General features: G+C 36.6%; 11 protein-coding genes, 1 long non-coding RNA gene and 1 other non-coding gene across 30 annotated transcripts in view; 9 read left to right on the top strand and 4 right to left on the bottom strand.

The window, feature by feature from the left end:
• Positions 1 to 1,192, top strand: part of LOC110911055 (UDP-glucose 6-dehydrogenase 3) — a 3,146-nt gene extending 1,954 nt beyond the window's left edge. Inside the window, exon 2 of the mRNA XM_022155620.2 lies at positions 1 to 1,192. This exon is cut by the window's left edge and continues 460 nt beyond it. Within this exon, the coding sequence (XP_022011312.1) occupies positions 1 to 1,018 (1,018 nt within the window). The 3' untranslated portion in view covers positions 1,019 to 1,192.
• A 2,015-nt stretch (positions 1,193 to 3,207) lies between these two features.
• LOC110911056 (protein YIPF1 homolog) lies at positions 3,208 to 7,145 on the bottom strand. The gene is made up of 6 exons (XM_022155621.2): positions 6,961 to 7,145; positions 6,829 to 6,871; positions 6,653 to 6,733; positions 5,157 to 5,346; positions 4,799 to 5,066; positions 3,208 to 3,594 (listed from the first exon to the last, which is right to left on the bottom strand). Exons 1-6 carry the CDS (start codon positions 7,015 to 7,017, stop codon positions 3,388 to 3,390), a joined length of 846 nt encoding a protein of 281 aa, XP_022011313.1. The 5' UTR covers positions 7,018 to 7,145; the 3' UTR covers positions 3,208 to 3,387.
• A 15,379-nt stretch (positions 7,146 to 22,524) lies between these two features.
• Positions 22,525 to 24,669, bottom strand: LOC110911059 (BAG family molecular chaperone regulator 8, chloroplastic). The gene is made up of 2 exons (XM_022155623.2): positions 23,958 to 24,669; positions 22,525 to 23,454 (listed from the first exon to the last, which is right to left on the bottom strand). The coding sequence occupies exons 1-2, from the start codon at positions 24,567 to 24,569 to the stop codon at positions 22,804 to 22,806; spliced, it is 1,263 nt and encodes a 420-aa protein (XP_022011315.1). The 5' UTR covers positions 24,570 to 24,669; the 3' UTR covers positions 22,525 to 22,803.
• Positions 24,670 to 31,499: 6,830 nt separating this feature from the next.
• Positions 31,500 to 37,291, top strand: LOC110911060 (phosphatidylinositol 3,4,5-trisphosphate 3-phosphatase and protein-tyrosine-phosphatase PTEN1). Its single transcript, XM_022155624.2, has 8 exons — positions 31,500 to 31,821; positions 33,164 to 33,468; positions 33,973 to 34,149; positions 34,615 to 34,728; positions 34,840 to 35,016; positions 36,001 to 36,183; positions 36,272 to 36,373; positions 36,918 to 37,291. The coding sequence occupies exons 2-8, from the start codon at positions 33,199 to 33,201 to the stop codon at positions 37,074 to 37,076; spliced, it is 1,182 nt and encodes a 393-aa protein (XP_022011316.1). The 5' UTR covers positions 31,500 to 31,821; positions 33,164 to 33,198; the 3' UTR covers positions 37,077 to 37,291.
• Positions 37,292 to 45,743: 8,452 nt separating this feature from the next.
• On the top strand, positions 45,744 to 48,980 carry LOC110911061 (probable WRKY transcription factor 58). Its single transcript, XM_022155626.2, has 4 exons — positions 45,744 to 46,082; positions 47,092 to 47,477; positions 48,222 to 48,383; positions 48,555 to 48,980. The coding sequence occupies exons 1-4, from the start codon at positions 45,750 to 45,752 to the stop codon at positions 48,775 to 48,777; spliced, it is 1,104 nt and encodes a 367-aa protein (XP_022011318.1). The 5' UTR covers positions 45,744 to 45,749; the 3' UTR covers positions 48,778 to 48,980.
• A 129-nt stretch (positions 48,981 to 49,109) lies between these two features.
• On the top strand, positions 49,110 to 60,859 carry LOC110911062 (probable serine/threonine-protein kinase At1g54610). 4 transcript variants are annotated; one of them, XR_004880582.1, is made up of 9 exons: positions 49,110 to 49,553; positions 54,471 to 56,563; positions 56,974 to 57,258; positions 57,497 to 57,814; positions 58,502 to 58,729; positions 59,625 to 59,722; positions 59,812 to 60,048; positions 60,334 to 60,454; positions 60,529 to 60,857. XR_004880582.1 is itself a non-coding variant. In XM_035983740.1 (9 exons), exons 2-9 carry the CDS (start codon positions 56,195 to 56,197, stop codon positions 60,613 to 60,615), a joined length of 1,785 nt encoding a protein of 594 aa, XP_035839633.1. In that variant the 5' UTR covers positions 49,110 to 49,553; positions 54,471 to 56,194; the 3' UTR covers positions 60,616 to 60,857. The 4 variants fall into 4 exon arrangements, 2 of the variants coding, with proteins under 2 accessions (XP_035839633.1, XP_022011319.1); XR_004880583.1 differs by having other exon boundaries at positions 60,575 to 60,857; XM_035983740.1 differs by having other exon boundaries at positions 59,812 to 60,136; positions 60,575 to 60,857.
• A 2,043-nt stretch (positions 60,860 to 62,902) lies between these two features.
• Positions 62,903 to 67,401, bottom strand: LOC110911063 (transmembrane protein 230). 2 transcript variants are annotated; one of them, XM_022155632.2, is made up of 3 exons: positions 67,190 to 67,401; positions 64,213 to 64,554; positions 62,903 to 63,303 (listed from the first exon to the last, which is right to left on the bottom strand). In XM_022155632.2, exons 1-3 carry the CDS (start codon positions 67,275 to 67,277, stop codon positions 63,224 to 63,226), a joined length of 510 nt encoding a protein of 169 aa, XP_022011324.1. In that variant the 5' UTR covers positions 67,278 to 67,401; the 3' UTR covers positions 62,903 to 63,223. The 2 variants fall into 2 exon arrangements, with proteins under 2 accessions (XP_022011324.1, XP_035839634.1); XM_035983741.1 differs by having other exon boundaries at positions 64,213 to 64,551; positions 67,190 to 67,399.
• A 2,856-nt stretch (positions 67,402 to 70,257) lies between these two features.
• LOC110911064 lies at positions 70,258 to 74,277 on the top strand. Of its 9 annotated transcripts, none has more exons than XR_002576709.2 (7): positions 70,259 to 70,433; positions 70,541 to 70,578; positions 70,806 to 70,868; positions 71,410 to 71,524; positions 72,133 to 72,900; positions 73,641 to 73,776; positions 73,859 to 74,116. It is a non-coding gene; the product is annotated as an uncharacterized LOC110911064 (long non-coding RNA). The 9 variants fall into 9 exon arrangements; XR_002576711.2 differs by having other exon boundaries at positions 70,260 to 70,433; positions 72,133 to 72,210; positions 72,748 to 73,776; XR_004880584.1 differs by adding an exon at positions 74,124 to 74,277 and having other exon boundaries at positions 70,261 to 70,433; positions 72,133 to 73,776; positions 73,859 to 74,004.
• A 3,061-nt stretch (positions 74,278 to 77,338) lies between these two features.
• Positions 77,339 to 82,715, top strand: LOC110911066 (SNF1-related protein kinase catalytic subunit alpha KIN10). Of its 2 annotated transcripts, none has more exons than XM_022155634.2 (11): positions 77,339 to 77,491; positions 78,920 to 79,114; positions 79,218 to 79,402; positions 79,815 to 79,997; positions 80,083 to 80,214; positions 80,638 to 80,823; positions 80,911 to 81,000; positions 81,068 to 81,151; positions 81,249 to 81,371; positions 81,465 to 81,680; positions 82,204 to 82,715. In XM_022155634.2, exons 2-11 carry the CDS (start codon positions 78,928 to 78,930, stop codon positions 82,315 to 82,317), a joined length of 1,500 nt encoding a protein of 499 aa, XP_022011326.1. In that variant the 5' UTR covers positions 77,339 to 77,491; positions 78,920 to 78,927; the 3' UTR covers positions 82,318 to 82,715. The 2 variants fall into 2 exon arrangements, with proteins under 2 accessions (XP_022011326.1, XP_022011327.1); XM_022155635.2 differs by having other exon boundaries at positions 77,482 to 77,667; positions 82,204 to 82,706.
• Positions 82,716 to 83,930: 1,215 nt separating this feature from the next.
• On the bottom strand, positions 83,931 to 84,993 carry LOC110913452 (F-box/kelch-repeat protein At3g06240-like). Its single transcript, XM_022158282.1, has 2 exons — positions 84,612 to 84,993; positions 83,931 to 84,499 (listed from the first exon to the last, which is right to left on the bottom strand). The coding sequence occupies exons 1-2, from the start codon at positions 84,991 to 84,993 to the stop codon at positions 83,931 to 83,933; spliced, it is 951 nt and encodes a 316-aa protein (XP_022013974.1).
• Positions 84,994 to 89,516: 4,523 nt separating this feature from the next.
• Positions 89,517 to 93,470, top strand: LOC110911067. Of its 5 annotated transcripts, none has more exons than XM_035983742.1 (8): positions 89,555 to 89,816; positions 89,911 to 90,059; positions 90,555 to 90,731; positions 91,673 to 91,792; positions 91,898 to 91,969; positions 92,566 to 92,676; positions 92,763 to 92,857; positions 92,952 to 93,470. In XM_035983742.1, the coding sequence occupies exons 2-8, from the start codon at positions 90,057 to 90,059 to the stop codon at positions 92,959 to 92,961; spliced, it is 588 nt and encodes a 195-aa protein (XP_035839635.1). In that variant the 5' UTR covers positions 89,555 to 89,816; positions 89,911 to 90,056; the 3' UTR covers positions 92,962 to 93,470. The 5 variants fall into 5 exon arrangements, with proteins under 5 accessions (XP_022011332.1, XP_035839635.1, XP_022011331.1 ...); XM_022155639.2 differs by having other exon boundaries at positions 89,558 to 89,816; positions 89,911 to 89,984; positions 91,883 to 91,969; XM_022155638.2 differs by having other exon boundaries at positions 89,559 to 89,849; positions 91,883 to 91,969.
• A 37,722-nt stretch (positions 93,471 to 131,192) lies between these two features.
• Positions 131,193 to 137,830, top strand: LOC110911068 (ARF guanine-nucleotide exchange factor GNOM). The gene is made up of 3 exons (XM_022155642.2): positions 131,193 to 131,388; positions 132,663 to 133,476; positions 134,079 to 137,830. The coding sequence occupies exons 2-3, from the start codon at positions 132,742 to 132,744 to the stop codon at positions 137,628 to 137,630; spliced, it is 4,287 nt and encodes a 1,428-aa protein (XP_022011334.1). The 5' UTR covers positions 131,193 to 131,388; positions 132,663 to 132,741; the 3' UTR covers positions 137,631 to 137,830.
• A 659-nt stretch (positions 137,831 to 138,489) lies between these two features.
• TRNAA-UGC lies at positions 138,490 to 138,562 on the top strand. Its single transcript has one exon. It is a non-coding gene; the product is annotated as a tRNA-Ala (tRNA).
• Positions 138,563 to 144,179: the final 5,617 nt, after the last annotated feature.

Genomic DNA, 144,179 nt, shown 5'->3' on the forward strand with positions numbered 1-144,179 from the left:
GCATAACAGCAAAGGAATCAACTTCCAGATTCTTTCCAACCCGGAGTTTCTCGCTGAGGGAACGGCTATTGAAGATCTTTTCAAACCCGATAGGGTCCTCATCGGTGGTCGGGAAACCCCCGAAGGCCAGAAAGCAATCAAAACGTTAAAAGACGTTTACGCTCATTGGGTCCCCGAAGAAAACATCATCACAACAAATCTATGGTCGGCAGAGCTTTCTAAACTTGCTGCCAACGCGTTCTTGGCACAAAGAATCTCTTCTGTGAACGCCATGTCAGCTCTCTGCGAGGCAACCGGTGCAAACGTTACCGAGGTTTCATATGCAGTTGGTAAAGATACTCGAATCGGTTCGAAGTTCTTGAACCCGAGTGTCGGATTCGGCGGGTCTTGCTTCCAGAAGGATATATTGAACTTGGTTTACATTTGCGAGTGTAATGGCCTCCCGGAAGTGGCAGAATATTGGCGACAAGTCATCAAGATCAATGACTACCAAAAATCCCGCTTCGTAAACCGCATTGTCGCTTCTATGTTCAACACGGTTTCAAACAAAAAGATTGCGGTTCTCGGATTCGCATTCAAGAAAGATACCGGCGATACTCGAGAAACCCCTGCGATTGACGTTTGCAAGGGTTTGTTAGGTGACAAGGCCCGTTTAAGCATCTACGATCCGCAAGTTACCGAGGATCAGATCCAACGAGATCTTTCAATGAACAAGTTCGATTGGGACCATCCTCTTCACTTGCAGCCGATGAGCCCGAGTACCGTGAAACAAGTGAGCGTTGTGTGGGACGCGTATGCAGCCACCAAGGATGCGCATGGTGTTTGTATTTTGACCGAGTGGAATGAGTTTAAAACACTAGATTTTCAGAAGATATATGACAACATGCAGAAGCCAGCATTTATCTTCGATGGAAGGAACGTCGTTGATGCTGAAAAGTTGAGGGAGATCGGGTTCATTGTTTACTCGATCGGTAAGCCGTTGGATGCCTGGCTCAAGGACATGCCTGCTGTGGCTTAAAAGCGTTTCGTTGGTGACTATATTTCTTAATTTTGTTAATCTGTGACTTTACTATGTCTCATCATTACTTGTTTGTTTCAAACAAATACAGTAGGAACATTTAAAAAATAAATAGTTGCATCATTGTAATATGAGTTCTTATGAGATATGATATATATATTTTTTCTTACTATACATCGTTTAAGAGGTATGTTGTCGTTTAGTTGGCGATAGTTAGGTGAGTATCGTTTAAAGTATGGTGTCGATTGATTCGTGTAATAAATGACATTATACACACTATTAAATAACAATCCGAATGGTAATAAAAAAATCACGTTTTCATTTATTATGATTTGAATCCGATTTACAAATGGGTCGGGTTCTAGGATCCGTTTTTTTGCGGATGTTACAACTAAGAAGCGTGACACGGCTGCAACAAATGTTGCCTAGCCAAATGGTGTCCACCATCATAGTGATTTTACACATTCACATCATCAAGACCCGATTCTCTAAAGAACCGTCGCAAATGAGGATGCAAACAACCAAACAACACTTTAAATACATACCTAAAGGGGGTACAACCAAAAAACCCACACTACATATACATAAAAAGCATAAAACATCGAGGTACAACAAATCTAAAAGATGTTGCTAATTGATAATACGTAAATTGAAAATGCAGCAGTCATAAAGTATGACTAGGATGACAACGCATGCACACACGGCTTCAAACAACCAAAGAAAGTGGTTGCATTAAATAATGCCACACCAAATGAAAAGCAACATCATCGCTCTTATAAACACGCAATCCAATTACCCTTTGATGAGCTTCAAGCCATCTTCATCGAGACCAAAAATACAAAGAATATGCTTTAACGAAGGAACAATTTAGAATGGAATTGTATCCTCCAACAAACCAACAATATCTGCGCTCACAAAAGCCTCTCGGATGAAACCATATGTTCATCATCATCGAAAATAGAATGAGTTTAGAACAAAACTAAATCAACACTATCCGAAAGGACTCAAATTACCACAAACAAACCAACATAATCTTGATCATTGTCATTGAAACAGTAACTACATCTCACAAAATCAACATTATTCCGAACGCCTCATATTACCAAACACAAATCAACACTTACTTCATCAAAAAACCAGTAATCAACATTATCCCAAAGGCCTCAAATGACCACAAGCAAACCAATATATCTAACAACTTCCTTCATCAAAAAGAAAGAAAAAAAAACATCAACTACATCTCTCAAATCATCATTATCCGAAAAGCATCAGATTGCCAAAAACAAACCTAAATAATATGTATTAACCAAAATGTCTCGGATGAAACATGTTCATCTTCATCGAAAACATATTATAACAAAAATACATCACATTCGAGCAAAAAAACAACAAACTGCCCAAAAATACAACTGGAAAAGAAGCCTGAAAGACTTGGACGATATAAAACCGACATGCAACCACGGGTCAAAGACGAACAAAAACCAAGATCAAAACCCCAATCATTCCAGATTTCATTATTTCAACCAAAAACCGTGTTATTACCTTCGGTAGATAAAAGGTTGGGCGGAGAAAACAATGAAGAAGAAATAAAGGTTCTCCAGCTCCCGAAAGCTGCAGAGGCGATGGGGTGGATGGTGGGAAGAGGAGAGGTGGTGGGTTCAACCAACCTAAAACCCCACATTACAAAAAGCATAAAACATCGATGTTGCTAATTGATAATATATATATATAATTCATATATAAATATCCTATAATAAATAGATTCTCGTATACGTGAAGCTCTTGCGTCACGCCTCTGCTTGCCTCGAAGCACCTCAAGATTTTTTAAACCAAGATCACAAGTATTCCGTTGTTTAGTTGTTGAATAAATTGGTTTGATCCTCCTTCAGTTTATATTTCTATTACCCGTTCATGTCGGATCATGGTCCATTCTACCGCTCTGACTATGGGGTGTATTATTTAGGGTTGGTTATTATTAAGCACACGGGCTTGATTTATCTCTATATATTATATTCGCTATTGAATGAAATACATCTACTCATGAAATCACCTAAACCCGACCCATTGCCATCTCTAACCTTCGGGACTTCCTGAGCATCTTGATCTCAAGACTTATGTTTTTCAAACTCTTCAGAATTTTTCCAAAGTTATAAAATAGAAAAAAACAAAAAAAAAAGGGAAAAATGTGATTTCTTCCACAACATCAAGAATTTATTAAAATGTAGGATCCTCCGTGTATATGATCAAAATCGAATTTAAAAAAATATATATTTGTTTCTGTCCATGGGGAACATTCAAATCTTGAACAACTATTAAGTTCACATTTACTCTCAACTCCCCTACACTTGCTGCTGTTAGAAACAAGAACACTACACACTCACATTGAACAGATAGAGCTTAAGTACAAAGGATAGAGCCAACTGCAACAGGAAAATCCCGACCACGATCAGGAACCACCTTTCACCAGCCGACACGATGTGGTTCCGCAGATTCAATGCCACAAATAATGCTGACATGATCCCCGCCACACCCGTTATCGCCCATCTGAATATCTCCACCGGGATAACAGATAAACACTGCATTTAACAACAAAAAAACGGACGGGTTAGTTAACGGGTCAAAATGGCAGTTTTTTGTACGAATCAAACGGTTGTGTCCATATTGTTTACTTTCTAAAATAATTGGCGTCTCAAACACGATCACAAAGTAACAATTTCGATATTAATTTATGAGTTTTTACGCATAAAATATATACTATGGAACACTTTAGACTAGCGGTATGAATTTCTAACACCACTAGAAATTCGCAGGTTTGGTTCAGTCCTATGCAGTTAATATTGGTTATCGGTCCCCATGTAAAATATGGGCGTCAAATATTGGTCAGAATATCGGTACCGATATTATCGGCGATATATATCACCAATTTTCCCGATATCAGTACCTTTCTTCTTAGTTCTACCATTCGTCTTTCTTCTTATTGCTGCTATTAGTGTTTTAAGTCTTAATTGTTAATTGTTAGTGTTAAATGTTAGTGTTTTAAGTCTTAATCAGTTCCTACTTGCTACGATGTGTTTTGGAAGTTGCAAAAGGTTAATTTGTTAATGGTAGGAGAGTATACTGAATTGTTAGTGTTAAATTGCTATACATATATAAACTACATGATATAAAAATTACCGATATCCCACCGCGATAATCTATATCTCAAATATCGGTCCTTGACCGATATCCGATTTTTTACCGCATTAACCGCATAGGTTCGGTCTAAATGGTTTCGGACTTTCGGGTCAAACCCGTGAACATGTTTTAGCTAAATGATGTGTTCAGGTTGACCCGTTTAATTTTACACTTCCTAAAAAGGTGTTTTATGTCATAAATACCAATTTGTAAAAGATAAAAGATAAATGAGCATTCATCATGTTTAGTAGTTTAAACTAAAGGTAATTATGTTACATACATTTGTACTTAAAAATTAAAATTTTAGAATTAATATACAAAAAATCAGGTTAAAAAGGTTGTATTCTAGTTATCAACCCGCGAAAACTCATGTCATGTTCAGTTTCAGTGTCTAAACATGATTCCAAGTTCGTGTGTCGTTAGACACGACCCATATAACACCTCTACTTTGACTGGTTAACTTTCTAGCTATATCTATTATATTTTATCTGTTTCACCCGTTATAGATAAGAACATAACGCGGACTGACCCATTCACAATCAAAATTGCCACCTTTAGTTAAGATAATAAATTATATAAATGTAAAAGAAGATATAAAATTCTTACCATTGCAGGAATGAAGACAAAGAGGGAGTATCCGTATAGACAGAACAGCTGGACGAGGGTCGACGGTGCAGAGAAGTACTTGAGAATCACATACAAACATAGAGGGACAACAAGAACATAGCCGTAGAACACACCAGCAGACCACGTTACCAGATTGATATCATAGTTCCACTCTTTATGCTGTAACTTGTGAGCCAAGTAGGTCACAAATGTACCAATTGAAGCTGCTACAAAGATTAAGGTAGTGCATATCCAGAAAGGCCCATACCTGATCATATTTGTAATCAAATATTATTATAAACTAATTTGATGATCTGAATCTAATTGTTAATTAAGATCTGAAGAAAAAGCGACTTACAAATCTGGGTTGTTAGCAGTTTTCTCATTGAAGCTCCCATTAAAAGGCAAGAGGGAATCTTTGATCCTTTCTAGAACATCAGATGTGTCGACATCGAAATAAGGACGGTAAGCAGCAACTGTGAAAATCTTAAACCAACCACCGCTTGATGGTGATTCCGGTGAACCAGATGCTGGCTTTGAGAATGTATCTGCGATATAGGTCAGTTATTGTCCCTTGAAAACAAACAAGGAAAGGCAATTGTATATTGAGTGTGTATAATTCAGATTTTTCCACCTCAGAGTCCGGAGTTATTAGCCCTTTAAGTGAAATTGCGAAACAAAATTTTAAATTTATACAAGTAGATTTCTAATGATCTAATCGTAATTAAATCTTCAGTTTTTGTCTTGATTTGTAGCGAATAAATTGAAGCAAAATAGCTATTATAATGTCTTTGGTTTACTAAAGACATTGACATATTATTTTCGCTCGGTGGAAATAAAATCCTTTTCCTTAGGACCCTCTCAAATAGAAATAGAGAACGAAGTAACTAGAATGATTGTTAGAATCGCCTTCTTCTAGAGGGATCATCTAAAAAACAAATCGTTTTGAATTGAATATTTTCAAACAAAAAGCTGACATAGATGTTAAGGGTATACTTTTTTAGAGGGTTCACATCTTAAATCTAGCAATTATCCATTTTCCATAAAGGAGCCGAATGAAACCAAAGTTTCAAGTTCGGTACTTGAGTAAGCAGGAAAGAAAGTATATTGTTAAAGGGAAAACAGAAACCAGCAACACACAATGTAGGATAGGCATCTTTCGCATGCTGGATTCAGCAGCACATAAGAATATTCCTTTACCTTACCCAAAACCCCTAGCCTGTGCCAACTCTACTCGCTTCTACATGCAATGTTAACTTGCAGCCTATCTACCTGTACTTGAACAGACTCTACTCCGATCACACACATGTTCTCTGTAGTCTGTAGACTCTAAAAGACTAAAACCTCGCATTATGGTGCAGTTAAAGGTTGAAGTACACAAACAACTAGTGACACCTCCTTTAACTAATCACCTAACGCTTGAAATAGCATTAATTAATATCCATAAGTAAACGTCACGGCACCAAGAACACACATTAAAACATCATATTCAGTTATTCTTCATCTTTTGGGTCCAAATTCATAACCAAATCCTCTAATACAGCCTAGCATATCAAAAGATCATATCCTGAATCTAACGGATAAATTACGCATCACTAGCTCTAAGGATATAAAACATGACGTTTCCTATCCGATCGACTTACACTTGAATATCCACAAACCAACACATGTTATGCACCCCTTACAATCTATCCTCCCACTTATAAACACTAAAACCAGAAGAAACTAATAATGCAATCAATCTAACCAACATAACAAACATTACATCCATTTAAACTAATCCAACTAGATAAGATCCAAGTCAACTGAAATTACAACATTGCTGTAAAAAGTTAAAACAACACACATACATACCATCCGCATCACGAGGCGGTCCAGCAGCGGCCGAGATCTTCCCCTGCGCTCCAGACGGAGGAAACGTTTGCAAACTCGTATCTGCAACAACAACATCAAATTCACTTCTCACTTACAAACATATTCATCTAGCATCAATTAAATCTACATAAAATTAGATTAACGCGTAAAATCACCGTTGAATTTCACCGAAACCTGTCCCGGAGAGTCTGAAACAGCCTGAAATCGATTAAAACATGAAATTAGGGCTCAGATCTGGTATCAAAGTGATGAAATGACAGAATAGAAAAGATGAAATGGAGATTTACAGGTACAGATCCAGAAACGTTCTGGTTGTCGATTGTTGTGTAATTGCCGGACATCATTTTGAAGAATCTCCGGTGATTAGCTCCGGCCGGAAGAAGAGATCTGATCTGAGCTCGATTTTGTGTTATCTCTGTCTGTATGAGTCGAGTCTATCACGGTAAAAAGATTATATTGTTTGTTTTAATCACGAGCACGTCAGGTCGGTCGGTGGAGTCTATCACGTAATAATTTAATTAGTTGAGTATGCACTAATTTTTTAGATGATTTTTTTTTTAATTTCGTTTAATAAGGCTAGATTGGTTAGAATTACACAAGTGGTAAGAAAATGGTGTGATTATTAAAAGATAGATAAATAAAAAAAATAAATAAACCAAACTACAATTTTAAACCATGAGGTTTGAGGTGCGACATTCTTACATTCTATTTTCAAAATTTTGTTGTCTTACCCACAACGTTTCCTGATTGCATCAATGTTGCACCCTCCGGCATGTTATCGTCCAAATGAACGTTAGTTTTTTGTGAAATTACTTATTTACCCCTCCTACTATAATAAAACCCTAATTTTCCCCCTAAATTATTATCTTCTTCTTCATCTTGAAGCTCTACAACTTCAACTCTACCTGACTATGACACCACGATAATTATCGATTGAATCCTAAGGTGACATGTGTCTAAAGACCCTCCACATGAGTCACTATGCTGAAAAGGTGGGGTTAAAATCATCAAAAAGGGCGAAATACGAACTTGGGGGGGGGCTAAAATGGTCAAAATCCAAAATCTGTTGCACGAAGGTCCTTGCGGACCGTATGGAAATCCCTTGCGGTCTGCTAGGGGTACCTAACAACAGAAAAACTATTGGCAGCACCCATCTTCCACGTTTTCAAATCTTGTCACACTTAACCTGGTTTTGACACATCATTGGACACTAAGCAGCATTCTAAGCTTCTATGTACACTTGTCTTAACCTTATAACCTTCCTATGGCTATAAATAGCACTCCTAAGTTCCATTTTTATTCACAGCAACTCAAAATCACAAACAAGTCTTGTGAAGGGTTCTTTCTTTCGACATTCAAGCTTCTCCTCTAATCATTTGGAGTAGTCTTCTAAAGCTAGTAAGTTCTTTTCTTTTAGCTCTTTCCATAGCAAGTAATTTCATAGTTTAATTTTGTCTGAGCGTCGAGAATTGTCAACAGTTTGACCATATTGTTTGACTTTTGATTCTGACCACTTTGGTTAATGATTTTCAAATTAATTTCACCTGTATGGTCCTTATAATGTTGGGTATAAAACCCTGCATTTATATCACGTGATCATCACATCTAAATGGGTCAAATGGCAAGTCAACCCTGAAATTCTAAAAAAAGTCAAACTCAACTTTATGTAATTATCATAGGATGAACTTTAAACATATATCATCTAATGTTTTGACACCAAAACAGTTTGTACAACATAACAAAAAATGTGTTCTAACATATTTGACTTGTCACAAACCCATTTTCCCGTCTAAACCTGTATTTACGCGTATGACTTGTTAAAATGGCATGAACTATATGAACAAGTTGTAACGGGTCAAAACCTTTTCAAAACACTTTCAAAATCATAATGGCAGGCTATTCAACCATAACACATGAGACCCCTCGCTCGTACACTTATAACCATCATTCTATCCGGTCAACGATTAATCTAGCGAAACCGTGCTCAAGTCTACATTAATAGGTCAAGTCAAATGACTTATAAAGACCTGTAAACAATTCTCATGAATATTATATCCATTCACCTTGGACTATTGAGCCCTCCAGTAATCGCACCGTATGCTAATAAACTTTGAATTTGGTTGTACTACGATTCAAATACGCTGTGAGCATAACTAGTACATGTAAATATTTTTAAGCACTTCTATTATAAAAACTTGGGATATGGTATTAGGGGTGAGCAAAAGGAAAAACCCGACCCCACCCGACCATTACCCGACCCGAGAACCGACCAAACATAAAGTACAGAACCGATTCACTACCCTAAATATAGGGTCGGTTCCGGTCCATAGGTCCAAGTCAGGTTTCACCATGAAAAGAACCGATTCACCCGATCTAAATACCTAGGTACTTGGGTTCGGGTTGGGTTGGGTATATTTTCGGTTCGGTTCTCGGTTATTTTCGGTCCGGACCTAAACTTGCTCACCCCTATATGGTATAAAACCACTTGGTTCGGGTATTGCAATGGGCATATGCTTTTAGAATGTTGATAATCCGATTTAATCAGTATTGCTTGATTAACATAAAGCATTTAGGGGTTTATAATACCGTATTCGGGCGTCTCGATTCATTTATTGTAATAGCCATTAAATGTGGGGTGTAGGCATACACCTGACAAGCACAAAGTATATGGTGTGTATATTAATAAAAAATCGGTTTTGAATGGTGCTTCCCGAATGTGACAAGCATGTAAATCTGGTAACAAGAATGTCATCCCAATGACTATCAAATGATTTTCAAATGTTTACAAATGTGTCTGTTAACTATATTTACCAGCAAAAGCTGACGTATTTTTAAAGATTAATTTCCAGGAGACGAACCTCAATAGTAGGCTGGATAAGGATCGGTCAAAAGCTTTGGAATTTGCGACTCCAAAGGGAAAAGACCTATGACATCTCAATGTCCATTTTATTTAGATCCTGCCTTTGGGACACCTTATACCGAATTATGATATTTTAAGTTTTAATATAATTTGGCGTTTTAATACTTGTACTTTATCTTCTTCTCTTTACTTCTGATGCGTTGTGAAACTGATATACAATCGTCACGTTTAAACCCCACATCCGGGCCCACCAGGAAAGCGGGGTGTGAAACTGACTGTCAGTCTCTCAATTTCAATATCATCACTTTAAAGATAAAGTTTTGCAATTATACCAGTCATTTGTTAAGTAGAGAAATGGTTTACCTTTAAATTGGACAGAACTAAACGAAATGGAAGATAGCTGATAATTTTGATGTAGAAATTGCACAAATCTCAGTCAATGGTTCTTGCCATTTGTTTAGAAGTTTGAAAAATGGTTCTTGCCATTTGTTCAAGAGTTAATATTGGGATTTGAATTGGTAGAAATTGTAATATTGGCTATCATCAATATTTGAAGAATCCGAGTTAGGATTAAACCCCAGATGATATTTAAAACATACTGAAAAAATAACCCTATCTCCCAAATCGAACCAAACATAAACCCAATTCCTATAATCCTAAATGTAATACCCCGAACCTTAATGTGCTGGTTATAAACGTGTGAAATATGTAATTTATATTTCATATGTTGTTAAACGAGTAAGATGATTGTGTGAAAGGTGAAATATCTTGACAAACCTTGGCTAATATAGGAGACCGTTAATATTAATAATTAAATATATTATTTTTTTTACCTTACTCCGTTTTTAATGAAACTTGGGTTAAAACGTAGATAAAAATATGCTCGTTCTAATGACATATTCGTCGTTTTATAAAACGTCATATTTTAATAGTTATACGAGAAAAACGAGTGAAGCAGCTGAATTAATATATATAAGCAAGCAAGCTAGCAGGTCAATGATGTGTGTAAAATGCAACATATAAATTACATCAAATGAGGCATAAAACTAACCCTTTTTAAGTACTAATGTTGGAAAAAGAGTGTTTTTGTCTTCCTTTTGTATTTTTAGGATTAAATGAGCTCAAATTCACAAAAGAAGCAAAAAGACAGCTAATTCTAACATAAATACAAGAAAAGGAACAAAAGTAGACTGCCCGAACCCTCAACGGCATCCTCCCAAGCAAAGAAGAGAAAACAGAAGACTGAACACGCCCCGTGCTCAGCCAGCACGGGGCCGTGCCCAAGAAGCAGAAGAAAAGACAAACCTGTAGAAGCTTCTATTGCCCACCACGGGGCCGTGTCCAGTGAGCACGGGGGCGTGGCGAAAGTACAGCAGGCGCATTAATTGTAATTGCGAATTACAATTAATGAAGAGAGAGAGTGTTAGACGGGCACGGGGGCGTGTCCAGCGGACACGGGGCCGTGCCCAGCCTTCTGTTCAGCCTATAAATAGGAGTGCTTGGTTTCATTCCATCTCATCCCTTGGCACACCACCTCTCTCACACTTCATCCACCACCCACCACCACCATAACACCATCATCCACCACCATCATCCATTGTCCATCGTAGAGTGTGTGAGTCGTCTCGGGATCCAAGATTGATAGTAAGAGTTCTTGACAATCAAGGCCATGTTTGCCTAAGTCTCTTACATCACTTGGTGAAGACAAATGTTTAGTATAATACTTTTTATTTTTAATCTTTTGCACTTTTTATTTGGTTTTGTATTAATGACTTTAATAACTAGTTGCTTATGTTGAAGGTGATCTTTCCTTATCGTTTGTCCGTGGTGTCTTGGCATTATTTTACTGTCTATATAAAATAAAAGATTTTCACCATTCATATCTCCACGGTCTATATAGAGGTATGTTGGCTACCTGGTCGGGGGTTAAGGGAACGGTTTGGTAAGGGTCTTGCCCTTGTTCAGCGTTTAGAGGTCCTGCAAGGGACCTGGGTCAAATTTAGTAGGATCTCCTTCAATGCCCATAGGTATTGGATGGCGGGGATCCAAACTCTTTGACCCCCTCATAAGTTAACTACTATTAATACTATAACCCTGCTATTTAGGACTGTATCCCTGCTGACTCAGACTACTTAGCCGAGGGTAACGTCACCGCCAAAAGCGGGGCCTACCATAATTTGCATTAATAACTTAATGCATTATCTTCCAATAATCCAACCCTTTAGGATTGTATCCTTGCTGACTCAAACTACTGGGTTGAGGGTAACGTCGCCTTCAAAAGAGGGGCCTACTACAATAACTAAGATAATCTCTTAAAAAAGTGTAAAAGTGTGAAAATAATCAAAGGTTATACTAACACACGAGTCGGATCCAAGTGATTCATCTTGTCTATCTGTTTTTATTTTATTTTTATTTTTCAGCATTTAGTTAGTTTTTATTTTCTTAGTTTAAAAACATTTTCTAACTTTTTTATTTGATTAGACGTTGAGGATAAACCGGTACTAAAAGCTCTTGTGTCCTTGGACGACCTCGGTATCTTACCAACACTATACTACGTCCACGATGGGTGCACTTGCCCATATGTGTGTTTAGTGTTAGTAAATATCGTGTTTTATAAATTTAAAACTTGGCTAAAGGTGTAAAAAGGGCTTAATTATATATCTAAATTATATATACACTACACACGCATCAAGTTTTTGGCGCCGTTGCCGGGGACACAAGGATTTTAAGAAAGTTAGGAATCAACGGAGTTCTTAGTTTCCAAAAGATTATAAATAAATAAAGTGTTGTACTCAGACTATTATAAGTTTTAATGAAAGTTTAGTTTGTTTCCGCTGTAAGTGTATCAATTGTGCATAATCACCCGGGTTACGGGGTGGGTGTTACACTAAACTAGCACAATAAGTTGTTAATTTGAACCAAGAATTGGGTTCTGATCAGATGACAAAAACGGATAGAGATATGAATTGAACTTTACCCGAAAAGCTTGTCTCGATGGGGTGTGAATGGTTGGGGGTAAAAGTAAACTGGTTTACATAAAGGAGGGTTTGTTAGTAAAAAAGACATGAAAAGACAATTATACCCTTTAACCATTTAAGAGAAACTTTGACAATAAACGGCGTTAGTGGCAGGGTCCAAGATTGATGCAATCAGGAAATGTCAGGAGGTAAGACAACAAAAATTTGAAAATAGGGGGTAAGAGTGTCAGCGCCCCAAACCTCAGGGTGTACAACTGCAGTTTACTAAAAAAAAAAAACTTGTCTAAAAGAAACTATAAGAACGGCATAATTCAATTGTATGTTCTACTTAGAGTGATATAGAATATAAACATGGTGGTTTGCTCCACAATCTTGTTAAATCATCAATGCACTACGTACAAGTGTTTTATATAGTTTACACAGTTTCAGCATAAAATTGATTCTAAACGTAGTGCGTCTAGACACTCTCAAATTACCATTCAGATCAAAATCAATTTAGAACTCGTAAGAAAACTCAAGCTAGGAACCGACCGTAACTTTTCTTGTCTTTTTTTTCGAACATCAAAATGCATCCCCTTTTATTCCCATAACTTTTCTACTACTAGTTCTATTTATATTAAATCTTCATAAATTTGGTTTTCTACTACTAGTTCTATTTATAATAAATCTTCATAAATTTAGTTCTTTCCTAGCTACTTTTATCGTGATAAATATATAAATAAATACAAATTAAGTAGCACTATCAAAGTGTTTGTTATAATAATGTTTAAACGAAGAGATCTCGTATAAAAATGTATGTAATTTAGATATATCACAGACAGAGCCGTCCCCAAGAAAGATAAAAAAAATTTGGGCTTCGTGCGAGCCAAAGAAATTAGGCCCCCTCCCTATAATTGATATTCATCGAATTTTGGTTTCGTTTGGTGAAGTACGATCGAAGTAGTCGGTATAAATAATAAATATTCTACCCAAGAGGTTTTTATAAGCATAAGTAAAGTTTAATATACCAAAGTTGTAATATTACATTTTCACATATAACATTCTTATATTTTTACTCATACATTTTATGATAAGGCTGGAGGGTGTGGAGGCGCCACCCCTACCACCTCACCTTCAATGGCGTCGGTGGGGATCCATCACCCATACCGCCATCTTTAGGGGGGGGGGGGGGGCTATAGGTAGCTCACCAAGATGTAACGGAAGAAGGGGGCTCCATCGAATTTGATTGGTTTAAAGGGGGCGCTATAAAGCCCCTAGCCACACCCTTCAAGTTAAAGGAGGGGGCTTAAAAACCCTTGTTTGACGTGACGGTGATATGGCGCTGAGGTGTCGGAGATAAAGCCCCTAGCCACACCCTCCAGCCTAAGAGTCACTTTTAGATGAAAGTATACCTATAGCTAGGTTAAAACAATAGAAAACTAATATAATTATATAAAAAGTATGAGCAACGTGCATATATGATTTTATTTTATTGTCAAATGCACTTATAGATAATGGTATTAAGGCCGGAGGGTATGGGGGCGCCACCAAGGCCACCTCAGCCTCTATGGCGCCGGTGGGGCTCAATCACCCATACCGCCATTTTTAGGGGGGGGGGGGGCACCAAGATGGTAACGGAAGAAAGAGGGGCTCCATTGATTCTGATTGGCTTTAATGGGGGGCACTATAGAGCCCATAGCCACACCCTCTACACCCTTCAAGTTAAAGGAGAGGGCTTTAAAGCCCTTGTGTGACGTGACGGTAATAATGACTCTGCCACACCCTCCAGCCTAATGGTATTGCTTTTGCATTATTTCTCCAAATTGTATATATAGCTGCTATTTAATTAATATAGAATTAATAAAAAAGTAAAAAAAAGTCGGTTGTACACATAGCTAGTATTTAATTAATGTGGGATTGAGATAAGAAAAAAAGGCTGGAAAGGGATTGGGGGAATCGAACTTAGGTCCGTACACAATACATGCAAAAGTATTCCCATCCTTTATTTGTTTTAGAAGTAATATATTTTAGAATTTAAAACCTTGAAAACTGAAAACAAAAAAATGGGTATAGACGGGAATAGAACATGAGACCTCTTGGTTATAATTCAACAGGACTACCAATTGAATTATAGCATGAAACTATAGAAAATACTTACTTTATGTATAATATTTAACATTTTTTAAAACTTTTCAGGCCCCGTGAATATTTGGGCCTCGAGCCATCGCCTGGCTTGGCCGGCCCAATAGCTGGCTCTGATCATCAACACTACTTTTGTTCACAATTGAAGCTCCAATTTTAGTTTCGGATGTCTTTAGAACTAATTGTGTGCTTGCACCTAAATTCCAACCAAAAAATTGCCTGCAAATGATGCAGGGTCTTTGTGGCAAATCGGTCTCGAACGGGAACAATGTGCTGGTAAAGAGGAACGCGAAACCTCAATCTCATGACAATGATGATTGGTATCAGTTCAATACGGTACCAGTATTTTATAAAAGATGTTGATCACTACTCATTGTTGCTTCAATTTTTGGAAGATTAAACTCACTCGTTACAAACAAAATATGTTAATTCAAATAATTAGCTTTACATTGGTTTCATAGAAAGTTAAACAAATTTACAAAACTAATTTGGTGTGTGTGTGTGTGGGGGGGGGGGGACTAACATGTTACCGCAGATTAAAAGGTGAAATGTGATTATAATTTTTTATTTTTATAACAATTTATTTGTTTTATGTAACAAAACTAGGTGATACCCCGTCCACGTTGCGGGGCGATGGCCGAATAATTCTCAACCAAATGAAAAAACGCTACTATAGTTTCGCTAGAAAGAAAAAGCAAAACGATGAAAACATCGTACTTTTGATCTCAAGGCAAAACAGTAATTTGTAAGGACTAATGAGCGAGTGTTAGGCAGCTCCTTGACACAATTTTTAGCTGGGGGCAAAGTCATGTTTTTATTTTTTCCTGCGGAAAATCAAATTTTTTTCCCGATGGTAAAATCGTAATTTTTAGCTAGGGGAAAACCATATTTTTATTTTGCACTGGGGGCAAAAACGTAATTTTGAATTGAGGGTGATATCGTATTTTTGTACCAAGTGGAAATTCGTAATTTTTTGCTGAGGGCAAAAACATAATTTTATTTTGAACTGTGGGCAAAGACGTAATTTTAAACTAAGGGCAAAAATATAATTTTAAAGTGGGTATAAAATAATAAACTGGTGTAAAATCGTAATTTTGAGCCGGGGAGAAAAAACAAAATTTTATTATTAATTGGGGTGAAAACGTAATTTTGGCTGAGGGTAAAAGCGTAATTTTTTACCGAGGGCAAAATCGTATTTCTTAGCTTGGGGCAAAAGGGTAAATGTATTTTGAAGTTGGGGCAAAAACGTATATTTTAACTGAGGGCAAAAACGTAATTTTAAAGTGGGAATAAAATAAAAAAAATGGTTTGAACCAATGATAGGGAAACACTATTCTGGGGCAAAAACGTAATTTTAAAGTTGTTAAAATATTTGGTCGAATGATAAAGGGGCAGCCGCCCATTTTGACCGGAAATACTATTCCCTGCCAGCTCAAAGACTCCCAACCGAGCTAAAACATGAACTCGTACTCAACATATTCACAATTCAAGCAAAATCATGATTCTACAAATTGACTTGTTTCTTTAAAAAATCATGAATGCATGACCACCACTTCTACCCATTAGATTTAGTAATCGAGCATGATTCTACAAATTGACTTGTTTCTTTAAAAAATCATGAATGCATGACCACCACTTCTACCCATTAGATTTAGTAATCGAGCAAAAAGCGTACTTAGATTTTCTTATATTTACTCAAACGAGTTTAAATCAACTTGTAGTCGTGACCACAACTTGTAGCCATCAGATTTAGTAACCGAGCAAAAGACTTACTTAGATTTTCTTATATTTACTTAAATGACTTGAAACGTGTTTAAAGGCGACTCAAAAAGATTATAAACTACTTAGAGGGTGTTTGGTATTGCGTTTTCAAAATAGATTATGTGTTTTCAAAATAGATTTTGCGTTTTCAAAACTACGTTTTGAAAAAAGCATGTAGGTACATGCTACAGATAATCACTTTTTCATCCAAACACTTTTTTAGATTATTTATGTTTTACAAACGCATTAATCAAATAATCACTTCAAAACGTAATCCCAAACACCCTATTAAAAAATCAAGAGTTAAATGCCATTTTAGTTCCTGTGGTTTGGGCCATTTTGCCAGTTTAGTCCAAAGTTTCATTTTTAACCTATGGGTCCATAAAAGTTTCACAGTTGCCATTTTAGTCCACTGGGTTAACTTCATCCATTTTTTCTGTTAACGAGAAGGCTAATTCGGTCATTTTATATGGCTGAATTGCCCTTTTAGTTAACAGAATTACATACAAAATGACCAAATTGGCCTTCTCATTAACAGAAAAATTGGATGAAGTTAACCAAATGGACTAAAATAGCAAATGTGAAACCTTTTTGGACCCACAGGTTAAAAATAAAACCTTTGGACTAAACTAGGAAAACGTCCCAAACCACAGGGACTAAAATGGCATTTAACTCAAAAATCAAACTAATTTCATATGAGATTAAAGTGAAATTACCAAACTAGACCCAATTTGCTTCCACCCCACGCTTCTTCCCTACGAAACACAATATATGTATACAATTTAAAAAGTGACATCACAAGTCACAACTTCTAAAAACCCAAATAAATTGCCGTCTTGTTCTTCTTCCCCATTTTACCAAATCCAAATTAGGGTTTATGATTTCCAATTTGGGTTCTTTCTGATTAGTTTTGATCTGGGTATTCCTGATCTTGAATCATGAAAGAAGATCAAGAACAAAAGTGCCACGTGTGCAGATTTTGTAAACAGGGGTTTTCAAATGGAAAGAAGCTTGGAGGTCACATGAGGCGTCATGTAGCATTAATTGCAGCTTGCAGAACTAATACTGATCAAGTTAACAATCAAGAAACCATTAATGGTGAAAAGGCTATTCATGTTTGTAACAATGGTGATGATTATGGTGGAAGAAAACAGAGTATTCAAGAAAGTGATCAAGAAACTGTTAGTGGTGAAAAAAGTATTAATTTTGATGATTTAACGGTCAAGAAAAGTCAACAAGATTATGATTCTAGTGGTAATACCCAAAGATCTTGGAGGGTTTTGAATTTGAGCAAAGATTATGATTCATCAAGAACAGAGTATATGAAGGATAGTGTGTGTAAAAAACAGAGTATTCAAGAAAATGATGAAGAAATTATTAATGGGGTGGTCAAGGAAAGTCAACAAGAAAATAATTCTGGTGGTAAACTGCGTGTTTTGAGAGAGAATTCCAAAAGATCTTGGAGGGTATCGAATTCGAGCAAAGATTATGATCCAACAAGAACAGAGTTAATGAAGGATAGTGTGTGTAAAAAATGTGGTAAGGGTTTTGATTCAATGAGGGCTTTGTATGGTCATATGAGATGTCATTCGCTTAAAAGATCTCGACCGGCTAATGGGTCGGCTTCTTTGTCAATATCAGAGGATGTTCATGATGATGGTGTAGCAAATCCAGTAAGGAACAAGAGATCATGCACAAGGTACAAGTTGAGTTCACTTGATGATGATGATGATTGTGATGAAGTTGAAAAGGGGGCTATTTGTTTGATGATGCTTTCTAGAGGAGTGAGGTGTTTGGATGGGGTTAAAATGGTAAGTTCTAGTCAAGCTGGATTTGAGGTTTCAATGCAGCATTGTAAACTGAAGAACAAGTTTAATGGATCCGGGTCAGGTCAAATGGATCCGGGTCGGTCCAGGTTAAATCCGGGGAAGTGCAAGTCAACTAAGAAACAAGGGTCAAGTCATCAAGATTTGGAGACAGAGATGCTACAGAATCTTGACATTTCACTTGAGTTGAAAAGGCTCAAATTGGCATAGTTGTCATATTTGCTTCAAGGGATATGGGTGACGGGTCGGGTTAGGTCGGGTCAAGATTTGGGTCATCACAAGAGGAGGAGCTTATCAACAATGGTGATGTGGGGTTCAAGCTAACGTGAGTTTATAGAGATATTTGGTAGATTATAAAACTCTGTTAATCTTGACCACTATATGTGCTTGTTGCTAAATTTTTAGGTGGTAAACGAAATAGGACGATGTAGTTGTTGGTAACTATTTGTTTTTATTACAAAACGCTAGGTCCTTGATTTGTAACGTTTGATACTTAAACTTGGGGTTGTTGCCATTTGTAATTTGTTATGTGGCGTCAAACAAGGACGATAGATCTAAGGGAATAGTAGCGACAACAAGAGGTACAATGGCAGAGTAATGGTGATAGGAGTTACGACTATGGTAGCTCGTCGACATCAGGAGGAAAATAAATAAAACCTAATTAATACATTGTCATCCCCTAGGATACGATGGGAGCAAGATGCAAAAAAAAGAAGATCATCACAAAACGGGGGTGAGAGGGGATGAGGGCGAAAAGCGGTATAGAGAGGTGTAACGGAAAAGAAAAAAAGACAACTCTGATACTTATGATACTCTGTTGAATATTTAAAACCCTATTATGTATTAGTTATAAGAAAAAGCTAATCAAAATATATATCTTAATTACAATAAACCCTAACACATATATTCAATCTAATCCAAAAAAAAAATGTTTTTTTTTCTTCAATACAATGTAACTAAAATTATTACATCTAATTTATAAAAAATCAAAATGTTTTGAACAAAATATTCTTGTTCCAGCTAAGATGTTTAATGTTTGAACGCCCTTGAGCTCAAAACCTCTTCATTGAGCTAATACTTGAGCTCTTACGCAACATATGTACAACTCAACCCAACTCGTTACTCTATGAGACTTGCATTTCAAAAGGATCGCCAATATATAAACACAACTTCTAGCCATCTAGGCTTTTAGAAACTTTTAGAAGCTTCTAGCTTTAATCTTAAAAAAAAAAAAAAAAAACTCCTACTCAATAAAAAAACTTTGGGTATGTTTGGCAAAAGTAGCTGGTGGCTGAAAGCTGGTAGTTAGTGGCTGGTAGCTACTAGCTGTAGCTTTTTAGATATATTTGGTGTTTGGAAAAGTAGCTGGAGCTTTTAATAAAATGTATAAAATGACCAAAATGGATATAACTAAAAATTTAAAAAGTTTGTGCATTAAAAAATTCATTATCTTTAAAGGTTAAAATAGTTATTTTTTCACTAAAAGCGTGTAGCTCTTTCTAAACACTACTAGTAGGAGCGTTCAACCAAAAGCTTTAAGCTCCTAACCTAAAAGCTTCATGTTCCTTCAACCATTAATACTTTTTATTGAGGAAGAGTTTTTTTTTTTTTTTTTAAAGTTTAAAGCTGGAAGCTTCTAAAAGCTCATAAAAGCTCCACACCAAACATACTCATTATTTGGTTGAAAGAACTTGAAACTTTTAGGTTAGGAGCTTGAAGCTTTTGGTTGAACGCTCATACTAGCAGTAGTGTGTAAAAGAAGGAGTTACAAGCTTTTAAGGAAAAAAATGACTATTTTAACTCTAAAGATAATAAACTTTTTAGTTATGTCCATTTTGGTCATTTTAAACATTTTATTAAAAGCTCCAGCTACTCTGCCAACCACCTAAATATATCTAAAAAGCTACAGCCATCAGCTATAGCTACCAGCCACCAGCCTCCAGCCATCAGCCTCTAGCTATTTTTGCCAAACATACCCCTAATGGGGCATTCTAGTTGGATTAAATTAAAAACATAATTTCTTAAATTTTAACGCGTACTCAAGTAAGAGTTTATACGATTCAACTTTTTATTAAGGTGACCTTATAAGGGTGCAAACGAGCCGAGCCCGAACTCGATTAACTTTTGAGAGCTCGAACTCGAATCGTTGGTAGTTTCTCAAGCTCGAACTCGATTCGGGCTCGGCTCGTTTATAAGCTATTAATTAATATATTAAATGAAAATAATATAAATAATAGACTCGTTTAGGCTCGCGGGCTTGATAAGTGAAGCTCGGGCTCGTTTACTAAGCAAGCTTTTTTTTTAGGTTCGGACTTGGCTCGTAAACAAGTTTAAATAAGTTTGGCTCAACTCGTTTACTAGACAACTTTAAATAAGGGGTAAATGTTATTAAATATTAATAAAAACTAATATTACACTAAGGCTCGACGAGCCTCGCGAACTTCACATGCCAGGCTCGAGCTTGGGCTAGATAAATAAACAAGCTATATTTTAGGCTTAAACTCGGTAAGTCTCGGCTCGTTTCGAGCTTTTTCTCAAGCTGATATGAAGAAGCTCGCAAGCTGCTCGACTGTTTGCACCCTGACCTACACCCAATTTGTGCCTATGTAGGTTGATCTTGTAGATCAATGCAGGGGCGTAGCTTAGGCTACCCCCGAGGGAGGGCCCGCCCTCCAAACTTATCGATGCGTAGTGTTATGAATAGTACTTTCGTATAGGTATATACGTTGCTGCAAGTAAATTGGGGGGGGGGGGGGGGGCTTCGCCAATGGATCAATGTATATTTGCTTCTTCCCTACGGCCTTTTAAAACTCACAGATCACAACTTCCAAAAACCCCAACAAAATTCTAGTTTTTACCAAATTCGATTTCGGGTTTATGATTTCTGATTTGGGTTTTAAAATTGGAGAGTTCTGTTCGTTTTTTTGGTAAATTTTGATGTGGGTGTTCTTGATCTTGGATCATGAAAGAAGATCAAGAACAAAAGTGCCACGTGTGCAGATTTTGTAAACAGGGGTTTTCAAATGGAAAGAAGCTAGTGGTGAAAAAAGTATTGATTTTGATGATTTAATGGTCAAGAAAAGTCAACAAGATTATGATTCTAGTGGTAATAAGTATGTTTTGAGAGAGAATCCCAAAAGATCTTGGAGGGTTTTGAATTTGAGCAAAGATTATGAATTTATGATCCATCAAGAACAGAGTATATGAAGGATACTGTGTGTAAAATACAGAGTATTCAAGAAAATGATGAAGAAATTATTAATGGGGTGGTCAAGGAAAGTCAACGAGAAAATGATTCTGGTGCAAATGTGTAATGTTTTGAGAGAGATCTTGGAGGGTTTCGAATTCGAGCAAAGATTATGATCCATCAAGAACAGAGCCGATGAATGATAGGGTGTGTAAAAAGTGTAAAGGGTTTTGATTCAATGAGGGCTTTGTATGGTCATATGAGATGCCATTCGGTTAAAGATCTGGACCGTTCGATGGATTGGCTTCGGTGTCATCATCAGAGGATGTTCATGATGATGGAGTAGCAAATCCAGTAAGAAACAAGAGATCATGCACAAGGTTCAAGTTAAGTTCTGTTGATGATGGTGATGAAGTTGAAAAGGGGGCTATGTTTGATGATGACGTGGGTTCATCAAGCTAACGTGGGGTTATAGAGATTTGGTAGATAATAAAACTCTGTTTATCTTGACCACTATATGTGTTTGTTGCTATTTTTTTAGGTGGCGAATGAATTGGGACAATATAGTTGTTGAAAACCATTTGTGTTTTAGCGTTTCGGATGCAACTCGACATTTTGACAGCTTTGCTCTACTACTCGTTTTGAGAGTTTTATAATATAAACGAACTTATAATATGTAGAACTCTAATCCTGAACATACATATATCAAGATCAAACTACTAAGATTTCATTTGAAACCATTAAAATATTCTCACATTGCGAGCATTTGATCGTATAGGATGACAGTTTCTATGTTACTTAGGGTCATATGCCGGAAACAATAAGTTAAGTGTTTTCAACAACTATATTGCTGGTACTTGTTCAAAACAGCGTAACATGTTTTGATGTTACGTGTGTGTGTGACATCAACATACACGTTTTCTAAAATAAGTATATTAAATCAAAATATATGTTTCAGATGAAACATACACGCAACACGTGTGGAAATAGAAGTTAAGCATGTGGAAAAAAAGTTACTGATGAGTAATGAACTAATAAATCTGGTCGAGTGACTTGCAATTTTAACCTGCACAAATCTCGGTAAGCGCTCTTATTATCTTTGAGACCAACTATGAAACTAGTAGATAAGCTCGGCAAATGGATTAACTTATTAAGCAACTGAGTAATTAAACCGAAATCCACACACAAAAACACCTTCAAACTCTACACGAGAGCTTGATTAGGGCCATAAACATCACTCGGTTAGATTATATCCTACAAGCTTCAAAACAACGAAGCAGCAGCCTAACAACAATGACAATAACACCTAGATAAATGGCAAAAACAATCAAATGCTACAAGAAAACTTAACAAAATACCTTTGAACATAATGGCTGCTTCTTACTCACCGAGTCAACTCAGTACTCCATTTTCGCTGGCAATGGAGCAGAGAACACAAAACTATCGTCTTCATCATCATCATCATCTTCTTGATCCGGTTGCTTCTTTTCAGTCGTACGATGAATCCTCGTTCTCAAATTCTTCCTCGGATCCATCTCATTTTCACTCATTTCCGAAGACTCGTCTTCTTCAACTTCCGTTTCTTTCGAAGAAACACCGATTTCTTCAACTTCAACTTCAGCTTCAATCTCTTCATCATCACCATTACTGCTGCCACTCCCATCACTCAAAACCGGATTACGGCTGCTTTTAAACAATCTATAAACATTTCCATTATCATCAAAGCTTACATTTTTCTTCACTTTTGGTTGACTTTTTCCTTGACTTTTGGTCAAATCCCCAATTCTATTTTGACCAACACCACCAGCTTTTCTAGGGTTTTCAAGATTGAACCTTTCATCAACTTCTTTAACATATTTTATTTGATTTTTCAAATTTTCAAGAAATTTTCTTTCATTAATCACAAATTTGCTACCATTTTTACCAAATCTAACATTCTTGACTGCAATCACTTGACTTTCCGTACACATTTCGTCAAGCATCTCCATGAATCGAATCAACTCTCGACTAATTGCTCGTTTACCATCTCGGATCATCGGATCACTACCCTGAAAATTAAAATTAAAAAAAAAATATCAAATCAGATCTTCACAATGCCTAATTAGTAGCAGCGCACGTTAACAGCATATGATATCAGTGCATGTGCATGTTAGCAGCATATTAATGAAAATTATTAATAAAAAAAACTAATTAATCTTCACAAATCACAATGCCTAATTGATGTCAGTTCATGTTAGCAGTGTATTACCAGAAATTTAAAAAACCCTAATCAGTTCACAATGCCTAATTGATAAGCGGTGCACGTTAGCAGTGCACGTTAGCAGTGCACGTTAGCAGTGCACGCTAGCAGCAAATGAATGAAAATTAAAAAAAAAAACTAATCAAATCTTCACAAATCAAAATGCCTAATTGTTAAAGCAGTTCATGTTAGCAGCGTATGATAAGCAGTTAATGTTAGCAGTATATCAGTGCACGTTAGCAGCATAATACAAAAAATCATAAAACCCTAATCAGATCTCCAGAATGCCTAATTGCAAGCAGCTTGTTTTACCTGAATAGAATCCAACTTAATGAGCAAACTCAAGGATTCACGAGAAAGGGTCCGAGAATCGAAGTGAGTTTTGTCAGAAACCGATGATTTGAGACGATTGAGAGCTGATTTGATGCAGGCAAGATGTTTAAGATGGCGAAGTGTTACGGATCTCCGTACAAGGAAGGCTCGGAAGTGGGTTTGAATAGTACGGGCGGCGGCGTCACGGAGGGTGGAGGATGATGATGATGGTGCCGGAGAGTGTTTGCGGCGGCGGAGGAGGGAGGACTCTAGGGCGGCGATGCGGTGGATGAGGGAGGACACGGTTGGAGTTTCGGTTTCTGTTTCTTCAACATTTTCTTGAATGTTTTGTTGAAAAAGGTGGTGTTTTTGGTGGGTTTGAGGTGGTGGGTAGTGGTTGGGGTGTTGGGTATGGTGGGTTTGTGGTGGCGCGTGTTGGTGGTGGTGGTGGGAGATGGAGTGGATTAGGGGGTTTGATGGGGGTGGTGGAGGTGGTGGGTGGTAGTAGGTGGTGGTGGTGTAACACATGGTGCAGTAGCATGTGGTGGTGGGGGTGGGGGATGGGTTGGGGAGGCAGTGGCATTGGTGGTGGTTGTGGTGGTGGGTGGCCATGGAGATGATCGGAATCTTATTTGGGGAAAAGGGGTTGAGAGAAAGAATGGTGTTAGGTTTTATTAAGAAATAATTAAAAAAAAAAAAAGAGTTTTGTCTGATTGTTGCTTTTTGCTAAGATGAGCTTGATGAAAAGACCGTTGTAAACTTGTTGTAATCATCAAATTCCTTGCATTATTTTGGACGACATGGTACCTTAAATTTAAAAGATTAAATGATATGTTTATTGTTTTGTATCAACTTGTTTATATGTATTTGGTATCAACTTGTTTCATTGTTTTGTATCTCAAGTGCCTTTGTGGTAATGATTTTGTTGGAGACAAATAGTGTAGATTTACAAGTATTAGTTGTTAAAATAAAATATTTTGTATAATAATAACAAGTAATATTAGTTTCACAACAATATGGTTTTAAACTTGAATCAAACGTTTGTGCTAGTGATTCAAGTCGACTAAAAGTTGAAACGAAAAATGTATAATCATGTAGTGTCACGGAGTTAAGTGCTCCACTTAGTTATGTACTAGATTTAGCATTTTACCCAACTATGATAGTGATGTTTAACCACAAGATGCAGAACGTGAGAGCAAAGAAAGCTTTGTGGTTTTAAAGAGATCATACAAAGTAAGCTTTACAAGGGCTTATGAGTATTTATGGTTATTGCGGATATGGAGCAATATTTGAATAGTGTGAACATCGTGGACAATGTGATGAAAATCAGAGCCGGCTATTGGGCCGTGCGGCCAGGGCGAAAGGCAAGGCCCAAAAGCTTTAAGGGACCCAAAATTTAGAAAACTATTTTAGTATATATGGTGGGCCTTGGGGAATACAGGAGCGCGAAAAGGAAAACACGCACAAGCGTATGCGAACAGCAGCATGCCCATTCATATCTTCATCTCTGATAATTGAGCGCAAAAAAAGGCGTCAACAAAACAACGACATCAATCTGATAATCGATTCACCGTTCATCTCTGAATTCGACATCAACAACAATCTGAGTGACTAGGGTTTCTATATTCTTGCAATCAATCTAAGAAACAACTCAAAATCTGAGTGACTAGGGTTTCAATATCACATAAAAGGTAAATCAAACTTATTATGTTTCTCAGTTTCTTTTTATTAGCGCTGGACATATAGTTGATTTTGAGACTTGTTTTGATGTTTTACATCAACAAACGGCCCAGCCCCAATTCTTAAAGTGTGGTTAAAGTGGATGACCTGGATATTAAGTCCATTTGCCGAACTTTGTGCCTTTTTAATTAGAGTAAACTGTCATTTTGGTCCCTGTGGTTTGCGCATTTTTGCCATTTTAGTCCAAATCTCAAACTTTTTAAATCTGGGTCCCTGTGGTTTCACTTTTATTGTCATTTTAGTCCAAAATTCAAAAATCCCATTTTTGACTGTTGCAACCTCCCTAATTTGTCTTTTTGTACATGGGCATTTATGTCCAACTGATTTTCATTAAACATATTAATAATTAATAAACTAAATTAAATATATTTAATTCTTTAAATACCCTTATTTAACACACTTATCATAATCTTCCCTCATTTTTACAGATCATCTTCCCCCCAAAATCTTCACCGACATCTTGTCATCTTGCCAAGACCAGAGAGTTTTCCGATGGACGACGATGGGGATGATTTTAGCTGTTGTGTTCGAAAACAAGGCTTGAATTTTGATCCCTATGTAAAATATGATACGTATTTCTCATTGATAAGTTGGATTGTGAAAACCCTTTTTTTCAGATTGAACCTTTTTTCTTATTCCACGGCAAATCATCTTGAATTATTCACCCTGAAAGTGCACCATGGTGGTGATTTCACTGACGAGGATGATTTTGAATACGACGGGGGTAAGGTAGACTACGTTGATAATGTGAATTCTGATATGTTTTCATTGATAGTTATGAATGATATGTTGTTAGCATTTGATTATTCAGAAGAGGATGTTGTGGTTTACCATTTTAGGGTTCCAGGGGAAGATTTAATGGTAGGTTTAAGGCCTCTAGGCACTGACAGTGATATTTGAGAATGATTAGATATGTTGAAACAAACAAAGTGCTAGATGTGTATATTCAACATGTTAGCAGGTTTTCTAAAAAAGATGTTGAAAAAGAACCTGAATATGTAGACCTGAGTGATGAAGGAAGTTACGAGGATAGTGATCAGCAGGATGAAGATAGTGAAAGTGAGAGTGTTGATGGTAGTTATGAAGGATCCTGTGAAGGTAGTGCAGGTGAGGGTGAAAAGGCAGAAGGTGTATAGACCACCCCTAGCAAATGTGTAAAGTCATTTCATAGGAAAAGTGTAAAGGCTAAGAGTAGGAAAGATAGAACTAATAAGGTGGGTCAGGATGAGGATGATGAAGATCCAGATTACATCTTTGATAAAGATAATGTAGTGGAAGATTATAGTGTTGATATGAAAGAATACTATGCTGAAGTAGATGCTGACATTGGTGAACAATATGAACAAGAAATTGATGTAGATGAAAATGATGAACATGTTGATTTAGATGGGTTCGAAAGTTTAACTGACTCAGATGGTGACACAGCTCTTGAAAGAGCTTGTAGGAGTGTTAGGAAAGACAAGAGAAGGTCTAAAACATCAGGTGAATTGTTTATCATGTCAAACTGGTTGGAACATATTGGTCATTTGTAATGTTAAAGACTGCACTTTGCAGATCTATTTTGTTATGTTAAAGGCTGCACATGTTGGTCATTTGGTATGTTAAACGCTGCACATAAGCATCGACAAATAAGCATTTTGGTCATAAGCATCGGCACATGTTGGTCATTTGATATGTTAAACGCTGCACATAAGCATCGGCAAATAAGCATTTTGGTCATAAGCATCGGCACATGTTGGTCATTTGGTATGTTAAACGCTGCACATAAGCATCGGCAAATAAGCATTTTGGTCATAAGCATCAACACATGTTGGTCATTTGGTTGTGACCATACTTGCAGCTCGTTTGCATCCAGCACTAAACATAACATGCTAATTCTGTTATTGTCATAAGCATCAACAATTCTTATAAGCATCCAGCACTAAACATTAGATGCACAAGATATGTATTCGTAAATAAGTTAGATAATTCATTACAAAAGCCCCATACATTCCATTACAAACTTACAAAAATGACCATATTAGTAGGTCATAGTCGATGATACAGACCAAACTTACAAAATCCCCACAAAAGACAAATCCTAAGCAGACTTAACATAGTAGACCATGAACAAGAAAAAACCGAAACCTAAGATAAGTTTTAGCATCTTCTTCTCCTGAGCCAATTTTTTTGCTTCTTCTTCAAGTTTCATGTTATGAGCAAACATCTGTCTTGCATTCTCTTCGTGCCGCTTGATGGTGTCCAACAGTGCAGGAATCATCACAGCCGGGTTCTGTGTCTTCGGTGGCTCAGCCCAAGCAACGAATTCACAGCTTGATGGTTTGTTGCACCGGTGAAATCAACGACCTGGGTTTTGTGTTGTCCAGGATGTTCTCAGTTGGGTTGAGGCTCCACATGTGCAAACCACCATTGTCGTTGCAGGGGATTTGTTGTGGGATTAGGGTTTTTTTGGGGAAGATGATGTGCTTCGATTTTGTGGGTTAGGGTTTTATTTGGGGGGAAGAAGATGATCTGTGTAGATGGGGGAAATGTATATTAATAAGGGTATAAAACAATAAATATATTTAATTTAGTTTATTAATTATTAATATGTTTAATGAAAATCAGTTGGATATAAATGCCCCTGCACAAAAAGACAAATTAGGGAGGTTGCAACAGTAAAAAATGAGGTTTTTGAATTTTGGACTAAAATGGCAATAAAAGTGAAACCACAGGTACCCAGATTTAAAAAATTTAGGATTTGGACTAAAATGCCAAAAGTGTCCAAACCACAGGAACCAAAATGGCAGTTTACTCTTTTAATTAATAGAAAGAACTAGTAGTTGAGAAAAAAAATAATTAATAAATTATGTTATAATCAAACAAATAGTTTAAAAGAAAATAAGGTGGTGTGGTGGCAACTAACTTTCTAACAATCTAACTTGGAGGTATGGGGTTCGATCCCCACTTGGTGTGAAACATTAGCCGGTCAAAAAAAAAAAAAAAAAAAAAATCAAACAAATAGTTTAGTAGGATATTGTTGTTTTATATTGATTGAAGTTTTGATTGATTAGTATAATCAAAAGGATAATAAATGATGACACCATTTTGATTTTTTTTTAATTTTTTATTGAGTAAACTTCTGTTTGCTTTCTGTGGTTTGGTCGCTTTAACGGTTTTGTCCCAATTCTTTAAAAATAGTCATTTTACTCCTTGGTCTATTTAACTTATCTCAATTTCACTCCACGCCTCTAACTCCGTCCAAAATTTTTGTTAACGGTAACGGTATTATGATAATTATACATATAAAATTTTAATTTAATTTCCAAACTCCATTTTTTGGCTTTACCCCCTTCACCCCTGCCATGACATCCACCTCCTAGAAAGCACCACCACAGCCACATCCTACAATCACCACCACAACCACCGAAGAAGATGATGAGCAGAACTTAAACTCACTCCTACAATTTATTAACAAAAAAATCACAAAATCGATCAGCTGTAAACCCTAGTTATTAATATCACAACTAATTTTACACATAAATCATCAAACCCACCATATATGCCCAAATGTATCGAATTAGGGCATGTTTGGGTAAGCTTATTGAAACAACTTATTGACTTATTGGCTTCTCGGAAAAGTCAGGATTTTGTGACTTATTAACTTATTGGCTTTTCCCCCTCATATACACCCTCTTTGCCAAACATCATTTTAAAACTTATGACTTTTCAAAAAGCCAATAAGTCAATAAGTTGTTTCAAAAAGCTTACCCAAACATGCCCTTAAACCCAAGCTAAAAAAACAAGTTACAAACAAAACCCTAATTTAGGGTTTGCAAATTCTTATAACACAAAAACAGAACAAAACGAATCGGGAATAAAATAAGGGTTTGAATACACATTAGCGCTTCTGATTCAAGCACATACACGAGAAAAATCATCAACTTTGGTTGTCCGTACAATGGAAAAAAGAACAGAGTAACAGAGAAGGCCCATTCTATACACACCCCCCTCCTTCCTGATTACACCCCCCCTTGTGAGAGAAAAACTGTCGGTCCCACGCAGGCCCCACCTGTAAGTATGTGAGAGGAGGGGGGTGAAAAAAGTAAATAGGGGGGGTGTAGAAAGTAGCACCCAACAGAGAATCGGGAATCGTAACAATAAATTATTAATCTTTAGCTATGAAAAATAGCCTTTTTGCTTTGACCAACAACTGACGAATCTGGGGAGTTTAGGTATGAAAACCTAACTGTCGTGACCCTTCTTGCGATTAGGGCTTCAGCTCTGCCTTTAAATCTGACCGAAGAAGACAAACATGTTTCTGTGGGGTGTAGAGAGAGAAGGTTGCGATTCGATGGTGGGGGTTTTTGTATGGGTGAGGGGTGTCGGAAGTGAAGGTTGAAGGTGGTGGTGGTCGGGTGATAGTGGCAGGTGGTGGTGGTGGTTGGTGATGGAGAAGAAAGATAGAAGAGAGAGGAGAGTCGTAACCCAAACACGCCTCGTGCAACCTATTTTTCTAAACGAGTTAAACGTGTGGTAAACAGTTGGCATGTTGTCGTCAAGTCATAGATGGGTTGTAAGCGAGATGTAACAATCAGTTAAACAAGTCTAACAGATAAACGTACTGCCCTTATAGTATACATTTACTCTCTACTCTAATTCTATACACTCACACGCGTCAACTTGTATAATTAAAACGATTAGCTTGTATCAACCCAAACATAATCCATTTATACATACGAATATATTTGTTAAACAAGTCAACCGAACCCTAACATTCAAATTTAGCCAACACCTAAGACCATATGTAATGGGGCTTTATAAGGGCATGAAAGATTTTGATAATGCCCTTACACCATTACTCATGGGCATTATAGGGGCATGAAGAGTGAGGGGCATTTCTATAATAATGCCCAAAGAGAAGAAAAATAATGGAAAGTAATAAATGAAATGGGCATTAACCATTAGAGCATCTCCAATAGAAGGATTTGTTAGGTGTTTTTAGGGAGAGAGAAAGTGATGTGGAGGAGAGAGAGAGTGATGTGGAGGAGAGAGGGTGTAGAGATGTTTGTGGTGAAGAATGAGAAAAAATGGAGAGAGAAAAGTTATGTGAGTGTAGAGAGGAGAGAGAGAGAGAAGAGAGGAGAGAGAGAAGAAATGTGTTTGTGAGAGGGGCAAGTGAGAGAAAGATGGGGATTGGTTGGGCAAGTGCCACCTTGGCATTAGAAAACATATGAAAAAACATCTCTTATTGGAGATGCTCTTACACCTTTTTTAAAAGGGCATTATGATGATGATATGGTGAAAAATGCCCCTTAGTGGGCATTAACCATTACTTATGGTCTAAGAGTAGAATGTGGATTTCCATATTTACATCCAATACAAATTAGTTGTTTAGTCAGTTACATTTGTTTATAATTTTTCATCTATGTTCAGTCACGCTCGTTCATTTATGACCGTTTGTGTTCTTTTACGTTCTTAATCGTTCATCTATACTAAACAAATGAACACCAACACATTCATTTTCTTAACAAAAGAACTATAAAACCATGTTCGTATTTTATCGTTTGATCGATAAAAGTTAAACCAAGAAAAACAAACAAAGCTTTGTTTAGTCCATCTCCTTCCATAAATCAATAGAGAGAGGGAAAATCAAGAGAGAGATAGAAATGTCTCAAAAAAGTGGAGCCCGAGGAGGACAGATTTCAGTCATGTCGGCTCCCCGACCCCTTCCCACACCCTATAGCCTGATAGTTTATTATTTGTATTAAACAAGTCAACCCGAGCCCGAATATTCAAATTTGGTCAACACTAGAACATGGATTTCCCTCTTTTCATCCATCACCTCCCTCCCTCTTCTCCAAACAAGAATGACATCTTCCGATCATTCCGTACAAGTTGTGGCTGAAAGTCACTCTTGAGAGAGATCCTTGATGTTTCTTAATATAGATAGATAGATATATGGCAACCGTGTTTTCCTCTTTCTTTCCTCCTTGAAATCCATTATCCTACCCCCAGAATTCACCTCTTCAACCGGTCCAAAAATCGTAACAATGCTTATTGCGATTTTTGGATCCATCCGTTAGGGTTTTAGGATTCTCATTCTTCAAGGATCGAACGCTAACTCTTTTCAGCTTATGAACCGGTACGTACGTTTTTCAATTCATTCCTATTTGTTTCTGTTCGATTTCACCTCACGTGGATTCTTGTTATTTTGCATCATTATAGTTACGAGAAATTTGTGTATGAATTCGAATTGAATGTCGATATTGATATGTGATTTGTGTAATTATGTGTCGTAACATTGTGTATGGATGAATTTCTCAACTAGTTGATTAGGTGATTGAGATATCTGTATAGGAATTGAGATTTCGTGTTTGTTTAGCCTTGTAGATGGATATTGGTATGTATGTTAATTCTAGTGATTGCTTGACATGGTTAATCTATGGTAGGCAGCAACTTAACCCATCAGGTCTTGAAGAAAACTCATAGTTTGACCCGGCCCAACCCGACCCTACCTTTATGTGATGATCGTATGTTTGTCTGACAAACATGTGTATGTTGTAATGGTATATGGCAACTTAACCAATCAGTCTGCTTATAAAGGATTGTATATCATGGTAGGGTTAGATGTATAGTCTTGAAGAAAACTCATAGTTTGACCGAACCTTCTGTTTGGCAACTTCTGAATGGGTAAGTGCTGAACCAGTAAAAAGGTCTGAATCATTAAGTGCTGAACCAGTAAGAGGTTTGAACCATTAAGAGCCACTATAATTCGTAATTGTTCAAAGGCAAATGTCTGACCAATTCAGATAGGAGGTCTTACCTATTCAGACTTAGTATAATGCTTAATCGTTCAGAGGCAAATGTCTAAATCATTCAAACATCTGCTTGCGAAACAAAAGTCTGAACCATTAAGTGCTGAACCGGTAAGAGGTCTGAACCATTAAGAGCCTAATTAAGAGCTAAACAAACAGCCCCTTAGTCTACCTTTCTGTATATCAGTTCTGGTATGATGCTTGTATCTTTGTCGACTTTTTAAGACTCCGAAACACGTGTACGTTGTAATGGTAGCAACTTATATGGCAACTTACACAAACTGCTTATTATGGTGGATAGTAGATCATGGTAGGTTTGGATACTTGGATTTATAGTATAGTGTTGAAGAAAACTCATAGTTTGACCCGACCCGAACCCACCCTTTTGTATATCTATTCTGTAATGATGATTGTATATCTGTCGACCTCCTAAGACTCCTAAACATGTGTCCATTGTAATGGTAGCAATATATATGGCAACTTACCCAATCTGCTTAGGATGGATTGTATATCATGATAAGGTTGGATGTATAGTGTTGAAAACAACTCATAGTTCGACCGAACCTGATGATTGTATCTTTGTTGACTGTTTAAGACAGCTAAACATGTGTCCATTGTATTCTTGGGTTTTTACCTTTTGGGTTTAACTATGGCAATATTCTTGTACAGGTGATCTTAAGAGTAGGATCTCCTGTACAACAAAAATGGGAGCGAATGCTTCTACACTCAATCACGATGCTTTAGCTACGCAGTATCAACTGATCAATTATGTATCACATAGTATATTTATACGTAGGCTAGTGTCTCAAAAAAGAAGGCGGCTGTTAGTTGGTGGTTATGATCTCGATATGTCTTATATTACCCCTCGTATATTAGGCATGTCATTTCCTGCAGAGCGAATGATGGCCATATATCGCAATCCTATGTGGCAGGTTAAGGAAGTTTTGGAAATGAGACATCGTGGACACTATAAGGTACTTCACATGCCTTTGTTGTTTGTTCAGTTCTCTTAAGGCCCTTTAATCTTCCATGCCTAACTATGCAGTTAATATCGGTGATATATCGGTCCCCATGTAAACTATCAGTGTCTATTACCGGTCAGAATATCGGTACCGATATTATCAGCGATATTGACCGATATTTCACCGATTTTCCCGATATCAGTACCTTTCTTCTTAGTTCTACCATTTGCCTTTCTTTTTATTGCTGCTATTAGTGTTTTAAGACTTAATTGTTAGTTGTTAGTGTTTTGCAAGTTGCAAAAGGTTAATTTGTTAATGGTAGGAGAGTATACTGAATTGTTAGTGTTAAATTGCTATATATATAAATTTTGCATGATATTAAAGTTACGGATATCCCACCGCGATAACCTATATCTCAAATATCCGTCCTTTACTGATATCCGATTTTTTACCGCATTAACTGCATAGATGCCTAATAATATATTAAACTTTGATGTTCTTCCAAATGTTTTGTAGGTGTATAACTTATGTATAGAGGAAGATTATGATCCATCCCATTTTAATGGCTGTGTGGAGCGATGCCCGTTCGATGATAATCATGTGCCACCCCTCCCATTGATCAAGCAATTATGTGAAAGTGTTCATTCGTGGCTTTCAAGTGACCCGAAGAATATTGTTGCCATTCATTGCATGGTAATGTTGCAAAGTCTCTTATTTTCATACAAGTAAAATGCCATTTTCGTCCCTGAGGTTTGGCTAGTTTTGCGACTTTCATCCAAAGGTTTGAAAACTTGCCATTTTCATCTGGCTCGTTAACTCATCCATTTTCCTTTGTTAAGTCAGGGGTAATTTCGTCTTTTTACCCACTTATTTTGTTTATATACATATATGCATGCTTGTACAGTTGCACATAAAGTGAAAAAGACCGAATTGCCCTTTAAGTTAACAAAAAAGACGGAAATACCCCTGACTTAACTGAGAAAAGTAGATGGGGTTAACCAGCCGGATGAAAATGGCAAGATTTCAAACCTTTTGGATCCAGATGCGGAAAAACAAACCCTTGGACGAAAGTCGCAAAACTGGCCAAACCTCAGGGACGAAAATGACATTTTACTCTTTGTCGTATTAAAAAGATACTAATTTCTGTAAATATAATAGGCAGGTAAAGGGCGTACAGGTTTGATGGTATGTTCTTACTTGGTCTACACTGGCATGTTAGCCGAGGAAGCTCTTCAGGTTTATGCAGATAAAAGGACGACAAATAATCTTGGAGTAAGACGCATGTTCATTTTAATAACATTACTTAATTTCTTAATTACGGTCTTGATTATGTTGTTGAAAATTGAAATATGTATAAATGATAAGTTTGCGAATGATGAGCAGGTGACGATACCAAGTCAACGCCGCTATGTTAACTACTGGCAAAAATGTCTTTCATTCCGTGAAGGCTGTCCTCCAGATGTGAACATTCCTGAACCAAGTAGCAGGGTGTTGCAGCGGATTCGAATTTACGATGCAAATGTACAAACGATCTTCTTTGTTTTGTCTGAAATGCAAGAGGTATGTCATGCTTTATCTAAGGATATATTGGAAACTGTTTATGAAGGAAATAAAAAAGATAGAAAAAGGGAAAAAATGGTTTGATGGGATGCTTTTATTATTCCATAAGGTCATATTTGTTTGGTATTGAGCATCTTGTACAAATTGCACTATGGTATATGGTACTTACTGATATTTATTAGAAATTTAATACACACTATATTATAATACATATAAAAAGGACAAAAAGTATTATTTTACATAATTTCAAGAGTTAACATAGTACAACTTTTAAAACATATGGTACAGTCGTTTAAAATATATTCACTTTCAAACCAACTACCTCATGATTTTTAAACGGCCATAGTTTTTTTTTTTTTCACACGTTAATGATTTTTTTTAATTACACCATTAAAATGAGTTTTTTATTCTATTTAATCTGAGTATGGTACTGCTATAGTTTTACTTAGCTTAAAAAAATTTACATGTTACGGGATTACCAGTGTCTTTGTTCCCCGTCACATCGCGTGGGCACTCCTCTAGAGTGTATGTGTCCGGTGGAGGGTTCAGTACATAACCATAAATAATGCAAAAACTGCGAGAAATCAATATGAAACTTTCTTTTATTTGTATCTATCTAGGATTCTAACATGACTATTAAATACATCATGGTTATGTGCATATAGTTTAGTTGTTATATGCATAGATGCGTAAATTTATGTGCATTCATATATCATAAACATCTACGCATGTGTAGATTCACTATAATTCTCTGATATTCTCTGATCTACACATGTGTACGAAACTTGTTACGAAGACGAGAGAGAGGGAGAAAGTAGGGAAATTAATTAATAAGAGAGATAAATCATTTAATTATTTACAATACCCTTTTCGGTAGGTGGTTCTAATTGGTTCTCGTATTATTTGTGAATGTGTGTGTGTGTGTATATATATATCTATATATAAGAAACAGAAAATATTATCATTTGATTGAACACCATACAGGTTCCTGGGCAACTTTATCGTCCATCTACACATAAATGTAAGAACTATTGCTCCAGAAAGATAAAAGACAGTGGCATTGACAATTTTCTTTACGCATTCATCAAGGAAGATGTCGTCACCTCAGAGCAAGAAAAATCTGATGAAATGAACTATCTTGACTGCTGCTTTGATAAAACATTACAGGTGTGCTTCCAGAAACGCGCAGTTACCAAATTTATACATGACCCGTGTCATTAAAAATTTAAGGTTCCGTAAAATCATGGTTTGACAGGTTACTGGTGATGTTCGGGTCACATTTTATGAAAAGAATGTCGGGGGTCGTCTCTTTTACGCTTGTTTCAATACTGCTTTCATCGAAAACAGCTTGCTACAGGTTATAATTAGATTCTTTCTATGGTATCAATTTATAAAAAGAAAAAAGAGTAAAATGCCATTTTCGTTGTTTGGCCAGTTTTGCGACTTTCGTCCAAATGTTTGTTTTTCGCATATGGATCCAAAAGGTTTTAAATCTTGCCATTTTCATCCAGCTCGTTAACTCCATCCATTTTCTCCGTTAAGTTAGGGGCATTTCCGTCTTTTTGTTAACTTAAAAGGGCAATATGGTCTTTTTCACTTTATGTAAAAAGACCGAATACACTTGAAAAAGACCGAATTGCCTTTTAAGTTAACAAAAAAGACGAAAATACCTCTGACTTAACGGAGAAAAATGGATGGAGTTAACGAGCTAGATGAAAATGGCAAGATTTCAAACCTTTTGGATCTAGATGCGGAGGAAAAACAAACCTTTGGACGAAAGTCGCAAAAGTGGCCAAACCTCAGGTACCAAAATGACATTTTACTTGCAAAAACTTTGTTATTCTTTCATAGTCATAGTGATTATTTTTACAATTGAATTTATTAAGTTTGGAGTGTTGCAGTTTTCCATATTGGAATTGGATAAAGTTGGCAGTAAGGCAAAATCAATAGCAGGTCCCGAGTTCCGTGTGGAGTTGCACTTTGGTCCAGCTGACCCTAACCAATTGTTCTCAGCTCCATCTGATGGTGATGATGATCCGAGCGATGGGGGAGACTGCTGAAGTTTTGACCGTAGATTTAGCCCTGGTTTGACTTTCTTTGACAATTTTTAATGGGAAGTGTAAATTTTGAAGTTGTAGATATTACTGTCCCCATACTAAAAGAAAAGCCAAAACCATTGACCGCACGGTTTAACATTTTCATTTTGTCGCTTTATGCTACTACTACACACAACGTGTATCGACTTTCGAGTGCTAGTATGGGTCATTTGACGCTAGTCCTCAGTCTTGTTTCCATTCTGGCTTTCTGTTACTATTTAAGCAAATTCCATCATCGTGGACAAGTGAGACGTTGGGCATATAAGAAATGCCCAACCTAACGTGTTTTTGACATGTTAGCAAACCAAACAATATTAGTTGGTATGAGAGGTCCGATGTAACAGAGTCCACCCACGTTAACACTTTTCTAGTGGCTTGTCCTACAATCAACACCTATCGACTCTGCCACAACGGACCCTTTCTTTGTCCAATTTGAAGTCATAATCGTCTCACTTTGATTTTATTATACTTTAATAAACTGCAAGTATATATGTTTTATGTTCTTATCAAGTAGATACGCGAAAAGTATACAAGTCCGACGAAGAGAAACAATCTAAACCTCCTTGAGTGATAATAAAACGTCCAGACTGGTCCCTTTCTGTTTGTATGAAGTTGAAGGTGTGATAAATCTGCATACTAGAGATAGATGAGATGCTAGACTTAGGTTAATAGGATGATGTGAAGAGAGGGGGTGGATCTCCTCTAGATCCTAGAGGTGCTAAAAAAAACTGGGTGTTAAACTTTACACGAGAAAAAAACCTAGAATCGGGTGTTAACACAACCGGTTCTTCCGTACATTGTTCTATACCTGACCCTACCCGTTGGTTATATATCAGTTCAATACCCGAGGGCCGTTCCTACGTTTCTGGAGACCCTAAGCGAACTATAAAGTGGGGGCCCTAATTTCACCGACAAACTCTCCTCCAATCCCGACGCCATGGGTGATTACCCTTACTTTTTTCGGCTAGTGATAGCCGATAGCCTAGAAATTGAAAGCAATGATGATTTTGGGGCTGTATTTTGGGGCTTTAGGCCACTAAATAATAATGATTAGGTCGATGGTGGATGTGTTGTAATAGCTGGAAATCAAGGCGAAATGGGCTTTGAAACTTGGCTTTTTTTTGCCAAACAATATTTATTTCGGACCCCTTCAATGAAAAATCTGTTCAATTTTAAAATCAACGTATTTATTTGGGCCTAATACATATAACTATATATAAAAACTTTCTAAAAATTAGGAGGCCCTAATGTTTTGGTGGCGTTAGGCCCTGCAATACCCTATGACGTTAAATCGGTTTCAACCTGCTTTACTCACCGGGCTTGTTGATAATCATATTTTTAATGATACGGGAATAATATAAACATGTGAAATAGTTTTACAAAATTAGAAAACTGGAATTACTTGTAATTGTAGAATTTGTTTGTCATCATTGTATATCAATTATTTTTTGTGTTATGAATTTACATCGAGATGGTTGGTAAACGGACAACAAACAGCAAAATAAAATACAAATGTTGCAAAATTAGTGATTTTTGTATTTTTGTTTTGTTGACATAAATAAGAGATCACATACAACAGAGGAATTTCATACGAAGTGTAGCCGTGTAGGAGAGAATCATGATCACACATTTGCCTTTCTCAATTTATGGAGAGAAAGGTATGATCGTCTTTTCACTTTGAACTAGTTTTCTCCTTGATTTTCAAACGACTATAACATTTTTATACAGTAATATATTTTTTTTAATTTCACCATATTAATGAGCATTTCATTTTCTTTAATTCCAGCAGCCTATTGCTATAGTTTTCTTAAAAAAAAATTACAGCACTTTGAGCACCCACTTTAAATACCATTACGTGATTACACATTCAATATGATTTGTTACAACTAATGTTAATATTATGCTTATTACGTGATTACACATTCATTAATAAGAACTTGTTTGTTTATACTTACGACGTGGTTAAATATCTAATATGCAACATTATGTTGTTATTAGGGGAGTGGGGGTGGTCACTAGTGATAGAATTTCATCACTGACAAGCACACAATCAAGTTCCGCCATGTCATCAACCATTTTTCCATCACTCACAACCTTTTTTGGTGGCAATGGTCATCACTCACAACACCCAACAATAAACCCCCACACCCCCTCACATCCATTTATCACTCACACCCTATAACGCGTTGAAATTATCAAGGAATCTATATATCACGCGTTATAAATTTCGGTGGCGGTGGGAATCTTTTGTTTTCCACGCGTTGAAAACGGCCATCACGGAACTTCAACGTTCCACCCCGCCTCCCCTTATATGTTGTTTTGACTCTAATATACGACATTATGTTGTTATTATAGGTTGATTTGGCTAATGTTTTGTATATAGTTTATCCTTAATACATGATTGTATCTGAAATATTAGGTATTCTATATGAAATATTATGTATTATATGTTTTGTTATTACGTAATCACTCGGTGTAGATTCACATAAACACTATAATGAAATCACGTAATTACGAAATGAGTAATATACATAGTAAACTATTGTTACGTAATTACGTAGTCACTTATTGAGTTTCACATAAAATACTATAATGAAATCAACTAATCACGTAATGAGTATTTAAGATCACATAGTCACTTACTGGGTATTCAAAATCACGTAATCACGTAATAGGTATTCAAAATCCAGCAAAATTATTTTTTTAAGAAAACTATAGCCATAGCCTGCTCGAATTAAAGAAAATGATATGCTCGGTGTAATTTTTATAAAAAAAATAAACGTATAAAAAAGTTATAGCCGTTTGAAAATCAAAGAGGGAGTGGATTTATAAGTCAACAATATTGGATTTTTCTGTTTTGTCATTTTCCCCACTTGTTTCCCTTGTTTTTAGTCAAGTGAATTCTATATTTAGGGATCACTTAATCATAACCAATGATCTTGAAAATCAAGGGCCAAACTTCTCTCTTATACTTTGTACACTTCTTTCATTTTGTTCAATAACCTTTCTCGGGATTTAATATTCCAGGGTTTTTTTTTTTCTAAAAAAAATCAAGTATTTTATCCAATGTTCTTAAACTAGTCGATGTTGAGAATTTATAAACCCCTATATCATACTTTTGACCCCCAAATATAGCTTTTGGACTTAGGGGTTGTTTGTTTAGCTCTTAATGAGGCTCTTAATGGTTAAGACCTCTTACTGGTTCAAAACTTAATGGTTCAGACTGTTTGTTTCGCGAGCATATGTTTGAATGGTTCAGACATTTGCCTCTGAATTTGATCAGACATTTGCCTCTTATACTGACTCGTAATGGTTCAAACCTCTTACCGGTTCAACACTTAATGATTCAGACCTCCTACTGGTTCAGCACTTAACCATTTATAAGTTGTCAAACAAGCCCTTAGTTTGAAAACCATCTTCAAATGAGTCCATGTTGAGAATTTATAAACAAAAGTCCAATGTTCTTAAAACTTGACCGAACCGGCAACGAGATATCACGGTTGGCATGGGTTGAGTGAACTTATGGTTTTGGAATTTTTGGTTAGAACCGACAAATTATTGGATTGGGTCGGACTGAATTTTGGAAGTGGCCTACCAAATTAATTTTGCAGCTATGCCGGTCATAACCTTATTCAGAAGGTTCATGCATCCACAAATTATTGGAGGACGATAATAGACTGTCTAAAGTTGATTTAAACTTCAAAAAATGTAAGTACTACTTATTTAATATCGCAACTGTAATATATTTATTTAGGGTAAATTATTTTTTGAGTTCCTATGTTTTATAGGTTTTAACTAGTTGAGTCCAAAAGCAAAAAGTTTATTGACCTGAGTCCCCATAAGCATTTTCTTTAACCATTTGAGTCCAAATTTCTAATACTGTTAAAATTATTTTGTTAACTTTTGTTAAATGACCAAATTACCCTTTTATAAAAAAGCATTTTAACCATTTTATTATTGAATAATATATTCTCTGGATCATATCATCTCAGATCATAAGGGTGTAAGGGGTGCTCACCTAATAGGTGAGCCCCCTCTCTTACGCCAAACCAATCCCCGTGTGCCACGTCAACTCCCCTCTTAAACTCCCCTAACACCCCAATTTGATGGCGCCACTCCCCTCTTAACTACCCTTGTTTTTTTATTCAAAAAAAAAAAAACAAAATTGTTTGATTGGTTGGAAAAATGGGCCCCACCATCTGTCTTCCTCCCCGCTCGCGGTGAACCACCACCCAATTTGTTCCCCGATTTCCCTCCCCGAACCAATGGCAGCCCCCCCTAATCGGTGAAGTCGGTCCCCGATTTGCTTTACCGACTGCACCCCGAGCACCCTAAGTTACTCCAGAACTTTCTCTCTCTAAGCATCTCCATCCCATCGACACACCTCGACCATCAACACCACCGTCGCCACGGCACCTTCACCTTCACCGTCACCACCACAACACCCACCACCACTGCACCTCCTCACCCTCCTCATCTCCGCCCACCTCACCTTCGCCGCCGACAACTCCGGCGACGTAAACACTCCCGTCGGAGCTCGGCCTGTTAACCGGTTTAATGAGTTTGAAGGGCGGTTCCGAGCAAGTTGTTTGATAAAGATCTTGATGCGGTTTTTTTAAACGATAACCGGTTTCAGTTTGGGATACCGGAGAATCTTGGGAACTCGCCGGTTTTAGTGCTGGTTTTGGCAAATAATGATTTGGGTGGGTGTATACCCGGGAGTATTGGGAAGATGGGGAGAACTTTGAATGAGATAGTATTGATGAATGATAATCTCACCGGGTTTTTGCCGGTGGAGATTGTGATGTTGAAAAAGGTGAAAGTGTTTGATGTGAGTTTTAATAATCTTCAAGGGCCGTTGTACAGAACAAGGTATCGATTTGGTTCGGATCAAAAATTTCCAACTTTTTGGAATATCTTTATTGAGTTTCGATCTGTGATAATGGATTAGCTGTGATAAATCCTAGAGTTTTTATGATGTAGATCTGAATATGAGATTTACGTTATTAAAATTATTGAAGCTTTACATCAATTTTGGTTGATTTTCGAACAGATCTAGATCTGACTTACAGATCATATTATTCAGCGATTTGATACTGTTGTGGCTGTGATATTCTGAGGAGAAATATTTGATATTATTCAGCGATTTGATACCGACTTACAGATCATACTATTCAGCGATTTGATATTATTCAGCGATTTGATACTGTTGTGGCTGTGATATTTGAGTTCAATCTTGGTTATTGCCATCTTGGTTGAGGAGGAAGATGAATGAGAGAGTTGTAAATTAGTTTTTTATTTATTTTTTAGTTATAGGGTTTTCAAATCTTTAGTAGTTAGAGCATTCACATCCAATCCACTAAAAATATACATACATTCCACTAAAAAACAACTCCTATATCAATATATTTCCACTAAAAACAAATACTTTTTCTCTCTCCTTTTCAATATATATTACATTTTCTCTCTCCTCTACTCACAACCACTTTCAAAATATATTAAAAAATTATACAGAGTGAACAGTGTCCCCCCAAATATACAGATGAACAGTAACATTTTCTCTCTCCTCCACTCACAACCACTTAAACTACTTTCTATAAGAGGACCCGGGGTGGTCCGTGTTCGGCCCCCCATCACGAGTGATGGGCTTTTGCTACACCGCCGCCACCAACAATATAACGCGTGGAAATGTAAACGCGTGCTGGCCATAACGCGTTGAACTTTTGAGTTTTATAGGGTATGACTTGTACATTGTGCATTAATACTTGTATATTGGAATCCCCATCACTAGTGATTCCACCCCTAGTCCATTTCTATCACTAGTGATGGAAATATGGTTGATGACATGGCATTAGTTGATTGGATAGTGGGAGTGATGGAATCCATCACTAGTGATTCCACCCCTAGTCCCCTAATTTAAAAACCCATCTCTCAAGATTTGGTGGATAGGGGTAATTTGGTCACTTAACAAAAAAAATTCTAACAGTGTTAGAAATTTGGACTCAAATGGTTAAAGAAAATGCTTATGGGGACTCAGGTCGTTAAACTTTTTGCTTTTTGACTCAACTAGTTAAAACCTATAAAACACAGGGACTCAAAAAGTAATTTACCCATTTATTTAATTTGGGATGATTATTGATTATAAACAATCTCTAATGCATTCAAGCGTGTAACATCATCTCCTACATCAGATTTATATAAGGCTGGTGGGTTTGATTTAAAGCCCCTATGGGCTTTATCACGTCACGTAGATTTTGAGATAAAAATAACGCCCTCTTTAACGATGATGGTGTGGGATAAAGCCCCACTAATGCCCCCACCTATTTGAAAAAGAAAGAAAAAATAAACAAAATCTGATTGGTTAAGAGGCATGGAGCCCACCAGATGCACCCATTCACGCCCGTTAGTGGGTTGGCGGACAAGGGGTAGCGCCCCCTTGGTAACATGCAAGGGGTGTAGGAGGGCGCCAAGGGGCGCTATTTTTGCTGAGTTGGCGGGGTGGCACCAGGGTCTAAGAGTTAATATTCACACACATGTTCCCTCTATCTGTCTCTATAGATACATATATATATATATATATATAGGGATAGAGTAAAAAATGATATAGATATATATAGAGAGAGATAGAGTGAAAAAAGATATAAAAATAAGATACAGAGGTGTGAGAATAATGAGATATAGAGCTTAAATATAGCTATACTTTTTTAAATAAAAAACAAAATTGAATTGTCAAGTTGTACACTTGCTGCTGAAAGAGATAGAAGTCTTTCGTTCGACACCCTTTTGAATATTGAAACTAAATTCATATACTTATTTCTTAGTTTATTTTATTTAATTATTTATTTATTTATTATGTCAAAATACATACATTTTAAATTGTTAATGACATCTAGCCCACTGGAAGTGTTGTTGGTTGAATGTTTGTGCAACTTGGAGCAGTTAATGAAGGAACAAGTAGCCATGGCAAGTTGGATTCTAAGGTGCATCATGCATGCATGCATGTACCCAAAAGTATCATCATGTGATGTGATGTATCTTGCATTTATGACGATCAAATCTCTTAGGTTGGGGGAGTGGGGCGCTGGTTGGGGAGGGGATGCCCTTCAACGCCAACTGCTCCATCTTGGGTTGCCGTTGAGCGTGGCGTTGCCCCTGTTAACTGAGATATATGCCTCCATATTCTCGGTTGTATATTTTATGTATTTGTGTAATTATTTTGCCGAGAATCCCGTTAATCATCAACGTACTAAATACATCGAGATGGATATACATTTTGTCCGCGAAAAGGTTCGCCTCGGGGAGATCAAAGTCTTACATGGCTGACTTTGGTTGGCTGGTCCAATATGGCTGGCATTTGTTGGATACTTTAATAAAAAAAATCGCGTGGCTGGTCACGCCAAACTAAGCCACACCACACCCCTCATTTTTCACCATGAGCTTGTGGATCCCACCCGCATCACGTATCGAGCAATACCCCAACCCAAGCCCCTCCACGTCCCCACAACCTTAATGACGATGTACTAACATAAGATTTTGATTAGTCACCAAACTTTTAATTGAAAAATTTACAAGATACACCAATACCGTATTTAAACGTAGACTGTGTTAGAAAATTATTTATTGTAACCTTGTATGTAATATTTATTACTCTATATTATATCAATTTTTTATATGTTGTGTACCAACTGTCTTGCGTGAGTTTTTAAGATTCTTATTCTAATCACATTACTTGTTCTTATGGCTCTTTCTACACCAATAATCAATTACCATTACTTTGATTAACACGCTACTAAATAAGGGTGTGTGGTTTATGATTTCTATCTGATTCAACGTTAAACCAAACTGAACTGAAACCATTTAAAATCAAACTTACTTACATATTTTTTTGTTTTCGGTTCGGATATAAACCCAACCAAACCAGGTAATCAGTTTTTAGTTCAGTTCAGTTCTCGCTTCTAGAAAACTCAATTCTAATAAAATCAAGGAACCTGACTTATATTAGCCTAATCCCATTTCGTCTGAATCCAAACCCATTTTGACCAAATGAAAACCCAAATCACATAAAGTTCCAATCATATCTTGCTTAAAATTGATTATATATTTTATAATTAAAAACTCATCAAAGATGTAAACTAATTTAAATATGTACTGAAAGTATAATGTATAATATGCCTTATCATACGAGCGTACGAGATTTGAAGTTCGCATGTTATAAAATATAAAAAGTCGCATGTTGAAAGATGAAAAAATAGCATGTTGAAGGATGAAAAAAAATAGCATGTTGAAAAAAATAAGAAAATAGTATTTTACATAACAAAAACTCGCATGTTGTAAAATATAAAAAGTCGCATGTTGAAAGATGAAAAAATAGCATGTTGTAAAAAAAATCGCATGGTGAAAAATGAAGTTCGCATGTTGTATCTCAATCTCGTACGCTGCGTACCTTAACACAAATTGTACGTTAAGCAACCCCTATATATGTATTATAATATTTCTAAGATATTTTATTTTTCTTTTTATACCATACAAAACTCCAAAAAGGTCCGTGACCAAGATGATTGATTTCCAATTAATGCTCGAAAGGTCCCCTTTGATTTATTTTCCAACAAGTTACAAGCATATATATCTACACTTTATATGTCACCAACCAAACGTCATACACAACCATCAATCCATCTTGACCATATGGCAGAGACTGGCATTGGCGGAGACGCGGCACCACTATCACAATGGAGCGTTCCACCAACGCTAACACTCCCACAGCTGTCTTTTATAGAGACCTTGGCCATCGGGCTTAGCCCCGGGCCTATGACACTTGTCTCCAACTTTTTCTCTGATCACTATCCTGACACTGATCTCGCCTCTTTTTCTCGGCTTTTCGATGAAACCTTACCGGGCCTTGCTGCCGGAAACCAGGCTGCTCCTCTACTTTGTGGAAAACAATTAGAAGATGACAAGCAAAATCAACAGGTAATTTTACTAATAGTTTTTACCTTTTTTAGTAATAGTTTTTATATTAGAAAACTACAAGAAGACAGTTTTTACCTTTTTTAGTAATAGTCTTGCCGGTTCACGTGGGTTGGACACTTGACCAGTTGACCCCAATGAAAGAAACGGCTGGTCAAATGACTTTGCGGTTAAACTGGCTAACCATCTATTGGGTTGAACCGAAGTTGGTTCAAAAATTTTATTGGGACATCTAATTTAATTGTACGAAAAATATATATTTTTCTATATTTTACATTTATGTTTTCTATCCTATATTTTACATTAATGTTTTCTATCTACACTAAATGTAGTTATAACTAATGAGATTCCTCCGTGCTGAGAATCTGTTCCGTATTGGTTTGGTCGTTACAATACCAACACTCATTGTAGCAACCAAAGAAAACCCAAAAAATAAAGTCGTGATAGGTCTAAAAGGATATCGACAGGTTTTTAACATTGATTGAAAACCAAAACCAAAAACAAATACCTATACTGGTTTCGATGTTGTTTGGTTAAAATCGCTTAAGTTTGTCACGGTTTCAGCACTCGTATAGCGTACGAACCAAAAAACACACTTTGTTTTCAACATAATTTATACCTGAATTTTGAGGAAAAAATTAAATTAAACACAACCGGAAATTTAGATTTATTTTAAAAGTTAACGCACACATGTTATTTTAGGAAAAATCAAATCAAAAAAAAAAAAAATTAAAAACATGTATTATTTACAGTGTAAGAAGTGCAGTTAAAGATTTTTTTACCTAAGTTTTACTTTCATTCCTGACGTATGATTTTAATATATATAAAATATTTAAAATCTTTTAATATATATCAACATTAAATTAATTTTTATATCATCCACTATGGAGACTAGTCTCCTGGTTTGACCGAATAAACAACCAGTTTAATATTCGGTCCGGTTTTAAAGTAAAACGTATTTTTTAAATAAAATCTAGATAGTTTCTGACCCGTTATTAATTGACTCGTTTAGGATTTGGATTCCGAATCTGACAACTCAAAGCCCGAATATGTTGTATCTATAAACCGCCCCGCTAATGACGGGTACAAATGGAGGAAATACGGGCAAAAACAAGTAAAGGCGAGCGAGCTTCCTCGTAGCTACTACAAATGCACACACATAAACTGCCCCGCCACAAAAAAGATCGGACATTTTCTTGACGGGGATGTTAGCGACATCATTTATAAAGGTCAACATAACCATGAGCCGCCACTGGTGCATGCGCAGGCCAAATATGGTGCACCCATGGACCAACACACGAGTTTTGTTCAAGAACCAGTGAACCCCTATCAAGAAGTTGTTAACCATGTGGTAGCAAATGAGGTTGAGGGTGATCATGAGGCTAATCTAAAGAAAAGGCAAAATTTCTATCTTTTTAGAACTCTTTTCTAGTATTGTAAGTAATTATTTATAATTTTTTTTTTTTTTGCAAAACTAAAATAATTTTGTAGACGTCTTATCGTAATTATTAAAATAATTTGCAAAATTAAAGTAAATATTTTTAGAAGTTTTCTGTAAAAATTTTATTTTTCTTGATCTTTTAATTTTTGTTTATTTATATTTTATTCTTTTTAAAAACTTTGCAATGTTTAATACCTAATAAAAATATAGATATACACGTTTGTTTGTATTTTTTTCTATGTTTACAGATAAATTGAAATGGAAATTGAGTTGCATCCAACATAATTTTTTTTTAATATTACGAAACCAAAAATTACTTTATTTTGGATATAACTCAATTTCCAATAAAATTTATATTAAAATATACTAGGAAAATTAGCTGAACTAAACTGTATATTAAAATTTATATATTAGATGCTAAATAATATTGATTATTAGAGTAAACTAAATGAATATGAAAGAACAAAAAAAGAGATAATGTATACAAAAACTGTATATTCAAATTTACAAAATATTTTAACACAAAAACTGTATCTTCAAATTTACAAAATATTTTTAATAATCACAATATTTTTAAAAAAAATATTCAATTAGTAGAGCAACAATTTTTAGAGGGATGTTTAGTCATAATTTCATTTAATATTGGAGCGAGCGATCACGCTAGCCCCGACCTCTTGACGAGATTTTGCATTGGGGTACAGGAAGACGGATTTCGGGTGCGTGGACAGGGCTAGCTCATCGCGAGTGACAGTGGTTGAATCCAAGATTGTGGTGCAAACGAGAAGTGAAGTTGATATATTAGACGATGGATTCAAGTGGCGAAAATATGGGCAGAAAGTGGTAAAGGGAAATACTTATCCAAGGTGATCTATGTAAAAAGAATATAGCGGGTGAATCTATATTAATACGTTTTTTCTTTATATAATTGCCGTTTGGTTAGAATTCGTTTCGTTTGAATTAAACATGTTTTAACCCGTTAGCCAACCTAACCATCCCGTTTTACTAGGCTTACTAACATAAGTTGTAACTTGCAGGAGTTACTATAGATGTGCTTACAAGGGATGCAAGGTCCGCAAGCATGTGGAGAGGGTTTGTTTAGATCCGAAATCTGTGGTAACTACATATGAAGGCAAACATAAACATGACATTCCTGTACTTGCAAAGCCTTCAAGTCACAATATAACCAACTTCAAAATCGAAGAAATGACCTTATTACAATCGAAAGAAGAGCACATCCCGTCATGGACTTTGGTTTAAAATTTTGCTATGATTGTATGCGCATCGCGTGTTATGAAGGAAAACAACTTGGCTTTTGTTTGATTTTCTGTTACATTCTTTCAATTGATAGATAGTTGTGTGATGCATTATGTGTAGTATCATATTTGTATCTCGTTGTTGTGTAGAGTGGCTAAAACTGTATTGAATAAAATATATGCCCATGGACCGCATCGATTGAAGTATTTTGGGTTCGTTCCGGGTCGGTTCATCAGTTTTTGGGTTGGCCCAAGACAAACTCGTGTAATTTTTAATACCCAACTTTGTAACAATATATACTAATAAAGTAAGAGGGAATTGACCTGTAATCAGAGCCGGCCCAATGGGTATATGAACCTAGGCCTAGGCCTAGGGCCATCATATTTGAAGGGCCACCTATTTTCTAATGGATTTTCTTTATAAATTTGAAGGGCCACCAATTTGAAGGCCCAAATCTTTTATCTGTGAACATAAACCTAATAACGCAATGGCACTCATAGACGTTTGAAAGCACGTGATGTGGTCATAGAAGCCAAAGCGGCGACCGTCTCTGAAACGTTTAAGTTTACAATATGGAACTGAGCAATGAGAAATCAAAGTATCAGACACGCAATAATCATGGCATCAGGACTCTGCATCGCTAGGTAACATTTAACAACCGACGGCTCAGTTTTGCGATTTTCACTCTGCTCAGTTTTGCGATTTTCACACTGCTGTGCTCACTCTGCTCAGTTTTGCGATTTTATGGTTGCCGATTTAATCTTGTGGCTCTCACTCAGGTTAGACATTCACATCCTCATTTGTTGAATAGGGAACTAGGGTGTATTTGCCAATTTGAATCTCTTGTTTAGGGATTATGCTTATTTCATTATTTGTTGATTTTAAATTGTTGAATTAGGACTAATTTACTGATTTTAAGTTGTTGAATTAGGGATAATTTGCTGAATTTAGTGTGTTATTTAGGCCTTTAGGGCTGATTTTAAGTTGTTGAAATTAGGGCTAATTTGTTGAATTAGGGCTAATTAGTAATGTCAAATTTTGCAAAAGGGTCACCACTTCGTAGCTCGATTAGGGCCTCCGAAAACGTAGGAACAGTGCTGCCTATAACAATCCCAACTAGAGGTGTTTGGCCATTGACAGTCCCACCTTTAAATATTCTCCCCACCAGTCCCCCACCTTTCACCTATTTAACTACACTGGTCCCTCGTTAAAAAAACTTAACGGAGTTATGTTTTTTTTTCCAAATTACAAACAATTTTTTACGGCTTTTGACTAGAACGACAATACGAGTCCATTGATGTAAAACTTACCTTGAAATGGTCCTCCAAACGATGAAAAAGACGCTTCAATTCGGGTGTTTAAATTTCCAATTAATAAAAATCAAGTCATTAGGAGCACCATTTCGAGGTAAGTTTTAGATCAATGGACTTGTATCGTCGTTCTGATTAAAAGCCCTAAAAAACTGTTTGTAATTTGGAAAAAAAGCTTAACTCCGTTAAGTTTTTTTTAACATGGGACTGGTGTAGGAAAAATAGGTGAAAGGTAGGACTGATGGGGGAATATTCAAAGGTAGAACTATCAATAACTAATTAACTGAGTTAGAGCTAAAGGACATAACTTGCAAGGGTTTGCAAACATCGAGTACGTTTTCTGTAATTATTGAAGATAAATGACACAGTCTGCAATAACTGACATATATAAAGGACGATTTTTGTAATCTACTCTTTGTGAAACCCAAAATCAATCGCATTTCCACTACCTCGCAAGTAATCATCAACGTTTATTCGTCAAGGTATTCTTCTACAAATGAAAATTTGAATTAATCGATATGCAAATACTTCTCATTGTTATTTTTATTTTCCGCGATTTAGGGTTTTAAACGTCGATTTGTTATCGTTTTCACGAAAACTTTGGTTATCGATTTCAACTTATTTTTCTGATATTTTAACAACGTTATACTGTTCTTCGTGTTCAATATATTTATGTTGAATTAATTCATTATTTATTTATTTTGTTGTTCTTATTTTCTAATTAAATTAGGGTTTTAACCTTTTAGATTATCTATTTAAAAAATGTATTTTTTATTAAATATGGTTTGATGTTATAATACTCTGTATGTTAGTCTATGAATGTGATTTGATGTTGTTTTGTTTTATTAATCGTATTGGATTTTATTGTTCTTTGTATGATGCTTATTCTTTCTAGGATGTGTAACATACGGATTTCTAACCTAATAGTTAAATATAAAATCATAGTAAAATATCTTTCATGTCAAAATAACATAAAATAACATAGGGAAAAGATCAAATAGGAAGTTAATTTTCGCTAGGAAGGATAGGAAGTCATAGGATTATGACATGTGGCAAATTTTAAAATAAAGAGAAAGGGTATTTTAGTCAATCTCATCATTTCTTCTTCCTTCTTCTCCCAGTTACTTCAAAACCCACCATTTTCAAAACCCACCATCTCCATCCTTTTCTTCACTTACTATCTCAATAATCACTACATTATAGTGTGATTTTCGTCATCAATCAATGATTCAACCACCCGATCAACGTGTTCTTTAGCTTTTTTCGAAGAAAACCCAGTTTAATTTCATTCAAAATCTCATTTTTTCTGATGATTTTGAAGATAATCACTTGATTTGTTCGATTCAATCGCTGATTAGTGTTTTTATCATTCAAAATTCGTCAATTGATGAAGAAACCGGCTTCGATCCATTTAAGAAATTCTTTAATTTCATTTTCACGATCTGGGTTTTTATTTAGTCATTGCGTTTTACGATCTTGGCGGGGGTCCGGGGGCGGCAGCCCCTGGTAGCGGGGTCCCAGGGGCAGCAGTCCCTGGCGGGGTCCAAGGGGCAGAGCCCCTGGCTCGGAAAATTTTTTTTTCGATTAAATTGCTGTACTAAAAACGCATCAGAAAGATTAATTTTCCAGAAATTGGCTCATTTCGAAGCCAATAATTCGTAGACAATTCAGACAGTTTACAGACAATTCAAAAACAGTTCACAAACAGTTTTATGTGCCCATTGCGTTTTAGAAATAAGAGAGTTTTATGTGTTTTCTGGCTATTGCGTTTTAGAAAAAACACATTTTTAAGTATCTTTAGTCATTGCGTTTTAGGTAAAAACACATTTTTGAAGTGTTTTTAGTCATTGCGTTTTAGGTAAAACACATTTTTAGGTGTTTTCAGTCCATTGCGTTTTACAGAGAACACTTTTTTTTTTTTAGGTCATTGCGTTTTAGAAATGAGACATTTTTAAGTGTTTTCTGGCATTGCGTTTTACAAATAAAACATTTCTTTGTGTTTTCTGGCCATTGCGTTTTACAAATAAGACATTTCTTTGTGTTTGTTGTGCATTGCGTTTTAGGTAAAACACTTTTTTATGTGTTTTCAGTCCATTGCGTTTTAGAAATAAGACATTTCTTTGTGTTTTCTAGCTATTGCGTTTTACAAATAAGTCATTTCTTTGTGTTTTTGGTGCATTGCGTTTTAGAAAAATGTCATTTTTTAGGTTTTTTTTTTTCATTGCGTTTTACGTAACTGGGGGTTTTTCTATTACGTTTTACAGAACTGGGTTTAATTTTTTTTTTTAAATATAGCAATAATATACTCGTTTTAAAGATAAAAAACGCTCGTTTTTTTGGTGCAATTTTTATAAAAGAATAATGTCGTATGAAAGAGTTATTAACATTTAAAAAATGAGGGGAATTGGAGGAGAGAGAAACTATTGGCTTGGATTGACTAGAATGCCCTTGAACAAACTCACGCGTCTCTTTTCTTCCTTTCAATTTCCCTGATTTAATCTTAGCCCTTGATTAACTTAATGGATGGTTAAGATCACTTCTTTGCCTTCCTAGCCAAACAAACTTTCTATTGTATCTCCACCCAAATAAGATAAAGTTGGAATTCTAGGGTATGGAGAATAAGTATTGATTTCAAGGGACTTGTTTAGAGTATTGAGAGTGAGGGGCTGTTTGGTAACCTTTGAATGGTCATTAAGAGGCTACCTCTTAATGGAACCATTAAGAATTTTACCAATGAGAAGGTAGAAGAATGTGACATGTGATGATTTACCAATCAGAGGTTACCTCTTAACCATTCAGACTTGAGGTTACCTCTTATTCATTTAGAGGTTTTAAACTATTAAGATATAGCATCTGAATGGTCATTAAAAGGCTACCAAATAGCCCCTGAGAAAATGAATTACTAATCCTTTTCTCGTAGCCTATCAAACAATATTTATTTATCGTATTCTACTGATATGGTATGTGATCTCAAGACTGTTAATCCAATTATTTAATACTTTGTGATGGATTGCCATATTGGGGCCTATCATAAATTTAATATTTTTTTCTAATCCTTTTATTCACATTTCACCCACCACTACAACAGTCTTGTACATTCTAACACACCGATTTTAAGTTTCCTCCTTACCCATTCAATACATAATTTCATGATTGTAATAATAAACATACACATACACACATACAGTACAAACTTGATAAATTAATACTCGATTATTTAATAAACTCTCTAAGATAATATTTTTTCCAGTCCCGACTCAGGGATAGGGTGCTAAATTAATAATTCGCTAAAATTATAAGATAATACATTTTTGATAATTTCTTTAGACCCCATATAAAATATAAATAAATAATTCCTTATATATAGCATATTACATGAATGATTTATGAAGGTTTCTTGAAAAATGACTCAATTGTCTTTTGTTTTTTGTTGAAATCAATTTCCCCTTGAATCTCGTCTCTAATTTTCCTTAGTGATTGCCGCTTTAATAGCTTCGTTTCGCGAAGGGGGCTCCATTGTAGAACTTTCATCATCTTCTTCATCGATATCATCTTTATTAATTCCATTAACGCTTTCAATAATTTCTTCATCAGTCAACAACTAACAACTGTGCAACTACATTTTCTTCTGGGTGAGTCAGAACATCTTCGACATCCATTGCATTGCGATAACCCAACTCTTTGATCAAATTCTGGAGTTTTTGAGTGCTTTAAAGAGTTTGTGTCGCTTAACATCGCCTCTTTCGGGAGCAAGTGAGAGATACTCTAAAGACCGCTTAACTGTATTCGATATTGTCGCTTGACTCGCCTGCAAACCATAGTTACTATGAACCCATTCTTGCCATTGCTTTTGAGTGAGACTTGGATTATCCTTGTTGTGCTTGCATAATGCTCTTCGAATCTCGTCTGTCATTGTTGTTTTTTTCACACCTTTAAGGTGGGAAGCCATGTTGTGTGTATGATTTGTTTGTGTTAACCTTTTTTGATCTTGTATTTATATAGAAAATATTTTTAATGTCCATAAAGTGATACATTGAACACAAGAAGCATAATAAGGTGGGAGATTGAAGGTTTCTTTCAAATTGGGCCGTTCATTTGATATACATGCATTGTATACAATAATTAAGTGGAAGCTTGAAAGGTGTTTGTAAACTAAGTATTCTACTATAAATTAATAAAATATTAATTAATATATAAATTAATAATTATTAATTTATCAATTAATTAATAACTCTTTTAATTAATAAATTTTGGTGGTCCCAAGTGTATTATTTTATAGAGTTTCTACTGTACTACATTTTTTTCACCATTATTTTTTAATTCAATACATAATTTCATGATTGTAATAATAAGGCTAAATTGCACTTTTCGTCCTTTATGTTTCAGGATTTCTGCAGGCGCTGTCCTTTAAGTTTAAAAATTACACTCTATGTTCTTTATGTTTGCAACCTATAACGGGCGGTATCCTTTCTCATAAACCCAGTTATCTTTTAATGTTAAAACCCCATTGTCTCTCTCGACTTCAAACATGAGGGACCTTTTATGTAAAAAAGTGAAACATTCAAAAACAAAACAAAAGCAGCGCCTTCATCTTCTACATTATCCGGCCGGATTTTCCGGTGACAATTCCGGCAACTACGAAACCGCCAATCGCGCTGTTTTGTTCCGTTCTTTTTGTGTCAAAACTTATCTCCACCACCAACGAATCCATATCTCCATTCTTATCCCAAAAAACTCGTCATATATGGGTTATCTCTAAGAAACCGATCCTCGCAAATTTTGAAACGATCATGGTTATCTCTTTATCGTTACATATGTGTATAAATAAACGATCTCTAACGCCATTCCGAATCTACACAACATCAATACAACCTTCAATTTCTCTATTTCTTACCCTGTAATCACGCCGGAAAAGCAAACTCCGGCCAAACCTTCTAGTTCATCGAACCGAGCTCAACATGTGCTGTCATCAAGTATATTCCCGGCAATACTTTCTCGTGCTACGATCAGGTTCTTGACACCACCACCATGATTGGTGCGGTCCCACCGTTAGCCGTGCGCCGTCACCAATTGGTGGTGGCCGGCTGTTTATCCAGGGAGAGGGAGAGACGATCGAGAGTAAGGAGAGGCAGGGGGTAGAGTTTTTCTTGAGTTTGGGTGAGGTTTGCCGGAAAACGGCTGCCAGGAACACCAATGGGTGGTGGCCGGCTGTTTATCCAGGGAGAGGGAGCGACAATCGAGAGTAAGGAGAGGCAGGGGTAGAGTTTTTCTTGAGATTGGGTGAGGTTTGCCGGAAAACGGTTGCCGGTCATCGCCGGCTCCGCCGTGTCGTAGACGGAGCTCCACCGGTGGGTGGTTGGTTGGGTCCGGCTGCCGGAATTCTTTGAGGTAGAGAGAGAGAGTTAGGTGTGGTATGTGTAGATAAAGTTTGAAAAATGAGGAAAAGATAACGTTATGAGCTTTTTATATGTGTTTCACTTTTTTACATAAATTACTTGAAGTTGAGAGAGATAAGGGGTTTTAACATTAAAAGATAACTGGGTTTATGAGAAAGGACATCACCTGTAATAGGTTGGAAACATAAAGGACAAAGAGTGTAATTTTTAAACTTAGAGAAAAGCGTCTGCAGAAACCCTGAAACATAAAGGACGAAAAATGCAATTTAGCCTAATAATAATTAGCAAAACATACTAGATTTATTTCACCATTATTTTTTAATAAATTATAAAAAAGAAGTGTTAAATTTTTAAAAGTTTGTTAAGAAAAATGCAACCACCACCTTGATATCTCGTCTCTTTCATCCAAATCTAAAGCAACTAAAACCCCATAATCAATCAATCATACGTCCATTGAAACTCAAATAAACATCAATTTGGACCCACAATTATCACCACCTTTAATTGGAACAGAAAAAAAAGGTATACCAAACAAACAAAAACAAATCCATTTTCATCTTATTGTCTCCGAAAATAATTCAGTTTTCTGAAAAATTTGTGACATCTTTATTCAGTATTCTATCTTTTACCCTCCTCCTTCTGCCCGGGGGTCTCCCCGAAATCTGTCGATTCGTTTGACGGATTTTGGGGGACTCAATCTCAAACTCAATCTCAATGGGATGTGTTAATTCTAAAAATATTGCTAACCCCCGTATTCGTGATCCTCCCGTGATCATTCATGATGCTTCTGATTCGTTAAAGGTGCATAAAGTTGAGAATCGTCGTAAATATTTTCGTCGTAATGGTTTTAAGCCGTTGGAGGTGATTAAAGAGGAAGGGGAAGGTGAAAAAACTGGCATTAGGAAAATTGTTGTTGAGTCTTCGAATCCGAATTTGGATAATAAGCATTCGAATGGGTCTAGAAGATCAAGTGAAGGTGAACAGGCTGCGGCTGGTTGGCCCGCGTGGCTTAGAGCCGCAGCCGGTGATGCCATTGATGGCTGGCTCCCTTTGAAATCGGAGAACTTTGAGCGGTTGGAAAAGGTATACTTTACCGTTAAATTTGGGGGAAATTCTAAAGTTTTAAATTAAACAAGTTAGTTTCAGTTGAGTAACCAGTGGGGGGGGGGGGGGGGGGGAGGGGACCCCTAAAAGTATTTAATGTAATTTTTAGGCAAAAATCTCGATTGTCCTTAAGAAAATGAATCCTGTGAGCAACATCAACTCACACTCGATACTTGATAGTAACTTAATATTTTATAAGCGAGCGAGCCTTGGCTTGAACTTGACTTGGACATTTATACCAGCCTAATTAGCTCAAGTTTATAAAGATCTATCTTATACACACCAGCAAGCTATTTAGACGCCCTAAAGATAATGTGCGAATTTGCTTTTCATTTGCGGCTTATGAATACATTTATGCATGTTGTTTTGGCTGTCTTTTATATGTGTAGATTGGACAAGGTACATACAGCAATGTCTACCGAGCTCGTGATCTTCAAACTGGTAGAATAGTGGCACTCAAAAAGGTGCGGTTTGACAACTTTAAACCCGAAAGCGTAAGCTTTATGGCTCGAGAAATAAAAATTCTCCGAACGCTTGACCATCCAAACGTTATGAAATTGGAGGGCATAATTACATCAAAGTTATCATGTAACATTTATTTGGTTTTGGAGTATATGGAACATGATCTCTCTGGACTCCTGTCTTGTCCACATGTCAAGTTTACCGACTCACAGGTTTGTTACTTTTAACTAGAGGTGGCAAAACGGGCTGGTTAGCTTATGGGTCAAAACGGGTACTTTTTGTGTGGGTCAAAACGGTTTGGGCTGCCCACAAATACTTTGAACACACTTTGGATGACTTTCAACCTGTTTGACCTGTTCAGCCCATTTGACACGTTAGATATCAAACATATCCAAGTATCACATACATAATGTTTTTTTTTTTTTTTTTTTTTTTTTTTTTTTTTTGCAGATTAAATGTTATATGTTGCAGTTATTAAAAGGGATTGAACACTGCCATTCGCGAGGAGTGTTACATCGTGACATAAAATCTTCGAATATTTTGATTAATAACGAAGGTGTATTAAAGATTGCGGATTTTGGTCTCGCGAATTTCTTTGATAATAAAAACAAGCAGCAGCTGACAAATCGAGTAGTGACATTATGGTATCGTCCACCCGAACTTCTTTTGGGGTCCACGAGTTACGGGCCATGTGTTGATATGTGGAGTGTGGGCTGTGTTTTTGCTGAGCTTTTTAATGGCAACCCGATACTGAAGGGGAGGACAGAGGTGACAACATTTTGAACACTATGATCTACTTTAAACAAACACATAACAACATACTATATATTATTATGGGCCCACGGGTTACTCGTAATCTCTATATATTGTAACCTAATCATTCAATAATGATTAATCAATCCTTTACCATTTTACATGGTATCACAGCCAACCTAGGCTCTATATTGTTTACGCCGTGTCACACACAAATAACAAAACCCTAAAAACCTAACTGAGTCCGTGGGCCCATAACAATATAGTCTAATAGATATTGGTTTAGACGTTGTCAATGATGTTGGGTTGGTTGGTTGGTTGGTAAAACAGTTGAACCCGAACACAACCCATATATTTATTCCCGCCAAAGACACCACCCGGTCACACTTAAAAATTAAAATCGTGTAACCCCGAACACCCCCTTTTAACCCTTTTTTTAAACTAGTCAAACGGGTTGTAAACATGATAAAGGGGTTGGAAGATTGTGAAAAATGGGTCAAACAAGTGGTAAAAGGGTTGACCTGTATACTTAAATGGGTTAACAGGTCGACATGTTTAATTAAAAGACAGGTCACCCTTAACATGGCTTGTTTATAAAAACGGATTAGATGTGACAAACCCAAACCTGTAATTTCCTGTTGTGTTTTGGGTCGTGTCAGGATTCGACGCCCTTAGTTTTGGTGTTTCTTTTTATGGATTCAGTTGGAACAATTGCACAAGATATTCAAGTTATGTGGGACCCCACCGGACGAGTACTGGAAGAACGCACGGCTTCCGCTTGCAGCAATGTTTAGATCACAATGTTCTTATGAAAGCAATATAAGAGAAAGATGTAAAGAACTCCCGAGAACCGTAGTTGACCTTATCAACACACTTCTTTCTGTAGAACCTGAGAAACGTCCGACTGCTAGATTAGCCCTTCAAGCCGCGGTAACATAAAATTTTGTCTCGAGTTGACCTGAAATATTTTTCTTGCCCAGAGTGTTTGTTTTATTCAGTAACAATATAAAATTTTGAGATAAAATGATTTAAGAGGCTAGGGTAGGGATCCTGTACATTAATCTAGAAGTGTGAGAAGTGTATTATAAGTTATAACACTATATATAACACTATATAACACCATATAAACACTGTATAACAATATGTAACACCATATAACACTATGTAACACTATATAACACTATATAACACTATATAACACTATATAACACTATATAACAATATATAACACTATACATCTATCATAGACATGCTATCAGACAAACTATAGTGTTATATTTGTTATATAGTGTTATCTGGTGTTACATATTGTTATACGGTGTTTATATGGTGTTATATAGTGTTATAATACACTTCTCACACTTCTGGATTAATGTACCGGATCCTCTATCTAAGAGGCTATATGCAAGCATTTAGGTGACTTTCTGCCTCTTTCATTTTATGCTAAGTTTTTAGTCTTTATTTTACCTGTATGACCCGTTAGAGATAAAACGTAACTCCATCAACCCATTTACTCGTCTATAGTAAACAGATTAAAACTGCCACCTCTACCGCTAAAACACAACTCCATCACACTCAAACAATTTATTGTTATATCAAAACACAATAAGTAGATAAAGCAGTTTTAAGAGTAAACTTCAATTTGCGTACCTGTGGTTTGGTGGCGGGATCAACTTGCGTCCTTATTTTGAAAAAAAAAAAAAAAAAGGATACCCGAGTTCCCGTCATTTGTTTTTCACTACACTTTGAGTCCCTCAAGCCAACGCGCTTGCCTATTTGTACCTCATCAGATTGTTCCTAACGATGTTCATGTTCTTATGATCAGTACTTCTATACAAAACCTTATGCCTGTGATCCCGCGAGCTTGCCTACATACCCTCCGACCAAAGAAATCAATGCAAAGTTCCGTGAGGCAGCACCGAGGTCAGTTCCATTGTTTTTTTTTTTTTTTTTGCATTAAAAACTATTAATAACAATAATCAAATAATTTTCTTTTGGGTTAATGGTTTCAGGAAGACGAGTGGTGGCAGAGTTCGGGCATCTGGATGTTCAAGAAACGCGAGAAAAGTGCGTAGTTATAAAATGATTCCAGGGGATAGGAACCCGTATCTCCTTAGATCGCGAGATTATGTCAACTCAAAAGCAGCATACGATACGGTATCAGGAGTTGCACAAACAGCTGACAGCATTGGCACAGTCCCTGCACAAGCCATGGCATCGCATCGTAGTTATACGTGGGATACAACAAGGCAAGATCATTTGCATAGACATCAACATCTTATGCAGCCTGATTTTTTGAATTCTAGTCAAGCATACAACCCTCAGGTTTTATCATATGTAAGCCATTGTGTTATGTTTACTTATATATAGAGAAAGTATAGAATGAAAAACTCAAAACCGCACTTGAGTTATGACAACTATGTGAAAACCCAAAAAGATTTCAATCCATCTGAGCCGACCTACTTGCTTCGGTTTGGATGGTTTCAACTCATATTTCCTAAAAAACTCTTTTTATTAATCTGAATATATGACAGGGCCATCAAGAACCCGAACTGTCTGGACACACGATAATGTTAGATCAGTTGCATAGCGCGGATGTGAGGCAGCTCGAGTATTACATTTGTGCGGGTGTTCATCGATCACATCCTTCTAGAGGTAAACATAATAAATCTTGTGTTTTCTGTTGTTTTAAGGAAACTAAACTGATGATATAATCTTGATTCTGTTAGATAACCATAAAAGAGGTTAGAGGTTAACTCCTGTTTGGCTCTAAAGATGCAGTAGCCCATGAAAAAAGGGTAAGAAGAGAAGGGTAGAAGAGACATTTGGAAGTTGGAACAAGGGTAGAAGAGACATTTCAATTGAAGGCAGAATACATGAATATATACAGGGTTGGGTGGATGGTTCTATGTTAACATGAAACATGAGTTCAAATTTTGTGTAAAATCTCAAATATATCCCTTTCTTTCAAGCCCTGATATGTTTATCATCTGTATTTTCTTTCTTTTCATCATTTTTTGTATTGTTTGCATATGATATAAAAGAAATCTTCCACTTGTTTGTTATGATGTCAACAAAAGTTAGCATGTAATAACTTAAGAGCATTTGCCCAAAATAAATTAAAAAAAATAAATGTACAACATGGGCCTAAGAAATTGGAGCCCAAAGTTGGTACTAAAGCTCTTGCTTTAACGCCAATCCAATTAAGTCGTCCTCGATGAACGACATAAGACTTTATTTCTAATAGTGATTATATTTGTTGGTTGACCTATAGCCTAGTGGTCTAGTGGTATGTTGTTTGTCTCATGTAAAAGTGGTGTGAGTTTAAATCCTTGCAACTGCAAGATTAGGTGATAATTAGATGTAAGTTGTCATTGTTAAAAAAAACTTGTTGGTTGGGTTATGCACAGACACCGGCAATATTTAGCGATCAAGCTTACTGAGGCAATCACACAATTGATGTTTCGACTTTTGACCACCATAAAGGACGTCATCTTCATTTCTTCTTGCACGACACCATTTCCAGTGATAGCCCTCCCACCGTCCTCATATCAAAACCAAACAACATCATGGTCCAAGAAGGCAATCCCATCACATTCGGGCAGTTTATGTGTTAGATGACCAGCTTACGGATGGACCTAACCCGAACTCAAAGGTTAATGACTATGCACGTGGATTGTACCCTTCAATTGGTTGTGGGTTGCACTTAACCCTCAATGGTGATTTAGAACTTGCGAGTGGTGAGTTTAATGTGATTTCCATAAGTGTGATGTTGGTTCTGTACCGAACATGTTTTGATCGTCATTAAATTTCTTTTTACTTCGATTACACATCATTGGATATGTAACTCATACTAAAGAAAACTTTAGAAAGTTTTGATTTATCAACTTTTAATCCAAGAATTAACCAAAAGGCTTTGATTAACATGTCTGTTTGATTAGTTATGTACCTCATCGACAACTAGTACGTGGCGTGTACACACTTTTATCAACGAACTTTGTAGGGATTTTTATATCTATAGAGAATAGATGGAGCGGCATTCAACACATAATTATTTTTTTAGAACGGCATAACCAATTATAATAAATAAAAAAAAAATAAAACTTTAGCACGTAACACAGTTTCTAGCTGTCTTTCTTTCTCTCTCTCAATGAGTTTCTTTTATGCATTAGGTACAAATGCTCGGTTCTCGTAGTTATCTACTTAAAAATGATTAGTATTAAATGTGTCCCTATATACATAAACACACGTATATAAAACTAGTCTACGATATAAAATATAAGACTTTTATTATATGTAGAGTGCGTTTGATTCGCGAAATTCAATGAAATTGGAATCTAAATTCCATCTCTTAAGGGATGTACGGAGTAGAAACGGGGAAAAGCATCAGGGACTTCCAGCAAGAATCAACCGCAAGGAGGGTGGTGTTCCCGCACCCCCCAGCGCCCATTTTCCCCGCCTTTCTTCACGCTCTCTCACAATCCATTGTCTCAATCGGTGAGTACTTCTGGATCTTCCCCCTCTCTTACCGAGCTCATGTCCACATGGAGGAATTTGGTGCGAGCGTACTCCTTCCCCAATGGTGTTTTCGAGGTGGACTCCATCAACCCTAATATATTTGGTTCGCAGAATTTGTTGGAACCGGAATTTTAGCTTCATTTCTGATGTATTTGGTTGGGAAAGAAATTAGAATTTAAATTAAATATAACTCCTTCATGTATAGGAATTCAAAATCATTTGAAAATATGTGAAGGAATTCAACAAAAACTATTGGAATTATCTCCCCCCACCCTCTAGCCGAATCCACCATCCCCACCGCCACCCCTGACCACGATTCAGACAGCCTCCCCGACCAAGATCCGATCGCAGCCCCACCCGAACGTCCCGACCCGGACAGCCACCCCAACCCGGACCAGCCTATCATCCACCAACCCGGACCAACGCATGTTTACTCCTAATTAGTTTTAGAGTAATAAGTTGGCTCACTTTACAAAATTCACCTGCAATTTCCTGATGCACAACTTCTTCAATTTACATCGAGATATATGGTAAATGGGCAACAAGCTGTGCCGCTACCCATGGTTCTCTCCATAACGCCTCTAATGCTCTTAAAGTATCAAAAACATAAATATAAATAAACAGTATAATCACATAGAAATAATTTAAAATCTACTTTTTTCAAACACATTCTAAAACGTACAAAAAAATTGACTAAAATGTGACGGGTCAACATGACCCGTTGTTGACCCGAACAATTTGTTTGGTTAGACCTTTATCATAAAATGGCCCAACCATTAACTCCCCAAGGCCCAAACCAGAATCTCAGATCTTGAATTAATGTGGTTAGTCCTTTACGTTATGTATATACAGCCGAACAAGAAAGTGCCCACCACTACACCGGACCGCAGAGACCGGAAGGGCAACCTAGTAACCCGGGATAGCTGCAAAATGGAAACCGTGTGCACCTCTCCATGAATAATATGCAATTCGAGTCTCGTAGAACCCTAAACAAATAGTTATCATCAGCAAGACTAACCCATACCTATAAACGGGTCAATTTGAGTTGTATTCTATTGCTAACGGGTCAAACAAAAATGCTTCATAAACCACTTTACTTTAAAAATAGATTATTATTCTCACGATCAAAGTGTTATAATCTTATTTAATACATTATTAATCTAGTGAACGGGTAGCCGGGTCGGACCCCACATGTTTTGGATTCGTTTGCCCAAGTTGTCACCTCATGTATATGGTTCAAAAAGCCTCCTACAATAGATCCTGGTGACTTATAATCTTATTTAACACATTACTTATCTATAAATTTCAAAATAAAATGGATAAAAAAGAGTGTTAACGGTAGTGGTGTAAACGAGGCAAGCCGCTCGTGATCCACTCGAGATCGTCTCGCTAAAAGCTCGAAACGAGCCGATCTTAAACAAGCTCGAGCCTAAGCCTAAATTAGAGCTCATTTGATAAACGAGTTGAAGCACGAGCTTGACTAGGCTCGCAACTCGCGAACCTATTATTAGTATAAATATAATTATTTTTTTCTATATCATAAAAATATGAAATAAAAAATAGATATTATTATATATAAAACAATGATAAAAATAACTAATAATATATAGTTTGTTACAATAAAACTACTTATAGATAATAAAAATTATATATGTTTAAAAATAAAATAAAATAAATTAACATTTAATAAGATATAAACGAGCCGCTTCAGCTTGTTTAATTATTAACACATTGAGCTCGAGCTTTAGACATTGAACTCGGGTTCAAGCTCTCATAAATTAGACGAGCCGAGCCCTCATTTACACCCCTATTTACCCCGGGTCATTCTCCACATGTTTGGACCCGTTTACCCGCCTTTAAAGCCATAAAGGATGAAGTGAATATAACTAACATACCTGGGAGGAAGGTGAGCGTCCCAAGTCCAAACAGGCCATATGCTTGGGATACGTCTCCTCCCATGTAGCCTGTGAAGATGGATAATGAAAGGAGTAGGAGCACACATCCAAACAAGAGAAGAAAAAGTGCAAGCCCAATGGATTTCCATGGGACTTTACCCGATGTTTCTCCTGAGAAGTCAAACCTCGGGTCAAATGTGCTTTTGCCGTCTTCGTCCACAGCAAGACGGGTGTAATTAAAGTTGCGTCTAAATGTCATATCTACTGGTGCCGTCGACTCTGAATTGTAGAAAACGAGTTCCGATACACCACAAGCATCCAATCCAAACTCAAACTCACCTGCTTTCAACATGTACGTAGATACAGAAAACAAAATGAGCACAGATTATTTAGATAAGCATAAAAACACACTCATATTTACAGAAGAAACAAACATATTTACACGCACCTAACTGCAAGAATACAGGTAACATAGTGAGATCACAAAAAGTTGAAGACATGATGCATTAACAATAATAATTAATAACTACTGTAAAAAATTAGAATATCACATGTTACGTATAATTGGATGACACACATCAGAAAAAGAGAAATATGACCGCTGAGGTAACATGTTGCTGGTTTCTTACAGCAACTCTTTACCTAATTAACCAAATCTGATTGTTTTAATGCTTAGTAATATGAACTCATAACCCTAACCACTTTACTCATTAAAACACAATAGCATCTTAGGTTCTTGATTAACCACTGAAATCAAGAAGATAAATCTCTCTCAAAATTTTCAGATAAGGATCCAACCCTCGCCATCACTATCATCAGTGGCGGATCTTGCCCGTTGAACGTGCCAGGGCCGAAAGACACGGGCACTAAAAAAAGCCCGGGCAAGCCCGGGCCAAACATAGTATATATAAAAAATTTTGATCGAAATGCGGAAAATTAGCACTAAGGCCGAAAAACTTGCCCGGGCCGTGGCCCTGCCAATGGCCTTCTAAGAACCGCCCCTGACTATCATAGTTGTCAATAGCGAATAGAGGACAATAGCGATAAGCTACCTGTATGCTACGTAGCGATAGCGATGAAATAGCTGGCTATTTGTTGCTAAATCCTACGTAGCGATAGCGATGAAATACCTGTATGCTACGTAGCGAAACACTAGAAGAAAACTCAAGGAATGTTTTATATGTATATTTTATTAAAAAATAAAAATAATAATAAAAACTACAAAAATCTCACTATTTGTTGCTAAATCCTATATAGCGCCATCAATCCGCTTCGCTACGTATAGCGCTCGCTACGGCCTACGGGTGCTATTAACATCTATGATCACTATAACCAATGAACATATGAAAAGGATGTGTAGGCTCAACAACAAGCGAGCAACCAAATTCTCCAAGCATTTATCAGGTGCCCCATGCGGGATATGTGAAGCTCTGATTGCCGATACCAACATCATCTTTCCAATGCCTACAAGCAACTACACGCACAGCTCAAATCGTCACAAGTGCCCTAAAGGAACCTAGATCTCAATAGACCCTAAAAACAAGGATTAGGTAAGAACTTATTCAGTGACAATTATTAACAAAACTGAAATCAAAGATTTGGTCAAACATGCGACTCTAATGAGTACCAATTTTCACCAAAAGAGGATACGTAATAAATTAAGCATGTAGTAGTGATCATTCCAGTTCTCAATTAACGTTTCAACTTCCTTATATTGGTGTGGATTTTACTTTAAGATCATGTATTTATTGTTGCTGATTGTGTGAGTTGGTTGCGACTTGCAATAAGAATGACAAATTAGGCATTCTGGCGGAGCCAAAACCTGGAGTGTAACCCTTTCATCTATTATCTTTTCCTATTTTTCATCGATGACGCCAAAATTGACCAGATGTCCACCAACTAAGATCTAACATTTTCGACATATCAAGCATACCTCTTCCCAATACCATGTACACATGATGAAACATACTAAACTATATCAACAGAACTTAAGTTGCCTTTAAGTGGTCAATATATTCTACGTAAATGCAGGTTGAAAACTTGAAACTAACAGCAACAATCATTCCAAATTTCCTTGTGTCGAGACCAGAACTGGCAGACACAATCTCAACATTTTCAAATTTCCTAAACGTTAAGCGGTACAGCTTTCCTGATCATCAATGATATGCAATTACAAGTATTCTATTGCATCCAATTTACTTCTATCTTCTAACTTTTAAGCTTCTGTAAATTGTCTCCTAAAAGTTCATGTCAACATTACGCTCAGATTCAAATGAGCCAATGTTCATCCATAAACAACCCTCATCAAAGTAACAATCCTCACCTGTTGCCATTTCATCTCCATTGTTCTGTGTCCTTTGCCAAAATTCATGTTCTCAAACACAGATAATTCTATACACGTTCAAAACATCAAATATCATTTGAGCATAAAGGACTCAACAAAATCTGTGAATATATACTAACAAAGTTAAAACCTCGATCGCTAGTAGTACGACAAGCACCAAATTTTTAATCAAGTTCATGAAATCAATGATATTAGGTCAAACTCCTTTTAAACATAAATAAATACATAATTCTAGGACATCATCATATACGAAGTATCATTTGAACATATAGGATTCAACAAAATCGGTGAATATATACTAACAAAGTTAAACCTCTATCGCTAGTTCGTCAAACTCCTTATGCAAATTTTAAATCACATTCATGAACATGAAGGATTCAACAATATACTAACAAATTTACATGATCGCTAGCACGTCAACCTCCGTTTGCAAATTGAAATCAAGTTCATGAAATGAATGAGAATCAGGTCAAATAAAAACATGAAATTAATGAGAATTAGGTCATGAAATGAATCAGAATTAGGTGACATCAAAACATGAAGAATTAGGTCAAATAAAAGCATGAAATCAATGAGAATTAGGTGAAATAAGAAGATGAAATGAATGAGAATTAGGTGAAATGGAGGAATTACCTAACGAATATCGACGAATGACGAATCGAGAAGGAGAGAGATGAGTCGGTAATGGCGGTTTCAGCCGTTTAAATCTACAAATCCGCATTCCATCGAGTCTAATAATATCTTCTTCTTCTTATTCGACAATGGCATCGCCTACCCCCTTCTTCGCCGATGCTAAAGAATTCGGTTGTGGTTTCCGATTATGCTTTTCTTTTAGATTTTCCTAACCATAATTAGAAAGTCTATAACTCCATCTGTAAATTTTATTTTTTTAAATCAATTATTAAAAAAAAACTTAGATCAATTTTGAAAACTCACTTTTGATATAAATCCATACAGTTAATTCTAGAGAGCTCTCGGAATTCAAGTACCGACATAATTTGGTTAAGAATGTTTTATTTGACATATTCAGGTTCGCTGGTATTTCTGCTAAAAAAGAGTCACCCGTTAATTTGTTAACTGACTCATTAGAAGGGAGATCTACCCTTAGACCATCCGACAGTTTGTTCTTTGGATGGGTAGAAGATAACATGGATGTGTGGATCTAACAGGGGTTTCCCCACTTGTGGGCTTATGGGGTAGTGTTTTCACGGTGGGTCAGGCTGCTTCGGGCAAAGTGACCAAACACAAGAAAGTGTGTCTTGACAACCAGCACGTGTTTATCACATTTGCTTTTAATACTTTTGGTTTCCTGGCGCCAGAGGCTGTGGACCTACTTAGTCGAGTTCAAAGGATCATGCATAGTAATGTTATGACCCCGAGATTTATAGACGTAGTCTTTAAAAGACTTAGTTTTCTATTCAAAAAGGGTTAGCAGCGCAGCTTATTGTCTGTTTACCATCTATCTCGATGTAAATTCATTTGTAGACTTTTATGGTAGTTATACCGGTAATACTGTAAAATTATAGACTAATCAATACTTATTGTCAAAACTCACTTAAAAAAAACTTTGACCATCTACAATGCTAGGAGTGGAATAAATACATAGCTGATGTGGAAGGTAACGAGGAGGGAAGACAGGTGACACTAATTTGAGAGGGAGAGTGAAATCTTTCTCTACCGGCAGCGTTAGTTGAGGAATGGAAGAGGGATGAGAGAGATAGGGTCACATGGGAGCTTTTTAACGTGGAGAAGAGAGACCCTCACCTTTCGTTATAACGACTAGACGATCCCTAAAACTAAAAGTGTGTTTACATTAACGATAAACCCGTTAAATGATTGTTGAAGGTGACCATGTATATGGTGGATGCATTGAATTGAATGTGTACACCACAATAAGCAAAGCTTATGCTTTCTTTATGATAGTAGTTAAGTTTATTCTTAATAAGTGTTGGATTAAAAAAAATTACATATAGCTATAAAAGCAGGTTTTTCTTTAGCTTAATCCCTTTTTTTCTCGAAACCTTCTCAAATTACATGCTGGTCTAACGCTAACCTAAGTTCATCTCACATTTTAGATTTAAAAAAAAATCGCATTTTATAAAAGATGTTCAACCGAATTCTGAGGATATATAATTAGTAGATTCTCTTAAACCTCCTTTAATTTTATCATTTGATTAACATCAATAAACTTTATAAGGGTATACGGAGTGGGCGGTAAAGAGATGTGGTAAAGTGAGTTTACCAAACGGTAACACCGTCGCCAACCCCCTTTACCGCGCGGTGAGGTTTAAACATCGATGACATGTTACCGATCGGCAAAAGAAGATTTTGAATGTTGGGGGTGATGCTCAACGGCTATATAGCCGTTTAAAACAAAAAAAAATAAATTTTCTTTTTAAAATTTAACTATAAATACCAAACATAATTCATACCCAAACACATTCAAATTCATATTCCAACCAAACCAAAAAATACCAAACGTTTACCCAATCATTTCAAAACAAAATGGCGGATGAACTCCCGTTGTTTTTTCCACCCGATGGTAGCGACGATTCATCCGATAGTAGCATTCTTTTTTTCCAAAATCTCATCGAAGAAGCTGAAGTTCAAGACACGGGCACATCTAACCGAAGGAGATATATTGAACGTCAACGTGAGGTGGGGCATGAGACACTCATGGCGGATTATTTTGTCGAAGACCCGAGATGCAACGAAGATATTTTTCGGCATATGTTCCGTATGTCGAAATGTTTGTTTCTAAAAATTGTGAGCGACGTGGAAGCAAACGACTCGTGGTTTCAAGAGGCCTTCGATGCGCGAGGTAGGAAGGACTTTACGCCGTTGCAAAAGGTTACATCGGCTATTAAACAACTCGCAACTGGTATCACTCCAGACGAGAACGACGAGTACTTGCATATGGCCGAATTCCCGCGAGTGCCTAGAATATTTTTGCGACACGGTTTGCAAAATATACGCTCCGGAGTTCTTACGTAGACTGACAAACCACGACATGGCACTTTTATATGAAGCTCATGAGGAAAAACATCACCTTTCAGGTATGTTCAGTAGCCTTGATTGCACCCATTTCGTTTGGCGATTTTGTCCCACGGAGTATCGAGACCAGTATATGCGAGGAGATCACCGATACCCGACTGTTATGCTCGAAGTGGTTGCATCTTAATATTTATGGTTTTGGCATGCTTTTTGCGGTCCACCAGGTTCACAAAACGATATCAATGTGCTACAACAATCTCTGTTATTTTTAACGGAACGAAATGAAATCGCGCCAAAATGACGTGACACTATTTGATTGGTCGATTTGAGAGTTCACCTATTAAAAGTGTTTAACCACTTCCTATACCCTAACTTATTCTGTATAGTACACAAATAGAAGTTTCATTAACAATAAATTGTTTTGAGAATTGTGGAAAGGAATTGTGGTGATTGTGTTTTGTATTTTTGGAAATGAGAGGCTGACTTGGATCTCACATTCATGAAAGGTGAAATTGATTTTGTAGTATCTTCAAGATTTTCAACTTTTTTTTTTTTTCTCATCGTATTTTCCCTTTATGTACTACATCATAATTTGATTATCTATACAACCTAATAAAAGCCTTAATTAGGGGACACATGTCCACCTACTAGGGCCTCTAAAACTCATTTTCCCGCCGAAACTAGCATCATCCCTTGATTTGCCTGTGGTGAAGAGTCATGCGGGATCCATTCGCATTCATTCGGGTCGAATTGGTTCTCATATATAAACACATAACCCGGGCTTCATCCTCACTTTTTCATCTCGAACTAGGGTTTCTCAAGCCTCTCTCCCTCTGCTCTCTAAGACTCTTCATGGATCTGCGTATAATCCATCCGATTCAAGGTTAGATACTCCATATTTCTGATAAACATCGTGATTTTATAATTCCAATCTGTAGATCTATGTTTTCCTGCAAGATCTGATTTTCATATTCAATCATTTTTTTCTAGGGTTTCATAACAATCGATCTATTTACAACTACATCAAGGTATGAATACGATATTAAGATATTATTATGATAAGTTGTTCTTATGTGTTCTTTGTAGATCCAACATAGATTTTTTCAATATTTATTGATGATTGTTATCTTGATTTTTTCATCTTTTGATTTGTGAATCGTTTGATATTAAGGTTATATTATGAGATCTCTGATTCTTTAACATTCAGTGTCGATTTTATTGTTTAATTTTTGGATTTACATTCGTTTGTATCTAGGGTTTCTTCATCTTCGATCAATTCTCTTTTCTGATCTGATAATAAAATGTCGCTATCTCCAAGGTATGAATCCCTTCTTTATGTACGTATGATTGATCTAGGGTTTTGAGCGTTATTAAAGTGTTGATGAAAGTTTGAAGTCAACAACACGCTTCTTCGATCTGATTATCAAATTGGGGATAGAGATTACTCGATTTGTAACATGGATTTGACTATTAACTAATTTATTTTTTTTTTGGTGTTGTTGCATAAACTGATTGATTTTTTTTTTGGTGTTGTTGCATATTCGAAGATTATTGATAATGTCTTGGAAAAACAGAGGAGTTTCAGAATCGAACTAGAACATTGCATCAGTTTTAATTATTTAACAATATAGCTTAAAATTTATATATATTTGAAGTTATCTGTTTGACTCATTAATAGTTATTATAATAAAATAATGAGATTGGTTATGGACTTATAGTTTTCAAGTTCTTTAGGTTTTGTTTTATAAAATATGTTTTAATTATCTATAGAGTTTTACTGAAGTATGTATCAATTCAATTATTGCAAGTTCTTATTTACCGATCCTTCTCTTTTTTTATCTCTTGCGTTCTAAGCGTAGGTAAGTAGCATCAACTCTACAACCTTGGCTGGCTATATAGCATCAGTGCAAAAGCTTCAATAAAAAAAACCATCTACTCCTGGCGAGCTGGATAGAGGGATCGCTAATGATGTAGGTAAATTGATATGATGATTTTTAATCACCCCTTATAATGCACTTAGTATCTTTGCTCCATTTTTATTTCTTCTTAAGATCATTCAAATTCTTATTATATTCTTTTTCTCCACATTGCGGCTTCTCATTGATGGTATTGGTCGTCCAACCAACAACATAACACACTTACTTTTGAGGCTAGGGATGAGCATGGTAATGGCACTGAAAATACCAGTACCGAATATTGCCAAAAGTGGGTACCGGTATTGGAAATGTTGTACGGTACCAGTATTTGAAGGTAAAAATCGGTATGAAATCGGTACCGTACCAAACCGGTAATATACCGAAAGTACCGGTACCGGAAACTTCAAAAAGTGGGTACCGAGTCGGTACCAAAAATAATTCGGTACGGGAAATTCGGTACCGGTATTAAATACCATATGCTCATCCCTACTTCCAGCTGCTTTATGAATTATGTTCAGATCCACTTACAAGTGGTTCTACAACTAATCTGCTTAGTACCAAAAACTATCAGTTTTTTGTGAAGGTGCATTTTGTCATCTTATAAAATGGAGCTCTATTTAGTTAATTGTGCAGTTGTCTGATTTACTCTTGAAATTTTTACAACAGCATTTGGATAACATTGGTGTTGCACCTCTACCAAAAAGAAACAACATTCAACCACTTTGGATCACTTCTCTGCATCAGGTGTTTTCTTTGCCAGATACTTTTAAAATTACTAGAACAATGTATTTTCTTAAAGCAAATATTTGCCCTATTTGCAAGATGACTGAATTGACTTCTTTGAATTTGTTAAAACAATAATTTTTCCTCAAAGCAAATATTTGGAGATTTTTATTAATGGATTTTAGATAGGATTTTAATTAACTTTAAAAGTGTTTTATTTAAAAAAGCTAATTAAAGTCCTTTCTTGATTTTTTGGAGTGATAAGCAGCTATCTAGAAGGATCCATTAAGGCCCGAACCGTTATTTGATTTGCTGAATCCATTTTAAATTGTTATTATGAAGTATTGACATTTATTTTCTTAATGTGACTCATTTCTTTCTAAACCTACAAACTACTCAAACTCATATAATCATAGAAACCATGAAGCCACATCAATAGTACCTTTAGATATGTTTACATGTAACTCACTGATAATTTGTTTTACTTTTTGTCTATTTTTCTTATTTTTGTAACATAAATTATATTTATTTGCATGTTTATTTTGATTATTCTTGCAGGTTGCACACATAATACTTGTGTGTCAATACATTTACAGCTACGTTGTGGGTAAGTGGATATCCCTCTACCATTTAACAAAGAAATATTATAGATCAGTGCCCACTGGACACACAAAGTTTAAAAAGCCAAAGTTAAAGTTACCCGTATACAAGGTTTGTTAATAGTTTTTTTTTATTCATGGAAGGTATTATTTGAATAAAGAGATTAAGAGGTGCCCAACAAATTAGTGAAATTTTTTGCTCGACTATTTTGGGGGCAAGGTGACCCAACTTAAATAGCCTGTTACCCAACCCGCCTATGTTGCCCCTACCAATTATTCATGATTATTTGCTAATATTTACAAACACACGTTATCTTTCTACCCACCTCCATTTAAAAAGATTTAATATATATTTTTACATGATTTTTTGCTTGCGGATTGTTGGTGGTAATTTGGTATATCGACACACAAAAGTGGTGGTAAACAGGTGCTTGGTTTTGGAGTTGTCTCGTGGTTGATTGCAACCTTTTTGACACATATTCTCTTGCTTAGGCCACTAATGTGGTCGAGGATTATTTTCCTTTACGAATTAACAATTCAAGCCGAAAACGAAAAAGGGCCACACACCAACACACCAGGCGAAAATTATTTCAAAAATCAATTAATGTCACAAATAGTTTAAGCGGGAAATTTGACAAAATGTACAAAAGGTACTGCATATGCCAATGACTTGGCATTTTAATTAATTTGGAAAATAAACATGTAGACTTGCACGAGCATGCCTTGAGTTTACATACTACCGTATAACAAATTGCTATGATCGATCGACTTGGATATACATGACTATATGTTTGACTCAAAAAGTCAAAGCATATTACTGGATCAGATGTGGTTCTTGTGTTTTGATGGCAGGAATTCAGAGTACCACAACAACAACAACAAAGAAGTCAAAAGCAAAGTCTAAATGTCAATGAAAGCAATATTGTTACGAGGGAAACATACCTTTGTTGGGGGGGCGTCAACCACAATGAGGCAAACAATTTCAAAGGTAATGGGACCTTTAGTTTTCCTCTTTTTGATATTTTCTTATTATATATTTATCAAAATAATATATGTTCTCTTTTATACAGCAATGGTACGGGATGTGGGCATGCTTATTTATTTACCACATCAGGAAAAGCTATATCTGAAATATTAACTGCTTGAAAGTTCAACCTGTGGCAACTTTGCTCAACTCCATCTTGCAATGGCTTTCAATGGAAAATTTATTATTGTGGTATTGCAAGTTCTTTGATGATCAAAGTGATTAAACAGTTAAACTAATGATATGTATCAAGTTCTTTTACAAATCTTTTTTCTCTTTTACTATATTAATTATATATTTTACATTTTCAGTATAATCATTTTTAGGACAATATATCATTGCCCTTTTTGCAACTTATGTGGGCTTGGAAAGGGTCTCGGAATTCTTTATTTCATTGTATGACGTGTAACTATTGTTTGGGTATAACGTTATTGGATCATAAGTAAAGGGAGAAACATTTGTTTCTATGATTTTGTATGATTTTAATTATGTATTAATCATTGATAATTATATAAATAACTTGCTTCAACCCGTGTCGGACTGTTAGGTGATAAACTAATATTTTAATAGCTTTTTTTTTTGTGTTTCATACTTGCTATCTTTTCAATTGTTATATTAATCATTAAATTTTTAATCCAAAGTAAATTATAAACACGAATCATAACCGGTCAATAAGTTTACGAGTTTGCCTATAAATTCACAATCCGTGATTAAGTTTTAAAAAGTATTCATTTTTTAATGTAAATAATTTATAAACACAAATCATAAGCAATCAATAAGTATATATAACTTTTATTACACGTTCACAACCCGTTCGGTACTTAACTGGTATCGGTACTTCTGAAAGTACCGGTACTAAAAAACAAGGAAAATTGGTACCGATACCGGTACCGTATATACCGGTTCGATACGGTACCGGTATTTATTGGTGTTTTACCGGTAAATACCGGTACCCAGCACCAAATACTCATCTCTAATCAACACAACTAACAATGGGTGATAGTTTTGTTTCTTAAAAATATAAATCAGTGGATGTGATATTACACATATTTTAATTTTATATTTCTTTTTATTTTTTTTATTTACACTTACTCTTTAGCTTCCTATTTTTTTACTTTGCTATTAATTTTAATTTTTGTCTTAATCTTTAATTTTGTTTTAGTCCTATTATTTATTCTAACAGTACTTTTATAAAGATGGTTACTACTTTTTAGACGTAGAAAAGTGAGTGCATTGGGTAATGGGTTGACGTAGGTTTGGGTTGAAGTGGGTCACCTTAGTCGACAAGAAAGTGTTATGGTTCAATCCATTTTGACCCTTGGTAGGAAGACATACTTCCATATGGTTCGATGCTTCGTTTTATTTTAATATTTATCATCAGATTTCCATAATAAGTTCACGCGTGTAGTTTATTTATGATCAGTAACGTAATTTCTTTTCTAAAAGTAAGAAACATATCATTTTTCAACACCGCGAAATTCGCGGGTATTAGCACTAGTACTTTATACACTTAATGTACAGATACATGTTATTTAGATAACACATGTCACTTTGTTGATAGCCCTACACCAGGACAATGATTGAATATGTTTTTACTCTATTTATATTGTTTAGAGTTAAGGTTAGGTTGAGGTTATTTATTTTTTTTTCCATTATTTCTTTGTGTATTTTACCATTACGACCTAAACCTTTCTTTAAACTATGACTTCAATTATGTGAGACTTAGTTGTATTTGTAAGTTCTCTTCAATTTCGTGTTCATATATGTCATTTCAGTGTATGAAACTATTAAACAAACAAGATATGTCATGTTGTTCAAGAACTAAATACAACAATAGAGATAATGTTTAGAAAATAGACATATGTAACTAATAAATGACAAGATTAGAGATAACTATATTATGTTGCTAGTTGGCATACGATAATCTTGACAATGCTGGTGCATACAATGCGTGATGACATTAACTTAAGTCACATTAATACACATTAAGGGCAAAAATGACACCAATATTAGTCACATACATGTAGTAACGAGTCGTGTTGAATGAAGGCCTAAGACACGGGCTTGCATATGATATAAGCTTAAGATGACACCTACGATGTCATGTTTATAGTGAGCTTGTTCATGCTCATTCATTTGTTGATCGTATTGGACTTTCCCTTGTTCGATGCTCTAAGATATATGTTAGTAACCTCTGTATGGTAATATAGCAACTCGATAGCTAACAATTATCCACCATGTTCTTAATGATGAAAATATAAGGATAACAAAAATATAAAGACTAGAAGAATTAAGTAAAACAGAAAAGACGGTGTTTTGTCTTGCATGAACATGACATGACTATAACAAGACCATGATAAGAAAAAGATGATTTTGCAATGTGTAAATCATGACTATGATGTAATAATATTCTTGTGTAAAAGTTCTTTGAAAGAATAAAAAGAATTGTAAGAGTTTGTTGCTTTGACAACGTAACCTTTTACGCTTACTTAACTATAAGGTAACCCTTTATTTTATACTTGGCCAATGTGTATTGCGCATTTGCACCTATAGACTATAATAAGACATGTGACAAACAAATAATGAGTTGTGTATATGCAGTAGAGTAAAACATGTGATAAGCAAATAGCAAGTTGTGTGTATGCACCGGTGTAAAACATGTGACAAGCAAAAAACAAATTGTGTGTATGCACGGGGTGAAACATGTAATAAGCAAATAGTAAATTGTGTGTATTCACCACGTAAAAACATGTGACAAGAAAATAGTGAGTTGTATGTATGCACATAGAGTAAAATATGTGACGCCTGGGATAGAGAATAAAGGCAATTCTAAGAACACAACAAATAGCGCATATTATAATTTCTTTTATCTCAATAATTTTAATCGTCTACTATGATATCATTTATAAGTAAAACCGATTTATGTTTGATCTCTTATTAGTTTTATTATAAAGTTATAAATGCCCGAAAATCCATATTAAATAAAAGGTTATAGCTTTCAATAATAATAATAATAATAATAATAATAATAATAATAATAATAATAATAATAAAAGGTTATAGCTCAAGTGAAGTCTAACTATGATCAGTGTTTGGTGATGCTTCAAGCTTCAAACGAGTCATGGTTAGCTAGCCACTACCATGGGAAAATTTGGTATAAATTCTACAAAGGACTTTATGGAATCATATTCTAAATGAATATAAATATAGTGACTTGGCATGAGATAGATAAAAGTTGTTTTTATTGTACCTGTGAATCTTACTTTTTTCACAACTTTGTTTTTTTCAAATGATAAATAAATTATGCGGACATAAAGGCCTTAAGCTTCTTTAGGTATAATTGTAGATCTAGACATAGCTCGATCCCTTGGTCGGATTGGTGCTCGTTTATTTTGTTGTAATTTCTATTGTTCCTGTTGCCCTTGTGTGGATGCAGCTGTTGTTTTCTGTTTTAATAAACTTTACTGTTCGAAAATAAATAAATAAATAAACATTAGAATATAATCTGCTGACGTCATAATGTATATAAATATAAAAAAAAGAATGAAATATATAAATACAAAAAGGTCCATTTCAAGTGAAAAAAAGGGAAACTGAATCTCTTCAATTATTCTCGTTTGCCCATTCACGCAGGTTTCCTTCTTCATCCCTCTTTCAAACCCTTGTTGCAGAGAAGAAGGTATTAATATTATTATTATTATATTATTATTATCATCATCATCATTACACGAATCTTTTTCACTTTTTCATCCATTTTTCTGCACACATGTCGCCAATTTCTTCATTACATTCTCTAATCAAACGCATTTCAACATTCTCTGTGCAATTAATTTCACATTTTCGCGTTTATTCTCCGTAAGTTATCGTCAGAAACGTAAACCTAGGGCTAATCGAGCTCGTTATTATGATTGTTCGGTTAGTTTGTGAAATTTGCGTTTGATTATGTGTTGTTGATTGTTTAATTGGTTAATTGTGTTGGTGAATGTGTGTGATTTGAAGTTTTGGTGATTGTGTTTAGATCTGGTTAAGATTGGGGGTTTTCGGTCCGTCCGATTGGTTGATTTTGATGTTTTTGTGCTGGTTTGAAGTTGAAGCTGTTTGTTATGATGTTTGAATGAAGATTTTGTTTTTGAATTTTTAGGTTTTAGGTTTTATCAGTGGATATGTGGAAATTAGGCTTTGTAGGTTTTGGAAAGTGTGTTTGATTAAAGCAGTAGCTTATAATATGAATGTTTGTGTATGATTCATCGATCTTAATTCGTGTTTCTGGTTTGTTAAATGTGAATTAATGAGAATGCAATTGTTATTTTAATGATTAACGATCTAAGACGCTTTGTTTTGGACCGAGTATTGATGATCGGTTTTTGTGTTGTTGTGCTATTCTGAACTTGAAGCGATTTGTGATGATGTGAGACTCCTTTGTTTGTTGGTTTGAATGAAAGTTTTTTGGTTTTGGGGTTTTATCAGTGAATACGTGTAAGCAATTTTTGTATTGCTTGAAAGGTTTGGGGAAATAAGCCTTTGTTGGTTCTGAAACTAGGGGTGAGCAAAAGGAAAAACCCGACCCGACCATTACCCGACCCGAGAACCGATCAAACATAAAATACAGAACCGATTCACTACCCTAAATATAGGGTCGGTTCCGGTCCATAGGTAAAAATCGGGTTTCACCATGAAAAGAACCGAGAACCGACCCGACCCTATTTTATATGAAAAATTGGAACCGATCTAAATACCTAGGTACTTTGGTTCGGGTCGGGTTGGGTATATTTTCGGTTCGGTTCTCGGTTATTTTCGGTCCGGACCTAAACTTGCTCACCCCTATCTGAAACCCCCCCACCCCGGCGCGCGCGCGCGCTCTTCTAACCTGCGGCCCTGCCTTTGCGGGATGTCCCATATCAATCATAATTTTTTCCTTCTCTTCTTTTTCCCTTTTTGACAAATTCAGGTTAAAAGTTAACAAGGGTTTGCATTTGTCATAACTTAATGGCATTTTAAACATTTAACTACTAACCAAACACTTATGGAAGCTTGCTGTGGACGATCTTATAAAATTATTGATCGATTTGTTTTTTTTAACCACTTGATTTTTCAACCACCTGTTCAGGATAAGATATGGAGGGATCAGGACGCCATGGGAGCAGCGTGGACATGTTTTTACGGAACTACAAGCTTGGGAAAACACTTGGTATCGGTTCGTTTGGAAAGGTGAAAATTGCAGAGCATGCTTTGACTGGTCACAAAGTTGCTATAAAGATCCTTAACCGTCGCAAGATCAAAAACATGGACATGGAAGAAAAAGGTACAAACCTAATAACAACAATAAAGTTCGTTGATTCATGATTTATGGGAAAATTTATGATTTCATGGACATATATCGTTATAAATGTTATTGCCTTTTGCAGTCAGAAGAGAGATCAAGATATTAAGATTATTTATGCATCCACATATTATCCGGCTTTATGAGGTTATAGAGACACCATCTGATATTTATGTTGTAATGGAATATGTCAAGTCCGGTGAGCTGTTTGATTACATTGTAGAGAAAGGCAGGTTGCAGGAGGACGAGGGTCGAAATTTCTTTCAGCAGGTGATTGTGTACTTATATTCTTACTATATACTATATTTGTTGAAAGAGTAAAGTACACGGATGGTCCCTGTGGTTTACCAAACTTTTGGATTTGGTCCCTAGCTTTCCAAAAGTACACAGATGATCCCTGTGGTTTGCACTTTGTAACGCATTTAGTCCTTAGTTTTTTTCTAAAAGTACATGGATGGTCCCTGTGGTTTGCACTTTATAACGCATTTAGTTCCTAACTTGTACATGCTAAAACCTTTAGATTTGTTGGCTGGGAACTAAATGCGTTACAAAGTGCAAACAGGGACCATCCGTGTACTTTTGGAAAGCTAGGAAGCAAATCCAAAATTCTAGTAAATCACAGGGACCATCCACGTACTTTACTCTTAATGAAATTTACTCATTAATATTTTTAGTCAAGCAGATAATTTCCGGTGTGGAGTACTGCCACAGGAACATGGTGGTTCACAGAGATCTCAAACCCGAGAACCTGCTGTTGGACTCCAAGTGCAATGTCAAAATTGCTGACTTCGGTCTAAGCAATATTATGCGTGATGGTCATTTTCTGAAAACAAGTTGTGGGAGTCCAAACTATGCTGCCCCAGAGGTATGGATTTGTGATTGTGCATTTATAAGAATCAATATACTTATGAATGTATTTTATTTTTATGTTGTTTTTTGTTTTGTTTTAGGTTATATCTGGAAAGCTGTATGCGGGTCCCGAAGTTGATGTCTGGAGCTGCGGTGTTATCTTGTATGCTCTTCTCTGCGGCACCCTTCCTTTTGATGATGAGAATATTCCTAACCTCTTCAAGAAAATTAAGGTGCTTTTATTTTGAGTTTTTTATATGATATTTCATAATTTCTTAATTAATCATTTAAGAGTAAAATGCCATTTTTTGTCCCCGAGGTTTGGTCAGTTTTGCGACTTTCGTCTAAAGGTTTGTTTTTCCGCATCTGGATCCAAAAGGTTTGAAATCTTGCCATTTTCATCCGGCTTGTTAGCTCCATCCATTTTTCTCCGTTAAGTCGGGGTATTTGACAGAGAAAAATGGATGAAGTTAACGAGCCGGATGAAAATGGCAAGATATCAAACCTTTTGGATCCAGATGCGGAAAAACAAACCTTTGGAAGACAGTCGTGAAACTGGGCCAAACCTCAGGGACCAAAATGGCATTTTACTCTTCATTTAAATTGTGGAAAAGGTTGTTATCAATTCTTTAAAAAATATCTTGGTTTGTTGTCAGGGTGGAATATACACACTTCCGAGCCACTTATCACCTGGAGCAAGAGACCTAATCCCGAGAATGCTTGTGGTTGACCCCATGAAACGAATAACCATCCCTGAAATCCGTATACACCCTTGGTTTCAGGCGCATCTTCCCCGCTATTTGGCTGTTCCTCCACCAGATTCTATGCAGCAAGCAAAAAAGGCACGTTCATCGATCATCCCCTGACTTCTTTATGGGATCTTATATTTTAACAGCCTTTGGGTAATTAAAGTAATTTTCTTTTGACAGACCGATGAAGATATTCTTCTAGAGGTGGTTAAAATGGGGTTTGACAGGGACACCCTCGTTGAGTCGCTTCACAACCGCGTGCAAAATGAGGTAATTTTTTTAAAGTATTTAAATTGGTATGATATTACATTGTTGCTAATTCTTGCATATTTTTCAGGGTACTGTGGCGTATTACTTGCTATTGGACAACAGGTTTCGTAACTCAAGCGGCTATCTGGGAGCTGAATTCCAGAAACCTATGGTTAGATCGTTTTTCTGATTTCATTTCGGGGTTGTTTGGAATTTCAGCCAGGAATGATTATTAGCAATAAACATTTTTTACTCGTTTGTGGTTGTAGGATGGATTCAACCGAAATGAGGCTGCTGCTTCAATGATGCCGCAGCGCTCAAGCGCGTATATGGATTATCAAGGAATAAATATCAGAAGCCAAGTTGAGAGGAAATGGGCTCTTGGGCTTCAGGTTAAGTTTCTGTAAAACAAGAAAACAATAGCATATGTTGATAAAAAGAAAGATTCTAAATTTCTTAATAACGTCTCATGGTTTGACTGACAGTCTAGAGCACATCCGCGTGAGATAATGACCGAGGTTCTTAAAGCTTTGCAAGAACTGAATGTGTGCTGGAAAAAGATTGGCCACTACAACATGAAATGCAGGTGGGTCTCTGGCAACAACTCTATGCAAAGTAATCATTACTTTGGAGATGAGTTGACCATTGAGGAGACCAATGGTCCTTTGACCTCCCCCAATGTGGTCAAATTTGAAGTCCAGGTAACAACTATTCTCGACCTTTGTTTGCACATGTTTAATATTAAGCTAATATGCTAATAGAGTAAAATGCCATTTTCGTCCCTAAGGTTTGGCCAGTTTCGCGACTTTTGTCTAAAGGTTTGTTTTTCTGCATCTAGATCCAAAAGGTTTAAAGTCTTGCCATTTTCATCCGGCTCGTTAGCTCTGTCCATTTTTCTCCATTAAGTTAGGGGTATTTCTGTTTTTTTTTTTTTTGGTTAATTATAAGGGCAATTCGGTCTTTTTCAGGGGTATTCAGTCTTTTTACATAAAGTGAAAAAGACCGAATCACCCTTTAAGTTAACAAAAAAGACAGAAATACCCCTGACTTAACAGAGAAAATGCATGGAGTTAACAAGCCAGATGAAAATGGCCAAGATTTCAAACCTTTTGGATCCAGATGCGGAAAAACAAACCTTTGGACGAAAGTCACAAAACTGGCTAAACCTCATGGACGAAAATGGCATTTTACTCATGCTAATATGACCAAAACATTTTATTGCAGCTGTACAAAACCCGTGAGGACAAGTATCTGCTTGATCTACAGAGGATCCAGGGACCTCAATTTCTGTTTCTTGATCTTTGTGCGGCATTTCTTGCTCAGCTTCGCGTTCTCTAAATAAATGATAATATAGGCTTCTAATATGATGGGCTTTCTCCCTGAATCCGCTATGGACTGCTTGTGATGAAAAGCTAGGCTGTTGTATATACAAGTTCTTGTTTCAGTTATTAGAGTACTATGAACGAGCATCATCTTCTCGGTTTCCATTCGTAGGCGGCTGTTGTGAGCCAATCTTTTTGCCGACTCACTGATGAGTCTGGGCCCCGCCTGACTTTTCTGAAATAGCTACCTTACTTTGTGACTTTTATATGTTATTATTATCATGGATGATGATGATGATGTTGTCTATGTACAATGATGCAATAGTTGTATGTGAGCTCTTTTGCTCTTGATGTGAAAATGTGGATGGTTTAGACTTATGAAGCTTATTAATGTTGTTTCATACTTTTACTTTCTTTATTTCATGTCATTGATTGCTACCTTTTGAAGTTTACACGCCAGCTAACGTTGCTTTTTACTCAGTCTCACTGGTACTGGTTAAGTTTTTGGAGTATGTCACCAGCAGAATCACCCGATCATATCCATCTCCACTAGGCCTATACACCAATTCAGGAGAAAACCTAATAAATATGGGAAAAACCCCCCTTGTGGAAATCGAACCCAGGACCTATTGGTCTCAAAGCCTTATCTCATCTCAAAAATGTCACTAGGCTATAAAGGCATGGGCTACTGGTTAACTTTTTGTTATTGTTTTTTTTTTTTTAAGAAAAAGCAATGGATCTGTTTAGTCTGGTTCTTCGGTTTTTGCTGTAAAACGGTTGCTTTATGCCGAAGAAGGATGTTTAATATAATTAATCACAAAGAACAAAAGAGACGAGACCAAAAAAAACTAGAGGAAAACTCAAAAGAAAAGTCAAATATTTGAGTAGATTGCAGTTTATACATAATACGTAAATATTTAATAGTGGAAAAAAGATGATAAAGAATGCCAAATATAATGAATCTTCACCAAGCTCTAGAGGTGCACATAATAACCATAATAACCGGAACCGGTTATTAATCAAAACCAGAACCGGGTAATAACCGTTCGACTAGTAATCGGTTTGAAGTTATTTTTAACTGCCGATTCCTAATTGGTTAGTGATTTTTTGGAGTGTATCCGGTTATTAACCGGAGCAACGGTTAATAGTAATAAAATAGGAAAAAAAAAAGGAAAAAAAAAACCGGTTAACGACACGAAAAAAGCGGCAATCAATTGAACCAGTAAAGTAAATAACCAAATCAGTTAAAGTAATAACCGGTTAAAGCAAAAATGAGAAAGAAACCGACGGTTAAATTAACCGAACAGGTTATGAAAAATAACTTGTTTGTTCAGTGTTCACCTTCTCTCTCCCTCCTTTCTTTTCGTCCATGGGCCGAATTTCATATAAAGACGACATCATAGTTCTCGACCCACAGACCCATTTTTACATTATTTGCCTTTTTCGTCAATGTATTTTGATTAAAACGTTAGATTCTATCACGTCATGCATTCATATCATCATCATCATACTCAGTAAATCTCACCAATAACAAAGCTAAGGTAGGGTCTGAGGGTAAGATGTAGACAGCCTTACCTCTACCCGTAGGAATAGAGAGGCTGTTGAACATAACCACTGAATTCAAAAGGATCATATGGAAGTAGAACACACATCGGATGGCGATATCAAACTTTCCACATATTCCACACAATGCAGCCTCCCTGCTCGAACAACACTCGTCAAGGCGTTAACCTCCTCATATGAATCTTCAAACATGTCGTAGATGATGAATTCTTTTGACGACTTTGACATAAGCAGTTTCCCATCATCCAAAATACACAACCCCCCTAATGCAGCCTCATGGGAAATTAACGATTTGAACGACGATGTAAACAAACATATCGTCGACCATGACCTATGTTCGTTCATCACCCTTAACTCGAATCCATCCATATTAACTTGAGGGCAAAGCATGCACAACCGCGCGTTGTATGTACCCAAACAATAACACCCATCCGGATACTCTATCTCCGAAAATACCATATTCTTGATATCAAAAGCCAGTATCGCTGGACACGAATCCTCCCTTCGCTCCGCATTCCAGTACAAAAATCCATTTGCAAATGTAGCCGAACAGTTACCCCAACTGCGATTGCTCCTGATTAACTCGGAAGGTCTGCTCCATGACCAAGTTTTAAGATCAAACACCTCATAATATTCTGAATCATTTTTTAATCTAACAATCTTTAAATCATTCGTGGTTGCACCATAACCATAACCAAATCCAAACACATAGGTGCTATGTGAATCAAACGCTGGTCGATGAGGAACCGCCTTGAACTCTCCCGAGAGTGGGTTTGTAAAGGATCATATGATCATGAAACCACTTGTATTCGATAATGAGTGGTTTACAATATTTTAGGACTAAAAAGAATATCCCGTTAAACGACCCAACAATGGTGATCTCTTTATACAATTTTGGGTAAATTATAGGAGAGGTAAGCTTGGCCATCGATGGAGCGGCTGTGTTGTCTATGGCATGATCGAAAGGTAGGCCCGGAAGAAAGATCATCCGACGTGATCTAGACTTTATAAACTGAGGATCTGAAATCAAGCGATTCCAATGCTTTGATAAACTTTTGAACCGGAACAAGGGTTTTGTAGGCACGCGAAGAAATATAAGGGTAATAACATGATCGGGTAGATCCGCCATTGATGAACTGAAAGGAGGATTCAAATCATCAGTTTGTGATTGTATTCATATTCAAATTTGATTTTAAATCTAATGCTTATATTTATTCGTTGTAAAAAAAGATGTTATATAATGAAGAATAGTGAATATATATATGATCATGAACTTGTTTTGGGAAATGGGCACTATACAATCTCACCATGACAACCACAATGTGATATACATGGGTTCTTTAACGTACAATTCTGCTTAAGGTACGCTGAATAGCTTCAATATGTGGGTTTTTTCCTTAAACATGAGGAATTATTTTTTATCAACATGCAGCTTTTTTTTCTTAACATGGGATTCTTTATACTTTTGTGGAATGCGATTTTTTTTCTGTTTTTAATATGCGGACTTTCTTTTCTTATATACACATGCGGATTTACCTCTCTAAAACACAAATCCGCATGTTGTAAATCCAATATCCGCATGTTATATCTTACCAACGTACATTAAGCAAAAGTGTACAGTACATTTTCTCGTGATATATATATACATATAGGGAGGGGCTCATGCGAGAATCACCCTTATTGTGAGAACCTTGAGAACCAATGTGAACACAACCTAAAATAGAAAATAGCTAAAAAAACCTAAAAAAACCTAACCCCCCCCCCCAAAAGAAACCTAAACCCCCCCCCCCCCCCCCAAAAGCTAAATGCTAAAAAAAACCTAAAAAAACCTAACCCCACCCCCCAAAAACCTAAACCACCCCCCCCCCCCCAACCCCAAGCTAAAATGCTAAAAACTAAACCCCCAAAAAACCTAAAAAAAATCAAAAAAAATAAAAAAAAAATCTAAAATTTTTTTTTTTTGAATTTTTTTAATATTTTTTATGTTAAAATCGCTACTTTTAGAAGCCAAAAAAAAAAAAATTTAAAAAAAAAAAATTTTAACTTTTTTTTTAAAAAAAAATTTTAATTTTTTTTTTGGCTTCGAAAAGTAGCGATTTTTTTATAAAAAATATTAAAAAATTCAAAAAAAAATTTTTTGTGTGATTTTTAGCTATTTTTAGGCATTTTTGGTGTGTTCATATTGGTTCTCGCGGTTCTCACAATAAGAGGTGGTTCTCGCATGATCTTCTCCCTATATATATATATATATATAGGTAAAGAGTACTGTACAATATTGCTTATCGTACATTACGTACGCTTCAATCTCAGCCGTCAGATCATCTTCCCGCATTTTAAAATCGCATGTTTTTTTTATAACAATTTCGCATGTGATAATTTTTGATGAATTCGCTTGTTGTTTTTTTGTACCAATTTCGCATGTGATAATTTTGATGAAATAGCATGTTTTTTTTATAACAATTTCGCATGTGATAATTTTTGATGAATTCGCATGTTGTTTTTTGTACCAATTTCGCATGTGATAATTTTGATGAAATAGCATGTTGTTTTTTTGTAACAATTTCGCATGTGGTAATTTTGATGAAATCGCATGTTAAAAAACCAACATGCGAAATTGTTACAAAAAAAATGCGAATTCAATGCGGGAAGATGATCGGACGGCTGAGTTTGTAGCGTACGTAATGTACGATAAGGGCATTTGTATGTTAACCTAACCCTATATATATATATATATATAATCATATATATATATAGGGTTAGGATCGTGTGAGAAGCACTAAGCTAATTGAGAAACATTCTGGACCACACATTTTCCCTAAGCTTTTCGTATTATACACATATGTATAGTTTAAAAGTGATTATATACATATGTGTATAATTCAAGATTTGACAATATACATATATGTATATAGTAAATTTTAAACTATACATATGTGTATATTACGAAAAGCTTAGGGAAACGTGTGGTAAGAGTGTCTCTCAAGTTTCTCAAATAGAGTGGACTTCTCTTAGTACCCTATCCTTGTACATATATACACAGTACATCAAGGGATTGATTAAACCTACTTTGTAACTGATACAATTTTCAAAGTGCAAAAAAAATACTCAACAAGAAATAAAGTTCAAAAATTAAAAAAGTGGGTGAACCTGAAGAAGAACCCTAATCGATCAATTTCGGAATTATTTCTCTCGCACACAATTTTCCTCTTTATGGTTGGAGGGAGAACAAAATGGGCCTATTATAGTTTGATGACCACACTACAATTCTCAGCCCACAGCCAAGTTTTTTATCATAAAAAAGTTACAATAGGAGAACAAACCGGTTATTTTCTCTAACCGGTATTTTGCTATATTTGCTTTAATTGGTTATTCTTTTAACTGTTTATTACTTAGGCCATGTTTGGTTTAGCTTTTCAGGAGTGACTTATGACTTTTTGAAAAGTCAGGATGGAGTGACTTTTGAAAAAGTCACTTTTCCCCTCACATACACCCTCAATCCAAACAGACTTTTTGAAGCTTATGACTTTTCAAAAAGCCAATAAGTCAATAAGTTGTTTCAAAAAGCTTAGCCAAACATGCCCTTAAACTGGTTTATTTTTTCACTTTAACTGGTTTGGTTAATAACCCGTTATTTTCAAAAAAAAAAAAAAAATTCATTGGTTTGTTTCACGATTAACTGGTACATCGGTTAAAAACAGGTTAAAAATAGCCGATTATTTCTAAAAAATCCTCAACCGGTTACTAACCTATGGTTAAACATAAGTACTAATTGATTACTCCTTGATCGGTTATTAACCGGTTACAAAAGTGTGCAAAAGTAACATTGAGACTCACAATTCATACTTTCACCAAAGAGGTAAGACAGTCCACATAAGCAACACCTTAGAGGATAAGACTTATCTCTTATAGAAGATGAGCTGTCGAGGAGGTTTCCCTAAAGGCTGAGAACTCTGCTTATATAAAGGGGTCTCCTCACAACTCCAAAAGTATTTTGTCCACTGCTCTATCTTTCTCTCTCTAAAACTATACTCCCTTATTCTTTTAAGATAATTAACTCCGAGAACCCTTTACTTATTCTCACGTCGGAGTCCAAACGCAGAAGGCCACCTCCTTCGTTAAGACTAACAGTGCTTCATTGTCTGCAAATACCACCCAAAGAGCTTTCTACCCGGAGTGGATCCTAGACTTTTCCCCTGCCATTTTCTTGTTGTTTTAACAAATCCCAATAATATATCTCTTTTGACCTTATGATATTAGAGCTAAGTTGCAACTAACTCTTCCACCACATCACGCATCTCACCTAAGACTTATGAGACGTAACCTATACTTATGATCATAGATGTAGTTCTTTTGTTTCGGTGGTCATCTTCTGTTGCTATGTATCAATTATGACAACCACCTTCCACAGTCATGTATCAATCCCAGAAATGTTTTGTCGCCGTGGACCAATTATGGCACCTTCCATGCGTGTATCAGTTCTCGCAACCTCCTTTCGCCGCAATGTACCCGTTCCACCACCACCTTTCACCATTGTTCTTCATTTTCCAAAAAAAAAATGATTTCATTGCTATTGAAAATTAACATCGTCAATATCATTCCACACGAAAAAGGGCAATTACAAAGCAATGGCAGGTAGTCGGGCAACAAGTTGCGCCGCCACCCCCTTTTGAATAGAAAAACCAATTCTACTAAATACAAAGTTTGAAACCTTTAGCGACGAAGAATTACCATTAACGACTTTTTGAACCCGATTCAACAGTCGCACAACGTTAGGAGCGAGACCACCAAAGGTATCAAACGCAAACGGGACAAACACATGTTGATTCTCCAGGCAGGCTTTCTCATGTTTTGCCACTTTGTTTGCCTCTGCCTTGAGCACCGCTTGCCTTACGACAAAGCCCTTGTCCTTGAGCCCGACAAGGGGGAGACTCCAGTTAGATCTAAGTCTGTTGGTAGTTGGTTGACCCTTCAATGTGTCCTAACTAGAAAAGAATATTCGTGATTTATTAAGGTTAATGAATAGTCTTGAAGCATCTATCAAAATAACTATAGCTGAAGTTTAAGGATGGAAAATACTATTACTAATAATTTGCATGTATTTTATTCTAATTTGACCTTGTTTTTGTAAACATAAGTTAGTTATGTCATGTATTGTATTGTATTGTGTTGTATTATGTTAACGAAATGGCACTAAGTTTGGTATGTTGTCTTCGGTCATTTATCATATTATTTAATATTTATATTGGTATTGATGTGTTGATCAGAACCATGCATGGTGTATATCTCGGTGCTTTAAATACATGATTTCTATATCTAAGTGTGGTTGATACACTTGGATTGTGGACACTTTATGAAACCTAATAGAGAGGTTCGCATTAAGTGGAAATATTTGATCTTCTAGGTATTTAATATACATGGTATACAATATGCTAGTTGTATAGTAGTAGACAAGATTCTAAAGAGGTTCATGTTTGGATTATCTATATTATTATAAAAAGGAGAAGTGGTGTATAAGCATGTAATTTTACATCGCGTCTAACACTTTAAGCGATATGTACAACTGATGAATGCTTGTTTTATGAGAGTAAAATTGTCAAAAACATAAAATTTTAAGACACTAAAGGGGTATTCTAGAGATTTCATCTTTGGAACAAATGAAGATTTAGCATTAACCTTTTGATAATGGCCGGCTTCTTGCCTACCATCCTCAGATGTTACCCTCATTTACATATAAATCGACAAAATCAGAGTCTAATACCTATAAATCCTTAACCTTTCCACCTCCTACTTCACAATCGATCTCTGAGAGAGAGAGAGAGAGAGAGAGAGAGGAGAGAGAGAGAGAGAGAGAAGAAAAGAAGAGAAGAAGAAGTGAAAACCGACAAGGAGATAAGGAGACACCGGCGACGATTCCGGTCACGGATGCGGGGGTTGTTCTGGTGGAGAGCCTAGGTTTTTTAATCTCTACATCCAATCTTGTTCTAGGTATCTCATTTTTAACCTAAACAATCTTTGTTCTAATTTATGATTTTGACATTTTGAACAGACTTCAAGTAGCATGATTTCACAAATCATTTTTCACTTCAACTTGTTCACCAAGCCACAGATTTCTCACCTAGGGTTCGTACAAATCCCCAAATTGTGTCCAATTTTCAACGACTTCGTTTTTTTAGCACTACAATTGAATCCGAAATGGTACGTTTTATGATACGATTACCACAGTATCTTGCAATTTGATTGTAATTCATACATATTGCTCCAACACATTAACGGCTTCGGTAAACCGTGGAAAAAGTAAATTGTTGACAAAGTTATATGTTGAAAAAGTTATGCTATATAACTTTTTGTTAGAAAAATATTACTGGTCATTCATTTAATCCATAAAACCAAATTACTGGTAATATTTAATGACCCAAGTACGAATTGATGTATTGATTGAGATTAACTGGACCGTTTATAACCGAGCACGACTGGTTATAATTAGTTAAAATTTGCAACATTGGCGCATAATCGAACCCGTACTAAACCATTTTTGCCCCTAGCCTGTGCACTGTCAATTTTACATGTTTACTATATAGAATTTATTTGGACAACCTTGACATGGACCAAACATCTAAACTAGAGTGTTGTCACATGTACAAAAACATTGCCGAAAATTGTTGCTGATTTCACTTGATTTTGTTCGGGCAGTGGTACGTGCTCCTGGGATGGCTGAGCTCAAGGTGTCACTGGCTAAACCAGGTTTACGGTCTGATGGAGTCTCGGTCTGGGAATGGTCAGGCTCGGCATTGGATGAGGGAGACGAGACTGCTAAATGGTTCACTGACTTCCTCAGGAAACCTAGCTGCTTGGTGCGCTTTAATGAAGGTACAATCCAAGCTTTTTCATTAATATTTCTTACTACATACATACAATACAAGACAAATTAATTTATCATATGGACCCAAGTTAAAACCGACTAGGGCTTTTTAGGATTGGGTTATAATCATCATTATTATTACAATATATAATAAAACTATAATTTTGTTTGGGCTCGTTTACACTCGAGCTCGGGCTTGATTATTTCAAGCATGTGGCATTCATATTATTATTATTATTATTATTATTATTATTATTATTATTATTATTATTATTATTATTATTATTATTATTATTATTATTATTATTATTATTATTATTATTATTATTATTATTATTATTATTATTATTATTATTATTATTATTATTATTATTATTATTATTATTATTATTATTATTATTATTATTATTATTATTATTATTATTATTATTATTATTATTATTATTATTATTATTATTATTATTATTATTATTATTATTATTATTATTATTATTATTATTATTATTATTATTATTATTATTATTATTATTATTATTATTATTATTATTATTATTATTATTATTATTATTATTATTATTATTATTATTATTATTATTATTATTTTATTATTATTATTATTATTATTATTATTATTATTATTATTATTATTATTATTATTATTATTATTATTATTATTATTATTATTATTATTATTATTATTATTATTATTATTATTATTATTATTATTATTATTATTATTATTATTATTATTATTATTATTATTATTATTATTATTATTATTATTATTATTATTATTATTATTATTATTATTATTATTATTATTATTATTATTATTATTATTATTATTATTATTATTATTATTATTATTATTATTATTATTATTATTATTATTATTATTATTATTATTATTATTATTATTATTATTATTATTATTATTTCCTTCTTTTAGGTACCCACTATCAATCAAGAGGACGCGGCAATAAGAAGTCAACCAAGGAAAACCATGATGAAGTTTCGATCTGCCGAAGCCTTGGAACTGAACACCACGACCACCAAATATAAAGGACAGGTCAGTGGCCTAATATCTTTTTACGTCTCCCTCCGTGGGCGCACACGTGTGACTAACAAAGTATATAAATGGGTTGAATGAATTTTGTAGCCTTACCTTGGGCAGATCCTGGTGTGTGAGGATCAAACCAACAAGGGGAAGATTGTGAGTGTTGGAGATATTATTGATGTGGAAAAGGTATTCCCTTCATATGCAGATGTTGCAATTTAAACTCTCCTTCAACACTTGTGGAGTCTACCAGCTGTTCTTTGTTCAAAGAATAACCTGCTAAATAAATAATCTCATTAAATAAATATTTTTCTGCGGTCAAGAAGTCTTATTGTTCAAAGATATAATGAATCCAAATATTTTTGCATCTTCACAGTATATCTACGTTGAAGTTTACTTAATTTATTTAGAGTAAATTGCCATAATCGTCCCCGAGGTTTGGGCATGTTTGCCATTAGATTAGTCTTTGGGCTCAAAATTGTGTGACGCTAGCTTTTCTATTTAGTATTTTTTTTTATTTGACATGTTTTATATAAAAGAGAAAAGACTGATTAACAAGCAAATGGTTCAAAATTATGACCATTTGACAAGCCAACAGTTGGGTGATGATCCATTAACAACCAAATAGGTTGAAATTGTGACCCATTAATGAGCAAATGGGTCAACCTTCAACCCGTGTTGGATCTTTTTTTTGCTTGTCGTTTAGTTTATGGTTAAAAAAATTTATATTGTGTACGTTAACTTGTTTAATTTGTTTTTCTGCATTGTTAATTTTCTTGATGCAGATGGCAAATACGCCCCTTCATGTTGCCGCCAGTCATAATAGTGTTGAAGTGGTTAAGTTTCTTTTAAACTTCGCAAGGCCTGAAACTGTTGACTTGGAACCAAAGAATAGGGTGCATAAAATCTTGATTCAGTTTTAATTAATTGTGTATATTATGTTTATCGTTATCATTTAATTGATTGGATCCATTATATGAAGATGATAAAAATGGAAAGAAACCTGCTAAAACCGGTTGTAATGAAGCTGCAACGCTTCTTCTCTCTCACGGGGCTTCCACCGAAGGCAAAGAAAATGTACGTGTTCTATCTTTTTATTTATTTTTCATAATAATTAGTTAATTACACCATGACCATGATAAAGATTTAATCATTCATGTTCTATATGCAGAATGGAATGATAACATTGCACCTTTTAGTTTGGCACTCGCTTAGAGCCGAAGATAGCTCAACTGTGAAAACATTGCTCGAGCATAACGCTGACTGTAGTGCCAAAGATGATGTACTAATGACTGGCTTGACTTTTTCTTATGGGTGCTAAATGGGTCGTGTTCACGGGTTCAACCCGAACCCGAAAATCGTGTCATACATATGAACCCAAAGACGACCCGATTATTCATGGGTTGACCCGGACACAACCGAGGGTGCAGTGGTGGCGGCTCCTCATAGAATGACAAGATGCGATATCTAATGAGAGATGCACTGTTGAAGAATCTATAATTGGTATTTTAAGGATGTTTTGAGGTAAGTTAACTGTATTACCCATCATTGTTTAATCGATCTTGCAGCCTCCAAAATCTCCTTATTTTGTTTACTTTTCGGTCCTATAAACTGATATTCTAATTTTATGCAAAATTAATGTAAAACCCATCCCCACTTTTTTTCAATAATATATAGAAACTGTTAATCATTGATATTGTATTGTATTATCTTGCACTACACACGTGGATAATTGAGATTCTCAGTTGGGGTTTTTTTTATCTCTAATAATTTATATGGATAAATTTGTTATATTTTATTTTTAATTGGTTCGGTTCATTCAGCTATGTCACACGCCATAGCTAAAACCAAACTGTATTCTTCGAATTATCGGTTAATTGTTTGGTTCGGTTAAGGTTGGTTTAATTCGGTTATATGCTCACCCCTAGAATAGTATGTGTGAGCATAGCGCATATAGGTTCAAGGACTATTTTTTGTTGAATGAGATAAAATGTTAGGAACTTGGAATGGGTTGTCGTTCGTAGTAGACATCATATTTAAATTTGATTGAACTCGGAACACCCGCCGCAACGCGCGGGCATTCCCACTAGTTATCTTATGGCATGGAACTAAGATAGAATAGGAATTTAATGTTTCAACGGTTGGATTAAGTGGTATGCTTAAATGAATCAAGATTTAAACTTTCACAAGCTCGAGAAAGTTGATATTGTTATGAATGCATCCATTATTAGTGACTATCCACATTTCTAACCCCCATGTCATATTTGTGTTTGTATTAATGTTATAGCCTATATATAGTGGCTCATGTATTTTGTATGTGATATCAATAAGAAATTCATCTCTTGTACTCCCATTCTTTTCTATACATTGCTAATAGGTTCTAGTTTTTACACAACACGTTATCAGCACGAATTGCTTTTGAAGTTGGATTGTATCAACACAAGACACCATGTCGTATCAACGTTGGCGAAAGAGATAAAAGACAAAATTGTTGATCTGGTATAAAAACCATTAATTGTTTTAATTTTATTTCCTCTTTTCTCATCGATTGTTGGTATGATAAAACTCTAAAATTAACTTACGCTTTTCTTGATCTTTTTTATTGTTTATGATTTAAGATTAAAATTATCATGAACAACATTGATATCATCCTTATTTAACCAGGATCATAATGTTTTTACTTCTTTGTTTACTTTACTATGCGTTAACATATCTGAATAGTTTTCTTTTCACAAACAAACACCTATGAAAAACATTGAGATGTGAAGAAAAGAAAGTAAAAGTAAACCAGAAACACAATGGTTTTTCTAGTTTATCTAATTGATTATTTACAGTATTGTAACTAATTTCTTACCCCTCTTGGTTATCTCCCTTTTATCATTAAATATTTTATTGGATTTCAAGAGAAGTTTTGGTACACTAAACTGAATAGGTATGTTTCATTAACGGTTTGAAAACTTGAAGTATCTAGTGAATTTATATGTTAATTTAGTTGTCCCAAATATGCAATATATATTTAAATCTCCACAATTGTTCATTTTGAACCACTCTAAAGATTTTAATAATATAATTCTACTTCTATGTCAACTAACTCTTGGAAGATTTAGTTTTGGTTTTTGAATTGTAATCAACTTATTACTTGTGAGATAAATTGCTTTTATTATTATGGTTATGAGTTTTGATTGGTCCATTAATTAATTTTTGGGGTTTCAAAGAGATATTACAAATTCTAAATCATTATATGTTTTTATTATTATGGTTATAAGTTTTGATTGGTCAATTAATTAGTTTTTGGGTTTCAAAGAGACATTACAAATTCTAAATCATTATTTGCTTTTATTATTATGGTTATGAATTTTGATATCATTATGTGCTTTTATTATTATGGTTATGAGTTTTGATTGGTCCATTAATTAGATTTTGGGGTTTCAAAGAGACATTACAAATTCTAAATCATTATGTGCTTTTATTATTATGGTTATGAGTTTTGATTAGTCCATTAATTAGTTTTTGTTATTACTATTTAGACAATTTATGATAACTATCAAAATACAATTGGTATTACAATAATGCACATGTTTATATGATAATATGTTATAATATGACAACTACTTAATCAACTTTGTTGTATATCATTGTTATTGCAATTGTATAAGTCCTTTAGTTGCTATTAGATATTTAAATATGTGAGTTGATTCTATAAAATATTTGTGTGGTAAAAGATATTATTTGCAAATTAACATGACACAAAAATTCGCAAGATGCCTGTTATATTTTCTTGAGCAACAAAATTTATTAGTATAAGAAAGCTCATTTACGAGTAATAAAGATTCATATGTTATTATATGATCGAGAAAGTTGATAGTGACATTTGTTTATGTTTTAAACTGTAGTGACAAATATGTGTATATATGATATACTTGTGATTGGCTATATCATGTTACATTTATGCATAAATTACACAACACATCATAAACAAATGGGTACGTTACTTTAAATGATCTTTAATATTCATTTAATTACAATCTTAAATTATATGGAGTTATGAATATGGATATTAATATATATGATGTTGGTTAATGCTTAGAAATTAAAATCATTAAATATCATTTTTTCCACTTAATTCATTCTTTATTAAATTTAATTCATTCTTATTAATATCTTTTAATTAGAAATTTGATTAATTCTTATTACTTTAAATGATCTTTAATATTTTTTTCTAGAAATGACAAGCAAATTAATAAGAACTTAATCTCTTTAACACTCACACACATATATATGTATACGTATAATGTCCTAGGATTGTGTGTGATTTATATATGTAATTGATATGCATATAAATTGTGAATAATTAACATGCATATAACTTGCTTATGGGTAGATATTACGGATTTCATTTGTTTAGCAATACTTCTGTTGGTCTCATTGTTTTAGATAGCATATATGTTATATGTATTGCCTTTTGACAAGTTAAATGTGCTAAATAAATTAATACAAATTTCATTGGTAGCTGGTTACCAAAACAACTACGCTGAGATAAACATTGTTATGCTTTAGTGATTTGATATTTCAGCTTGTTATAATGCTATGCATAGTCATCATAATTAATTGTATGGTTATTCTTCTAATTGTTTGTTGTTGCTAAACAAATATTAATAGACATTGATATAGTCATTAGAAATGAGCCCTCACATGAAAATGAAAATGAAAATGATGAAAAATAGCTATGAAAATAATTAATGGACTTTAGCTTAAGTAAACTACTCTGATGTTAGTTACTTAAATTGATAGATAATAATTCATTTGAGTTAGTGTTGATGCTCACATGAATCCTAAATCAATGATGAGAACCCGAAGTTCTCCCAAAAGTATACAAAGTCCCGTTTGTTTTTAATAATGATTTTTCAAGTTTAACCCAAATTTTAGTTCATCGCACTTGGCGTTTTTGGCTAACACATAGCCTAGTGATAGAAAACCTTATGAATAGTACATGTTTTCCCTCTAAACAAAGGCTAAAACTATATTATTTCACGTGGTAGAGACGTTATTGATACTATTTCACGTGTTAATAGCATATTAAATGCTCCAGAAGAGCATCGATAGTTTACCCGCTGATATCGAATTTTGTAATTCATAATGCATCATATTCTAATGTATACCGAAGAAATTTATTAAGTTTCCACTATGTTTGAATGAAAAGTCATCACCTTGGAATGGTGTAAAAGAAAATGTACTAAATATCTAAAATATATCATATAGCAAATAAGGCCAGAAGACTATATTAGAAGTTACTAGAAATGATACTAATTTTCCACAATATTCCATTAAATCAAATATGGTGAGTAACCAGAAGTTACTAGAATATTTATACGTTCACCACATGGCATGACCAAATAGGTCATCAAGATAGCATCATGATATACTAAACAATCAAACATGCTAACCGGTACCTTAGCACCTCTAAGTAATCTAAAAACATTGCTCCCAAAATGCCTTATCATATGTCTAGTTAGTTTTTTTTTTGTGGCAAATAAATTTTTATGCCCTTCCAAACAATAGATTCCTACAAACAATCCCTCTTATATGGGACCATTGAAATGTACGTGTGGATTGTGGCATTCATACATGGTTACATGTGAGTTTATAGCTACTCGTATGTAGCATATGCCCAACACTATGGAACGTTGTTTTTTTTACATGGTTTAACACCGTTCTTTGACAACCCAATTGTAAGGACCATTATTGGGCACAATGTGAAATATAATGAGAGGCATACATAGTCGAGACGGAATTCGTCGATTGATTATATCAATTCAAAACCAACTGCTTATCACAAATACTCCCCATTACAACTGGTCTCCTGAAGAGAACCAAGTTTCCATTTTTTATATATTTTGTTGTGCAACCTATGTACCAATAGCACTACCATAACATATAAATGGGATATGTACATCGTATTCCCAGTCTTAGGGGGAGACAAGAAAATGAAAGACTGGTAACATAAAAAAATGCATCATATTATATATCGACCCCTGAAGTGGTCAATACAAATCTGAAGTCCAAAAGAAAGAGCGTGTATTTGCAAATAATAACAAATGAAATACAAGATGCATTCACTAACACAAATAAGGTGACAAAGTCACATATACCAGCTTAAACTTATCTGCTCGAATGGAAGTACTCACAAAATGATTATCATATTAATAAATTGTGAGAGATAAATCGGTTCCAAAAAGATAAAACCCACAAACACAAAAAGAGCAGAGTAACGCAGTTGGTGTAACCCCAAAAGAGGTGGCACACAAAACACCATAAGTGGTTGCATACAAAACTCCAGAAGTGGTTGCATACTAAACCTTAAAGAAGGTTGTTGTCAAAACCCCAAAAGAGGCTAATGGAGTTCTAAAAGAAACTCTAGTACCAAACAAATATGAGATCGCGATGAATTATGTACAAAATAAGTACACTATGGAACCGTAATGAAACACGTGTAAAATGATATATTTGATTATGCTATAGCAATAGACGTAATCAATGAAGAAAAGGATTACATATATAGAAAGTGTGCATGAGTGTACGCACACAAATAGTCAAAATGGCTACATGACTTAAGGTTGAACTAAATTTGCTCAACAAACTAAACGTTTTCGAACCAGCAGTTCGAACACCCATAGACGTCAAACCAGTAGGTTATAAATGGGTGTCTTTAAATAAAAGGAAACGTAAACAATGAGTTTTTGCGATGTAAGGCACGCATTTTAACATAAAGATTTTTCCCAAATCCTAGCAGTTGATTATGAGGAAACGTATACCCCTGTAGTGGATGCGATAATCTTTAGATGTTTAAGCGGCCTCGCAATCTCAGAATGACTTCAGATAAAACAACTTATGGATGTCATCACCGTATACATGTACGAGACAATTGCAAATGGCATCTGTATGAAAACCCCTGAAGGATTAAAAATGCTCAAAGCATTATGAAACAATAACCCCATATGTGTTATATATATGAATCTTAAAGGAAACTACTCGTATATGGTACATTCGACTATACTCTGAAAAGAGAGGTATAATTTTGATAAAATGAGCTAGATCTATTTAACAAGATTTCACTCTTACAGTGATAATGTTAACATTATCGAGAGGGAACTCTCAAACTAAAGAGGAAAATTTTGAATGACCTTTACAAAGTGTAGTTATCCTCGACCAGTAGTTTCGAGTATATATGTACTATTTTTGCTCATCAATCTGACTACATCTAGAAGATGTTATATAGAAAAAGCTCATTCGTTGAGAACATGAACGATTGTCTGATCGATTGACATAGAAAAATTATTCTTATCAACCCCAAGAAAAGGATGTTGAACTACTTAGTCAAGAAGTACCATACTTAATTGCGATCAGAGCATTGACGTATCTTGCAAACAAGACGACATCTGATATTACGTTGTATAGGTAAGATTATAGTTCTAATCTCAAATGTTGCACTCTTTTCCCCTTCACTAAGTTTTTCCCATTGGGTTTTTCTTGGTAAGGTTTTTAACGAGACAACATAACTGATCCAGTAGTATCAGTTTATCTTATAGGTCCCAAAGTACTAATTTAACATCATCATAAATCATGTTGTTAATTATGTATAATGCGTAGTGCACTCTTTTCCCTTAGCTACGGTTTTGTCCCATTGGGTTTTCCTGGCATGGTTTTTAACGAGGCAGAATTATAAAGCGCATTAAATAATTATTTGACATATTTACAATCTCGAGACACGGGATAGTTCCACAAGAACAATATGGCGTCCTGGGTTATGATTGATATATTAGACTTGCATAGAGTTCGATCTCAATCCAGATACAAGTTATGAAGGTCGAAGATTTCAGCATATTTAAGAAGTATATAGATTAAAGTTGATCAAGAGAAGCTCAAGCCATACTGTATGAAGACAATGTAGACAACAACACTTAAATCAACGAACACTACGCCAAATATCAAGTCAAGCAATTGTCACAGAAGATTGGATTCAACATCATCAAGATATACAAGTAAAATTGAGGGGGGGTAATGTACCCATAATATACACAGTGTATGTACTCTTTTTCCTTAATGAGGCAACATACCTGATCCAGAAGTATCAGGGGGAGACAATACGCGCTGCACTCTTTTTCCCTTAGCTGAGGTTTTGTCCCACTGGGTTTTCCTAGCAAGGTTTTTAACGAGGCAGCATCACCAAGGGTATTAAAGAATAGTATATCATCATGTCGATAGTCAAGGGGGAGTGTTATGAATGCATCCATTATTAGTGACTATCCACATTTCTAACCCCCATGTCATATTTATGTTTGTATTAATGTTATAGCCTATATATAGTGGCTCATGTATTTTGTATGTGATATCAATAAGAAATTCATCTCTTGTACTCCCATTCTTTTCTATACATTGCTAATAGGTTCTAGTTATTACACAACAGATACAACTTTCTTGATTGGTTTCTTGGTCGTGAGATATAATTAACAATGACGAAGTGTTTTCAACAAACGCCCACACCCGATCACGCCATTCATCATGATATTGACTTGGATCTAATTCTAGGGCTTCCAAGTAGCAAAACAGCGCTGACTTCTTCTTTAAAAAATTCATCCTTCTTGATTAATGACTAATCGGTTCTGCTTGTTCCACTTTGATATCTTCTTGGTTCACATGTGAACTTGATTCCCTCAACAACCTTTGGAATTCCTTCTCATATGATTCCTCAATGGATTCCTTACAAACCCTCTTTTCTTCATCTAAAGGGATATGAACCGTGTCTTCTGATTGATAATCACCAAATATATAATACAAGGGTATAGCGATAAATATGGATACAAGATAATTACAATTATTTACTAACAATAGTTCATATAATTACGATTGCTATTACACCCCCGCAGTCGAAGCGGGAGGTGACCGTATGCTGAGACTGGCACGAAAATCTTCAAATAAAATCCTTGGCAGGCCTTTAGTGAAAATATCTGCAATCTGGTATCGGGACGGCACATGAAGAATGCGAACATTACCCAGCTAAACCTGTTCGCGTACAAAATGGATATCCAACTCGATGTGCTTCGTGCGTTGGTGTTGAACCGGATTGCCAGATAGATAAATGGCGCTGACGTTATCACAATAAACCATGGTAGCGCGCGTGAGAGGCAGAGAGAGCTCGAGCAGCAGGTTCCGGAGCCAACAAATTTCTGCAACAACGTTGGCTACCCCACGATATTCAGCTTCGACACTAGAACGAGAAACGGTCGCCTGGCGTTTGGAGGACCAGGAGATCAAATTATCACCGAAGTAGACACAATAACCACTAGTAGAATGTTGGGTGTCAGGGCACCCAACCCAATCAACATCAGTATATGCTATTAAGGAAGTAGTAGTAGAGGGACCGAGAATGAGACCAAGAGAAGATGTGCCCTTAATATACCGTATGATCCGCTTTAGAGCATTCCAGTGATCCACACAAGGGTGTAGGTCCGTTTTTCTCGGAGGATCCGGTACGTAACCTATCCTTGTTTATCACAAACACTATCACGGGTGCGGAATCCCCGTAAAGGTGCAAACCAAACAAACGTAAAGCGAGTAACACAAACAGATAATCAGAGATTCACTTGATTAAAAGGATGAGAACAAACTGCAAACATATACACACAATGCTTGACGATAAACTCTCAGTTTCTCTCTATGCTCTCATGAACTAAACTATGAAACATGCTTAGTATATATACTGTCAGGGATTTCGCCATGATGAAATCCCTTTGGACGAAAACCATGTGTGACGAAATCAGTGATTTCGCCACACACATATCGACGAAAACAAAGGGGATTTCGTCATGATGATTTATGACGAAATGGGATTTCGTCATGAGCATACATGGACAGAAATCACTAAGGCATGGACAGTTAAGCATGATTACACAAACTCAAAACATAATGCACACTAGCATTAGGTTAAGATATAAATACAAAGACAGGACGTCATACCAAGTAGGATAGGAGGATATCCGACTAGGTAGACATGCCAGAACGTACAGACTCGATAACAAAAGACTGTTTAACATACAACGAAACAAGATAAGTTATAGACACATAAATGCACTAACAAACTCCCCCTTGTCTGTTGCTTGGTCTTCGCTCTTTGAGTCTTCAATTTTCAGTGTTTTGCTGACCAGGTGCTTCCGGCATGAACACCACGATAAAAGCAGAAACAAGCGACGCGTTGGAACAGTAAAGCTTGTTGAGCGTACTCGTCTTCATAGAAGATATCATGCCGAAACAGTTTGTTGATGTCGGCCACAGACATGTTGACAATCCACATCGGATCTAGCATGCGAACGTTTTCCTGATCTTTAAATACAATCACCGCTTCATGCGTATCCGAATCGTAACACCATAACCGCATGTTCTCCAAGAAATTTTGTTTCATCGGCATCAGCGGAATTTTATCCATGACTTTCGGCGGCTGATAGATTAGCTTGTATCGACCCATGTTGGTCTCTGGATCTAACATATACTTGATCTGCTGATAGATTGGAAACTGCGGTTTGTATAGTTTATCTTTCCACCCATTTCGATGATGATTGAACCTCAATCTCTTTTCAAACAACGTTGCTCCAGCATAGTTTGAGCGATTGATCAGTTTCAACTTCGTTAAGGCAACAACGTCATAGAATGGCAGAGATGTGATACTCAGCAACGAATTGAAATACTGGATGTCGTGTTTGCGCTTGATGGCCACACAGTGAATATCCTTCACGAACATCCAGCTGAGTATCTTTCCATGTGGCTTTTTTTTTACGTACTGCATGTAATCAACTTGCGCTTCCGGAGGAGTTGGTTTCTCGAACTTCGACAAAAAGCTTTTTCTCCATTCTTGGAATGCATCTGTCGGATCGTCTGAAGAATCACGTTTATTAAATTGCTCGTTGATGTCTTCAAGATTCTCTTTCAGCCAGTCTTCATCGAACTGATCAACCTCCGTTCCGTCAGCACGAACGTAAGTTGATTTACTCGATTCGCCTTCAAAAACTATTTCATCCAGATTCTCGGTGTCAGCTGTTTCTGGTTCAATTGGCATTTGATCAATCACAGCATCAGCAACTGTGTTCATTTCTTCCAAAGCTAGTTTCTGCTCATATGATAAATCATCCACCAACTCCCCTTCTTCCAATATTTCACTAGTTACAGGATGAACCACCTGTAGGGCAATATCAGAAGAACTAATAACATTAGAAGTACCAGTCATGTCGCTTTCAACGTAGGAACTTTCGAACATTTTCATCAATTCTGCCTGTGCACCACTAGAAGTTCCTTGCAAAGATTCAACCTGTGGAGGCTGGTAAACTACGATCTGTGTAGATGTAGAGGCTGGAGGTTGTTGAGCTGTAGCTGAGGGATCTGGATTCCCTTGATCTTCAGAATCATGATCATGCTTCTTCAACACTTCATGTTGCTTGCATCGTTCATTCCACAAAACAACAACACGTTTTCTGACGTTTTCGAAATTATTGTTCATAGTCTTAACTCCATCAGCAATAGTTTTATTTCGACTGTCGTACCACGCCTTGATTTCATATACTTTGCTTTGTGCGTTTCAGCAGATTGTGAAGAACACCACTGATTTGTCTGAAATGATTCATCTCTAACCCATGAGCATTATCAGCCGCTTTTAGCCTTTCATTTTTAGCTTTAAGTTGATCGATCTCGGCTTGTTGGCGTCCTATAACAGTTTGTTGTTGTTCAACAGTGGACTTCAACGTATTTATTTCCACCAGTTGACTGAGTTGATCATTCTTGGTGATCTTGATGAAATCGGTTTGCCTTTGTATACGGTCTGCAGCAGCTTCAAGTTGAGAAAATAAGAAGTTGTTCTTTTCATCTTGAGACATTTTCGAGAATAGCCTTTGACGTTCAAAACTAGGCTGAGATGTAGTTGCTCTGATTACAGAAGCCATTGATCTTTGTGGACCAGCTTGAGGAGTTACCATTGGAGTTTTAGGAGCCGATGTAACCACAGGAGGTGGTTGAGTAGCTGTAGTTGATGGTTATGTAGACCTCGGAGGAGGCGGCACCATTGTAGAAGCTTCTTCAGCTGGTTTGGATCCATTGCAGCTTCGTGTATAGGCTCAGAAGATGTTTGTTGGACAGGTGCAGTACCAATATGTTTTTTGCTCTTCTTCTTACGACGAGTAGCAGTTTGCTTTCTCTTGAGCTGTTCTGCTTCAGTGTCAGATGGCACATAATCAGCATCTTTCTCAGATTCCTCAGTTCGAATCTTACGTACACTTTTAACCCCATGTTCATTGATGAAGAATTCATATCCAGGATCTGGCTGATTATCGGGCTCAGAATCTGCTTGTTCATCTCCACCAGCACTACTAGCGCCAGGTGCACTAGCATCACCACCATCACCACCTTCTTCATCATCATCACTATCAGACGAATCAGATGAATCACCTTGCGCTTGAACTTGTCTTTCATCATCTTTTCTAACTTGGGTTCTTCATCATCTGACTGGCTGTCGTCGTGACGCCATTTGTCATTAGTAGGAGCCATGTATTCATTGTTCGCCAGAGCACCAAACATCTTTCAAGGAGGGTCCGACTCTTTGTATTTCTTAGCAGAGTGACCTTTGAATAACTTAAAGGAATGTTCCAACATAGTTTCAATCTTGAGACGGTTGTTGTCAGCTTTGGGAAGATCATGGTGTTGAGCATTCATGATCATTTGCATGAATCTCGGATACATCCAGAATTTGTTGCCGGACGTCCGAGATCCAGTTCTTCGTAGGTTGTCTTTCATGTTTGCGAATAAGAACTGTGAGATGCTGAATGGCTTATTCAAAACAAGCGCGGCCATCAAACCGATGAGATCGTTTCCGGCCATATCATAACCTGCACGGTTTTTTCCTAAACATTGAATAAGTACATGCAGCAAGAACTTGTACCGCATAGGCAATGAAGCTTTGTTGATTTACCCAGCAAAGATATCAGCAACACATTTCATCCTGAGCAGACATCCGCGCGTGCACATGATTGGTAGAGAGAATGGTGCATCAGCAACATCTTGAAGTTCCAAAACAACGTTAAGAATCTCGGGAGTTACATCCACATCCAGCTTATGAACCTGCCCTCGAATCACTTCCTTTCCATCAACTTCCAGTATTTGAGCAGTTTCCCAGAATGCTTTAATCAATGTCTTATACACCGGTGTTGAAAAAGTAACGGCCTTGTTTATCCGTGATTCCCATAGCCATTGCGTGATTTCCTTAAAATCGTCAAACTTTCCTTCCGGATCAAGATGAGCAACCATATTATGTCGCGGTTCTGACATGATTTCTTCTTCGGTCTTGTTGGTTTTCTTTGTGGCGGCTTTGCGTAATTTCGGAGCCATTCTGTGTATGACAAGTACACGTAATGAGAGCGAGGTATGTGACACTTATAAGATACATATATGTATACATATTTAATGTATATTTTGGACATTAATCATGTATAAATATATATACTGTATAAGGGTTGCATATTGGACATTTGAAAATTTTTCTAAGTGTTGAGAGATTGTCCCTGTGACGAAATCAAGAAGTTAGCCAGACCCTCATATGATGAAATCAGGGATGACGAAATCAGAGATTTCGCCGTTTTAAACAATTTTGGGATTTCGTCAATTTAGGGATTTCGATATTTGGGGATTTCGACAAAAAGGGATTTCGGCAAAAAGTTAGGGTTTTGTCATTTTGGGGGTTTCGTCAATTCAGGAGATTTTGGATTTCGTTCATTATGTCACAGATATTTTGGGGATTTCGCCATTTGGGTTTTCGTCCATTTGGTTAAACCCAGTTGATTCATCAACCATTCAAAACAACATCACCATTATATGAAACCCAACACCCAGTTGATTTTAACCCAAACCACCCTTGTCAAACAAACCCAAATCCAAAAAAAAAAAAAAAAAAAAAACATATGGCCTAAAACACTAAGAAGAACCCAAATCCAAACCCCTGTTTTAATCGATTTATCATGTCAAAAGAAACCACAGGTGTATTCTGACTATTTTCAATCAACAACAAAGAATCCAAAGAATCCAACATATTCACCGTATAAACATGAACATAAACAACCAAACCCTAATACCCAAAACCCTGATATTCATACAGATTTCCAAACAAAAACCTAAGATAACAAAGTCACATTCAAATGATACACAACATTTTAGTTGTATACAAATGAAATAAACAGATATATAATAAGTTTTGTCAAACATCACAGAGATGAGAGGGGGTCGCTGATGTCAATCGGACAAAGAAAAGATGTTGACAAAGGTTCGAGCATGTTTAAAGTTCATTAAGATACCTTGGTTTGGTATCAAAACACAAAGAAATCCTAGAATTTTGAAGTCGGTTAACTGGGGGTTGAAGATGATGAACAGTACAGAGTATTGGTAAAAGTTATATTGAAACTCATGAACAATAATGCACATGGGACCCCTTTTATACTTTGGTCCCCTCGGCGAACATACAGAAGCGACGAAAACACATGGGCCTGACGAAAACACTTTGTTGGGCTTTAAACATTTAGCCCAAACATTAACTAGACGAAATCTGGGATTTCGTTGAAATGGGAAGTTCGTCGAAGACCAAAATGGGTTTTTGTTCAAACCATTTTTTTTTATTTTAAACACATTTTGAACAGATTTTAACAACATATTTTTTTTTAGAATAACCAACTGTGAAAAGGACATTTTATGAAGTAGAAAGCACAACGAGTCAGTTTCAGGCTTTTCGGCATAAAACTTCGAGTTACCAAACATCGGCTAATCAAAACAAAGTTTTACAACTTACACTACAAAACAATTTAAAGTGCGGTAAACTAACGAAAGACAATAACATAAAGAATTTGTACAATGAACAATCTTTTTACGAGTTTCAAGGTAAGAGAGTCATTACCAACTTACGGTCTTTGTCAAAACGGTTTCTGATTTCTCTTTAAAGCTTTAGATAAGTATTCTACCATAATTATCGGTATTGTTGTCCAGCTAAGCTCAACTTATCAGATGTAATCATAATTAGGAGATATGATTTACGGTAAGAGTTATACTTACTTGTCGGTGTACACCCACTCACGACATATTCCCGTATCAAGGTATGCACGAGAGTTCATCTTACCGATGAGTATACTGCTTATCATCCGTTTGACCGTATAAAAGATGTGAGAAACTCACTTATTTAAGTTTGAAAACAAGCCCTGTGTGATAGAATCACTTATTGAAGAGGAACTTGATTTTCAAATGCATGAGGGCACAGGAGCAAGTCCGTGAATAGGTCAGTACTAACGTACAGCAAAGAGACGAACTTGACTCCCACAAGAAAGCTGTGATATATTATCACTTATTTTGTTTGGACATGTGGTTGTTGATCACTTATTGAGGTCGTATGCAATATGTACACGTATGTATCATGGAAGATCTTAGACTTCGTCTCCGTTATTTTTACGGTTTGATACAACCATGATACCCAGATGATAAGACAGTATAAAGACCGAATATCTCAGAACCTCGGCAATCAATCAAACGAAATTTCGGTACCAAGACCATATGCCAATGAATGGTTCCCACCTGACTTGAAGTCTGTTAGGTTTATATCATCCTGCACATTTTAGTCTGATTGTGAGCCTACCGATACATCATTAGTAAAGCTACTTATCATTTTTCAATTATTCTTTTTCTTTTGACCATATTGACAGACCACACACCAGTGTATATCATCCATCACTTTCCCTTCTTTTCTCCAAGAAACTCATTTTTGATTTTCTATTGTTTTTGAATTTTTGATTTTTCAAACTTAAAGACAGAAAGTAAACGACATATTTTTGGATTTTTGAATTTTTCACATGTTTTTGTATTTTCTGAAATTTCTCCCCCTAAAATGCGAAAAGATAAGTAAACTGAAAATCTTTTTGGATTTTTTTTAATCAAAAATATTTACAAAAACGATCAGCCGAAAGAAGTTTACTCTGGTTTCACCTTCACACCATTGACCAACAAAAGATAGCCAAAACGAGATTTGTCAAAAGCTTTTGTAAACAGGTCAGCACGCTGTTCATCAGTGTGGATTTTAACAACATCGATTAATCTTTTGTCAAAACAATCACGTATGAAGTGATACTTAATTTCGTTGTGTTTGGTCTTGGAGTGTTGGACAGGATTTCTAGTGATAGATAAAGCAGCAGAATTATCAACAAAAATAGATGTAGATAGGAATTCAAAACCGTAGTCGCACATTTATTGCTGAATCCACAGTACTTGGAGCAACAACTTGATGCAGCAATGTATTCCGCTTCACAAGTTGAGGTAGCGACACAAGTCTGTTTCTTGCACTGCCACGTGACTAGGCGATTTCCTAAGAATTGACATCCAGCCGTTGTGGATTTCCCATCTATTTTGCATCCGCCGAAATCTGAATCACTAAAAGCAACCAAGTCAAAACTATCATCCTTAGGGTACCAGAGACCGGTGTCCGGGAAACCCTTCAGAAAGCGAAAACTACTCTTAACAGCTCCCAGATGAGATGCCTTCGGGTTAGCTTGATATCTTGCAAGCAGGCACGTTGGATACATGATGCCAGGCCTCGATGCTGTGAGGTACATGAGAGATCCGATCATAGCGCGATAATAAGAAGAGTTGACGCTTTCACCCTTCAAGTCCAGAGTAATCCCGTGATTAGTCGGAAGTGGGGTACCAATGGGCGTTTCTTCAGACATCTGGAATCGGCTCAAGATGTCACCAACATATTTAGTCTGATGGATGAATATCCCAAACTCAGTTTGTTGAACTTGTAGGCCCAAAAAGAAATTTATCTCTCCCATTGCGCTCATTTTGAACTTTTCCTGCATAACACGTTCAAATTGCCTACACAAAGCATCGTTAGTAGAACCAAATATGATATCATCAACGTATACCTGTACCAACAACCAATCACCATCCTGCTCCTTGATGAAAAGAGTACAGTCGATAAGACCCCAGCGAAAACCATTCTCCAGCAGATAAGTAGATAATGTTGCGTACCAAGCCCTCGGTGCTTGATGTAACCCGCAGAGAGCTTTGTTGAGCAACCAAACCCGATCGGGATGGATAGGATCTTCGAAACCTGGAGGTTGTTCGACATACAACTCTCTTCTTCAACAATACCATGCAAGAATGCGCTTTTGACATCCATCAGATAGACTTTGAATCCTTTAAAAGAAGTATAAGCTAGAAAGATCCGAATAGCCTCCAGACGAGCAACTGGTGCATAAACCTCATTATAATCAATGCCTTCAATTTGACGAAAGCCCTGAACAACCAATCTCGCCTTGTTGCGAATGACCACTCCACGATCATCCTTTTTGCACTTGTAAACCCAACGGGTGCCAATTTTCTTGTAGTTGTCGGGTTTTTCAACAAGTCTCCAAACACCCAGTTCCTGGAACTGTTGTAGTTCCTCTTGCATTGCTTCAACCCAAGAATTATCCTTTAAGGCTTCTTTCCAAGATTTCGGTTCTTCTTGTGAAATGTAACATGCGAAGGACCAATCATTTTGAAGACCAGATTCTCTGATGGCTGAATACAAACCAGCATTCTGGTTGTTTCTCAGCTGATTACGCGTCTGCACCCCGCGTTGGACATCTCCTATGATATTCTGCTGTGGATGGGTATCGTGAATCCTCATTTCAGGATTTTCAGGAACACGAGCAATAATACCCAAATTGTTAATATTAAGATCAACAACCAACTCCACACCGGGAATATGTGTAGAAGTGGATGCATTCCCTTCAGCAGTATCAACATCCTGCACATGAGGAGTTTCAACAGAAGCACCCTGAACAGGAGCAACTGGAGCTGAAGTGCCTTCAGTAGCATCAAGAATTCATCATCTTCCGATGACTCATTGTACTCAGTAGCATCTTCAAATACCTCATTTTGAACCGTGTTGTAAACCGAATTAGAACCTTGGGGGTTACCAATAACAGGTCTAACCAATGGCGAGCCAGCAGTGTTGTCAATATCAAATAACATTCTAGCAGCAGCAGATTCTTCGTCAACGGTTGGCAGATTAAAGGAGTTAAATAGCCCATCGTAGTCGAACATCCAAGGATCACCCGGAGCTCTCACAAAACTTGTGTATCTTTGAACCCTTACTTCACTCCATAGCTCAATCTTTTTGGTAGCCAGATTCCATACGCGAAAATTCAGAGTAGCATATCCAAGGAAGAAACCCTCGATAGCTTTCGCGCCAAACTTTCCATTCGGCTGAATCTTAGTGCATGGACCGCCAAAAGGTTCTAGAAAAGAAAGATCCGGTTTCCTTTTCTGTAGAAGTTCGAAACAAGTCTTGCCATGTCTCTTAACTGTAAGAACTCGGTTTAATGTGTAGCAAGCAGTCGACACAGCCTCCCCCAGAACTGAACAGGAAGCTCCGACTCTACCAACATCGTTCTTGCAGTTTCAATTATCGTCCGATTCTTCCTCTCCGCGACACTGTTTTGTTGTGGAGTGTATCAAGAAGTGTATTCATGAAGAATGCCCTTAGAAGTACAGAACTCATCCATCACACGATTCTTGAACTCAGTTCCATTGTCGCTTTTGACCCTCTTCACTTTCAACGTGTATAAATTTTCCAACATTATAAGAAGATCCTTGAGGATGCCAGGGGTATCACTCTTGTGTGCCATAAAAGCTACCCAAGAAAATCTAGAATAATCGTCAGTAACCACTAAACAATAAGCATCGCCAAAAGTTGTCTTGTGTTTCATAGGTCCAAAGAGGTCCATATGAAGACGTTCGAGAGGCATGCTAACAGTGTTGATTTTCTTCAGAGGGTGAGACTTCTTCATTTGTTTCCCTTTCTGGCACGACACACAGATGTCTTGTAGATGAAAACTTCTCACAGGCACACCATTCACAAGATTTTTTTTCACCAAATGGTTCATTTTTCTTAAGTGAATGTGCCCCATTCTTCTGTGCCAAGATATAGACTCCTTCTCCGTGGCTTTCGAGACAAAACATGTGACTTGCGCAGATGTCGTAATCGCTTGGCTCATATCAAGAATATAAAGATCATTAACTCTTGGAGCCGATAAGAGAATCCATTCTTCTGGAATTTTAAACCCAGGTTTCAGCACATAACAACCGGCATCATCAAAATGCACGGTGAACTTTTTATCGCAGATTTGCAAAACAATGAGAAGATTATGATCAATTTGACGAACATAATTGATCTTATCGAAACATACAACACCATTGGAGATCATTCCCTCTCCAGTGATGTATCCGCCTTTATCTCCAGCAAACGCGACATAGCCTCCTCTAATATTTCTCACATCATATAGAAGCCGTAAGTCTCCTGTCATGTGCCTCGTGCTCCACTATCAACAATCCAATGACTATTAATAGTTCCTCCTGGAACACCCTGCACATATCATCAATGATTAGTTGAGGATGGGGACCCAAGCCTTAGTGGTCTTGGGTCGTCCCTAAGCATCACGAAAGATGATCTCGATTTCTTGATGATTTTGTAATACAACACCTCCCCCTGAATTTTCACCCATCTTAGGTTTCCAAGTTTGATTTGCTTTACCAGATATAGTTTTATGAAAAGATTCTGAAACTTCTGGTTTTAAAAATTGTAAAGAACTTGGTTCCCTGTTGACCGTTTTGACTTCAGATTTTAAAGCCTTTTCAACAGCTTTGACGTTTTGACGTCGTTGTTTCATTTCTTATTCCTTAACAGTTCTTTTATCATGTTTTGGTGAAACGGGACGACGTTGAGGGTGAACCTTTTCAGGTGGTGCTTTCTCAACAAATTTATCCTTGGGAGTGTTTGGACAATTTTTAATGATGTGTCCAAACTCCCCACACTTAAAACATGTTCTCCTTTCCACAAACTTAGGAGAATCTGATCGACTAACAGATGTCGAACTCGTAGAACCTGAGGTACTTGCTTTTTCATCACACTCGTTTGTATGTTGAGTGTAATTGTTTTGGCTGTTACATTTTAAAATCTTGACTTGTTGTACAAAATCGGTGTTTGATTTGTTTTCAAAAGTCTCAATTTTATCCGTACCCTTCGATGCTACAAATCTGACATTACTATTTTTCTTCTGATAACGAGCCCCTTTTGTTTCAAATTTTGATTGAGAAACGTTAGGCTTTTGAGCTTGCCTTTCTGGTTGTTTACCCTTAGAAGCAATAGGTTGTTGCTTTGTTGGTGATTTTTGATTTCCAAATTGTTTCCTGATTTCAGCTTTTGGAATTGGGTCACACTGAGTTACAATGACTCCTGGAATTGTCTTTCCCAAAAACTTATTTGTGTTATCTTCAAAAACTTTATCAATCGAATATGGATTGACATTTTTAATTGGAAAATCGTGATCTGAATAGATTTTAGAATCACCAACCAAAGTGTACAACACATTATTACTCTTGACGGCAGACACAAATTTCTTGTCATTCTTGACAGAATCTATCACTTGTTTGACAACTAGTTGAACAGCAGGAGTAGGAGGATCACAAAGAATATGATTCTCAATTGGAATTTCTACTCCCTTCATCTTGTCAAGCGATTTATCCTGATCATTCATATCTGATTCTGATTCATCATCAGACGACTCATAGTCCTCAATGATTGGAGGACTTTGTTTCGTAGATGTTGAAGTTTCTGTTTGCTCAGATGATGTACTTAAAGAACTGTCTGATTTGAACCCTAGGCCAGTGGTAACTTCCTCATAATCAAGAGGTACACTGGGCTCAAAACGTGGCATTTCTTCTTCATTAGGCATATGAGTATAATTATGTCTTAAAGGGGGCGGACACTTCTTATACCCTACGCCTTTCTTGTTACCTTTGAGTTGTTGAGCATCAATGATATGATCGAGCACATATTGGGAGTTAGAATAACTCTCCAATTTGAGCTTGATTGCATCATGTTTGCATTTGGCAATGGCTAGCTCCTTTTTGGTTTCCTCGATGATATTATGTAATTGTTAATACCAATTTGCTTATTGAAAACAATTTTTGTTAGCTCGGAAACACTTTTCTTTAGGGTTTCAATCACAGATTTAAAATCCTTTTCGTTTCTAGCTAAAGCCATATTTGCTTCTTTACACTTAGACAACTCAATAATCAAACTTTGGTTATGACTATGAACCTTTTCAGATTCAAGCTTCAAATCTGCACAAACATTACAAACACTAGGAGCAGGAGTTTCAGATTTTACCTGACTCGTAGAGGCTGAGACATTTGCCATAAAGGCAGTCTGATAAGAAAAAGATTCGTCTTCATAGAAGAATTTCTCCATTTCTTTAGATGCTACAACAGCCTTCTTGATCAAAACAGATTTTTGACTCTTCAACTCCTCTGCTTCAGTCAAGAAATCATCAACATCAGAACTCGCTTCTTCCTTCACATCAGATTCCGAATTATAACCACCCGAATTAGAAGTTTCCTCATCATAACTCCCATATAACCTGAACTGTCGTCACTTTCACAAAATTCTTCCTTGTGAACGTGCTTGATGTGATTGATGATCTTTGCATAACAAGCTGTTCCTCCTCCTTCTTGATAACCTTCCTCAAATTGTATAGACCAATTACACCCTTCATCAGCTTGAACAACTAATGCTTTGTTGGTGTTTGAAGGTCCAGACTGGTTCTGGTTCTGATTGTTGTTCACCGCTACCATCCTTCGTTCACGATTGTCTTGATTGGCATTAGAAGTACTCGTCTGATTTCTGAACGGATTCTGATTGCCCTGTTTGCTTGGTCGGGTGCACTCGCATTTGAAGTGACCCTTTTCGCCACAATTGAAACATGTAACCGCATCTTTATCAAACTCGTACTTCGTATCCTTCTTACTTTCCAACGAAGTTCTTCCCATTCGACTCATGAATCCTTTGCCCTTCTAACTGCACTTGCAAACGCCCACTTTATATCCATCAACTCCATTTCATCACGGTCGATTTATTGATAATCTTCATTGGTCATATTGATGTTTCCAATTTGACCTGCGACCAACCCGCAATATGCACTGACCATTGTATTTATGAGTTCCATATGCTCCTTTGCTACCTCAATGCTAACTTTTGAGAGGTTTGAAGTATCAATTCTGACAGTGTTGGTGTTTTGGGGTGGAGGATTGTTGGTATAATGTGCTTGTTGTTGTTGTTGTTGTTGTTGATGTTGTTGTTGTTGAGATTGTGGAAGATAAGCACTTGGATCGAACTGTGGTTGAGTAGTGGTAACTTGAGGTGGAGGTTGGGGTGTTGGTAGCCATGCACTTGCATCGAATTGAGGTTTTGAGAAAGCATGAGTTTGAGCAATCATAAGCGCAGGCGGATGATAAGCACTCGGATCGAAAACTTGAGGTGGAGCTGATTGTGGAAACGGAAAAGAGCTTGTATTCGACATAAACGGCGTCTGTAGCTTCGGTTGCTGAACTGAACTGGAACTAGCTAAAGAGTTAAAACCTGCAAGGTACATTTCAGTATTTTGAGGAACATGAATTCGTTTAGCTTTCCGGATTTCTTCATCATTCTTGTGCTCTAACTCCTGAATAAATTCACATATATTGACAATAGCTAAAGTGCCCGTATGCTTTAGAAGCTCAATGAATGCGCTGATCCATTTTGGAGGTAGAGCATCAGCAAACCGTGCAACCATTTCCTGTTGAGTTGCAATAACAGTATAAGAATACATTTCACTAATCAAATGATAAAAACGAGAACTCATATCATTTAGGGTTTCATTCTCCAAGAATTGAAATGATTCAAACTCTTTCTTCAATAGATCATGGCGTGTCTTTCTAGTAGCTGCATTTCCTTCTCCTCTTGCTACCAATGCATCCCATAAAGCTTTCGTGCTGGTACAGTAGCCGAATTGATGATAGATATCTTTGTGGAGTGCTTGTGTGAGAATAACAAATGCTTTCTTCTCAAGATCATATGCTTTCTTGTCATTTTCAAGCATATTTGCCAATGTCGCCGCACTTGAACCTGCTTCTTCGTATGGAGAGGTGAAATACGTCCATAATTATGTGTTTTGCCCTAGAACGTAAGTATGGAAACGAACCTTCCATGATGGATAGTCGTTCATGTGATTCGACTTTGGCGGGCGATTGTTGCTACCCGTCTCACTCTCACTAAGCAATAGATTTTGAATGCTTTGATTTTGATTCAACACCAATGCCCATTGACCTGCACTTATTGATTGTGGAGGCATGACATTCCTTAACCATGCGGCTGCCGAAGTTTGATCTTGACCTGGTCGTGGGTCCGTACTCCAATCCCATGGACTCGTACTCATGTTTGATTGATGTTAGAACAACTGTACCTGATTAAACACTTGAAAAGAGAATGTTAAGATATGTTTGCAACGCTTCTGTTTAAAATCACAAGGATGTTTGACGAAATCCTGTATGACGAACTCAGAGATTTCGTCTAAAATAAATTTTGATGAAAATGGTGATTTCGTCCAAGACAACTGCTGATTTCGTCAATTGTGATTTCGTCAATCGTAGGTGTGACGAAGATGGGGGTTTTCGTCCAAATCAGAAGGTGACAAAGTAAAGGTTTTCGTCAAGAACAAAGTGACAAAATGATGAGTGTTCGTCGTTGATATGTTGATTGACGAAATCAGGTGGATTTCGTCGCTGATATGTTGATGACGAAATCAAGAAGGGTGTTCGTCGAAGATGAATTTGTTGACTGGGCAAATGTGATTTAGTTGACAATTTGTAAGATATTATCACACAAAAGAAAATCTTATCCTCTGTAAGATATTGTCACACAAAAGAGAATCTTATCCTCTGACACAAATTGGTGACACCAAATTCAACAGACCATGCTTTTTCTGATTTTTAAAGCTCCTTTTTCAACAACCATCATCACAAGGTTCACTATTTTCAAACCACTTGCATTTTAATATTCATAAACACAAAAATCACTTTAATTCAAACAACAATTTAGATCAAACACACAGATCATGCAAGAACAGTTATGAAGATAATGAAGAACACTATGAATATCCGACGAACTTGATGAAGATTCCAGCCAAACTTTCACCGGAGAAATTCTCCGAGCACTATTTTGCTTAAACTTTCAACCAAAAACCAAAAGCTAACTTGTAGACAAGCAATATAACTGGTTTTCAATAAAAATTATAGCAAAATAAAACAATGTAAAACACTGTGTTTTTTTTTATAATAAAATTTCCAGAAAAGATAATTTTTCAAATAATAAAAATTTCTGAAAAAGATGAACGCACTTGTCTCAAACAATAACAATGTTTGGTTTTAAACAAGGAAAAGAGCCAAGGCTCTGATACCACTTGTAGGTCCGTTTTTCTCAGAGGATCCGATACGTAACCTATCCTTGTTTATCACAAACACTATCACGGGTGCAGAATCCCTGTAAAGGTGCAAGCCAAACAAACGTAAAGCGAGTAACAGAAACAGATAATCAAAGATTCACTTGATTAAAAGGATGAGAACAAACTACAAACACATACACACAATGCTTTACAATAAACTCTCAGTTTCTCTCTATGCTCTCATGAACTAAACTGTGAAACATGCTTAGTATATATACTGTCAGGGATTTCGCCATGATGAAATCCCTTTGGACGAAAACCATGTGTGACGATTTCAGTGATTTCGCCACACACATATCGACGAAAACAAAGGGGATTTCGTCATGATGATTTATGACGAAATGGGATTCCGTCATGAGCATACATGGACAAAAATCACTAAGGCATGGACAGTTAAGCATGATTACACAAACTCTAAACATAATGCACACTAGCATTAGGTTAAGATACAAATACAAAGACAAGACGTCATACCAAGTAGGATAGGAGGATATCCGACTAGGTAGACATGACGGAACGTACAGACTCGATAACAAAAGACTGTTTAACATACAACGAAACAAGACAAGTTACAGACACATAAATGCACTAACAAAGGGGCGTGCATATGCATGCAAATATGCTGAACTGCATATGTGATGTCTGGTCTAGTGAAAGTAAGATGCTAAAGAGCCCCGGCTAAACTGCGGTACAGAGTAGGATCATGAAAGAGGTCACTGGATGTGGTACTGAGTTTAGCATTTGTGTCGACTGGAGTAGCAACTGGATTGCAAGACTGCATCCCTACACGGGTAATAATATCTGTGGCATACGACTGCTGAGACAAGAACATGGTGTTCGCATTCCTAGAAACAGAGATGCCCAAGAAATAACTGAGAGGACCGAGTTCTTTCATGGCAAATTCAGCTGCAAGGCTGGCCAGAAGATGGTGACGAATAACGTCAGATGAGGTGACAAGAAGAATGTCATCAACATATAATAGTAAATAAGCGGTGTCATGCCCCTGTGTGTAAGTGAAAAGAGATGCATCGCATCTATTGTGACGAAACCCCATGGTGAGAACATAATCTGTGAAGCGTTGGTACCATGCCTGAGGTGCCTGTTTCAACCCATACAAAGATTTGCGCAAGAGGCAAACATAATCAGGGAAATTTTTATCACGAAAACCCATAAGCTGATGCGTGTAAACGTCTTGTGTAAGTTCCCATGTAAAAATGCATTCGTCACATCCAATTGATGGACTGCCCAACCCTTAGATAAAGCGAGCGACAGAACAGTCCGGATGGTCACTGGTTCAACTACTGGGCTGAACGTCTCACCACAATCGATACCCACCTGTTGCGACCTACCATCACATACTAATCTGGCTTTATATCGTTCCAAAGTACCGTCAGACCTGTATCTATGCTTAAACAACCACATACTCCGTACAATCTTCATGTCAGGTGATCGGGGTACTAACTCCCATGTACCATTTCTAATTAATGCATTATATTCAGTAGACATGGCAGAGTGCCATACTGGGTCTCGTAAGGCATCGGTAGGGTTCTTGGGAATGGGCCGGATGGAGGTGGGTTGAGAGGTGAGATTCAGGTTAAACGGTAGTTTGGGTTTATATATTCCGTTCATGGAACGGGTGTGTACGGTACGGGTAGGTTGGCTCGTGGGTGGGGCATTCGGTTGAGTATGTGAGGCAGTATGTATTGGTGGGTTTGGTTGGGTGGCTGATAGGGTTGGGTGAGGCTGTTGGGCCGATTGGGCCGTGGAGGGATGGCTCGGGTGAGGTGGTATCGAATGGGCCGAGGGTGGAGTGGGCGTTTGTGTAGGTGGGTGGGAGGTAGATGGGCCAATGGGTAGGTTTGTTGGGCCGGCGGGAGGGTTAGGTGGGCTGGGCAAAGTTACGGTGGGGTTATTGGGTGTGATATGTGGGCACATGTAATGAGGAAAGGGCTCGGTTAAGAAATCATAAACCGGGGCAGGGCCAATGGTTTGGTGGAAAGGAAAGGTCATTTCATCAAAAGCGACATGACGAGAGATAAATATTTGGTTCGTTGAGAGGTATAAACAACGGTAGCCGCGATGGGTTGTCGGGTAGCCAAGGAACACGCATGGTTGAGAGCGGTGTTCAAGCTTATGAATGGTGATGGATGGTGTGAGCGGGTAGCAGAGGCACCCGAACACATGGAGATGGTCATAAGTGGGTGTAGTTTGGTATAGGATTTCGGTGGGGGTCTCGTTTTGGGTTTGTTTACAGGGTAGGATGTTTAATAAATAGGTGGCGGTTTCGAGTGCAAAGTGCCATAAATGGGTGGGAAGGTGGGCATGGGCGAGTAAGGTCCGAACCATGTTGTTGATGGTGCGAATTTTTCGCTCGGCCTTACTGTTTTGGGATGAGGTGTAGGGACAGGAAAGGCGGTAAAGTATGCCATTGGCGGTGAAAAAGTTTTGAAAGGTTGAATTGACATATTCACGACTGTAACAACTGCCACTAAAATCAATAATTAGGACGATAATTAGTCAATAAGAAAACCCTAATTGAGACACGCAAGTAATTCTGCACTAACCCTAAAATTTTCAGAATAATCAGAATCAGGATCAGGGCCCCTAAAACTCAAGGGGGGTTAAACCCTAAATGATAATTATCCTCGAAATTCGTTGTCTGAATTAGGAATTCATAAACTGTCGACTCACCAGGCCTATACCAGTGACTAACCTACCCTACCCTATTTTGACACCCCAGGCGATACGCGGCACGTGACACGAATTCTTCCGCGACACGCGGGAGGTGTAAATTTCGGGTATAAATAGAGGGCCTTGGGACTTGCACAGAGGAGTTGAAACGACGTTTATACCTTCTGTGTACGTCGAATTATCGTAGTTACAGTACAATAAACACACACGATTCACGAAGTGCTGCCGCAATCAGGGTAATAACTCGATCGCTATTACGATTCAACGTCCGATCGATTATAACTATCCAACGATTGTCCGAGTGCTGCTCAAATTGAGCTTATACTTTGTTATTCATTGTGATTGCAACTTGAATGTTTGAGTGCTGTTCGAATTCGGACTATGCTCTGTCATTCGTTGTGAATCCATTGGATTGTTAAGTATCGCACTTGATAATAGTTGTGAGGGTTTAATCTCGTGAATTGACGTAACTGCTGAATTAGTTACTAATCCCGTTTGTGTGTGCATTGTTATTTAAATTAGGTTAGAAGGCTAATTAGTAAAGCTTATACTTTTCTCGTAAATCTGCAATGTGAGTCATTCTCTTTTTATCAATTGTTTTACAAAACTCCAAACTATTTTCAAAGTTATAATTACAGGGATTAAGTCTATGTAATCACCAAATTACAGCCGGTATGTGGGGTTTTGTATACATTACTTGATAACCGTCACTATTGGACAACGAGTTAGCCAATGAGTGATATGACCATAGTCGCAGACACCATCGGGCAAAGAGGCTACCGATGGATGTTCGAGTGATAAGTACTGTGGGTAGTTGGTTTATAATCAGAAACATTGTAATCGCTCTTGATACTATAATTTATAACAAATGTGTCGTTTTAGTAAAATGAATGATTCACTCAGTATTTCCCCGCTGACAAAACCTTTTTCAAACATGTTTCAGGTGATATGTTGTGAGCAAAGAAAGAGAAGTGCCGTGAAGCACTCCCAGCTTAGAAAAGTGGCTCAGTGTAAATAAATAAAAGAAGCATGTTTTGAAAATAAAAGATTTCCCGAAGAAATCATAGTATTGTAAATTATGGGATTTATCCCTCAGCTATAAAACGGGCAGTTTGAATTATTAAAAGATCCTGTTTTAAAAAGACTTCCGCTGTCGCCTAAATTAAATACCACAGGATTCCTGTCCCGCGGCTCCTGAAACGGGTCAAATCGGGTCGGGGGCCGTGACAGGAAAAGGTGGTATCAGAGCCACTGTTTTAAGCTTACTGATTAAACTCACTGTTTTAAGTACTTAAGAAAATTCTAATTGCCATTCTGTGAATATGTGTGCATTAACTGACTAATTGTTAAAATTACAGTATGGGTAAACAAAAGATTTCTGCTATTTACCACAAATTGGATAGTACACCTAAAGAACCAGGAACCTCTTCCTCCAAATCTCCCACCAATTTAGAAGAAGGAATCTTTGTCCGTAAGGCAAATTATGAAAACCCTCTTACCCCGGAGAAAAGGAATTCAATTCTTAGAAAGGGTCAAGAGAAAAAGAAACCCCAAGCCAAGAGAGTGAGGTTTAATCCAGAAGTCCAGGAATTAGACAATTTAGAAGAAAAATGGGCAAACCTGTATATGCTAGCTACTGTAGCAGAACATGCAAACCTTTAAAACCCTAAGTTTAATAACAACACTTCCCAGTAAATAAATAAATAAATCTGAGTGTGTTCTCCTTCCTGTTATGTTGTACAAATTAAATGTGCAATAAAAATGTTTATTTGTTAAGCTTTGTTCCAAAGTTTTAACTTAACATTTTGTGCATTTTGCATATATGCTACACAACATGAGTGAGCTATCCGAGGCGTTTCAGAACCTCAACCTCTATCCTGTGCCAATTGAAGTCTCCCATAACTTCACTAGTTACATTGCTGACATAGAGGAACCTCTGGAATTCCAAGCTCCACCGCTGGAAAAAGCAAAACCTAAAAAGAGGAGAAGATATGTAGGGTGGCGAAAGGTGCGCAGAAGGAAACCTAGGAGACTCCCTAAAATAGAAAATCCTGTGAGTGTGAGCAAGGGAAACGAAATAGAAACCGGAGAAAGTTCCAAACCAGCAGAAATAGGGATAGACCTAAAGCAAAAGGGAATAGAGATCGGAGAAAGCTCTAAACAGCCTGAAGAAATCACATTTCAGGACGAAATAGACCGCCTACTGGATAATTGTGATGTACTAGAGCCTATCAACGATAATCTCTTCTCTTATCCTGCTACAGCCCAACTCCCAATAAACCTAGGACCAGCTATTCCAGACCCACTAGTTCACACCCGACCATTAGGCCAAATGGAGGAATGGTGGACCAATGACTGGCAATTCCAAAATATAGTTAATAGTCCCTATAGTTTTCTCCCACAGTTTGATCCAGAACCTATCCCTCATCCGCCAATGAGCTACGAAATTTAGCTGAACTGCGTCAGTTTGGTGAAGAACTGATAGGCACCGGGAATAGGATCCGGGAAATGGGGGAACAAATCTCCTGGAAGTACGACGAGAGGGAGCGTCGTTACTGAAACTGCCAGTGAACCAAAAGATAGGATGGGTTTGGAGAAGTTTGTTTGTATTATAACTAATATAGTAAAACTGACTCTGTAAAATGGGCAATAAAACAATGTAAGATAAACAGTGTGTATTGAAGCAGGTATAATATATAAAACAAAACAAAAGTCGAGGGCATCGACAATTTTGGCTATATGTTATAATGATTTATGTGTTTATCTGTGATTTTGTTATCAATAATTAGACACTAATAATTCCTACTAATTAGCAGATGGAAAACGCTAATAGTGAACCAATTAATCAGTCTGAGCAAAATCAGGAAGATCAATATATAACTAGACAAGATATTGAGCACTTTATTGCTCAAGGGATAGCCAATGCTATTCCAGAAATTGTGGCTGCTATTCAAAAACCTGCCGAACCACAACAATTAATTCCTAGTAAACGTACTACGGAAGATAACGGCAGTAACAACATAAATGGAGGCGGCAATCATGACAATCATGGTCCGCAACAGGCCCCACTCCCAAAAAGAATGAAAGCTGCAACACCTGGTTGCACTTACAAAGAATTTCTTGCCTGTAAACCCGCAGAATTTGCAGGTAATGAAGGGGCAACTGCAACACTGCGTTGGTTAGAGAAAACCGAGGCAATAATTGCAATAAGTAAATGTACTGAAGAAGATCAAGTGATGTATGCTTCGAATCTATTCAAAGAAGGGGCGCTAGAATGGTGGAACACAGTGCTACAAGCAAAAGGAAGAAGGGTGGCATATGCGATGGATTGGGTAGAATTTAAGAGTCTTGTAGAAAAAAATTTTGTCCCGAATACGAAAAGGAACAAATGGCCAACAAGTTCCTGAGCCATCGTATGATAGGAGTAGACTGTCGAGGATATACTTCGACATTCTTCGAATATGCGAGAGTGGTACCTTCCCTGGCTTCGCCAGAACTGGTACTCATTTCCTGTTATATTTGGGGATTAATCGGAGAAATTCGTAACATCTTAAGGCCGCAAGACCACACACTATTGACGATGCTGTGGAGTTAGCAAATACCTTAACCGATGAACTAGTACGCACAAGGGAAGAAGATCGAAAGAAGGAATTGGCCCAGAAGATTACCCAAGGATTTCGTATGGGTAATACTAAGAAAAGAGGAACAGGGCAATCATCGTCACCTCCTTTCTGCAGAAATTGTAGAAAGAAACATTTTGGAAAATGCAACGTAACCTGCAATTTTTGCAAAATGATAGGACATCGTGAGGAAGATTGTAGGAGAAAGACCAGGGTCTGTTATAACTGCGGAGAAGCAGGACATTTCAAACCCGACTGCCCTAAATTGGTTAAACCAGCAGATAACAAAGGCAAACCAACTGAAGGGACAACCAAGAAGAATGCTCGCGCATTCCAACTGACCACTCAAGAAGCCGAACTCATTCCAGACGTGATAGCGGGTACGTTCTTAGTACATAACGTCTATGCAAAAGTATTATTTGACTCTGGTGCAAACCAAAGTTTTATTAATACTTCATTCTGCCAAGCTCTTAACTTACCTCTAACTACCCTTAGGCAGATCTTTACTGTTGAAACGGCAGATGGAAATTCTGTCAACATAGACAAGGTTTTGCAAGAAGGAAAGATAGAATTGTTAGGTCATAAGTTTTCTGCAACCCTATTACCTATGAAATTAGCCGGATTCGATGTGGTGTTAGGAATGGATTGGTTAATAGCCAACCATGCTCGAATCCTTTGTGATAAGAATTCCGTAGAAATCCGTACCCCCACAGGAGAAGTAATTCTAATTACATGAGATAGACCTCGAAAGCCACTGAAATTTATTTCAGTAATGAAATTGGCTAGTTATTCAAGGAAACAAGAAATGGTGTATATGATTTCTGTAATCATTAACACTAAAAGTAAGGAACTCCAGGACATCCCTATAGTTTCAGAATACCCAGATGTCTTTCCAGAAGAATTACCTGGGTTACCACCGGATAGGGAAGTAGAGTTTAGAATTCATCTAATTCTAGGTACTACACCAATAGCTAAAGCACCTTATCGATTAGCACCTACTGAAATGCTAGAATTGAAAAAGCAATTAGATGAATTACTAAGCAAAGGATTTATACAACCTAGTTCATCCCCTTGGGGTGCACTAGTGTTGTTTGTGAAAAAGAAAGACGGGTCGATGAGAATGTGTATCGATTATAGGGAATTGAATAAGGCTACAATTAGGAATCGATACCCACTACCTAGGACTGATGATCTTTTTGATCAATTGCAAGGAGCTAGGTAATTCTCTAAGATAGACTTAAGATCTGGATATCACCAGTTGAAAGTACAAGAGGAGGACATACCTAAAACTGCTTTCAGAACTAGGTATGGACATTATGAGTTTACAGTCATGCCCTTTGGACTAACAAATGCTCCAGCCGCATTTATGGACATGATGAATAGGATCTGTAAACCATACCTGGATAAATTTGTGATCGTTTTCATTGACGATATACTTATTTATTCTAAAAGCCAGGAAGAACATTGTGAGCACTTGCATGCACTCTTAACTTTGTTAAGAAAGGAAAAGCTTTATGCCAAATTCTCGAAATGTGAATTCTGGCTGCAGGAAGTACAATTTTTAGGTCATATGGTGAATCACGAAGGAATTCACGTAGATCCTGCTAAAATAGAAGCAATCACAAATTGGAAGGTTCCGCAAACAGCTATGGAAATTAGAAGTTTTCTAGGCTTAGCTGGATACTATAGACGATTTATTAAGAACTTCTCTAGGATAGCTGTACCTTTAACTAAGTTGACCTGTAAAGCCGTTAAGTTTGAATGGGGACCTAGACAAGAAGAAGCCTTTAAGATTCTAAAACACCAATTGATAAATGCTCCAATTTTAGCTTTACCCGAAGGAACAGAAGAGTTTGAAGTCTACTGTGATGCTTCAAAATTAGGATACGGGTGTGTGTTGATGCAACGCAAAAAGGTAATTGCATATGCCTCTAGGCAATTGAAAAAGCACGAGGAAAATTACACGACTCATGACCTAGAATTAGGAGCCATAATTTTTGCCCTTAAAATTTGGAGACATTATTTGTATGGAAGTAAGTTTACCATCTATACGGATCATAAGAGTTTAAGGTATATATTTGGGCAAAAAGAGCTAAACATGAGGCAAAGAAGGTGGATGGAAATCCTAAGTGATTACGACTGTGATATTCAATATCACGAAGGGAAAGCGAACGTAGTCGCAGACGCCTTAAGTCGTAAGTATCATGAAAAGCAAAGACGAGTCTGTGCTCTTAGACTAAATCTACAATTAGATTTAATGGAACAACTGAAGAAAATTCAGGAAACGACAATCAAGGACGATGCCGAAGGAATGAAAGGTTACCTAAAGGAACTAGAACAAGGAAAGGATGGAATTTGGAGATTCCACAAGAAACGAATTTGGGTACCTAAACAAGGAGAATTAAGAAATAAGATTTTAGAAGAATCTCATAAATCAAGGTATACTGTACATCCAGGAAATAATAAGATGTACCAAGATTTAAGAAATAATTTTTGGTGGATACGAATGAAAAAGGATATAGCCGAATACGTATCTAAATGTTTAACCTGTTCACAAGTTAAAGCCGAACATCAGAAACCTTCAGGACTACTACAACAGCTAGAAATGCCTGTATGGAAATGGGAACTCATAACAATGGACTTTGTTACTAAGTTACCCAAAACCAGAAAAGGTAATGATGCTATTTGGGTAATTGTGGATCGATTAACCAAATCAGCTCATTTTCTACCAATGAAGGAAACCTTTAGCATGGAAAGGTTAGCTAAGTTGTATGTAGATGAAGTAGTATCCTTACATGGAGTCCCACTCTCCATTGTATCGGATAGAGATAGTCGTTTCACTTCCCGTTTCTGGATAAGTTTCCAGGAGGCAATGGGAACTCGACTTAATTTAAGTACTGCGTATCATCCTCAAACAGACGGACAAAGTGAAAGGACGATACAAACCTTGGAAGACATGCTTCGAGCATGCGTAATTGACTTTGGTGGTAATTGGGATAGCCATTTACCATTAATTGAATTCTCCTATAACAATAGTTATCATTCGAGCATCGAAGTTGCTCCATTCGAAGCACTGTATAGACGCAAGTGCAGAACCCCAGTCTGTTGGGCAGAAATAGGAGAAAGTCAATTATCAGGTCCAGAAATTGTGCAAGAAACCACTGACAAAATAACACAAATCAAGGAAAGATTAAAGACAGCCAGAGATCGCTAGAAAAGCTATGAGGACAATCGCCGCAAGCCGTTAGAATTTCAAGTCGGAGACAAAGTACTTTTGAAAGTATCTCCTTGGAAAGGAGTAGTACGATTTGGTAAGAAAGGAAAACTGAGTCCCAGATATGTTGGACCATTCCCCGTGATCCAACAAATAGGACCAGTAGCTTATCGTTTACGACTACCAGAAGAGTTAGCTGGAGTACATGATGTGTTTCATATATCCAATCTCAAGAAATGTCTATCAGACGAATCCCTGGTAGTACCTCTTCAAGATATAGAGGTAAATGAAAAGCTGAAATTCATAGAGAAACCCCTACAAATAGAAGACCGGAAGATCAAGTTTCTCAAACACAAACGACTAGTGCTAGTAAAAGTCAAATGGGAATCCAAGAGAGGACCAGAATATACTTGGGAACTGGAATCAGAAATAAAGCGAAAGTACCCTCATCTATTTCAGTAAATCCCGAGGACGAGATTTTTCTCAAGGTGGGGAGGATGTAACAACTGCCACTAAAATCAATAATTAGGACGATAATTAGTCAATAAGAAAACCCTAATTGAGACACCCAAGTAATTCTGCACTAACCCTAAAATTTTTAGAATAATCAAAATCAGGATCAGGGCCCCTAAAACTCAAGGGGGGTTAAACCCTAAATGATAATTATCCTCGAAATTCGTTGTCTGAATTAGGAATTCATAAACTGTCGACTCACCAGGCCTATACCAGTGACTAACCTACCCTACCCTAAATTGACACCCCAGGCGATACGCGGCACGTGACACGAATTCTTCCGCGACACGCGGGAGGTGTAAATTTCGGGTATAAATAGAGGGCCTTGGGACTTGCACAGAGGAGTTGAAACGACGTTTATACCTTCTGTGTACGTCGAATTATCGTAGTTACAGTACAATAAACACACACGATTCACGAAGTGCTGCCGCAATCAGGGTAATAACTCGATCGCTATTACGATTCAACGTCCGATCGATTATGACTATCCAACGATTGTCCGAGTGCTGCTCAAATTGAGCTTATACTTTGTTATTCATTGTGATTGCAACTTGAATGTTTGAGTGCTGTTCGAATTCGGACTATGCTCTGTCATTCGTTGTGAATCCATTGGATTGTTAAGTATCGCACTTGATAATAGTTGTGAGGGTTTAATCTCGTGAATTGACGTAACTGCTGAATTAGTTACTAATCCCATTTGTGTGTGCATTGTTATTTAAATTAGGTTAGAAGGCTAATTAGTAAAGCTTATACTCTGCTCGTAAATCTGCAATGTGAGTCATTCTCTTTTTATCAATTGTTTTACAAAACTCCAAACTATTTTCAAAGTTATAATTACAGGGATTAAGTCTATGTAATCACCAAATTACAGCCGGTATGTGGGGTTTTGTATACATTACTTGATAACCGTCACTATTGGACAACGAGTTAGCCAATAAGTGATATGACCATAGTCACAGACACCATCGGGCAAAGAGGCTACCGATGGATGTTCGAGTGATAAGTACTGTGGGTAGTTGGTTGATAATCAGAAACATTGTAATCGCTCTTGATACTGTAATTTATAACAAATGTGTCGTTTTAGTAAATGAATGATTCACTCAGTATTTCCCCGCTGACAAAACCTTTTTCAAACATGTTTCAGGGGATATGTTGTGAGCAAAGAAAGAGAAGTGCCGTGAAGCACTCCCAGTCCCAGCTTAGAAAAGTGGCTCAGTGTAAATAAATAAAAGAAGCATGTTTTGAAAATAAAAGATTTCCCGGAGAAATCATAGTATTGTAAATTATGGGATTTATCCCTCAGCTATAAAACGGGCAGTTTGAATTATTAAAAGATCCTGTTTTAAAAAGACTTCCGCTGTCGCCTAAATTAAATACCACAGGATTCCTGTCCCGCGGCTCCTGAAACGGGTCAAACCGGGTCGGGGGCCGTGACAACGGCCATTGTCACATTGGAAGGTTTTAATGGTGGATTCAAATTGCGTTTTAATTATAGAGGCGAAGTGAGAGAAAGAGGAGAAGACGTGTGATTTATTAGTGATTGGGTAAGTCCACAAAAAATTGGTGAAATCATCTAAAAATAACACGTAATATTTAATGGCCAGAGGAGCTGATGATTGGGGATGTCCAAACATCGCTATGGACAATATCAAAGGGCTTAAGAGTCATATTATTAGAAGCAAAAAATGGTAAACGTACACTTTTACCAAAAACACAAGACTGGCATACATTATTCTTAAATTTATCAAAAGAAATTAAACTAGAAGTTTTTAATTTATTCAAAGAAGGTCGTCCTGGGTGGCCAAGACGGTGATGCCAGAGTTGTAAAGAGATAGCAGCAAAAGCAGTGGGTTGAGTGGAAGATGACCCGAGCACTAGAGGGTAGAGATCACCGCTGCTTTTGCACCGAAGAAGCGGGGTCTTGGTCTTGAGGTCCTTCACAAGAAAACCAAACAGGTCAAATTCCACAGAAACAGAGTTGTCCATAGTGAACTTACGGACGGAAATAAGGTTTTTAACAAGTTTGGGAGAATAAAGCACATTTTTAAGGATAAAGGGCGGGAATGGTTTGGGTAGGTATTTGGTGCCTTGGCCAAGAACCGGTACGGTGTCGCCATTACCTACAAGAATATTATTTGAAATGCAAGAATTAGAAAAAATATGAAAGTCACCTTGTTCGTGAGACATGGTGGATGTGGCGCCCGTGTCCATGTACTGGGTCGGGTCCGGTTGCTTCAGGGACATGGTGTAGAAAGCCTGTTCAATGTCAGTGGGGCTGTATGCAGTATGGGCTTGAAGTGGGCGTGGGCCTAGTAGGCCGGGCTGATGTGTTTGGTTAGTAGGGTGTGTGGGCCGGTTGGTGGATGGGTATGGGCATGGTGGGGCAGGCCAAAAGTGTGGCGTAGCTGATGGGCTATAGGTTGGGTTTTGGGCCGAGGAGTTGTAGGATGGAGTGGGCCTGTAGGGATTCCATGGGTAGAAGCGTTGGTTTGGGTAATAGGGAGTCTGGTTGTAGCGACCTTGGCCAAAGGAGCCTCGGCTTCGGCCTTGGCGTCCTGATCGGCCTCGGCCCCGGGTGGGCTCGGATGGGGTGCGGGAGTAGTCTGGGTTGGTGGAATGGGTGGTTTGAGCGGTTAGGGCGGTCGAGGCGGTTTTAGAGGCTAACAAGGCTTGTTTATTTTTACAGGTTTCGACTTGGATAAGTTGTGAACGGGCGTTATAGAATGATGGTAAGGGTCGTTGTTGGGTGAGGATAGTGCCAATGCCTTCATATTGCTCGTTAAGACCGGCAATAAGTTGGAGTACCAACCGATCACCATCTACCGGGGCATCGACATTAGCAAGTTGATCGACTAGGGTTTTGAGGGCTTGGTAATAGGAGGAGATATTGGGGAATCCATCTAACCGGGTGTTTGAAAATTTTTGCATCAGGGTAGATGGCTCACGAGGCCTTATTATCATGAAATAATTCCTCGATAGCCACCCATGCATCATGAGCGGTGGAAGTTTTGTCTATGATGGAATGAAGGAGGTTGTTAGAAATCGTACTATATAGCCATTGTAAAACAATAGCGTCCAAGCGATTCCATGTGGCAGTGGCAGAAGAGGATTCGGCTGTGGTGGCTTCGGGTTTGGGCTTAAGATGGTCATCCACAAGGTATGCACGACAGTGGAGGGTAAAGAGGGTTGCCCAAGAGGAATATTGACTGGATTCAATCTCAAGGGTAAAGGGGATGAAGGTTTTAATATTTGTGACTGTGGTGGCGGGGTGGATTTCGGATTTGATGGTGATGGGAGAGGTGTTTGGGGTGTTTGGGGAAGGTTGGTCGTCGTCGCCAGCTATGTAGAAGAAAGAGGAGGCTGTCGATCGAAAAAAATTGGAGAAGGAGGGTTGACGGCGGTAGGGTTAGGAGAAGAGAACCGGTCTCTTGATACCATAAAGGAATATGAACCGTGTCTTCTCATTGATAATCACCAAATAAATAATACAAGTGTATAGCGATAAACATGGATACAAGATAATTACAAGTATTTACTAACAATAGTTCCTATAATTACGATTGCTATTATCATCCTCTCTCTCCCTAAAAAACCCTACCACCAAACCAAACCTTATCCATTCCCCCTCGCTCTTTCTCACTCTCTCTCTACGAACCGTCGGCCACGCAACAGTGGCGCGATGACTCTGCAAAGATGTAGTGTGGTGCATTTCTCTTGTGGAGTGCAACAAGGTGTGGTGTGGTGGTCGTCGTTTGGGGAGGTGGTGATTGTTTGTGAATGTTAAGGTGATGGTAGTGGTTTGTTGTGGTGGGTTGACAGTGCAGGTGGTTGTGGTGGGTTGACGATGTAGGTGGTGGTGGTGGGTTGACGGTGGAGGTGGTGGTAGAGTTTTTTTAGAGAGAGATAGGGGAGGAAGAATATGATCTTTATCTTTTTTAATTGTTCACGAGCAATCTAGTCATTTTACACACACTTAACTGAGAAATCTATAATGGGTTAGTGATAACGATCACTCGAGTTTAAAAATTGAAACCATCGTGATCACGTATGTAATTATTGAAGTTTTAACACCAACTCTGCAAATTGCAAACCCATGGATCAACCAGATATTTAACTCTAAAATATATAAATAACGGGGAAGGATCCACTAAAAAGTGGATTTTGCCTAAGCAGCCTAAGAAGGATTGTGATAACATGTAGCACTTCTAACAAGTAGGAATGAAGGGCATTTTGATCCTTATAAATATGAGTGAAAATGACATGTGGCACCCCTTTTGTTTTTTAAAAATACAACAAAAAAAATCTAGTACAAAAAAATCTAGCACAAAAATCTAGTAAAAAATATAGCACACAAAAATCTAGTACAAAAAATATAGCACGAAAAAATTCAGGAAAAAAAGATAGTACAAAAAAATCCAGCACAAAAAATTGAGAAACAAAAATTAATACAAAAATTTTAGCAAAAAAATATAGTACAAAAATCCAGCACAAAAAATGTTATACAACATAGAAATACAACACATTTTAGTGGGTTTTTTAGTCTTCATATTTTATATAGCAATATAGTACTTAAATTAAAAATAAAAAGACGTTCGATTTTACAGTGAAATTTTTATGAAAAAATAATGTTGTATAAAAAAGTTATGAACGTTTAAAAAATGGGGTGCAATGTGCCTTGCATGTGGATAGAGAAAGTCCATAAATATGATTTTCCTAACATACCATTGAACTTCTCCTTTTTCCTACACTTTCATCTTAACCATTGATTTGAAAAATGAATGGTTAAGATTACTCCTCATCGCAAATAAATTTTTTATTTGATCTTAACACTTATAATAATAATAATAATAATAATAATAATAATAATAATAATAATAAAATTATTATTATTATTATTATTATTATTATTATTCAATTAAAAAAGGTAAATTAAAAGCCAAAGCTCAACGAAAATGCCTCATTCCAGGAACACGTTCTTCCCCTTTGTGATCTTGAATTTCCCCAAATAATTTTCCAAAAAATCAAACAAACAAAGTATAAGCAACCCGAACGAACGAACGAAGATCATCACTCACAATTTCGTCACCTCTGCTAGTGTGCGAGGTGCACGAAAATTACTCATTGAGGAGGATGCGCAATCAGGTGAACTTTCCTTCGATCTGTTTCTTTCTTAATTCAATTATGCATTTTATGAATCATGTCAAGTTTATTCATCGATTGAGTATCATTCATGTTATCAGTTTGTTTAGAATCTGTAATGATTGAAATGGATTTGAGTTGAATTTGGAAGTCAATTATGCATTTTGTGAATCTCGTGTTTTGAAGTTGTTTGTTTGTTTGGAGTCTGTAATGAATAATGATTCATAATCGAAATGGAATGAGACCTATTTGTGCTGAATTCGGTGTAGATTTTGAGTTGTTGAACTTATGCCGAATGAGATCTGAGGTTTTAGTGTGTATAGATATATCTCAGTGTATGTATATGTTGTCGAGATAGTTAGTCACTTGTATTAGTCGGTTGTATAGTTATGATTAGGGCTGTAATTGAACCGAACGTTCAGCAAATAGTTCGTGAACCGTTCGGCGGGAAGTTCGTTTATGTTCGTTCGATTAGCTTAACGAACGAACACGAACAAAAAATTTGTTCGGTTAGCTTAGCAAATGAACACGAACAAAGGTCTCGTTCGTTCGACTGCGTTTGTGAACGTTCGGTAATATGTTCGCTTACATTCGTCCATGTTTGCTTTTTTACGTTTGTTCATGTTTGTTTGATTATATTAAAAAAATAATAAATAATAAACATTTTATCTAAACATATTGAAAACTTGAAACGCTATTCTTTTCTTAGTTAGCTAAAATTTGGACATTCAAGACATTTTTGGGGATAATTAACTTTGAATATTTCTTTCTAAGTAATTTGGATAATCATGTCTAAGTTAGTTATACTTAATTCATCGTTTGGTGGTTGTAGTAGACTTCTTGTGTTTTGATTTATCATTTGATGGTTGTATTTAACTACTTATGTCCAATGTTTAAAGTTAACAATGTTTTTATATTTTTTTTTCAAGTTAAATGCTAATTTACGTTCGTCTTCATTCGTTTGCATCCGTTCGTGTTCGAGACCAGTGTTCACGAACTGTTCGCGAACAACTGAATTTCCTTAACGAACGAACACGAACATAAACTTATGTTCAGTATGCGTTCGTGAACAGTTCGCGAACATGATAATTTCCTTAATGAACGAACACGAACATGGCCTTGTTCGTATTGGTTCGGTTCGATTACAGCCCTAGATCCGATACATTGGATCTGCAAAATTTATCTGCATGTGTTGATTATTTACAGGTAATTTTGTTCTTCAATCTGGTTTATTCACATTTAACATCTCTTGTGGTTCTTGATGTCTTATTTTGTAGGTGGTTATGATCTACCAAAATCGTATTTTTCTATAGATAAAACCTATTGCTAAAGTCGTCTCGTAAAAAGTTTGAAAAGATGGGGTGCCTGAATCAACAGTCAGTTTCCAGAGACACTAAAGATTGTTCCTGCACACCACCCAGATCGTCTTCCGCATTTATGGTTAATTCCGAAATAGGTGCAGTTTTAGCCGTCATGAGACGAAACGTACGGTGGGGATTTCACTACACAACGGACGAAGATCAACTTGACCACCCTCTGATCAAATCATTCAAAGAAATACGTCGAAAAGTCTTCTCATGGCAGCACCAGTGGCACGCGATCAACCCCGTTGTGTATTTGCAGCCGTTTTTAGACGTCATTCAATCAGACGAAACGAGTGCACCGATAACCGGTGTCGCGTTGTCATCGATATACAAGTTTTTAACGCTTGAAGTTCTTGATCTGGACATCGTTAACGTAACTGATGCGTTGTGTTTGATAGTTGATGCCGTGACTAGTTGTCGGTTTGAGGTTACGGATCCTGCTTCTGAGGAAGTGGTATTGATGAAAATACTTCAAGTTTTGCTGGCTTGTATGAAGAATAAAGCGTCGGTTACTTTGAGTAACCAGCATGTATGCAACATAGTGAACACGTGTTTCCAGATAGTTCATCAAGCAAGCTCGAAAGGCGAATTGTTGCAGCGAACAGCTCGACACACGATGCATGAGTTGATTAGATGTATTTTTATGCATCTGCCTGATGTTTGTAATAATAATAATAATAATAATCAAGATCTTACTCATGAAGGCAGATCACATCTTGTAGATGAGGTAAATCGTCATTTTGTCCATTTTTTGTTATTTTATAACTAATTAGTGTGTTAATTATGATTACAATAATATTATTATTAGTTTATCACACTCATAATCCAACTCGTTGAGTAAAATGCCATTTTCGTCTCTCTGAGGTTTGGCCAGTTTTGCGACTTTCATCCAAAGGTTTACTTTTTCGCATCAGGATCCAAAAGGTTTGAAATCTTGCCATTTTCATCCGGCTCATTAACTCCATCCATTTTTCTCCGTTAAGTCATGGGTATTTCTGTCTTTTTTGTTAACTTAAATGGCAATTCGGTCTTTTTCAGGGGTATTCGGTCCTTTTACATAGAGTGAAAAACACCGAATTGCCCTTTCAGTTAGCGAAAAAGACAAAAATACCAGAAAAATGGATGGAGTTAACGAGCTGGATGAAAATGGCAAGATTCAAACCTTTTGGATCTAGATGCAGAAAAACAAACCTTTGGACGAAAGTCACAAAACTGGCCAAACCTCATGGACCAAAATGGCATTTTACTCCAGTTTTTATAGTGGCCACCTTTTGACCTGGATGAGGTATTAAGCTGGCATTTAAGTATCACATACTTCTCTTTGTACAGGTCAGCATTCCGGACAATGATCACGCATCCGCAAGTAAAACACAGGATAACGGTTATACCGGTTCAAAAATCGAGTCAATCGGTGGCGGTATCAGTCTTTCCACCGAGATTCCCGAAGTTAAAATGGATCATGAATTCACTGGAGACGTTGGTCAGACTAAAAACCATCTTGTCGAAGAATCGTACGGTGTTCCATGCATGGTGGAAATATTCAACTTCCTTTGTTCCCTTTTGCACGCAGTCGAACATGTTGGAGTGGGTCCCAGATCCAACTCTATAGCATACGATGAAGACGTTCCGTTATTTGCTTTCGGCTTGATCAACTCAGCCATCGAGTTAAGCGGGCCCTGTTTGGGCCACCATCCCGAACTCTTAGCGTTGGTCCAAAACGACTTATTCCATAGCTTGATGCAATTCGGGTTATCTCCGAGCCCGTTAATTCTTTCTACGGTTTGTAGTATTGTTTTGAATGTTTATCATCTTATGCGGGTTAAAGTTAAACTCCAGCTCGAAGCGTTTTTCTCCGGTGTTCTTATGAAGATTGCGGTTAACAAACACGGAGCTTCGTATCAACAACAGGAAGTTGCTATGGAAACGCTCGTCGATCTTTGCAGGCAGCCGGGTTTTATTCATGAAGTTTACGCTAATTACGATTGTGACATTTCGTGTAGCAATGTTTTTGAAGATCTTGCGAATTTGTTATCTAAAAGCACGATTCCGGTTAATACCCCGCTATCTGCGATAAACGTTCTTGCTCTAGAAGGATTAATCGCGATGATTAGTAGTATGGCCGACACCGTTGGTGACGGTGACAGTGATCGAACCCCAGTTCTAGAACCCGATGCTTCCGATGTTTCCCATGAGCCGTTTTGGAATGTGAAATGTGAAAGTTATGAAAACCCCGAGTGTTGGGTACCGTATATCTGTAAGATGAAGCGAGTTAAGAAGAAGTTAACGATTGGGGCCGATCAGTTTAACGAGGATCCGAAAAACGGTTTTCGGAGTCTTCAACAAATGTGTTTGTTGCCGGAAACGCTTGACCCATTAAGTGTAGCGTGTTTTTTACGATACACACGTGGGTTAGATAAGAATCTTGTCGGAGATTATCTTGGGAATCACGATAAATTCTGTGTCGATGTACTTCAAGAGTTTGCAAAAACGTTCGATTTTCAAGAAATGAATTTGGACATCGCATTACGGGTTTTCTTGGAAACGTTTAGATTACCGGGAGAATCGCAGAAGATATCGAGGGTTGTCGAGGCGTTTTCCGAAAGATATTATGAACAGTCGCCTAATATTTTAGCCAATAAAGATGCTGCTTTAGTATTATCGTATTCGTTGATAATGCTCAACACAGACCAACATAACTCACAAGTGAAGAAAAAGATGACAGAAGCCGATTTTATCCGTAATAACCGGCGGATAAACGGCGGTAATGATCTCCCGAAAGAGTATTTATCCGAGCTTTACCATTCGATTTGCGAAAACGAGATCCGATTGACACCAGAACAAGGTGTCGGGTTACCAGTCATGACCCATGATAACTGGATCGGACTAATTCACAAATCGAGAGAAACTGCTCCGTTTATTGTGTGCGGGTCGGGAGAACGGATCAACAACGAAATGTTCGCTATTTTGTCGGGTCCGACTGTTGCTGCTCTATCTGTGGTTCTGGATCCCGTAGATCAAGAAGACGTGTTGCAAACGTGTATCGACGGGTTCCTAAACGTTGCTAAGATTGCGGGATGTTATCATCGTACCGATGTTCTTGACGGGTTGTTGGTTTCTCTCTCTAAGTTTACAAGACTCTTGCTTCCGATGTCTATCGAAGACTGTGTTCTCGCTTTCGGTAACGATACGAAAGCGCGTAAAGCAACCGTAGCGGTTTTCACCATAGCGAATACGTACGGTGACTATATACATTCGGGCTGGCGAAACATTCTCGATTGCATTTTAAGCTTACGTAAATTAGGTCTTCTTCCTGATCGTTTAGCGCGTGATGCGGTTGAAGACTTGGAATCAAACTCCGAGCCCGACTCAGGACGATCTCCGTTGGTCTCCCCGGTCAAACCCGCATTACCCCCGGTCCGGAAATCGTCTGGGCTGATGGGCCGGTTCAGCGAGTTTTTGTATTACGATACCGAAAAACCCGCACCGCAACCTTCTGAAGAACAGGTCGAAGCTCGGAAACGGGCCACGGAAACCGTTAACGATTGTCGTATCGATAGCGTGTTTACCGAGAGTAAATTTCTTCAATCCGAGTCTCTTTTGAGTCTTTCGCGGGCCTTGATTTTAGCTTCTCACGAAGATGAAAACGGTGCCGTTTTTTGTTTGGAGTTGCTAATTACGATCACGTTAAATAACCGAGATCGAATTATGCTTCTGTGGCAAAATGTTTACGAGTACATAGCTAATATCGTTCAGTCAGCTGTGATGCCAAGTACGTTAGTTGAAAAAGCGGTTTTTGGGCTCATTAGAATTTGTAGACGGTTAGTTCCGTATAAAGAAGACCTAACCGAGGACCTTCTTAAGTCGCTCCAACTTATTTTGAAACTCGATGCGCGGGTGGCGGATGCGTACTGCGAACACATCACACGGGAAATTATGCGTCTTGTTAAAGCAAACGCGGGTCAGATAAAGTCTCATACAGGTTGGCGTACCATCACTTCTCTCCTCTCGATAACCGCTCGACATCCGGAAGCTTCCGAGCCCGGATTCGAGACTCTCGAGTTCATCATGCTGGAGGGGGCCCACTTGTTACTGGCTAACTTTGTGCTATGTGTCAATGCGGCTCGTCAGTTTTCGGAGTCGCGGGTTGGAGATGTTGCACGGTCGTTAAAGTCTTTGGATTTGATGGCGGGTTCGGCGGTTTGTTTGGTTAAGTGGTCTCGTGAAGCGGTTGAGGAAGAACGCGAAACCGCGGTTCAGCTTTATAAAGATATTGGCGAGATGTGGGTCCGTCTGGTTCAAGGTTTAAGGAAAGTGTGCGTAGACCCGAGAGAAGAAATCCGGAACCATGCGGTTTTGATGCTTCAACGATGCCTAACGGGTTTAGACGGGATTCGTTTTGAAGACGACACGTGGTTACAGTGTTTTGATTCGGTAATATTCCCATTACAGAACGATTTGTTCGAAATTGTTGAAGAAAGATCAGCCAAAGAATATCGAAACATGGAAGGTACACTTGTTTTATCGTTGAAACTCTTGTCGAAAGCGTTTTTACACTCGTTACCGCGTATTTCCCGTGTGGCGTCGTTTAGTAAAGTATGGGCCGGTGTTTTAAGCGCTATGGAACGTTACACGAAGGTTAAGTTCAGAGGGAAAAGAAGCGGGAAAATCCACGAGTTAGTCCCTGAGCTCCTCAAGAACAATTTGCTTGTAATGAAATCAAGCGGAATACTTTCACCAAGCGGTTCAGACGGTATCTGGGAGCAGACTTGGTTACATGTTAAAACCATTGCACCTTCAGTGCAGTCGGAGGTGTTCCCTGATGATGAACCACAGACCACGGCTGCTGGTGTGGTTCCTGCGGTTAACGTATCGGTTTCGTGAGGTGGGTCTGGTGACCAAATTTTGATGGGCGGAATGAGGAAAGAGTTATAGTTGAGCAGGTTTTCATATATTTGTATACTTTTAGTATGTGTAATTTCATGGACACGTGTTTTTGTTTGACTTTGACTTTGACATTTGTTGACTTTTGGTCCATCAAAACACATATATAGTCTCCTCAAAAATCTTATTGACAGATCATAGTTTTGATGTTGATTTTTATTTTTGGCAAATGATTGTTCAACAAAGCAACTAAGCACTTAAAAGTTGATCAAAAGTGTTAAAAGAAATCAAGAAAAACATGTAAGAGCCCAATTAAGAGGAAGTATAAACCACCTTAGTTTAGTTAACTAAAAAGACCGATGTCTAGTTTGTAAGTTAATTAGACCGATATATGATTTGTTAAAACAGTTGTTTTTTACTACTTTTTTTAAAGCTCATTTATCAAGAAAAACCAATTCATTATATATAGATTGGTGCAAATCTATTAGGAGAGAGGTGTTGGGTTCAATCACGAGCAAAAAGTAAACTATGATTAATTTGATGTAATATGAGTATGGGTGAAGTAAAACTCGGCGTTCAAAGAAAATGTTGGTGACGATAAGGTTATCAAGATCGAGTTCCTAGTGTGGATCATTTTGTCTTCTAGAGGATAAGGTGCTAAGATATTGGAGTGTCTTTTATTTGTTTAAATTGTATGAAAAGAAATTATTAACTTATTTGTCTTCTAGATCACAACGTGCTAAGATACTGGAGTCTCTTATTGGCTTAAATTGTATGAAAAGATATTATTAACTTATATGGTATAATATTATTATTAATGAATAAATAAGTATGTAAAAGGTTAGATATCAAACAACAAGGGGATGTAGCTCAAATGGTAGAGCGCTCGCTTTGCATGCGAGAGGCACGGGGTTCGATCCCCCGCATCTCCAAAGTAAATTTGTTTTTGAATTTTTTACAAGGGGATATTTATTATTGCAAAAAACTAGTTTAGTCATCATTGTTGGTTTCCTGTTGATACAACAAGGGTGTTAGTTTAAATTTGTTAAGGAAAGAGTTCATCCCATGAATGTAAATGTAGCGACATAAATAAAATGCTGAATTATTATTATTATTATTATTATTATTATTATTATTATTATTATTATTATTATTATTATTATTATTATTATTATTATTATTATCTATACATATAATAAAAGAAACCACTTTAATGACACTTGTCATCGTATTAGGCCATGCCTTATAGATAATTATAATTTTAGTTTAATCTCTTCTAATTAATTATAGATAATCCTCCTATTAAATATTATTTAGTTTAATTATTACTTTTATATTTATCTATTTACTTCAAATTCAAACTTAGTTATCTAATTTGATATTAGAGTAAATTAAGATTTTGGCCCCTGTGGTTATATCACTTTTACCATTTTAGCCCCAATAAGAATTTTTTAACATCTAAGCCCTCAACATTTTTTTTTCTAACCCTTTTGGACCCTAACGTCTTTTTTCTAACCCTTTTGGTAGGGAACAAAAGGGTTAGAAAAAAAGACGTTGTGGGCTCAGATGTTAAAAGATTCGTTTTTTGGCTAAAAGGGTAAAAGTGATATCACCACAGGGGCCAAAATCGTAATTTACTCTTGATATTAACTATATATTTGAACGTTTTGTTTAGTTTGGTATCAAATAAATTTTACGAAACTTAAAATAAAATTAACTAATATTATTTATCATTTCTACATTTACAAGTTCTAAATAAATGGTTAAATTTATTGAGACTTCGTTACATTTACAAGTTTTAAAAAAGAGGTTAAATTTATTAAGACTTTGTATTTATTCAACCCGTGTAATACACATATTTTTAAAGATGTAACTTTTTTATTATTTAGTATATAAAATTACATTTATTCAACCCGTGTGATAAAGGAGGTTTCTTAAAGATGTATTATTTTATTATTTGGTAAACAATATTACAGTTATTCAACTCGTGTAAAACAAACGGTTTTAAAGATATAATTTTTTTACTTGGTATATAAAATTATATGTATCCAACCAGTACAATATGGTTCTTATAGATATAACTTTTTATTATTTAATATATAAAATTATATTTATTTAACCCGTGCAATAAAAGAGGTTTTTAAAGACATATTGTGTTATTATTTAGTACATAAAATTCATTTATTCGACCCGTGTAATACACGGGGTTATAACCTAGTTATTGTTATAAACTAGATATTTTAGGCCTAACCCATTGCTTATGGGCTTTTAGGGTTTATAGTTTTGTTTATCTATATATTGTAAATATAATGAAATATGAGAATTCAGTTTATCTCTATTTTATCTCTGGAGTTTATCACGTTATCAGCACGATTCGCTCTATTCATTAGGGAATTTACCGGCTTGGATCCAGATAATTGCCGTTCATCAAATCCGGGTACACTATTAATTTTTCTGCAATTTTCTTTTGAACTTTAGAACAAACTAGGACTGCCCTGTTTCTGTGAATTAGGACTGAAACGAAAAACAGTTCTTCCATATTACATTTGAATTTCAATAATAACGGAATCAAAGACAATTAAATTATATTTTTTTTTGTCAAACATACGATGGTTCCTATCATCACACATAGCAATCTTACCCTCTGTTATTTTTCTTCTGTGCGATCCCTCCTAAATGTTGTCGACAACTAATAGTCAAGGAGCAATCAACTAATGTTGTGGAATAGTAGGAATCCACTTAAAAATCCCTGCTTCACGTCCACTTTTCAAAAAGACAACAATAAATTCGTAAACAATAAATTGGCCACCACTTGCTTTTGTCGTCTGCTGCCTCTTATTTTTCGAAAAGAACAACAATAGCCGCAAAAATTCCTTTGCTGCCGTCCACTTTCTTTCTTGCTTTTCGATAGTAACCAAGTTTTAAAAGTGTCTCAATTAGGTCACTCAAGTTTTAAAAGTGTTCCAATCAGATCACTCAACATTCATTTTTCATTAAAATTAAGGGGTTTTTTTTATCCATTTCATAAGTAACCATGGTGATGTGGATTTTCGTTTCTTTTTTCCCTTTTATTTGATGCTAACTTCGAGTGATGACGTGGATTGTAACTTGTTTTTTTAATTTTTAATGTAATTAAAGTGTTTTTATTTTTTATAAATATAATTTCATATATTAAAATAATCCGACCTCAACATCTTATTGTTCATTTTTTTCTTGACACATTGAAAAAAGGACATGACTCGATTTGATTGTTAAGTTATCTAATTGGGACAAAAACGATACGAGTGACCTAATTAGAACACTTTTAAAACTTGGTTATTATTCTGTGACATATTCCCTTTAAAAAATATCAAATTAGTATTGGGCTTAATAAACCTAATTACAAGTGGGCAAAATTCTAAACCATAAAAAAATGATTTGTAAATGGGCCTATATTGAAAGTGGTATGTGTTTACTATTTAAAAAAAATAAATAACATATACGTATCGGATTTTTTTTTAAATCACATGCCCCTCGAAATCGTAGGCCTTGTGCGGAGGTCCTCCCCGCATACCATCAAAGCCTCCCATGAAGGTACCCAAATGGGTAAATGAATTGTGAAGAGTAGAGAAGAGTGTGGGCGTATTTTTACATTTAGGGTTTATAGACACACACATAAATGTGGCTGAACACAACATTTGCAAATTAAAAGAGACCATATTTTTTTTAATTCTGGCCCAGTACATCGTAGCAACCCAAAACAACCTTCAGTTCTAGCAAAAGGGAACCCGAAGTTCTCATACAATATACATTTCATTGGAAGGCTTGTTTTTAAAATGCCTTATTTTTCCTTTGTAGATAATATGTCGAACTTATCAAAACTTGAATTTACCGCAGTTGAATTAACTTTTATTTATTTATTTTATTTATTTCCTAAAGAAATATGCATGCTAGCTCCAGTAGAGCTATTATTGGTGATGAATGTCTGGTAGATAGCGGTAGTACTAACACTATTCTCAAAGATATGCAATTTTTTTCTGAGTTGTCTCCGGCAGAGACACCGATTAGTACTATATCTGGTGTCATTAACCTTATTGAAGGCTCCGGCAGAGCACACATAATATTATCTTCGGGTACCCAACTAACTATTGATAATGCATTATATATAAGTAAATCCAGAAGAAATTTACTTAGCTTTAAAGATATTCGAAAAAACGATTACTACCTAAAAACAATATCTGAAAATAATATTGAATATCTTCAAATTACTTCAAACAAAAATGGTCAAGAAACCATCGTTGAACGATTAGAAGCCTTATCCTCTGTATTATATTGTACTAATATCAATCCTATCGAATCATACATGGTGAGACCAAAAGCTGTTAGATAAAGACACATTCAATATATGGCATGACCGTCTAGGTCACCCTGGTAGCATAATGATGAGACGAATAATCAAAAGTGCAACCGGCACCCTCTCAAAAACTTAAAAGTTTTGCTAGCACAGGACTTATCATGTGCAGCATGCTCTCTGGGCAAACTTATAGCTCGGCCCTTACAAATTAAATTGATACATGAAACCCCATCGTTTTTAGAAAGAATCCAAGGGGATATTTGTGGGCCTATTCATCCTCCGTGTGGACCATTCCGCTATTTCTTGGTCTTAATAGACGCATCCTCAAGGTGGTCACATGTGAGCCTTTTAGCTACTCGAAATGTAGCATTTGCCCAACTTTTAGCTCAAATCATACAATTGAGAGCCAATTTCCCCGATAATCAAATTAGAAACATCCGGATGGATAATGCGGGAGAGTTCACATCTCAAGCTTTTAATGACTATTGTATGTCAATCGGGATCAATGTTGAACATTCAGTACCTCATGTTCACACACAAAACGGTTTAGCTGAATCTCTGATCAAACGATTACAAATAATCGCTAGACCACTCTTAATGAGATGTAAATTACCATCTTCTGCATGGGGTCATGCTATTTTGCATGCCGCTGCACTGATTAGATTGAGACCAACTGCTGATCACGAATACTCCCCATTGCAACTGGTCTCCGGACGAGAACCAAGTTTGTCCCACCTTAGAATTTTTGGTTGTGCGGTATATGTACCAATACCGCCACCACAACGTACTACAATGGGACCCCAAAGAAGACTGGGTATCTATATTGGTTTTAACTCCCCGTCCATAATTAAATATTTAGAACCGATGACGGGAGATATGTTTACAGCACGATATGCTGACTGTCATTTGATGAAACGATGTTCCCAGTCTTAGGGGGAGATAAGGACAAAGAAAGACTGGTAACACAAGAAATAACGTGGAATGCATCATCGCTATCAAATCTCGACCCCCGAAGTGGTCAATGTGAATATGAAGTCCAAAAGATCATACATTTGCAAAGAATAGCGAATTAATTACCAGATGCATTCACATGCACGAATAGAGTGACAAAGTCACATGTACCAGCATCAAATGCACCTGCTCGAATTGAAGTAATCCCAGAAGCGATTACTATACAACGAAAGAGTGGGAGACCAATCGGTTCCAAAGACAAAAACCCACGGAAACGAAAAGAGCAAAGTAACGCAGTTGGTGAAAACTCACAAAAGATTATAAGTGAAACCCCGGTAGAGGTAAATGTCCCAGAAGAAACAACTATGAATCCAGAGGAAAATGAAGTTTCAAAAGAAACACCGGTACCGAACGAAAATGAGATCTCTATTAATTATGTACAAGATAGTACAATGTGGAACCGGAATAAAACACGTGTTGATGATATATTCGCATATGCTATAGCAACGGATGTAATCAATGAAAATGATTATGTACCAAAAACTTTAGAAGATTGCATGCACAGAAATGATTGGCCAAGATGGCAAGAAGCCATAAACGCTGAATTGAATTCGCTCGAAAAGCGACATGTTTTCGGACCTGTAGTCCAAACGCCCATAGACGTCAAACCAGTAGGTTATAAATGGGTGTTTGCAATAAAAAGAAATGAAAAGAATGAGATTGTACGATATAAGGCTCGACTTGTAGCACAAGGGTTTTCCTAAATCCTAGGAGTTGATTATGAGGAAACGTATTCCCCTGTAGTGGATGCGATAACCCTTAGGTTCCTAATCGGCCTCACAATCTCTGAAGGACTTCATATGAGACTAATGGATGTCGTCACCGCATACTTATACGGGACACTTGAAATGACATCTACATGAAAATCCCTTAAGGATTAAAATTGCCTGAAGCATTAAAACCAACACCTCGAGATATGTGTTCTATAAAGCTCCAGAGATCTTTATATGGTCTCAAACAATCTGGTCGTATGTGGTACAATCGACTTAGTGAATATCTCGAAAAAGAAGGATACAAGTCTGATGTAATCAGTCCATGTGTTTTTATAAAAAGATCACTCTCAAATTTCACTATAATAGCAGTCTATGTTGATGATATCAACATCATCGGATCTCCTGAAGAGATAGAGAAAGCTGCTCAGTTGTTAAAGAAGGAATTTGAAATGAAAGATCTTTGTATGACGAAATTATGTATCGGACAACAAT

Source organism: Helianthus annuus, chromosome 15 (assembly GCF_002127325.2).
Source record: "Helianthus annuus cultivar XRQ/B chromosome 15, HanXRQr2.0-SUNRISE, whole genome shotgun sequence".
Classification (NCBI taxonomy): Eukaryota; Viridiplantae; Streptophyta; class Magnoliopsida; order Asterales; family Asteraceae; genus Helianthus; species Helianthus annuus.

Excerpts from the sequence above, each read along its gene's own strand:
- LOC110911068 (XM_022155642.2), top strand. The coding sequence starts at position 132,742 with ATGGGGTGCCTGAATCAACAGTCAGTTTCCAGAGACACTAAAGATTGT. Across the intron at positions 133,477-134,078 it reads GATCACATCTTGTAGATGAG|GTCAGCATTCCGGACAATGA; the intron begins GTAAATCGTCAT and ends CTCTTTGTACAG.
- LOC110911060 (XM_022155624.2), top strand. The coding sequence starts at position 33,199 with ATGGGAGCGAATGCTTCTACACTCAATCACGATGCTTTAGCTACGCAG. Across the intron at positions 33,469-33,972 it reads GACATCGTGGACACTATAAG|GTGTATAACTTATGTATAGA; the intron begins GTACTTCACATG and ends AATGTTTTGTAG. Across the intron at positions 34,729-34,839 it reads GGACGACAAATAATCTTGGA|GTGACGATACCAAGTCAACG; the intron begins GTAAGACGCATG and ends AATGATGAGCAG.
- LOC110911061 (XM_022155626.2), top strand. The coding sequence starts at position 45,750 with ATGTCACCAACCAAACGTCATACACAACCATCAATCCATCTTGACCAT. Across the intron at positions 46,083-47,091 it reads ATGACAAGCAAAATCAACAG|GATTTGGATTCCGAATCTGA; the intron begins GTAATTTTACTA and ends TGACTCGTTTAG. Across the intron at positions 48,384-48,554 it reads AAGGGAAATACTTATCCAAG|GAGTTACTATAGATGTGCTT; the intron begins GTGATCTATGTA and ends TGTAACTTGCAG.
- LOC110911059 (XM_022155623.2), bottom strand. The coding sequence starts at position 24,569 with ATGGCCACCCACCACCACAACCACCACCAATGCCACTGCCTCCCCAAC. Across the intron at positions 23,455-23,957 it reads TTAAGTTGGATTCTATTCAG|GGTAGTGATCCGATGATCCG; the intron begins GTAAAACAAGCT and ends TTTAATTTTCAG.
- LOC110911056 (XM_022155621.2), bottom strand. The coding sequence starts at position 7,017 with ATGATGTCCGGCAATTACACAACAATCGACAACCAGAACGTTTCTGGA. Across the intron at positions 6,872-6,960 it reads ACGTTTCTGGATCTGTACCT|GCTGTTTCAGACTCTCCGGG; the intron begins GTAAATCTCCAT and ends AATCGATTTCAG. Across the intron at positions 6,734-6,828 it reads GGTTTCGGTGAAATTCAACG|ATACGAGTTTGCAAACGTTT; the intron begins GTGATTTTACGC and ends TTGTTGTTGCAG.
- LOC110911066 (XM_022155634.2), top strand. The coding sequence starts at position 78,928 with ATGGAGGGATCAGGACGCCATGGGAGCAGCGTGGACATGTTTTTACGG. Across the intron at positions 79,403-79,814 it reads GTCGAAATTTCTTTCAGCAG|ATAATTTCCGGTGTGGAGTA; the intron begins GTGATTGTGTAC and ends TTAGTCAAGCAG. Across the intron at positions 80,215-80,637 it reads ACCTCTTCAAGAAAATTAAG|GGTGGAATATACACACTTCC; the intron begins GTGCTTTTATTT and ends GTTTGTTGTCAG.
- LOC110911062 (XM_035983740.1), top strand. The coding sequence starts at position 56,195 with ATGGGATGTGTTAATTCTAAAAATATTGCTAACCCCCGTATTCGTGAT. Across the intron at positions 56,564-56,973 it reads ACTTTGAGCGGTTGGAAAAG|ATTGGACAAGGTACATACAG; the intron begins GTATACTTTACC and ends TTATATGTGTAG. Across the intron at positions 60,455-60,574 it reads TCGATCACATCCTTCTAGAG|ATGCAGTAGCCCATGAAAAA; the intron begins GTAAACATAATA and ends TTGGCTCTAAAG.
- LOC110913452 (XM_022158282.1), bottom strand. The coding sequence starts at position 84,993 with ATGGCGGATCTACCCGATCATGTTATTACCCTTATATTTCTTCGCGTG. Across the intron at positions 84,500-84,611 it reads TCTCGGGAGAGTTCAAGGCG|AATATTATGAGGTGTTTGAT; the intron begins GTTCCTCATCGA and ends AAAATGATTCAG.
- LOC110911067 (XM_022155638.2), top strand. Across the intron at positions 90,732-91,672 it reads CTTGGTGCGCTTTAATGAAG|GTACCCACTATCAATCAAGA; the intron begins GTACAATCCAAG and ends TCCTTCTTTTAG. Across the intron at positions 91,793-91,882 it reads CCACCAAATATAAAGGACAG|CCTTACCTTGGGCAGATCCT; the intron begins GTCAGTGGCCTA and ends TGAATTTTGTAG.
- LOC110911063 (XM_022155632.2), bottom strand. The coding sequence starts at position 67,277 with ATGCGGATTTGTAGATTTAAACGGCTGAAACCGCCATTACCGACTCAT. Across the intron at positions 64,555-67,189 it reads CATTCGTCGATATTCGTTAG|CAGGTGAGTTTGAGTTTGGA; the intron begins GTAATTCCTCCA and ends ACATGTTGAAAG. Across the intron at positions 63,304-64,212 it reads GACGCTCACCTTCCTCCCAG|GGTTCTACGAGACTCGAATT; the intron begins GTATGTTAGTTA and ends CTATTTGTTTAG.